The sequence below is a fragment of the Caloenas nicobarica genome, chromosome 3, assembly GCF_036013445.1.
Source record: "Caloenas nicobarica isolate bCalNic1 chromosome 3, bCalNic1.hap1, whole genome shotgun sequence".
Classification (NCBI taxonomy): Eukaryota; Metazoa; Chordata; class Aves; order Columbiformes; family Columbidae; genus Caloenas; species Caloenas nicobarica.
Genome location: NC_088247.1, coordinates 63,394,685 through 63,538,863, shown reverse-complemented (window position 1 = coordinate 63,538,863; position 144,179 = coordinate 63,394,685). Strand labels below are relative to the sequence as shown.

The 144,179-nt window shown below is 38.6% G+C and overlaps 1 protein-coding gene across 4 annotated transcripts; it reads right to left on the bottom strand.

The window, feature by feature from the left end:
• Positions 1 to 26,912: 26,912 nt before the first annotated feature.
• On the bottom strand, positions 26,913 to 140,784 carry ADGRG6 (adhesion G protein-coupled receptor G6). 4 transcript variants are annotated; one of them, XM_065632139.1, is made up of 25 exons: positions 140,498 to 140,784; positions 134,365 to 134,465; positions 96,615 to 96,956; positions 90,023 to 90,643; positions 84,872 to 84,940; positions 81,793 to 81,876; positions 74,491 to 74,576; positions 73,053 to 73,105; positions 72,274 to 72,327; positions 62,590 to 62,732; positions 61,761 to 61,875; positions 59,705 to 59,766; positions 58,230 to 58,437; positions 57,597 to 57,762; positions 54,215 to 54,355; positions 50,447 to 50,563; positions 49,190 to 49,235; positions 47,327 to 47,433; positions 44,393 to 44,520; positions 43,203 to 43,471; positions 41,526 to 41,640; positions 40,187 to 40,470; positions 36,300 to 36,401; positions 33,821 to 33,973; positions 26,913 to 29,791 (listed from the first exon to the last, which is right to left on the bottom strand). In XM_065632139.1, coding segments are annotated over exons 1-25 (3,747 nt in total). In that variant the 5' UTR covers positions 140,500 to 140,784; the 3' UTR covers positions 26,913 to 29,612. The 4 variants fall into 4 exon arrangements, with proteins under 4 accessions (XP_065488211.1, XP_065488208.1, XP_065488209.1 ...); XM_065632138.1 differs by lacking the exon at positions 81,793 to 81,876 and adding an exon at positions 32,182 to 32,230 and having other exon boundaries at positions 29,711 to 29,791; XM_065632136.1 differs by lacking the exon at positions 81,793 to 81,876.
• Positions 140,785 to 144,179: the final 3,395 nt, after the last annotated feature.

Below are 144,179 nucleotides of genomic sequence, written 5' to 3'. Positions count from 1 at the left end.
ATTAAATAATAGCGTGTCGTGTGTACAGAAATAAGATAGGTATAAATATAACTTTGTTAGAGCAATAAAGTGGCTTCAACTATGATCATATTGGTATGTCATTGAGTCCGTTATTCTGCTTCTGCAATTTTCTCCAGTTCAACACTGCTCATTTAAATGTCCAGGAAGACTGAAGAATCATCTGTTACTTACATTTCACTTGCTTTTGACAGATGTTATAAACTAGATGTGTTTTCTGAGCATCCTTTAGTCTGCAATATATTTTCTCAGGGGAATTTCCACTTTCTTTTATTATTTTTTTTTCCCCAATGCTTAGTGAAAGACATCCATAAATAATCTCATGGAAGTTACTCAGGAGATTAGATTGCTAAGAAATTTTTCATACACGTGCCCCTCTTGAAATAGACATCTTTAACCACAAATTTATCTTGCTGAAGCACTGTGCCGGTAGACTGAGTTGGCTTCTCCCAGTATTTACATTTTTTAAAGTTTGCCATAATGCCAATGAAATCAGAAGAGGTACTTTCCAGTGAGAATAGAAAGAATTAGATCCAATGAACGCAAGCTTAAACGCTGAAGATTTAGACCATCATAGCAACCTATAAGATATAATGTCTTTTTGTTCTCACTTTGGTGTTTTTTTGCAGCAAGGTCAAATGCAAATCTGCTGCTGGTTGGGTTTAGATTACATGGGCTGTTATTTATTGAGAAGAGCCTTTACAGAAGTATATGCTTTGCATCAAACACTAAGGAGCCTCCTCTGCTCTCCTTAAAAGGCTCACTGTTAGCAAGTCTTGCCTGGAAAAAAAAGCAAGCTGGAAATTTCTTAGCTGGGAATTTACACTCTGAAGTTACACAATGAATTCTGGTAGCCAGGGGTACTCTTTGACAGAGTACATCCAGAGAGGTTCAGCAAGGGGAAGTGGCCAGCAGCGAGGTTTCCATTGGCAATGGCAAGTTTTTTGAGAAACCTGTGTCCTGTTCTTTTTACATTCTCTTCCAGTGAGCCAGCTCGTTCAAAAAGTTGTTTGGAGGGAAACTGCAGTGCCACTTGGTTGTTAAGCATTTTTGTATCATCTTTGTATGGGCCACATGGCTTCTGCAACTGGGTTATTTGCTTTTGCTATTGCTGGCTAATAAAAAATTTGGTATCACTTGTTAACAATCTCTGAACTTCTGTGAAGAGACAGATGGGGATTCCTTGTCTTGGAAGTGTTAGAAATTTCCTAATGAAAATTAGAATAAGTTCCTCCAAACAGGCATTGATATCTTTCCAATGAAAATCACTGCAACCCCCTTACTCGCACTGAATCACATGCCTTTACTTACTCAAACCACTTTCCTTGAACTACACATCAGAAATTATATCCCAGATTACGATGCACCAAACCAAGCATGAGGACAGGTGAAGATCTACTGCCATATTTTGTAAATTTGAAGGGATTGATCAAGTGCATTTTTCTGGGTACTTAGGCCTTGTCCTTTTCACTTTTTCTGCTAAATTTTAATTCCTCTGGAGAGCTTACACTTATGGCCAGCCGTTACTTTAAATAGTTGGCCAAAAAGAGAGGGTTTTTTTGTGGGCTTGCAGGTATCCATCTCTGTGGCAGAATGCCTGGGGCCCCTGTCATTGCTGGTTGTCCTGGTGCCACAGGCCCTAGAAATTCAGTTTTGTTTCCCATCAGGTCTAGCTGTAGAGCACCTACTCAATACAGATGACTTTCATTAGTGTCTTGTTAGAAGGAGGTCTTTAGAAGTGAAGCCTAGTAAGTGTTCTATGCACAAACAATACACAAGTGGCTTTTGATATTGGTAAATTGATCCATGTAGTAAAGTAACTGTTAAAAGTGATAATAACTAAAATTGTTCCAAATGGATAAAAATCAACTGACATTATGTGTGAGCTTGCCAAGCAGAAAATATCCAAGACTTTACTCTTTAGCCACTTTCGATCCCACTTTTCAATCTCTGTACAGCTTTTTTAGCAGAGTATGCCTTTTCCTTTTTTTTTTTTTTTTTTAACATGCTTATGTAACCGTAAAACCAAAACGCTTCAAAACTGCAGTGTCAACATGCAAAATGTGTTAGGCATCAGTTCAAGAACTTGGGACAAAATTAGTTACAACTCTTTCTCCCCATTTTTGCAATCAATTTGCAAATTAGTTATTTGGCTCCAATTCAGACAGTGAAATTCTACATTGTTCATTCTATTAACTTCAGTTAATGTTTTTCAAGCAGTTGGAAATTTTCAAATTAAAAGAATTATAGGGAAGTAATATGACGTGGAAGTATGATAGAAAGGGAAATATTTAATAAAACCTTTTTCCTATTTAAATAATTAGAAAATTCCTTCAGAATCAAATTATTGTAGACTTCTAATTCCTCAGTTTTTCAGTTGAGAGAAATCTTAGCTCTGATGATGCCTATGCCACCCTTAAGAGCTGATCCAAACTCCTCTGCAGTCAGTGGAAGGACATCAAATGCTTCCATCAACTCTGGATCAATCCCTGAAAGCTTTTACTTGGAAAAATACTGATTGCTAAATTCCTTCTTTTGTACCTTGGACTTTTTTTTGTCAGTAGTATATTTTCAGATTAAAGTTTTATTACTTTCAACAGGGTCTGAAATCCATCATGGCACCTACTATAAAGCAGCAACTGTGGCAGTATTGAACTAAGTGGAAGCTCAAATGATTCACCAGAAAGTTTCTGTATCTTCCTTGATTTTAGTTTAAGGATTAATTCAGTGCGGATTTCTGAGATTATTGCCTGTAAGTACTATGCCAATTGAATCAGCCATGTTCTGTGCCAAGCATCACTTATAGAAACATCCCATCTTGTTTTTATTATCCAATTAATGTTAATTAATCAGTAGAATATGAATGATAGGGACTGTGCAAACAAAACAACATAGCTTGCCAGATAAAATTTCATCTGTAAGTCACTGGAAGATTTCTATGTATAGTGGTGGTGCATATGACCACTAACAATTAAAAAAACAGCCAATATTCTTAAAATGGAAGATTTTCTTATCAAAAAAGGCATGGAGTTCTATGTTTATGATTCTTTAGACATTTTGATTGGAGAGAAAATATTAACATAAACCAAATCAAATTATGATATGATATTTTGTGATATTGTGATACTTCACAATCAGTTAAGGTTATGACTCAGAAACGAATGTTTATGTGGAACTCAAAGTGTGGTATCCAGCAATTCCATAGTTGTGTAAAGTAGTTATACATGGAAATTTAGTAGACAAAGTTGTTTGGTTTAGAATTACTTTTTAATGCAATGCCCAGGAACGAAGACCCCACTCTAGATCAGACACATTTTCAGTCCGTACACATATTAGAACAAAAGTTTTATGATTCTATAGCAAACGAAAAGGTCCTGTAATTTCACTGTTTAAAATACATGTCATTATTTAAAACATGAAAACATGCCATTTTATGAAAGCATTATCAAATAAAATAAACTTCAAGTTGTTCTTCTCATAAATAATTCTGGTTTCTCATGCACAGCTTAGCAAGTAACTTACTCCTCTCTAAACTGGCCCAGATTGTCTAGGCCTAACTAACATCCAAACAATTTGAACCTCAATCCTGAGGAACAAACACAGAACAAAATCACTGTTCTTACGAGGATCGTGACACTGCAATCTGAGCTGGGCTTCCTGAGCTGGCAGCGGTGCAGAAGCAGTATTAGACTCTGTGTAAGGACTCAATGTTCCTGAGGGTCTTTTCCAACCAAAATGATTCTATGACTGTGATTCTATGACTGTGCAGCATGGTCCAAGGAAGGTATTAAAGCTACTGGGAAAATCTCAGGCAGGGACTCTGGTTTCTCTCTCTCGGGGTACACAGCTCTTGGGTATCCCATGTTGCTGGGATGGCGGGAGAGGTGGATGGTGCCTTTATGGTGGCCTCCAGACCCCGCTTCCCATGACACCAGGTGGCTGCAAGGGCCAGAGCATTCATGTCACCTTTTGTCCTTTGGTGAGGCAAAGGACTCTTTCTCTCTATAGCCGAGATAATAGTTCTTTTAGAATTTTTTTTTTCACTTTTGTTTTTGCATTTATTTCTCCAATGAAGAAAAAAAGAAAATCGCTCTTGATTACACGTGTGCTAAACTTAACAATAAAAGTCATTCAACAACATTTCTATCCAGTGCCTATCATTATAGTGATTATAAGAGTTATAAAGTGAAGCATCACCAGTATTAAGTAATTTTGTGGCTTTCAGGGACTTGCTCCTCATGCTCTGTATTTTTTCACCATGTGTTTGTTCACTGTGCTTAATGGTGTCTGGAATAATAAGAACAGTGCAGTACAATAGTAATGCTAAGTCCTCTCACAGAGGAACCTCATGTTAATTTTAAAAGAAACTCTAGTCATTTAGGAACCGCAGGGTTAGGCTAACAATATTTAATGAGCTGTGTTCCAAAGTCTATCCTGATATCAGCAGCAGTTCTTGTTCATAGATGAAGATGCAAATAAATAGAAGGGAATTATTTTCCAGAGATATTAAAAATAGTAGGCAAGGAAAAGAAATACAGCTGTGGGAAAATGAAGTGATTATTTATCAAAGTATATTTTAACAGATTTTTTCAGCTTTTATGCTACTGCTAATGAGCATGAAGTTATACAAATTACTTACAAATGTCTCTTTGAAAGCTGTTTCACTTGACTTCAGTAAAACACTGTTTACCAAATATTTTCCTCATTTTAAGGCAGTAGATGGGGTTAATTTGCTGCTTCTCATTGTAATGGTGATTATCCTTGCTTACAATTAAAAATATACTATAAATAAATTCAGTTCATTGAAACAGAAGCAACACAGAAGGTATGCTGGAATAATGTGAATATTGTACGAAGTGTATGAAATTACTCTCCAATATCTTGGTGGACATTTTGAGGGGTGGGGAATTACATTTCATTTATAGAAGCAGAAACAATGTGCAAGGAATTGTCATTGTGTTCTCATAACACAAGTGACCCTGACATTTTTGTGTGGGATGCAGAAGGAATTAATCAAACTTTACAACCCAGTCAGGATATGTGACTGCTGGATAAATATACACTGTGGAAGTGGTGGTATAACATCATTGCCAGTGACGGCTTGCGTCATGGAAACCAAAATCTGAATAGGAACAGCAATTTCTCTTCTTACTTTCAGATGGCATCAAAGGTCCATGGGAAATTTCTTTTCATTAATGCGTTCTTCACTGATGGCAGCAGGAAAAACATTTTTATTCTGGAAAAAAACAAATCAACCTTTCTTTGAAGTGGCGAATATCCCTAAGTTTTTTTTAATTCAAAACTTCTTCAGCATATGGTCTGCATTCTGATGTAGTAGAGGCTTCAAAATCATTACATCAGATTTTTTCACATTTTTGTTACAGTGCTGCCACACAGCCCTCCCTCTCTGTTCCTTGAGTAGCTGTTTCTGTTATCTAACTGCACCTGAGGCCTCAGCTCCAACACCAAGCATGAGGTAAAGCCTCAACTGAGATACTTCATGCCCAACGTAGACTGTGAAAGACTATCACAAGTTTTTCTTGTGTTCTGTGTGCATAGAACCCCAAAACAGCTGAGGTGGGAAGGGACCTCTGGAGATCATCTAAGTAGTTCAGCCTCCTTGCTCACAGCAGGGTCAGCTGGAACAGGGAGCTCAGGGTAGTGTCCAGTGGAGTTTTGAGTATCTGCAAGGATGGAGATAACGCAACCTCTCTGTGCACCATCTTCCCATGTGCTGTCAATCACACAGTAAAAAAAGGGTTTTCTTATGTTTCAGTGCAATTTCCTGTACTTCAGCTTGTGCCCAAAAAAGGTCACATGTTGATACTGTTTGCAGTTGTAAGAGGTCTTTCAAATTGCACGACTGAACCAAACGAAGCCACTGTGCGTCTTAGGAGGTTAGAAGAGGTACTACCTAAAGAAATGAATGTAGAGGCAGGTGTGCTCAGTGTTCAGTTTTGAAGTGAGGGAGACATCCAGAGAGAAGAGAAAACCTGGCTTAAAGCACAGACAGAAAGGCAGCCACTTTTCACCTGTTCCTGATGACAAGTTTGGAAATCTTTACTCAGCTGACCTTGGGAAGGTCATACGCTGCATATGAAGCTCAGTAAACCTTTACTCATGCAGAATTAATGATCAGGTTATGAAACTACATGATGAAACAGTTATTTGAGCACTAACCCACTCATACTTTTGCCTTGATGGCTTGGCTGGCCAGAGAGCTGTCTGGATGTGCTCCCTGACAGGGATAACGGGTGTGGTGGGTGCCTGCGAGAGACAGGCGCGAAGTATTCAAATGCCAGAGCAGCTCTGAAATGCAGGCTGCAACTGAGTGCCCGAAGGTTTCCTTCAGCTAGCTATGATCACTGTGTCAATCTCCGCTTGGTCAAACCTCATATGAAGTGACAGTAACTCCTGTATAACAAATGCGTATGTCCTTGAAAGACAAAAATTATAGATATCTAGTTGTGGGTAAGACAGTTCAGTGGTGGCTGAAACATTTTTTGTGCACTATCACGGACCCAGGTCCCAGAGCAACCGGGTGGCCCCTTTCTTCGATAGCAAATGAAAAAGAAAGTGTAATGTTGTCCAAAGACTTGGTCCAGGAAATGATGAGATTTTTACCAAGACATGCTGAAATGTGGAGGAGAATGTCTCAGTAAGTTTATCAGTGGCTGGAGATTTATTTGTTTTCAAAATTTTGGCCCAAACGATAGTGAACTCTGGCTGGTCCTGGTTGCTCTCGCTGTATGCAATAAGCAAATGTCACCTAGTCCTCTGTACATCAGACTTGGTCGGGTCTGCAAGCGAACGTTTTAAATATAAAACGTTCATGGGACACTCAGTTTGTAAGTGAAAGCCTGAATGTTATCTAAACTCCCTGACAGTCATTCCATTGGGATGGATTTCCATTGCAAAGCCTGGAGGGATGGAGGTGTCACTGATGGGGCAGACAGAGAAGAAAGCATGGACCAGACTGCTGAGAGCAGCAGCAGTGGACATCTCTGTTCCTCCTTATCCCTCTCCGTCCTCAGCTCTGCATGATAAATCTAAACCAAAGGTTATGAGTGGAGTGTGCAACCCATGACAATAGCTAGGAGCCTGAGACAAGCCAAACAGACTGTTGGAACAGATTTGAGAGAAGAAAATGGAGAGAGGCAATGACATGTGAACCGCTTTGAGGGGTTGGATGGGGAAGGTCCAAAATCAGATATAGAACCCCGAAATTTGCTGTTGCTGTAATCTGGGGCAACAGGAGGGTGGCTCACGTGGGGCCTGAATTCAACTGAAGTGAAATAGTCTTCACTTTGTCCAAGCCAACAGGACATGAAATACAGTCTCATGTTTGCCGTGTGCTTTAACTGCCAATCTGAGTAAAAGCCAGAAAGGACCCCTCCACATATCCCTGCAGGCACAACTTGAGTGGGGCATGCTGGGCCCCATGGCCAGGATTATCCATCTCTGGACCCTAGGAGGCCTGGGGATGAGGTGGGTGCTGGGAAGCTGGGAAGCTCAGTATGATCAAGGCTTGGGGAGCCTTGTAGTGCCCAGGGCCAGACATTTAGAGGCTCTGGTGATAACTGGAAAAAACTAAGGTAATGCAAAATGGCAGGCAGAACCTCTGTCCCTCTGTGTCTCTCACCTGTGCTCAGTGCTGCCTGCAAATACGTCCTCTCTTTTCTCAAAAGAAGCAGCTGAAAAAGATTTTTAGTTGACTCTCCAGTGTTTTCCTGCACAAAGATGGAGCCATTATATTCCTGATTTGTCCTTGTCTCAATTTTTTAAATTATGTTTTTTATTAACTCTAAAAAGACATTATAGAAGAATGCAGTAAGGTTTAGGATCTGAAGTCCCATAGCAGGATTTGGCCCTTCAAATCAGCTATATGCTATTATACATTCTATCCTAAGTCTTCCTTTCCCTTCTCTGATTGACTTTACTTCTCTTTCATGTGCAATCAATAACCAGAATGAAAAAAATATTTGTCCTTTTTGTTGATTTTTTCATTTTCTGCAAGTCAGGTCCCTCAGCATTTGAAAAATCTTTTCAGGGATGGAGTTTTTTTATTACATATGCTGAACATGTAGTAAGCATATGTATATCTCCAATCTGAATTGTTAGGCAGTAAAGAGAAAGACTTACTATCAAGAGGATTCAAATTATAATTATTGCCATTTTGGAGAAAGAGGAGGGCTTATGCGACTGTTTAAATTAACCAAGCAATTATTTTTTATGCTAACAGGATTTTTCATTGCTGTTCCTCTCTCACAAATATTTTTTGGAAACCAGTAGTTCCATTTCACTCCAATAAGCACCAGAATCCTTTGGGGAAAAAATTGGCTCTAGGCATATGCTCTGTTTAGCCAACTTCTTTTCTTTGGAGGGAAAAGAAAAAGATGTCAACACAAACACAAGTCTGTAATTGATGTTTTAGGGCAGCAGGGAATATATCCAATTTTAATTTGTTATGCCCTTAATGATGAAGAAACTAAAGAGATCCTGAAACCTTATTTAACTTACTTAAACTTGCTTATTTGTTGGCCTCCTAAAGGCTAGACTTTTGCCAAGAATGAAACTTTTATTTTTTTACTTCTTTTGAGTTAGGCATTTTTTAAATTTTGTCTTGTTTTTTGAAAGGTATTATTTGCATTGGTACACAGCTGTACCAGCCTGGTGTTATGAATATGTTGAAGTGTATGATAATGAGTACCTTGAGTATAGTGAATTTTTTTTATTTGACCTATCAGTCTAGCACAAAACTGACGATTCATGTGGGTGATGTCAGCTGTGAGACCAAGAACTCAGTGGTGCCAGTGACCAACTTCTGGTCTATTTTCTTAGAAAATCAAGATAGATTTTCTAAGAATAACTGAGCACTGTAACCAATGGATATTGATTGTTTCAGGGAATGGTTCTCTCCTATTAGACTTGTTTCCTTGCCATTAATAAGATACTCTTTAGGAAAAGGGATTTGAATCTTGAACAACTTCACAGGAAGGGACCTCCGGTTTGTCACTCATGTCAGTTCAGATTTGTACAGACAAATTTATAACATCCAGTCGTATAAGAAACAAACTTTCCCTTAGAACTTACATGGGTAAAGTAGGAAAAAAGAAAGGCTTTTATGTCATCACAATATTGTTCTTTCTCATCTAGACAAGCCAGTGAATTCTTCCCCAGACAACTTTCCAAATTCTGAAAAAATTACCTCCTTTTCCAAGCATTAGGCTGATTTACTTGATCCTGCCTCAGGAATGCATTATTTTTAGGAGTTTTGCCTCTTTGGTCTGCTAAAAAAATACAATTGTGAAATTAATGTTTTTTGCCTACCCTTGTATGTTTAAGACCTCATTCAAAATGAAGTCTTTTGGAAGGATCAACAAATATTCCTCTACTGTATTTCCTGTCTGGGTTTTGATTTTCTCTAAATTATCTTTTTAATGTTGTAATAATTCTTATGATACAATAGCTTTCATTTGAAAGAAGGAAAAGAAGTGTTCTCTTTGCTCTACATGTCTAGTAGATGCCCTTGATTTTACCTTTCTAATTTTTTTACTCGTTTATAGACCTGTAAGGTTTCTTCAGCTTCGTGACAGAAAATAGTGTCACAAGAGGGTAAACAAAGGATACTGCCTTGGCTCATAGCAGTTACATGAAGGAGGAGGGATGAGGATGGACCATGATACCAGGCAGAAACTACAACAGGGAAAGCTCTTAGTATGTACTGTAGCTCTTTCAACACCATGGCCAAATGGTCTTCAGCTGCTGAGCCCACTCTCCACACACAGCTTCTCTGAAAATGAGCAAGGTTCAGCTAGAGGCCAAAGATCCCAAAAAGCATGGATTGTCTCAGTCTGAAAATGCTCAATCTGTGAGATATGACAGGTCGCACTCTACTTCCAGTAAACTCTGGATTGTTGCATTTGACTTCCAGCTTATTACCCAGAGTCTGTCTGACTAAGAGGAGAACAATTTCATCACCACCACACGTGGTATCTTTGGCAATTTGATTTCCTGTTCCACCAGCATCACCTTGCAATCCCAAATTAGAAAGGAATTGTTGATATTTTAGTGCCTCTTGTAATACAGAGTTCCACATTTCTTTTACAGAGAGGGGTTCAGCAAATGTGTCAGCAAATCGCAAGAGCTCTGTCTGGAGGCGTGGTTTCAGTAAGCCCCTTATTTAATATGGAACTCTCCGTAGACACTTCTCTGCAGCCAAAGATTTAAATATTCAAACAAATATTTAATGAATCGATGGTTTTCTTCTTCACTGGTGTGAATTTTCCCTTACACGCCAGAGGGACATAACAGAAGAGCCAAGTGGCTTGAATCATGATAACCATGTTGCCAGTAAATGGCAAGCTATATGTTTTGCTTGGCTAAAACACTAAGGAACATACCAGCTGTGAATGATTTCTTCTCCCTGGGTAAGACGGTTTGCAGGACAATTCAAAATAAATCCAGACAATCTTGGTCTGGGAATGAGAAATAAGTTGGGGAACATACTGAAAAGAGCAGAGAAAAGTCCAGAATGAGCTCCCCTGTATCGTTTAAATCTATGCATAGTCAGCTTCTATAATGAAGCTACAGACTGTTCAATATACCTTTTGTGGAGAGGGAACATATGAACCTGAATGAGAACAAAGGCTCAGGAAAACCTACATCTATTCTCCTGACATAACCAATATTAGATTTTCTAAAAGAGAGAGTGTGTGGTGGGAGAAGTTATGAATTAGCACTCAGTAAACTATGGAAAATCTTAGTTAAGAGGTGGAAGTTGGAGATGGAAAGATCATGTTAGTCCATCTAATTCAGAGTTATCACTCCAGGAAGGCTCCCTCATGATATTTTCTAGTGACTCACCTAGCCTCATGTAAATTTATATCTATGAGGCTATTGCTTTCTCTTGCTTTTTAGGAGTCATGATCATGGAAGGTGGGAATCCAGGATTAACTGCTAAGAGGTTGAATTTTTTTTGCATCAGAATGCATGGCTCAGCTCCAGTGGAATGCTCCCTTACTCTTTCTCATTTAAAAATGAAGGTTTTTTTCACCTGCTCCTCAAATGTCATCATTCTCGATGTCTTGTACCTTAAGTATTTCATAAAGCATGACTAAATTATGGGTGGTGTTTTGTTTGTTTGTTTGTTTGTTTGTTGCTTTGTGGTTTTGTTTGGTGGGGGGGTTTTTTGCTTTATTTTTGTTTTGTTTTTTTTCTGATTACCTGGTATGGAACAAGATCCCTCCAGTATCCAATTAACTGTGGGAATCCTACAGGGCAATGCTAGTTACAGACCTTGATGGACACAGACTTTATTGAAGTTATGGTTGATGCTGTGGCTGGAATGGCAGCACGTATGGACTGTATTACAGATTTCTAGGTGTGTAATGCTAAATGACCAGCATTATCTTGTGTACTTTGTAGCCCCAAACAAAAGCAATTAGATGACTATAGAAGGCCATTAAACTATTCCAGACACAGCGAAGGGCCCAGAGGTGCCCCTGTGCATCTCTGGTGGCCAGCTGCTGGCTGGGTGATGCTGTTTCTGTATCGAGGCACAGCCTGAAGGAAGGGAGGGTCCCAGAAAAAAGACATTATGCTTTTTGCTTTTGCTGGCAAGAGAGTGCACTGCCTTGCACATAAACCACAAGAAAGACTTTGTTAAAACAGAAAAAAAACCCACATATATTTTCAGGTCAGGCTACCATGTAAACCATAACAGAATTTCTTGCAGGTATTTACATTTCAGGCTTTCAGGTGAAGTAGGATGAACCTTTACAGATCATCAGGACTACATGGTGCCGATGCCATGAGTTCTGAAGAATCTCAAGCATAAAATTGCTAAACTATTTCCTGTGGCAATAACACATAGTTTAAGCCTTCAGCAAGACCAAAGAAATGAAAGCTGACAGAGGTAACTTTAGTCACTGAAAAAGTGGGTTTGGAAAATGTAGACCAGTGGGTCTAATTTTTCATTCTGGGGCATCAATAAAAAATTGATAGAGAGCAGAATAAACAGATACTGGATAATACATTACAGGAAGTAATTAGCTAGTCTGTCTAAATCTAGCATGGGTGATTATATTTTTTTTATGTAGATGTCATATTGTATATGTCATAGAAAGTTTGAAGTTTTTTTTTTTCTCTCCTAGTACTCTTGAGTGTTCCTGTACAGATGCTGTCTTGCACTTGTATTTGTTATATTCTCCTGGTGCTTTCAGAGGTTCCCTTCTCTGCCATTTTCAGAAGGCTCAAGATTCCCTGGAGGATTAAAGTGAAAAGCAGCATCTTCAGTGCTTTGTTTAGGGCCTGTCAGTCTGATGCTGTCAAGTTGTCATACACAAAAACCCATCTGGCAGTGGCCTGTATGCACCAGCACTGATGGTGGCAGGAGCAGAGGTGTGGGAGGGACTGGACGCTTGAGGACCATGTCCTGACTCAAGGCTGTCCTCTAGAAAGTCCTAGCTGTCCCTTTCCCTCTGCTCTAGTCCATGCACAGTGTAGGATGGAAAGGCAACATCAAGGAGTGGTACCCACACTCAGAGATAGAGAATATTCTGTTTTCCCCAGACCACTCCGTGCATCTGAAGAGTCTCAGTGGAACAAACACTCTTTACAGTGCTCTCTTGGTCAGGCAATAGCATGAAATGAGGGTCATCTTTTCTCCTGTTTCTTGATTTTTATTTCTGATGGCTCCTCCCCTAGATGCTGTCATCAGTTCTGTACTGGAATGTGCTGCACATGTTCGAAAAGCATTATCTTGCATAAATCATAAACTTGAGGGCTGCAAGCAGTTTGTGATCCTTGTGTGGTAGGGAGGAGAACCTGGTCTGCTGCTGAAACAGAAGCTCTGGAAAGGGAGGAAGAATAAATCAGAAAATTTTTTCTGTCTGGTGAAGCAGAAAAAAAGGCCTATGGAAAGAATTCCCCTTCATAAACTGTAGATTGCACTTGTAGCTTATTGAGCCCAGAACAAAGATTTGATATTTATTTCTTTTCTATTACAGCTCATGAACTCACAACTGGAGCTTGCTTTTCATAAAGGGATAAAAGAAGAAGAAAAAAAAAAAGATTATGTAAGCCAGCCCATAAAACAGTATTGGACTCTTTAAAACTATATTATAATTGGAATTTTTGAACCTATGTGCAGTCATTATTGTCCTGAATTATCTGAAATAAGGTATTTTCAATATAAAAGTTAAACAAAAATAAACACCAGTAGTATGGAGTAGGAAATTACAAATTGAACCACTCTGTTTAAAAGGGATTATGGCTAATGTAAAATAGGCCTTTCACTTAACACCACTGTGCTACTTTGGCAACTGTGCACCAAGACACAGTTGAACAGTTTCTTTATTTGTACCTATAAAATGCTGTGAGGAAGCAAATTCAAGTTACGGAATAAATAAGCTGAGAAAATGAACTTTATGAGGAGTGCTCTTACGCCATGTAGGCTTGCTCCTGTCCCAAGGATGGGGATGTAGGAAGGAAAACCAGACCAATCTCCCTAAACAGGGCAAAAACTAAGTGCCAAGGCCACACTCAGAAATCTGTGACCCTCCGTTTACCTTCAGTTCTTCCTGTTTGGGGTCTTTGGCTAACTACCACGCTGGGGCCAATTTTCTAAGAAAAACAAAGAATAGTCATGGTTTTCAGTGAGAAAATAGCACACAGAGTGCACAGTGCCTGCTGAGGATCAACAGGTCCAAAGGGCTGCAGCTTTCCCAGGCTGGGGTCCAGCACTATTCCCCCAAACTCTGCCCTCCCAAGTGACCTGGAGAAGCAAAGGAGGAAGGGGAACAAGACAACCAAAACCAAGGCAGGCCTAGCAGAGGGATAGACATGGAGATGTTGGCAGTCCTATGAGAGTGTTGGTTGCCCCTTGCGGGTGCATATCAGGTCACTGGAGCCTGTGGGGCTAATTCTGACCTAACCTGATGTCATATGGCACTGCTGTTATACTGCAGTTGGTTGTGGTTTGGTGTAATATCAGAGTGAGACCCTGAGTTAACTGTTTAAGCTTTGAAAAAGTTTACTAAAAGTACTTATGGACACTAAGAGAAGACCTCTTGTAGTGACAAATTTTCTAGCCTGCGGCTGCATCAGTTATGGTTAAAAGCAAAGGATTCAGATTGTCTCCAGTTAAACACATTACTTTATAAGCATTTATATAGTAATTCTTTAGAAATTTTTACAAGGCTGGGGAAGAAGCAGCATGTGAGATAAATGGAGCGACAAAAAAGACGTATGGCAAGAACCTACGATTATTAACTGCAACAATTCTTTATAGATTGTCATTCCACCAGTGTGACTATGCTGATTAATGCCAACTGAAGCTGGGTTGGTTTGTTTGCTTGTCTTAATTGCATTTAAAAAGTATTCATTTCTAATCCTCATGTTTTCAGAGAAGTGCTTGAAAACGTAAGTGCATCTGATTTTTCAAAGAAGCAAAACACAATTATAAGAGAACCTAAAGATATTATTATTTAATCTTGTGGTATTTAAAGAAAATGATTCCTATTTTTTCAGACTATTTTGAGAATTTGATAGGAGTTTGGTATAATGGTAGTTTCCAATGTGTTTTAATGTATCTTTCAAATAGTGACAAAAGACAGTAAACATTACTTAAGGTAAGAAAGCTTTAGCCTAAAAATTAGGCAAGTTTGACATTAGCAGATGTAGTGAATGTAGCAACTAAATTACCCCCTGCTTATCTGGAGAAATTGATTGATTGCATTCTGTTCAAAGATTCCTAAAAATTTTTGGTACTAGAATTTGCGAATTTATTTTCTCAGAATCCCACATCAAAATAGGCGAAACCTCCTTTGACCAAATGACCAGAAAGAAAAGAATTGAAATCCCTACCACATTTAAATTCATTACAAACTTTTTGTTCTTTTCAGTGAGATTTTTTTCTGATCAATTTAACATAGTAGGGCATGCTGGTTTGGTCATACTAGAGATGGAATTCTCTGTCCACCAGCCACATATAGAACAAGAAGCAGCACGTACAATCTACCAAACCGTTTCATACTTCCGTGACTTGCCTTTAGTGGTGATTTGACAATGTTTACTCAGTTACTGATTTTGCTGCTGAGCCAGCCTACAGGGAATGCCTGTTTGCTGGGGGTGTTTTTCCTGGGCTCTGGAAAGAGAAGAGGCAATAGTTTTCTCATACTTTTCAAAGAGTGCAAACGTGATATAAGGTAAACTCAGCAGCTTGGAGGAATGAAGAGCTCAGAGGGGAGGTGGGGACCACAACAGCTTTGTGCTGCACCTCTGTGTGACCATGCATGGTGCTCTTGCAGGCACTGGTCAGGGGAGGGAAAAGACTAAATCCTTTCTGGTACCTACATGCCTGTCTTCTTCACAGCCCAGTCTACTTTGTAGGCTAAAAAGTCCCAAATACCATGTAAGTGTAGAAAAAAAACTCGATGAAGTAACAAAGATTGTTACACATGAACAATGAACATCACAAAGGTGTCTAAACCTTCTTCTCTGCCCCATATTCTTAAAGAATACTAGAAAGAGTCAAAAGTGATACTGAGGTAGCTGTACGCCCCTTCTATTCACAGTCAGGTGCTCGAGAGCTGGGGCACTTTGCAGCTGCAACTGATCGGGCATTGCTGCTGCAGCTGTTTCTCATTCATGATTTTTTTTCTTCTTTTTTTCTTCTTTTTCCTGAGGATAATGCAATTTTGCTGACCCAAGCACTTATCCAAAAGCAGGTAGAAGCCAGGGGTTTGACTTGCTCCCCCTCAACATAGAAGAGCAGTTCCTCAAAGAATGGCCTACAAGTCAAATGGTATTTTGGGGGTGACAAGCTTCAAGCCGCAGGAGTAAGGTGATCCCCACCTCGGGACCCTGGTGCATGAGGAAACTGGATGCAGGTAAGGGTTTTGCAGGAGTGTTGGGAGTTAAGTTTTGCATGTACAATATGTAACTCAATCATTCTGTAGATGCTGGGTGAGACAAAATTCATGCATGCAAAAAGCCATACGAAACCCTGTAAAATAGATCAGATCATTCAGGAGGCTGCTTGAGGGGGTGGTAGGAGCTAGAGGCAGCTCTTTGACTGTTGCAGCCTTACTTGCCCACTCAAAAGGCAGTAAAGCTATTTTTAATTCACACATACACCACAGCCTGCAATGTCCTCAGTTGCTGGGCATCTGCACTGGATGAGTTCAGAAAAAACTTACGCTGATGCCTTGAGTTATTAGATACTCTGCTGGGAATTCTCATTTCAGTGGATTTTCCCTGTAATAAGCAGGAAAAATCCTAGAAGTTCTTCCAGAATGGGAAAAATGTGTTGTCAGTGCTGCTTGCAGTCAGGTGGCACTGTTCAGGCATAGAGAGCTCCTCTGAACACAATGAAGCACAGGCTTTAATCAAAATGGAATGAAAAGTGATTTCTAACAAAAAATAAAACTTAGTTTTGACAACTATTTATGATAGTAGTTTTCCTTTTGAAAACACAAATGAATAAAAGGAAAACGAAAGCCAGTGTCTGCAGGTATTTTGCATATACAGTTTTTGTGTTAAAAATGAGAACAGGTGCTAAAGAATTAAGAATATATAATTTCTAAACATGTTCCAGTAAAAATATCTGAAACTTTTCCAAGATTTTCTCTTACTTCTCTTGAATGTCTTTCTTACTTTATCACTTATGCATCAATTTATCTACTTGAATTTGAAGCCAATTGTACCAGACAGAAGTTAAACGTTTGGCACATGACAGACTTCATAGGAACACCTTTGGTGTGATTCTGGGGCTCTTCAGTGTCACTGGTGAATCTCAGTGACATTTGCCTTTCCTTGCTGCTTCTCTGCTGTGCTTTTTTTGTGAACTGCTCCAGCCTGGAGGAGACTCCAGGGAGACCTTACTACAGCCTTTCAGTACTTAAAAGGGGCCTATAAGAAAGATGGGGACAGACTTCTTAGCAGCATATGTCATGGTAGGACCAGGGGTAATGGTTTTAAACTAAAGGAGGGGAGATTCAGGCTAGACATGAGGAAGAATTTTTTTTACAATGAGGGTGATAAAACACTAGCACAGGTTGCCCAGAGACGTGGTAGATGTCACATCCCTGGAGACATTCAAGACCAGGCTGGACGGGGCTCTGAGCAACCTGATCTAGTTGAAGATGTCCCTGCCCATTGTGAGGGGCTGGACTAGATGACCTTGGAAGGTCCCTTCCAGCCCGAACTGTTCTATGATTCTATGGTACAGAAGTTCAGTATATTGAGCCAAGCATGTCTGACAGCACTTTTCATGAGAGCAAACAGCTCAAGAAAGGTAAAACTTCCACTTTTCGATTTCTGACACTGAAGTGGCTTCAGGAGCACAATGAGCACAGGAACAGCTGTGGTTACAACCAGCAGCATGGCTTCTGGTGTCAAAGGTTTCTACATGACTTATCATGACTTGCCCTGCGTCCACTTATCAGTGATTGTTGCTCTACATTTCTAGATGGGATTTTCTCTAGTTGTTCAGTACCCTGGGCCTGATTTTGCTGCTTTTTAATCATCCACCCATCCCTGAGCACTCCTGACTTGCCTGAAGCCCTGGGACTGCATGGCTGGATGGTATCACCGTGGCTCTGCCACCTGCCCACGCACAGCTTTGTGCCCACGGCTGCACCTGCCATTGGGCTGGTGGCTAAGAATAGTGCCCCGTTAGATGGAGTTATATCTGAACTGCGCTGAAGGAAAACAAATAGCCAAAAACTCATCCCTGCTGAGGGTCACAGAGGAAGCCTGAGTCTCAGATAAAGAGCACGAGGCTCTTGGGGTGCCAATGGGGTGCTTTGAAAACACTATCTCCTTTCTGCCCATGTGTCTACCTCTGAGTGTTGGTGTGCTCTGAGTGCCAGAGTGCTCACCAGGAGATCCACGGAGAGTTTGAGGACAAGATGATGGTCGGATTAATGAGCTTGCAGAAAGTGAGCTTTGCCTAACGCTGCTATCAGGAGGAAGGTCTTGTTTCAATGGCATAGCAACTGCAAGATGAAAAGAGCCAGGAATGAGAGGGAAAGGTGAGATGGTGTCTCACTCTGTAACGCAGTTTCCTGTTGGGGGAAATGTTTCTCATCCTGTGATGCTCTGGAAAGATTACCACTGAGCAGAGCGAACTGAGCTAACAGGACTTGGGATTTATTAGTGCTCCATTGCCCTCGTAATGCTTTGATGCCTATCTCATGTTGGGCTCTGTTTGGTCTCAGTGCGGAGTGCAGGGGCTCTCCCAGATCCCCAGAAAGGATGCACGTGGTATGCACATGGTGTCCACATGTTGGGCTACAGGCTGAATGCCTGACCCTCTTCTCCTCCCTCACTCCCTGCTTTCCAGGGAAAGGGTAGCTCAGGTGGGTGCCCTGGCAGGTCCCTTCCTTGGTGTTCAGGCCAGGTGTCAAGCCCCTCTCCAAATGGTAAATACAAATTGTCCCAGCAGGACTCTCCTCAAGACTGGACCCCTCATTGCAAGTCTAATGCTCTTCCAGCAGAGTGACCCAGAGGGACATTTACCCAGTGCATAGTGTCACAGGAGTCACCCACCACCCATCTTGGGGAGAAGTCTCTTGGGACAGACTCAGGATGGCTTTTACCTCAGATCTTCATGTCTGCAGGAGACAAGTAACAAAATTTAAGACTGCCCTTTGCCTTCATTTTTAGTTTTGACTCATTCCTGAGTCTTAACTGTAAATTTGCTTTAGGCTTAAGCTATCTGACAGTTTCTTGCAATTGATAGATTTATCAGGGCAAGTGGAGACAGTCAATTTACATTTTCGTAAGTGTGTTTGCAAAAGTTTTTTTTGTCCTCCCACACAGAGAAGTGTAAGATGTGCTGTTCATTCGCTCTCATGCAGTGACTGACCAGCTGCAATTCCCTTTTCCTTACTTAGGACTTTGAAATCTGTTTACATCTAAAACTCCACTGCCATAAACTCATATTTCCTCTACCTACAAATCCAGTATGACAGAGAAATTTTTTTCACATTTTATAATGCTACTCAAAAAGTACAGATATTTTTGACACTAATACGTGTCATCCAATAGCCTCGTAAGTTTATGTTCCTGCCTTTTAAAAATGATAGTTTCACTTACATATAGAAACCATTCAGCTGTAAAGGCTACGAATAGAATTGCTTCATTTATCCACTCTGCAATGATTTTGCTCATAATAATAAATATTTCAAAGACAAGTAATCATTTATCATTTTTATATGGTTAGTTACACCCTGCTTCACAGGCACAACAAGAAGACATCAGTAGCACAGCACACTCCATAAATCAGTGTGTTCAGGTCTTGGGCATGTGATTCTGTTACAGCAATTCAATGCGCATCAGCTGAGTGAGGACTGGCAGGAGCAGGCTCAATTCTTAGCTTGTGGCAAGTGTAAGGTAAAACACTTTGGGGATGTGAGAGGCCAGCCAAGGAGACTACATGCAGTCAAGCATCTGCCCTGTGGTTTTAAGTTTCTGCTACCTTTACATTGAACATATACATTACATAAATACCTGTGTCCTGATAGAACTGAAAAGTGAATAACCCATTGGGGTTGTTTGTGGTTTTTGTTACAGTACGTGAGCAAGGCATGGAGAGGCACCGCGCCAATGCTCCACTGAAAGGACATCCATGCTAGAAAACCAAGAAATATATAAGGAGGCTATGTACAAATCTAGGCTCAGGCTGAAACTTCCATCTGGGAAGAGAAAGAAGGAGGGTTCTGTTCAGCCTGAGTGAAGCTGGTGCTCCTCATCCTCCTTCAATAGTGTGGCTTAATAAATAAATCACAAGTGTATGGCAAAAGAGTTAAAGGAAACTGGCCCAATTTTAGCTGATAAAAATAAAACTGTTTCTGTGAGAGCTGCCTACCTTACATGTGGGTGTTGGTTCAATGGACCCTATCCATCTCACATCGGACAAATGAAGTTGTGCTAGACAAACAACCTTTGTTTACTAAACTCAGGAACTTAGTCATTGGTAATTATTTAGAATGGGTAAATGAGCCAAAACACTTCATAAAGCAATATTTTTTTTTGTTCCTCTGCTATTGCATCTGCTGCTTTCCCACAACCACCTTAATATTAAAATGCTTGTCTTGTCACTGTGCCAGCCATAGGAGAAACAAACTGGCTGAAAGTAGCCACATGTCAATCACAATCATAGGGCTGCTCTACACACATTGAAATGTCTGGTTTATGGGAATAAGCCACCACAGCTCCTATCATCAGGCAGCCAAAACCTCGCGATTTGTGGGCGCCAAGACAATTCAAGGTTTGTGCACATAGAAACCCTGTTAGGCAGAAATTGAGATCTAAGGGGGAAGGAGACTCTGTCAAAGAGAGAATTTTTTTTTCCTGTGGTATGAAAAATAACAAAAATCGAGCCATTTAATTAAATGCGTAAATGTGGAACTGGGTTGATACATTTACTTGCAAATATCCTGGAAAACTATCTGTTAGTTTCTACATCCTGGACTTTGGGACAATTGCAGCTAGTGTTTTGCTTTTGCACTGGATTGTGTATGCAGCAGTTTAGAAAAAAAAAAGAAAAAACACGTGGCCTATTTTTCAGACCTGTCTGGGATGTGCACGTGTGCATCGGGATAGTCTTGCCTCCACATGTGGTACTGATATGCATTGTTACTTGCATACTTCCCATCCTGCTGAGTACCTGCTGAAACGGCTTCTTTAACAGGGAGCACCACAGCAGCCTCTGTGTCTGCGTGCCTGAGTGTTTGAGAAGCTAATGCTCGCCATCCCTGGCGAATGTCAATGCTTTGGATCAAACTTCTTCCTGTTAACATTATCCCTGAAGCCTCTTTCTCACATTCTTTTTTTCAGCCTCACTGAAAAAAAAAAAAATACCAACCCACACTGAAATGTCTTTTGAAGCATCTTCAGTAATCCATGTATTTCTTTTAACTGGGAGATTAAGGGCCTGTCAATTTTAGCTGTCAAGGAGGTGCAGGCCACCATGCTCATGATAGCAACTCACACAGGCAACTGCATGAATTTACCACAAAGGTTAAGGAGTGAAACAAATAATTGAAGATCTCGCACACATTTTACCTGATCCACAAAGCTGCTGGTCACAAGTCCTGGTTTCTAGTGTAAATAGCACACACAAGCCCACTGGAGATGGCAACACTCCTACAAAGATGTTAATCTGACTAAAATAATAATAGAAAAGGAAAATGAAACCAGAAAGGTTCTCAGAAGGGTGCTTAATTTTCCTCCTTGCTTTAAGGTGAACTTATCTACATCAAAATCAACTCTTAGATATGCCTAACCCAGAGTTTAGCAACCCGCCTCTAAAAGGGACCAGGGCTGAGAGGCGGTGGTGGCAACTGTGTCTGTGACTGCTCCTCCAGCACTGTGTTGCCTACACGGGGCAGGTCACTGCTGGCTGTGCCAGTGCCGGGTTGCTCAAAAGCTGGGAGCCCTTGTTGTTGTGATCATCTCTGCTTCAAATCTACAGCAGAGGCTTTGGTAAGTGAAGGGATGGGGGCTGTTGGTTCAGTGGTAGGAGGCTGGTGACTGGGATGATTAACGGTAATGTGGAAGTGTGATTGGTGTGGAGTCCTTGTTTGGGAGGATGGAACTATTTGGTAGATTGGGCAGATATTATGGGCAAAGGATTTACAGCTGAGACATTGGAGTGGAAGAAGATAAGCAGTGGAGACAGGGTACTGATACAAATTTGTTGTGGAAGCACCTTCCTCCTCATGCTGGGTAGTGTGTTAGTAAAAATAGTTACATGAAATTAAAGAGGATCACAGGGCAGGAGATTGTCTGTGTATGTCATCTGATATTGCTGTTGGTGTTGATGATGGCATCCACATGAGTGGGTTTAGGAAGCCCAGGTTCAGCCTGTTCTTAAGACACCTGCAGTGTTGGAGCGTCTCTTCTGTCCTGAAAGTCTTCCGGTGCTTCACTAGGACATATGTTTCACCTTTGTCTTGTTCAGGAGGCAATTTATAGACTATCCTTACACTGGTGTCCAACCGATATCCAGTCTGATCGCTATGAGAGAGTCTCTTTTCTTCAATGTAGGAAACATCATATACAGCATCTGGTAGGATAAAACATGGTCAGAAGTTTGCTTATTTGCTGAAACAGAGGACATATTGGTTTTGGTGAAAACAACAAGCAAAGTGAAGAAGACTCATCTATGGTAGTCACTAAAAATAAACAAGAATAAAAGAATGGGATATGTTCAAGTCAGCTGGCTGTTGCCCAGCAACAGCATCTGACAGTTACACTCTCAGGGACAGGCTGCTTCTGCCTATGTTCAACTTTTTTGGGTTGATTTTTTTCTGCAATGAAATGTGCATTCGGCTTTTCTCTCAGTTCTGCCCAGCCGCCTCAGAAGCACCATGACAGACTGACTGAAGCATGCCTCTAGCTGAAGCTGGTACAAGGATCTCGAGGTGTGCAGTGTGGGGCTTGAACAGGCTCCACAGTGTAATCATTAGAGTCACCTACTAGGAACTGGCAGGCTTGACCCTAGCTTTTCTTGCATCTATTGTAGCTAAAATGAATGTAGGGTTCTTCTCTCCAGTAAGAGCTGCTGCCTAACCAGAGCTGGGGCGGAGGGTGGGGGTGGAGAGTGGTTTGCATGACCATTTTAAGGCCTAGTCTACCTAAAATCTATTTTAGCTCTGGTTCCAAATGCATTCTGCTAACTTGCAAGAGGTGTTATCCTGACTGCTTCAAGTCTTGCTCCAGTGTTACCACCATCTCTAGGCTACGCCAATGCAATGGTGAAGAAGCCATCCATGGGTCAAGGTCCAGCTAGGCTGCTGGAGGTGTATCCTTCTGACCTGCCCTCCCTGGAGAGCTCAGCCTGGGCCTGTCCCACGCTGAGTTGTTGCAAACAAACATGTACAAGGCTCCTCTGAGAGCTCTTTGAGTTGCACTCAGCATGGGAAACCACAGTATTTCAGCCCCTGTCCTCCAGTGCCCCTGTAAAGCTTTGCAAATGCTGGTTTCCCATGCTCAGCCTCCTTTCTTGGTTAACCTCACTGTCAAAATCTGTTGATAGCAGCTCAGTGATCTGTGTAGTGTTGTCAGCATCTGCAGAATGCCCATCTCACCCTGTAACTCTAGGTAATTCTAGAAAACGACCACATCTGAGCAACAAGAGGTTTGCAGCCAGACTGAGACGCATGCTGGCATGTCTGCTTTCCTGAGAAGCGAGCACTAGTTGCAGGGAGCACAGAGACAGGGTGGGGAGCTCACCTCGGCTCCTGCCTTGTGCAGAGCCGTGGTTGTGTAAGTTCACCAAGAGGCAATGTTCCAGTAATGCAGCTGTGCTGTGACTGAACTTGTGCAACACCAACACCACAAGTGCTTTGGAGAAGTGATGGTGTAATGACGTCTGTCATGCTAGTCTTGTGCCCCGCTCTGTACACCAAGTCCTGCCTGGTCTTTGGGCCTCCCTTCCCACTGCTCCTTCTTCACAGGGCAGCCACACCTATGGGCTCTCTCTGAAAAAAAGTAGGAGAGGCTAAACCAGGTCATGTCCTCCCCTGCCTTCCCCACCCCATCTGCCCCAGACCACCCCTCTCCCCTTAGCTTGGTGCTGGTGCAGGTGTGGGGAGAGAGGGACATGCCAGTGAGACTCCTGGGACAAGCACAGATGAGGAGATTCAAACTGTTTCAGAATTTTTTCCTTTGAAGGTCTTGTCAGAGTTGCAGATGAGACATTTTAATTTCAACACAGTGCCATTTTCCAATGGAGCAACTTTCTGGTCAGACTTGCCCCATGACAGAGCTGCCTTGGGGGCAGCTGTACACCTGAGTGTGCAGCTGAGTGGTTCTGCACCTTGCTTAAGATGACCTGGTAATATGTGCCATGGGGAAAGAATGCGTAGAGCAGAGGACCCAGCTGACAGCAGGTCTGTCCCTATGCTTTTGAGGGGAAAAATAGTAGGGCAATATGGGCCTGCGTGCCACTGTCAACAGCAGGCTGCTGTGTTTTGGTTTTTATTTTTCCCTTCCTGGACAATTATGCATACAGCGAATTTCTGAGTCACAGGATGGCAGTCCAGCAGAACAAATCATTTCCCCAGTACTGGAATAAGCCAGTGTGCAAGCCTGAAATGGTGAGCTGGCTCTGTTTGCTCAGCTGAACAGCGTGTAGCAGTTGCTAATTCCATTGCACTCCCTCAGAGCAAAAAAAGAAGAAAAGGTAGCAACCAGCAAGAGAAAATACAGAGAGGCTCTTTCCACTCAATATGGCCAAATGCAGGCAGACAGCTCTCTTCCTTCACTTCCCCGAGCACAGAGTGCTTGCTTTATTGGATGATGTAACAGATTGCTAAATAATAGACAAACCTGAAATGAACTCTCCTACTTATCTCTGCGCCGGTGCTTACACGTGGAAGAATCTTTCATTTTTCACTTGATTTTACCAGCTCTACAACTATCAACATGCCACTGCCCTCTGCTGGAAAAGCACAAGCAGTCGTGCCAGGCAAGTGCAAAAGAAAACCAGAGTGGAATTTTATAAATACACAATGTTATTGCATTTACTGCACTTGGAACTGGAGTGTTGTGAAATGCAGCACGACACGGACAGCAGGAGCCCTCTACTCGTCAGGCAGAGCAGCATGGTGGGCTCCTGGGATGGAGAAAACCTGCCAGTGGAGGAAAACATCAGAGCAGAGCTATCAGCATTTGCTCTTTCTCCTACACTTCACATATGGGATACAGTCAGGTTTTTTGAGAACTCTTTTCTATCTATGTTTTTTGAGAACTCTTATTAGAATAGTCTGGAAACAAAGTGCCCAGTTTAAGCTAGCTGGTAGATGCTAAAGACTCAAACTGGCATTTATTTTGTGGTGTAGGCAATTCGACACTCCTAGAGAAGACTGTGTCATTCAAATTGCTGTCAGATGGCTGTGGTTATATAATCCATATGGACATTACCACAATGTACACTCTTCATGAGTACTAAATCTGGGTTTAAACTAAGAACAATGGCAGCATTGGCTTTGAGTAAAGAGATGTATCTGAGGAAGGTCTGTCTTTCCAGAAAACGTTTCCATGAGATTTATTTAGCTATTTCTGGTGTGGTGCTTGAATCTTATCAGACTGATTTCTTGTTGTGGGAGGCATTAGGTTCTTCCTGAACTACAGAGATATTATTGCTAGGCTAGCCTCCAAGAATGGAAATACTGAAATTACTGCTTTGAAGAACCATCTTTAGCTTAAAGCTGGAGGGTCAAAAATACTAGTTTTATTGATGGGTGCACAAACACCCATGGCAGTGCATTCCACCTACTCCAATTGCCTGTCTCCATCACTGGTCACGGTGATATATCCTAGGGAAGCAGCAAGGAAACACATGGAAAGTGTAAAAAGATGCAGAGCAGGCCTTGCCAACTACCCTTTCCCTTCTTTCCCTTTCAGTTTCCTTTGTTCTTTCTTTTCCCCTTTCCCTAGCACTGCAGCAAATTATTGTCCCGGGGATGGGAGTGCTACGATGGGGTCAAGAGACCTGAAAATTAAATTGACTGAGTAGCAAAAGATTGACTAAGTGGAGGGTGAAGGGGAAAGTCTCCTTCGTACAACATCAGCTGTAGCACTGGGCAGGAAAGAGCTGTTTCACAGACCGGTTTGCATGACTAGTTTCCCTGATGTTAACTTCTAAGCCCTTTGCCTAATTTGCTGACCTATATATGGGTTTAGGTCTTTATATATAGTAACAACTTTTTATAATGGCTCCATGAATGACATGCTGATGCCCTGTAACTCAGTAGCTGTTCTTTTGATTACATAGATGTGTCTGGTTATAGATCAGCCTTTTGAAAGTAAAAAAAAAAAGTGACATTTTATGTAACTCAATGGGTCACAGTAGGAAGCTGTTAACAGTAGAAGATTAAAATAAAATTGTTCTTGATATTTTAAAAGTGATGAAACAAGGAAAAAAATAAATCCACCCCCAAAGGCTGCAAATCACTCCTTACAAGTTCAGCATCTGCCAAGATCCTACTTGGAAAAAAAACCTGTGTTCCTTCCCTCAGAGTCCTCCTCCCACACCGTTCAAGACATAAAGCTCAAGGGTAGTGTTTACTGTCCACAGGCACATTCAGCATCCTCATTAATAAATGCCACTTATCATAGGGGTTTTTTTATTGCTTTCTAAAAAATATTACCTCTAAATCTTCATACACTGTGCATTTTCTGTGATCAGACTTAAATATGGGAGAGGACATCTGACACTTTTCAGCAGGTTTCCATGTTCTTTGAAGGTAAACCTTTAAAGGTAAACCTTTAAAGGTAGGCCATTAGTGTTTTACCTTTATTGTTTATACGTTAGTGTGTATTAATCAAGTGACTGGCTGACTAAAATATTTCAACAGTGATCAGTCAGAGTATGATTACAAGTTAAATCAAGTTATTGATAATGAGGGACTACATTCAGCTGGAAATAAACATATGAATAGCAATAACTCCTGAGTTTTAGATTATTCATTTGTATTACTTCTAAAAGATCACCTCAGCATATTGTCTGTTGCCTTGATTTTCCTTTCATTTCTGTGACATGACTGCTACCATCAATAAATGAACTTGTGTAACCTTCAGATTGTTCACTGGATGTGGCACTGAGTAAGTCACAAAAGGGAAAGGAATATTCTGCAAAATGTATTCCTCTGATGAGGCAGAGTTAGTCTGGCACATTTATTTCCAACGTTTTGGCTAGGCATGTACCTGTCTCACATACTTAATAAACACAAGATTATTTTCCAGAATTCCACTCAGTAATTTTTGCCATTAAACACTAAAAAGGAGGAAAAAAAATCAACCATTCACTATTAAAAGACTTTAATTATTTGGAACACTAACATCAAGAATGTTTACTTGAAAATGTTTCTTTCCACTTTAGTCCATCTTCAAACCTGTTATACTATATTCCACTGACTAGCGTTACAAATTACGCTGACATATTTCCTCATACTTGTAAAAGATGGAACTACGGTAAATTGTTTCACAAGGTGTTTGGAAAAAAAATATAAGAAACGATTCTTTCCCTCTTTCATGATGAAGCAGAAGCTTAGTTTTAAAGTAACAAGAACAGTCATTATATAGCTAAATATATTTGACACATTTAACCTGACAAATAAATAAATATATACAAGGGAGGTTACAGCATGTCAACTACAAAATAGACGCTTTACATTGTAGAATTGACAGCATTCAAGAGCATCTAACTGACACAGACCATTTAAGATTACTACATGGTAGTAAAAAAAGAGAAAAAAAATCTTAATTCAGCAAAAATTCAGGTAGCTGTCCATTAAACTGATTGGTTACAGCTCAGCTTCAGTCAGGATTCTGTGTTTGCTTTTTATTTATATTTTACTGATCTATTATGTTTTATCGATTCCTCATTTTTTCTGGAATGTTTGTTTTTTCTTCTCTTCACTTCTGAACACCTTAATCAGGTAGAAATCTCACAGTAAGCTGCTATGCGAACACTATTATCTACAGTAGTTAAGCAAGTGGGATGATAAAATGTAAGTTCAGTAAATGCTTGTACATAATCTCTCCCTAAATTAGTACATAATCTCTCCCTAAATTATTTCCCTTATTAAAGATATCTGACAACACTCCTCCCTGTTAACAATTACATTTTAAATGAATCGAGTTGACTTTATTCATACCACCATGTAAGTCTTTGCAGTTCCAAGACTGAGGTTTCGTTAAGTTACGTGTAGCGACAGCAGTGTTTCTGGACAGAATACTGTCAGTCCATCCTCCTCCCACCAGGTGTTTCCAGCCAGGGAAAATATGCCATTTGTGCGGTCACAGCATTAAAGACTCTCTGCATGCAAAAGCACGTGCAAAGAGCAGAGAAAGGCACAAATCCACATCCCTAATCACTGAACATCCACCTGCTTGGCAACTGAAAATCTCACAGCATGACTTTCTGGTCACCTTCAGAATAATATAAATTAAATATTTGGCTAAGAATATTTTGGTAAAAAAAATGAAAATTTCCATTAGGAGACATTATCCTCTGAAAATATCATTTGAAAATACCACTGATGTTTTTTGGTCCATGCTTCAGTGACATACACAGTTACAATTTTTATAAAACTTGTCATGGGGTGAGAGGTGCACTTTCGGCAGTCATGGCCACATGCTAACCTGTACACATTTGTAAAGAGTGAAACAAGTAAGCATCTTATGCTCTTGTCTCTTTGCACACAGACACTCCCCTCCTGCCCCCCCAGTGTTGTTATGCATACAGTATAGCAATGCGAAATTCCCTAATGTTGCCTGAACACTGTTTAAACTCTCTACTTCCAACAACCTCAATCAAGTCACTGAACCGGAGGGGCAGGAGGGGGATACTGATAACGTTATGTGACCGGGAAGATGTTATTTATTTATTTATTTATTACTGGTAAATGTACTCCAGGTTATCCTAATGTTGCAATGTCATCTGATGGAGGTGTCCATACACACAGTATATCTGAAGTACAAAGCCTGACAAATGAACCCGTGTGCTTACAAAGAATTAATCTTTAGCACAGTTCATTGCTTTTAGATTTTCTGTGGTACACATTGTGGTTTCCTCTGTAATATTTTACTGGGTGCATTACTATAAAAATGTGTGGAGAGAGATGTACCTATATATTTATATATCTATATATAGTTGAATGTATTTTAATTTGTTTAGTGAAAATGAACACTAAACATAGGATCACACACATTGGCATAGACATTGTGTAACAAGTGTTGCGATGGGAGATGCCACATTTCATACATACCTATGAATAAATGTTGACAAATGACTTTGTGTTAACTTTGGATTTACCTGCGTACTTGCTCTGCACCGATGCGAGTTATATGCACGACCGTACGTTTCCATATATATCAATGGGTTTAAGATTTGCAAAGTTACTAGCAACTTGCACACCCTTCTCAGCCAGCACCTCTATGTAATAAGGGTTTTTCTATGTACTTGGATACAAAATAGCCTGAATTTAGAGCACATAGTGTTTTGGTAAGCAAGATTTGCATGGTTAGGTCTATTTAGTCAAAAATGGTTTAAAATAACCCTTTAACACTGATTTAGGGTTTTATTCATGTATGAATAAAGAACAGACAGCTCTAGACAGTCAAGAAGCAAGAATCTAACTATCGTAGGGAAAATCCATATTCTTCAAAAGAAAAAGACCATCAGTAAACTGTTCAATAAGAGCTTGCTTGTACTGTGTGACATGTCTGCTGTTTTCTCCAGGAGTCAAGACTTGCTTCTGTTTGGACAGTATAATTTAGAGTTAGGCTTGTGGCTCTTCAGTCTTAAAAAATATTTACACAGGATTACAATTAGCTGTCCAGACATCATGTTGGCTGGCACACATTTGAAAACAGCTCAATACCATGGTGGAAAATTGTCTTTTTCCACAACAGTAAAAAGACAGAGAATTGGTCCTTGAGTGGAAGCTGTTAACAGGAGAACATTATAAACTGGGAAAAAAACCTAAACAGGTCACATTCTATGACATCCAGTATTCTCAGTTCCAGGCAGACTTCTGTCGTCCTTTGGTTCAAAAAATTCAGAAGCCCAGTTAGAACTTTGTGCTGTGACTAAATGTGTCAGACATGATGATATTTTTATAGAAATTTTCGGAGCGAGGATTGCAGTATCCCTTGACTTTGTCAATAACCTGGTGGACAGGGATGATTGATGTTTGTTCTCCATCTTCTTGGGCAAATTTTGAAGATGGCTTGTCAAGAAAAACATTCTCTAGGAAAAGGAAAATCAACAACAAGAAGTTAGGGCTTCTTAAGCAAACTAATAGTTTAAGAGGCATGTCACTCCCACATAGATATGCCTTCAATTGCCTCTACTGCTGAATGAAATTGCTGCCCCAAAAGCCAACAAACAATTTTTTGGCTTGGCATTGCTGCTTCTAAATTCTTTTCAGACACCTGGTTTTGTGGGCAGACCTCTCAAGTCTTTCTTGAAATTATCCCCCTACTATTTTGCCTAAAGTGTAACTGACTCCTATGAGCCTTAATATATTAATTTGCTGTTGATGCTTTGAATCTTACAAACTAAAACCATTTTGACAGCACTGGAAAAAGAGTGACCTCCATAACATCTGCTAAATAATATACCCACATAATAAAGTAGTGGAAAGTGACAGCAAATTGATTTAATTATTTAAACAGTGGAGGTTGTAAGCTATGCACAGAAATTATGTATTCTGTGCAGAATGTAGCGGAAGATGACTTGCATCTTAAATTAGATAACCAGAGCTGAAAGTGGCCTAAACTTTGTGCTTGCCTAGAATCGCTTTGTCTTTTCCATCATGTGGAAGGTACAGACTGAACAACTGTGGGGAGGAAAAGATGCACGAAACTCGCATCCCTCCAGAGTTCGTGTACTATGAGCCACGAGTGGAGCTGAAAGGAAAAAAGGAGCAAGGCAAATTCCCAGCCGGGCTGGTGCAGTGTGCTTCAGGGGCTGACAGTGTTGCTGTTCAGAGAACGGCCAGTAGGTAGAGCTCACGGAGCGAGCTATGAGAAAGAGGGAGCCTGTGCCTCATCTGCTCCAGCATGTTGTCCTAATGAGCTTTCTTGTCTCTTCCGCTGCAGTGAATACGGCTGGAATTAATTCTCTTAACCTAAGCAAGGTCTGGGCCATCAGAAGCTGACCATAAAATGGGAGTATCCTGTGAAGCAATGGTTTCTACAAGTGACTTTTTTGATGGCTGCTTACAAGACCTTGGTGAAACCACCTTAAAAAATTCCTTGGTAAAGGATCATTTAAGAATTTAGCATATTACTGAAACTATGATTTCATACCTTTTTTTTTTCTTACAGAACTACATTAATTATAAATAAACAGAAAAGTAACCCACCCCTGCAGAAGTCATAATATCAAGCCATAAATGAGTATAAAGTGTTGCAAAGGAGAAATGGATTGCAGAGTGAGAAATCAAACCAGTTTTACTCATGAAAAAAGAAACAAGCATGTTCAGGCATATCAGGATGATTTTTTAAAAGCACGCAAGAATGTCCATGAATTGCAGCAAATAACTCCATGTCTGATAGCAAACTGCTGAGTTATGTGTGCTTTTCAAATGTATTGACTAGCTAATGGTACTATCTTTTGAAGTCTTTCTACATACTGAGTATCTTATTACAATGATGAAAAGTTAATTCTTTGTCTTTAGGGAAAGTTTTTGAAATTCCTTGCAGATATGTACACTTATTTTCACAAGGCATCATTAAATTGTTAAATACCAGTTATTTTACCAGTTATTTCCTCATGAAATTTGCAGGCACAGGAATTATGTAAGGCTTTTGAAAGCAGTGGGGGCCTTTTTTTCTTTTTTAGCTCAATGGGCTTCCCACCCAATTACAGGGTTAAAATCCCATATCAGTGAAGCAAATAGGAGCTGTACCCCTAAATTCTCTGCAGATATAATCTTAACTTCTAATTCACAGTAGACTTAAATGTGGTATTTATGTAGTATCTATAACAAGTTTGTGTCAGTCTCATAGAGACAGCAGTGCCACATGATGCCAAAGTGATTTATTTTGTCCACCCGGTAGGGTCCACTCAATATTCATGTCCCAGTAGGTGCATTCTGCATTCAACCAGCAGTTGATATTAGGTTTTCAGACATATATAGTTTGTCCTTCACACAAATTTTGGGTGTGACTGGATATGAAAAAAAAACAATGGCTAGAAGACTAATTCCATAATAGCCATAGTTTACATAGAAATACGATATCTTAAAATTGCTGTAATAACTTTTAAAAATACTTAAAGCTTTTATAGGACTCAATCAGATTGTCTTTACTTTTTCATGTATGTTTTGTGTATGGGTGTTTCAACCTAATCTTCTTCCCCCAAACTACTGTAACACAGGCATTAATGTCAGGACATGGTCTGTTTTCTAAAATGGTATCTTCCAAATGCTTCATGCCCTATGCAGAGTTCAGACACCCAGAGTTGGAAGCACACTTATTTTTGATTTAGCATCAGTGGTGCAAGATGTAATAGTGAGAAATAAGCAAAGTTTCTGATTAGCAAAGTTCTTTGTGTCAATGAGGACATCATGCAAGTGGCATCCCTCCACCCTGTACAATCCATGCATTCAGCAAAAGCAGTTCTCACTTTACCTGTAATGCTCCACCACTGATGAGGAAAGGGCCTTTTAGAAGACATTATCTATACCACAAACACATGAATGCTTGTGTCAATTCCAGGGAGCACATTATAATTATATTAACAAGAGCTGCCAAGACATGTAGCTATCACATTATTTGACTGTAATTTAGCTAAAACATCAAACTGAGAAGTTTAGCTGTATTAAAAATCAGAATCATAATGCTATTTTTTATTATTTTAACACGTGAGATCATATGTCAGTATTAAAAACCCTAACTTTAGTAAAAATTCCTTTGGATTATCACAATTAAATGTGTTTTTTCAGATGTCAAAACAAAACTTATTAAAATATTTAAAATATAGAGAAAACTGTGATATTCCCTTCATGTCCAATAAATATCACATTACAAGCTATGATTACATTACCAACTATAATCCCTTCTAGGAAATAATTTATACATGGGACAGCTCACCACTTTTGAAGAAAGAACATGAGCATGTTCCTGACTGCAAGTTTCTTCTAACTTCGTATCTGGAACTGGTTTATTGCTTTGCTTCAAGACTGCATTACAAAAACTCCAGCACTAAGTCTCTTTAATTGTCAGACTGAGAAAAAGCCCAGAGTTCAACAAAACATTTAAGTATATTTTTATTGTTAATCCCAATGCCAAGGATCTAAAGGCCGATCTGCCACGAGTACAAATGGGAATTTTCTGTCTGCAGGGTTAAGTCATCTATTTCATATCTAAAGGATTGCTTCTAACAAATATTTTAAAGCAAGAAAATAACACCTTTGGGTTAAATATGTGTGCAGATTTTATTTCTGCTATGTTTTAGAAGAAGATTCTGTGATGTTATATGACTTCATACAGGACAAAAACGTGGGTTCAAAAAAACCCAGTAGCAAAAAGTCTGAACTATTTAAGTGATTTTCTGAAATATTATCTCAGATATGAGCAAACAGACTTGTAAATCATTCCAGCCCCTCTCTTTTTGTGCTCCTTTAATGTGTTCTTAAAACAAGCACATTTTCATGGCATGAGTGGAATACGGGTGGGCCCTTTTATTACATTCACCATTGACATCTAAATAAATAAGCAGTGGATATGGCTTGCTATTTGTAGAAGAGAAGGACAATGCGTATCTGGGGAACAGAGTACCCATTTCCAAGTAGCCTCCACTTGTCGCTTTACCCATAAATGTGTTGCAGTGAAATGGAAGCAGTTTGACCAAGTGAATCAACTGGGATTCAGAAGACTTGATGCCTACTTCCAGCTGTGCTGCTAGTTTTTGTGTTAACTTGGGTGACGAGTGTCCTATCTCTGTGCTTTGGCTACCCTTGGGTTTACAATGGGCTAATAAGACTTACCTTCTTTTAGCCAAAGAGGTGAAAGTGCTATAGAAAAAGTAAGGTTTGCTTTGTCACACCTACTTTGTTTAGTATGGCAACATACTCAGATCAGAACTATAAATTAGATGTATTGTATATTGGGTTAAGATTCTTATTAAACAGGAACATATATTTTGAAAAGAGTGAAAATATATTAATTTGTGACATTTCCTCATATTAACTTTTACGTAGAAATTCCTACTATACGTTTAACATGAAATATATTTACAAATGCACTGTATTACAGGGCAAGAACTCACCTGTATGGCTGTTTCGTTTACAGTATGTATTTGTTGTAGATTTTGATTTGGATGTTAAGTAGGTTGAATTTGAGCCGATGGAACTAGAGGATAAGGATTTCCCAAGATTATCAGAACTCTTCTTTATAATATTGGTTGCTGTTTTGCTCCAATCTAAAAATGATTGAATAGTTTTACATAAATAATTACCATCAGTACTAAATGACAAATGTATTCAGTTATGAACATTTCTAGTATCAGATGCATTTCTTAACATTACTTATTACAGCCTATCATTTTCCTGTCAGGTAGCCACTTTGGTTCTTAAGAAATACAAGAATGATTCCAACTTGATTTACTTTGTTGTTAACTACATTAGTTCAAATTGGTAGCTCTAACATGCTAAATATCATTTTGTTGGATGTTAGAACTGTAAGTAAGAGCTGGCTTTCCAGTATGCAGGAGAGCAGTGAAGATCTGCAGTGGTATAAGGACACTGAAGTTTCATCACCTGAACAGAGAAATCTGAAGGGATGGATAGGAAAGGGATGAATAGGAGCATTTACAGAGCTTTTATTGTCTGAGGGCTTGATCTGCTAAGGTAGATACTACATACTAGTGGATTTGCACTTCATATAGGGATCAGCATATTGGTGCACTGTTAATAACAATGAATAGTAACAGGTATTTAGTAGTTCACATTTGAAGAGTTTTGTCTGAACCATTAAAACAACAGGATCATATACTGGAATGACTTCCAAAATTAAATAAAATAACTAATACCAATACAATTACTGAGGAAAACTGACACTGAGAAACTCATCACGTGTCTCAATGCCAGTAGCATAAATGTATCTTAACTACTTCTGTATCATATACTTGTAGGCTGGTACAGATAGTTTCACACTTCAGTCTCGTTGCCGTATTTCACTGTCCTGTAATTAAATTCACAAAAGAGAAATCCAACCCAAAGACACATGGGCCATGCTAGCCTTGATTGAAATCAAGGCAAATATTTTATCCTAAATCATTGCTATAGGGTATAGGTTGCTATTTGTCTGATCTGCAGTGTTGCAAGGCTTTGGCTTGCTTGTTTCTTTGCTTTATCATAGCATACCCTAAAGTACACTTAAATCAGATAGGTATGTAAGTTCACATTTGGCATATTTTTAACTGTTCTGCCTGAAAACTGTATTAGGTTCATGGAGAATAAAACCAGCTGGTGGTGATGGACTGGTTAATGCCAGGCATAATGACAGCACATTAACTATACCACTGAAGTACTCAAATCCTTCAGGTTTTTATTTCTATCATACCCACAAGCTGCCCAACAGCAGCATAAAAATCTGGAAATAATTTGATCCATCTGATTTTTCCAGTTCAGGAGTTACAGCATGAACCACATGGAAAACGAACATATGAAATGATCCGGATGTCTGATCAGAATGAATACACTTTTCCTAATTCATATTAACTCTTTGAAATCAGGAATCAGGTTTTCTTACTATGAAGTGAAAGCATAAATGTTTCATAGTGTACAGTGAGAATGCATCCCCTAAACAAAACAGAGCAAGATAAAGCAAAATTCTTGATGGCAAAGCAGTTACTTAAAACCTTGAAACAAACCTTAGAGGCCTTGCAGCACTGCTATTATCTGGCATAGACTGGCTTAACTCACTATGCAATGAGCTGATGCCACCTTACATCAACTGTAGATTTCAACCCTGGTCATTGAGCAAGAACCATATGAGGAAGAATTATATAGTCCAAAATCATTACATCATAAAGCAAACCAAGATCCAGTTGCCTAAATGCAGGAATCTGATGCCATCTGAGATGGCCAAAGGTGAAGCAGATTATAAACAGTGTCCTCAGTGTTGTACTTCAAAGCATCCAAACCAATTGTTCTTCTGAGAGTTGCAGAAAAAGATAAACTTCGATACTGTAACCTAATCAGGCTTCAGCTAAAGGAATTTATTATGTTTTGAGTCTCTAATGGTCTCTCTGAATTATATGGTAAAAGAACAGTTTGAAAAGGCAACGATCAAGGCAAAAGTATTTCTATCTGCCTTTTAAGATTTGCTCCTACATCAACCCGACAGTCTACACGATTCAGTCAACATACTGCAAAGTAGGAGAAAAGGAATAAGATTGGCTTTTGAATGACAGAGTTTGAATCTCAGTATTTTTTTTTCCTTTTTTTTAAGTTTCTCCCAGGATCTAAAAGGCCTTCCAAAACCATGCTTATAGCACTGCAAAATTTACCAGCTGCCTTCAATGGAAAACTGAAAGAGAAGACTTGAGAACTTTTATGAAGTGATACTTGAAAAGTCCCTTGGCAATTGTTAGTACTGAAGTTAAGTGACAGCCTATGATTAATATATTTTTCCACATCTCTGGCTTACATTGTGTTATATTAAAAATAACACAGCAAGCTGTTCACCTGGACTTTTATGGGCTACTGCAGTATCTAAGGAGAGAAGTTGTGAACTGCTTTTACCTGAATTGTCTGCCAGTCGGAATCTGCCACAACAGAGATGTCTTCTCCATTGTTTCTGCACATTTTCTTTCATAGCACAATGGAATACAAATATAAATAAACCTGTGACGAAAGCAAATAAACAACAAATGAAGCATGTATTTGTAAATACACAAACAGATTAACTATAATCTGCTAACAAAAGACTATGAAATACAAGCAAAGGAAAAACATGTTAAAGTTTTCTTACTGTCATCTATGCCTCATTTAAGAGGTATGGACATGAATTAAAGCTTTCCCATCATCTAGCTGCTATATGAGTGTCTGAGATATCAGAAGAGAGATAACCAGACCCCTTTTATTGACACTGTTGATTTAGATCCAGCTCAGTGTGGATCTTCTAATTATTTTTTTTTTCAGTCTTAGAGGAAAATAATTAAGAGGTTTTGCCTTACAACCAAATGAATATTTTGCACCCAAGAGAACTGCAAGAGCCAGATTGCAAAGTAAATACAGACACTACTATATTAGCAAGAACATATTTTATCTCCTCCTGTGCCACATCTACAGAACTGTGGGCTGTATTTTAAATCCAGACGTCTTGTAATTGGCACTAAAGAGTGCCTTGAAAAAGCAGCTTGGATTTGTGTGCATCACATGCATGTACTTGAAATGATTACGAAAACGGTAAGAATATGTTCACAAGTAATAATTAGCTGTCCAGCTACTTATTTCTGAAGAAAATTACCTGGTTTGTGCATACAAATGCAACAAATGTGTTTAACAATGTGTTTGTAGAGTCCGTATTTCTCATGCAATTGTATAATTTTTATTTTCAAGACAAAAGCTAAGCATCTGTCATGTGGCAAACGAGGTCTTTACGGGGCGTATGGTATGATTTCATCATTCTACAGAGATACTTTGGAGCTAAATATAGGAATTGGAAATCTCATTTGCTCCTGGCACTTCCCAGGCAGGCACCAGCTGTGGAATCTTCCATCATTCTCTGGCTTGGCCTGTTCTTGTTTTACTCTTTTTCACTGGGAGAGAGCCAACCTGGGGCTGAACACCTGATGGCAAAATGTTACTGCCAAATCCCTCATGATTATATCTTAAACATGAATAAATGTTACGTAATGTGGGCAAACAGGGCTAAGTGCCATCCTGTAAGACTGTTCCTTTATGATCATCATGAATAGCTCCCTATACTAACGCCTACTATGTCTCAGCTGGTGGAACACAATGGCAGGGTATAGTTTGGAAAAAAATGTTCTGAAGCATAAAATTATCCTCTCCCCTCCAAAGTAGTGAGGTCAACTTTTGCATGAATGCTTGTCTTTGAATTGGACTTGCATTTGCTTCTAGCCATGAGGCCAGGATAAGACCGTTGAGATCAGTTAAATTTAGGTAAAGGTTGTATCATGAAACACATTTTTTGCAAAATTTTTCAAGAGCTCATGGAAAAAAAAAAAGAAATACACAATTTGAGAAAGGCAAACATACCTTAATGCATCCCATATGCAAGCTCTGTTGTATTATGGTTATTGTGTTTGTGTTTAGTAAAATATTTGTGTGTTATTTGTTTTAAGCACCGAGTAATTCCAATGCAATCACTGGCAGCTCTTACAGGCTTAGAGATATGCAGTTGTTTGTGGCTCCAAGTACCTCTTAAGACTTTTACACCGCTACAAACTTCCTAAATTGATACTTAGTTAAATTGTGATGAATGTTAGGAACATTCTGAATGGTTAAAAAGGAAAATATGTATGTCTATAGTAATACAAACCAAATGTACTACATTAAGTACTTTGCCTTTGCCCTGTCTGGGCTTGGTCTCTGAAATTTTTTCTCTGTATTTCATTATTCATTAAGTTTACGATGTGCTTTAGTAATACAGCTTTGGTTTTGTTTCCCAGAGCCAGATCAGACCCTAGGCTTGTCTCTAGCTTGGCTCTGACTTGAAAGTATTTGGCTTGCCCAGGCATATATATATAAATGAGCAGCCAAAAAAGAGATGTTCCCAGATTTTTTACTCTGAGCATCAAAGAGAGAAAAATCATTTCCTATGTAGATGAAAGTACAGTAACACTAGTAGTTGCTGCAACTAACTTTTTCACTGCCAGTGTGCAGACAACTAGATTGATGGAGGCTGCAGGTATAGCTTAAAATACTAGCGCAGTTTTCAAAAACTTGAGAGAATAAACATGTTTACTGTGGGCTCAATAATTAAACTCATGCTAATACTGATGAAAGACTTGCCATGCCGAACTATTTTTTGCCACTAGGAAATGCATTCTGATACAAATCCTAAATTTTTCTTTGCTCCATTCCATTCCCTTACTGCTTCATGTGCACTGCACCAGTTATTTGTGATTTTAAATATCCTCTTCCTTGTTTCTTTAGCTTCACCTGGCTCTTTTGGACACAGCAATAAGCATTTTCAGATACAGGATTGTTATATAACTTCCTGTGCTTGATATGATGTGCCTGAACATATACTGTGTCATCATTGCTACCACAACCCATGAAAAGTTCATCACTCTTCTTTTTGCATTTACTCCCCAGGTTTTTTAGTTTAATCTTCTGACTTAATTGCTTTCCAAATATTCAGTTCCCATTGAACAGTGCTATTATCCCACAGAGACTTGAGCAGTCGTGCCAACCTTGTGTGTACACTGCACATACAAGCTTAATTGATTGTACTGGAAATTCTGGTTACTGAGAACTTGTTGAATTTGATCCTTGGCATGCTTTTCAGAGCTTTAATCCTTTTTCATGTTTTTCCCATACTTCTAGTCTCTCTAGGCCCTTTTTAACACAGACACGTTGCTGCAAATACTTCATTATGCTGCTAGGGGAGTATCAGAATCTGCCCTTTGGAGAAAAAGACTTAAATAAGAACACCACATCCAAACACTTTTTTGCCATTTTGCCTAGCATTTTAGGTTGAAACTGACCCAAACCAAAATCCACAACATTATTCTCTTTCCACGAAAACTCAATAAATCTCTTAGTGCAGTAAATACATCTCAACTGTAACAGATAAAATCCACACAGTGTAACATTAAGTACTTTTTCCATAAGGGGAATATACTTTGCCGACTCTGGGAAAATGTATTTTTTATCTCAATATTTGTGTGGCATAACACCTGCCCCTCCAATGTCCTTTTTCTTTTTGTTATGTTTTCAGTTGTTCTTTATTGGTGGGCAGAGCAAGCGGAGGTGGAGATTCTTACGTCATTTGGTACACATGCAAATTTTAGCTCTGAGCTGAAATCCTTTTAAATGTTGGCTATATAATTCCATAATTTATAACCATGTGATTACAATTTACAGCATTTTTCAGAAGAATGAACTACACTGGAAAAGTAAAAGATTCAAAAGCTTCAGTAAAGGAAACAAAAGTAAGCTATGACAGCCACTGGAATTTCCTTAAAGCACCGGAAAATATCCCCTATCTCTCCACACTGCAACACGACTGAATTTTTTTTTATGAGCTTCTCATTCCTTAATAAAACAGTTATGAGCTTTACAGATTCCCTACAGGAATAAATTAAGGAAAGAGGCTTGCTATATTTGTTATAATCAGTGAAAGGAAATACTGAAGGCCATACAGCATCTATCTCAACAGAGATCACTACAGATTGCTAGCTAGAAATAGCACTGTTTATAATACAGTCCATTTTATGGAAAAGACCTTGAAACATTAATTAATTTAACTAAGATATTCAACCCATTTGTAGTTGGTATCATTATTCCACATAAGGAGGAATTAATGATGGTTTAGTATCAAGTAAATATCTAGAGAGCTTGGATCTGAGTTCCCTCGTCAAATCACTGGACACAATATGTCCCAGAACAGCAACAGCTTGAATATTATTTGTTCACAAACCAGAAATTCAGCTTACCTTGCAATGAATTGAAAATTGAGAAGAGGTAAAGGAAAACAAGAGTTAAGGGACCCCAGGCAAAAAAGGCAAAGCCCCACGTCATGCCCAGGAGGAAGGTCAGGCTGACCACACTCCGGAGGTTCCTCAGGATCTCTTCCTTCAGGCTCCGATTAGTTCTTTTCCCATTCCTCCCACAGATCTGCACCATCACCACAATAAACATGGCAACATTCATCAGAAACATGATTCCAAAGTAGCCGGCACAAGTCACATAAAAGACAACATCATTCTTGATCCAGCAGCTGTAAAAAAGTACAAAGATATAAAAAATTTTTTGATAGTGCAAACTATACTCCAATTATTTATAAGACTACAAGGAAAATCAGTCTATGTCTGATACAACTGATGCAGAGCTATACTTTAAAATGAAACCTTTGTACATTTTCTTTTTGTAAATAGCACAGTGGCATCTTAAATGACTATGGCCCATAGTATTATGATGTCAGAAATCTGATGGTTGTACCTCATTTTAGTTAAAACTAATTAAAAAGGAAATCTGACCTCCCCAAGCTGTGGGAACTGGAATCCCATCATGGAAAGTTTAGACTCAGTATGAGTAGCTTCACCATTTTCACCTGTGTGAAGCATAGGACGCTTTAGGAACAGAATGGGCAAACTTGGACCTTCAGTGCCAAAATCTCAAGTTTCTGTCTCTTGAACTAAAGAAGAACTCATACGTCTGAGGAGAAGCAGCAGGATGGATAGTTCTTTGAGGTAGCCATTTGACAGTCAGACATGTGAGAGATTTAGCTTATTCCTCTAGCAGCAAATGGCCAGAATGCTTAGCATGTTACTTTAATAAAAATATAGAATGACATTTTTATTTATCATGATGAAGCTTTGCCAGGAAAGGAACAGAAGACAAGATAACAGTCATAAAAAATTTTGGCATCTGAAGATCAAGAGAAGAACATAGAAAGCTATTGAACAACACTGACAAATGGCTGTTTTGTTTACAAAGGAGACTATTTTTATACTACTTCTTTCTTTGCTCTTACCTAAAGCCTATTGCTTTCATTTAAGATAAACCAAGACAGATATTTTTATTTTATTTTCATGACAAAACTTACAAATTATTCTTTTGCTAGAAGAGTGTTTGTGCCTGGCATTGGGTAATGCAGATTTCCCGCCGATTTTTCTTATAGCCTTTTTCATGCTTCGGATTCATACAATTTCAATTATTTTGCCCACTTTGCTTGTTTAATGTACCTCTAAGTTTTCCAAATCAAACTGACTGATGCTAATTTCTTTTTTGGATTGTAAATTCTAAATTGTAAGAGATTAAAAAAATACTCACAAGTCGTCTCCTCCTTGCCCGTTAGCATCTTTGCCATATAAATCTTTGCCATAAACATTAATTGCATTTGTATTAGCACTGGCTAAAACAATTGCTATCACCAGAGCTGGCAAACCTGTAACACAGGAAAGCTTGCAGGTTACTTTCAGATCTCCTAGACCTTCAAAATCACCATCCAAAGCTGAATTATTGATGTCTCCATCCCTACTGCTTTAGTACAGAGTATCTTGAGGTAGTTCTGTGTCAGAAAACTGCACAGAGAATTAGCAGGAAGCAATGTTTTAAAAAGTACAAATGTATAAATCTTTCAAAGTGCTTAATGCTCATTAGTGAATAAGCGTCATAAAGTTCTGTAAGGTAGAAAATGTTATTTTCGCATATGATATGGAAACTAAAGTAAAATAAACTCCCTTAGTACCCAAAGTTAAATTTGCAGTTGCACCCGGGCTCTCATAATATAGTGGGTAGAAGATTAACAAACTATTACAAAAATGAGATTTAATGGAGGGATGGTATTGGGATGTTTTTCAGGGATTTTTTTTCAGAGATGCTAATGTCACTTGATTAGGCTGGGGAACATGAACTTGAACGTGTAATTTCTCCACTGCTTCTCTCAACTGTAAAAGTATTCTCTTTTTCCACAGCATTATATATCCTTTAGTTGTGTCCCCCCCAAAATAAAGCAAACTTTATATTTTTTAATAACAAGTTAAAGGGAATATTTTGGTAAAATTAACAACTATGCAGAAGAGAACTCTGTGCAGAGTGGTGCAGCAACACACAAAAGAAACATACGTTTCCTGACATGCCTTATTTACATGTCTTATCCTTGCTATGACAAAACAGATTCAAAGGGGAAAAGGTTAATTTGCTTTTCCGACCACTCAGTCCTTGTCCTCTGCTGAGGTTGCCAAAGAGGATGCTAGTTGCCAATGGAAAGACATCAATTATCAGCTGGACTGAGGTCAGTGCTCTAGCCATGAGGTTAATGGTTTTGTATTGTGTTGTATTATTTCAAACACAATATGTGCATTCAGGCAGAAGGCACAGATTCCTGATATAGAAAAAAATGAAGAATAAAAGCCTTGCTGCCCGAGCCTCGCAGTTATTTTTCTATTTTACATTTTTCCATTTCAGTCCTGCACTGTACACTGCTTAGGGCAGGCAGGATCTCTCTGTGGTTTAAACACCATGTTGAAGCTCAGGAAATTTTGGTTGTTTCTGATTCTGCCATAGGCTTTGTACTTGTTAGCAAGAAACTTTAAGCTGGATTGAAAGCTTTTTGAAAGTCAATGCAAAGATCCCTGTAGGCTTTGTACTAACTTCAAGTTTCTGAATTCACTGTGTGCCACAGTTCTCCATCTCTGCTATGGCACTAACATTTCCCTGCTCCCATTCTGGCCTCTCTGGAAAGTAAGACCAGTTTATCTGGTCACTCTGCTTCTCCTCGGGCTGTGAGCTGCTCCGGACAGAGAGCGCCAGTTCTGGTGTATTTGCACAGAGCTGCACAGGGGAGCTCAGGGGCAGAGAGGGCCGGCTGCACACCAGCACGCCCATGGGGCGGGGGGAAGGCAACGCCAGGCTGGTTTTGATCCTGCTCTGCATTTGTAAAAGAGAGCTTTTATACAGAATAATTTCAAATACATGCTATGTAAACACTGCGTCTACTGAACTCACCCCAGCCAATGATGCAAAACTTCAGTATGTATCGCCGTATATAGGTGTTGAACACTTTCACTAGAGCAATGTACATATGAACAGCTTCTAGTCCCATCCACGTAAAGGTGGCCAGAAGAAAAAAGTGCAAAAGTGCAGCTACGGCTATGCAGAGGCCATCTATGTCAAACGAAGCAATCCAACCATCAAGCAAGAAGATCAGGTTAAGGAAGAGCAGGGCTGTGCTCAAATTCATCAGGATTTTGGATGGATAATCTCGTCGCAACTTCCTATCAGGAGAAATACAGGTGCATATGATTAATTGGCTTCAATCACCCACGCTGCTTACAGCAACTGGGTTTACTGGTTTACAAAGTAAATAAAAGCACAGGGATCTCCTCCTACCTGTAAGCTTAACTGATACTCATGTAAATGTATGAACTGAGGAGCAAGCAAGCTTTGGCTATCTTGGACCAGAACATTGTACCATAAGTAATACAATAGGAGTGCAATAGTTAGAGATGTTTGGAACTTGAAAACCCTCTTCTCACCTCACAGCAAACTATCCTTCTTTAGCAGCTACTCTGTCCTGTCCTGTTACAGGCAGAATAGTTTCTTTGTGTTGATATGACTTCATTTTTCTCTTTTCACTGTTCACAGAACTGTATCAGTTCAAAATTTTTGCATTCTCTTCAGTCACTTTCACATTTCTGTAGGACTGCTGTTAAAGTTGTAACACTTCACATCAATTTTATTTCTCTTCCTACTTCCTTCTCAAGGGCGTTAGAATGTAATTTTTCTAGTTGGAAATTTCTTTTTACTTTTTTTCTTTTGTCTATTTAGGACCTGCTCACAGAGGCAAGTTTTGTTTTGTTTTTAAAAAAAGCCTGGTTGTGGATTTTAAAATAATACATATCTGTTCAGGATCTAGAGGGTACTGTACTCTCAAAGAGACACATTATCCTTGTTACCTGACCTGAGCAGCACAACACATTGGAAATAGGAGGAAAGAGTCTGAACTTATGTCCCCTTGAAAGAAATTTCCACTTACAACATTGTGATGATTTTACAGTTTGTTTTGTTTAGTTTTGTTTTTTGAAACACTATTTCCTTTCCTAGACAAATAAACCACACCAACCTTACTACTAATTTATTTTATTCATTACATGAAGGTACTTCCTTTGTGATTTTTTCATAGAACTAATACTTACTCAAATGCAATATATGTCAGAAGAGTTGCAGCTGAAAATATAGCAGATATTCCACAGCCAATGTAAGTGATAAAGGTGAGGGTCCTGGTATTCTGTGGGTCTATTTGTGTAGCTGTTCTCTGAAGGTCCTATGTGAGAGAGGAGGAAGAGGCATGAGTTTTAGCAAACACCTTTTCCAGGAGCACAACACTATTTCTTGGTAATTAGTCAAGTAAAACTCAAAAGCACTTTGGCAATACTACTATAACCCTGACATCAGGGTTCATGTTTACCGAGTATACTTAGTCTTTAGTTGTTACACCTCTCACTTCCTTCCCATAGCTCTTGAAAACATTGTGCTTTAAGTATCATAACTGCTGGGATCAGCAGAAAGATGGAGCCTGATACTGATCCCTATAACTCATTACCAGCCACTCAAATGTCCTTCTCTGGAAAAATTTCCCCTTTTCTAACTTTTTAGTTTGGTTGCTCATAAAATACTCTCTTTAAGAAGATATCTATGTTGAATGTGCATTGAAAATGCAATTTAGAAGTATTCATACTGAAATATGTAACATTCTGGGGAGTTTCTGACATCACTTCTCATTATTAAAAGATCATAGGAGTCAATGTAGCAAATCATCTATGGGTGAAACCAAGGGCAAGATATTGCTCTTTGGTTTTATGGTCTGTTTTGACATGCAAACTACAGTTATAAATAGAACTGGTCAGGAAAATAGTGACCAAGACAACATTTTAAAAAAAATTGGAAACAAAGCAGGAACATTCTGAGAATTTTTTTTCCAGTTTTCTGTCCAACTGTAATTGCCACATGGTATCGTCTGAGAATAAATGCCAGTGTTATTTCCTTTTTTAAGGACAAGAAAAAAACTAGAATGTTTGGATCTATATCACTGTGGGGTAAATGTGAGCAAATACTAACATATAATGGTGTCCATTCTACAATCAGTGTCACTGTTGTCCCTAGCAAAATTATCCAGCAAATAGAAACCAAGAAAATGCTACAAAACACTCTATTCATAGGAAAAAGAAGGCATGGTATGCAGCTTTTTACACCCTGTCCCAACTTTATATGACAATTTGTTTATATATATATATATAAGGAGAGTGTTATTTTAAAAGAATTTAATATATAAATTAAATTTGCAAATGATTATTCAAATGGAAAAGCAATTAGAAGAGCCAAAACTGTGTAAAAATCTATTGGAATGCAGCCCAAATTCAAAGAACTTCTGCCTTATTTCCTACTGTCACAAAAGCGTTCGAGGAAGAGAAGGGACTCATTGAATATATCCTAAAGAAAGCCCTTTTTTTCTCCCTTTGACGATGAAAAATGAAACAAGACCACAATTTAGCTTGCAAAAAGACAAAAAGCTTGTGGCTCTTTCATATCTACATCTGAGTATGACGTGAAGTGAGCAGCTCTATTAAGAAGGCTCTAGAAGGCCAAAGCTGAAAAAAGTCAGTGCATACGGCTCCCTTGTGTGGCTACATCCCATGTGTCACTGCAAGAAGTTAAATCAAACCCCAAATACTTCCTCTAGGAGCATTGCTGGGATCAGGAGCAAATGCCTTTTCTGCAAGTATGTTGTAGAGGCCAAAGAACGTTCATTTCAGATGGAAAGAAATGTTTCAGCCCATTATGATGTGTAAAAAATTCACTAAATGTTAAGAAAAGATGGCAGTATTCCATCTTTTTCATGTTGGGACTTTTTCTCTCAAAACCACTTCACATGTGCAAATTGCTGGAGGCATCTGAGTGCTAGAGGGGTTATGCTCTGTATGGTTCCCTCTCATCTCTCTGGTAGGCTATGCTCTACCTATATCAGCCACCCAGTTTGGAGACTTTGCTTAAGGCTCTAATAGTGTGAGTGACATGTTTCATACCAGGCTTCAGTGGGCAGATTTTTTCCAAGAGAAGGCTTGTACTGCAAAGCATGCCTGAAGCTGATTAGAGCCACTTAGAAGAAAACAGCAAGTATGGGTTTACACCTTCTGCAAAAGAAGGTATAGCTTTATACTTTTTGACATTAGACAAATATAAATCTTGTCAGATTTGAAACCTAGATTTGCAAGGGGCAATTTAGCCCCTTGAATCTCAAGATGAAAGGAAATAATTGTGCTCCTTTGACTTTTTATCCTCATCAGCAGTTTTACTGGACATTTTTCTGTAGGACATTTTTCTTTCCCTGACTGTTTTCCCTAACAAAATAAGTCTCTATTTTTTTGTTCTGAAAACAGCATCTCAACTTTTTCTCCTCCTTTTTTTTTTTTCCGCAAACAACTTCGCACTTTCCTGATCTTGAAATTTCAAATCTACCTAGACTTGTTTCTCATTCATTTCTCTCTTCTTACACCCTCCTGTGTCAGCTGCATGTCATTTTTGTCAGATTACATTGTTAAGGGAAATGATAGGGACCCCCTGCACCTTTGGACTCATTAAGATCAATTTTGTCTGTATTGCTAGTGGAAGTGTTAGTGCTGGGCCTTGATTTTACAATCCCTGACCTTCTTTTTGACCAAACTGTGTCCTGGCTTTGAAGTCTGATGTTATAATATGCTATTTGTATTTTGGTATCACTCAGAAGTCTCAACCCCAGGTCTTTTGCGGTACAATATTTTCAAAATTTAGAATACTCTTATGGGCATATTTTACTTTTTGTTTTATAATATTTAGCCACTTTTAAAATAATAATAATTTTAATAATATACTTTCATTACTAACTGTATTCACTTCCTGAATCCTTATCACTAACTATTTTGTTATGAAAAGATAACTTTATGACAATAAGGGGGAAAATGATGTATTATTATTAAAAATAATGCGCAAAAGGAATAACTCAAGTAATAAAAATGAGAGTTGTCTTGACCTAAGACAAAAACTGCATTGCAGTTGCTAGGAAAGATAACTTAGTGAACAGTGACTTTGCCTACCATCAGGACCCCGAAGTGCGTGAGGTGGTTGCATAAGCAAATCGTCTCATTTTCATTGGACTCTGCATCCACTTGGCAGCCCATAGAGTTCCAGCCACCATTGCCACCTGTGGAAATTAAATGGGAGAAACCATGCTTTTCAACAAATTCATGTCACCATCTCTTTTAACAGATTTCTCACTTTGCCTTGTGCAAACGCAGACATGCTTGCTCAAATTGAATGAGTGAACATAAAATGCAGTCAGGAAATAAGCAAATGCCAGATTTCCTCGTTTCTGCAGACAGTCACACCAGATGAGTGTCCCAGTAATGGCCTACTGAGCAGAAACAATGTATGGAGATCTATAATAAAGCTAGGGAGTTTTTTGGTTAAGGAGAGATGAATAAGACCTACTATGTGGATCACGCATTTAGACACACCTCAGTTTTACCCAACAATAAGATTGTTTTAGACTCCTTTTCACCACACCGACGTGATGCCTGCACCTGCCTCCCTCCCACTCATATATCCCCAGGCATATGAAAGTGCTTATGGCCCAGGAGCAGAGGGTCCTGCCCTTCCTTTCTACAGCATGTAATGTAGAAGGTCAGATTGGATAATCCCTGTTATCCTTTGTGGCCTTAAGAAAAAACATAAAGTAAACTCTCCCCTATTCACTGCACCTGAAAAGGCCACTCTGAAAAATAAGTAGGAACATTTTAATTCTAAAAATTAAATGTTAAAAATCAAAATTGGTATTTCTGATTACCTCTCTTTTCCTTTTTTCCCCCTGCTAAAACATGAACTAATTTTGTGAAATATTTCGTATTCTCTGAACTCTTAAAGACATTTTTGCACAACTCCAGACCAAGTCCAGCAAATTATCTGACTAGCCATATAACTTTACCTCAAATTCAAGACAGAATCTCTCAGGAGACTGTGAAGATATTCCAAAACCACTTAAAACTCTTCCCTACTCAAGCAGCCACTGAGAATATTTTCCTCTCTGTGTGTTTCTCCTTTGATGTGTTTCTTAAGTTTAGCTTCTTAACTAGATTATTTTTTTCACTCTTTTTTTTATTCTTCTGCATTTTCCTCAGTTCTTCTGAATTTTCTGCTTTCAAGCACATCTTTGAATAGTAAATTTTATTTCTTGCAAGACTTTGTACAAAACTCCTCCACCCAAAATTCCACTGCTAAGGACAGTTATTCTTCGTTCTGTTTCATCATAAGGAAGAGTAACATCTCAGTAATGATTTCTAAAATAGAAAGATCTGGAAAGTCATCCCAGAGAATGGCTTTGTCTGTGCAAAGGACAAAGAGCCTGAGCATAACAATGCACATGGATTAGGCAGCAGCAATGAAGAACGGGCTAAAATGCTGCCTTGTTAATGTGTGTCTTCACATGGGACCTCATCATTTACAAGGTGCATGAGGTTTGTGTAGTGTAGTTCCTAACCCGACACAGAAGATAAAACAGCTTCAGAATTGTAACAGGTACAATCTCACAGTTAAATAACCCAACATTTTAAAAATGACCAGTTAAAGTATGGCTAAGAACCATTAATGTATCTGAGTAGCATTACTATGTAATTTGCACATACAGACAGATCAGTCAAAAACTGCTATCAGATACAGAAAAGTAGAGAAACTTAATCTACAGATTTCAAATATTGAACAAATTTACTTTTAAAAAGAATACTTAATATCTGTTGTTACAAATAATTGTACTAACCAGCAGAAATGATACAGTCTAAAGACTCCATCTAATTCTGCAAGGATTAAGAAACAAAGAAGTGAAAAGGGTCAAGACTGCGGGTGGTTTTAAAACTTAGACACCTTTATTCCCCACATAAAAGAAATCACCATATTTTAAAACTTACCATTTTTGTTCATATCCCAGAAGACACAGGTAGGCTTAGGATCTTCCTAAGAACACATGCAAAAGTAGACTTTGTACACCTCTTGAGACATAAATCTCATCAACATATACATTTATAACAGATGTTTTCCTACATACATTTTCATTTAATGTGCAGAAGACTAAATATCATTTGGATTGTTGAAATTTTGCCTAGTGTAAAATTAGAACTTATTTTGCTAGAAACACAGATCTACCCAGATTATAAAATCTAGAGCACTCTTCCTCTGCACTGTTCCTTGTCCACATCCTCAGAATAACGAAGTTTTATTGTCTCATTAAAGTTATCCATGAGTATGATATCTTTATAGAGCCTAAATACTTTTTACTTCTCACTTCCTTAGGTCTTGTCAGTGAATCCTCTGTGTAACTGGCCTTGAAAATGTGCAAGAGCCTGCTGAAGGAGGTAGTTTTGCCTGACCTTAAAATAATCATTATAATGAAATGCAAGGTAAAGTTAACCAAACTGTGGAAATTGCAAAACAGGTTCTTATTAACTAAACAATTTACTTAGGTATTACATTTCAACATCTTCTTTCTTAACTTCTCTAGTGCTACTGTCTCTTTTGGAGTAGCTACTGACAGCATGTCTGTGTCAAGCTCACATGTTTTTTAGCTGAAACCGTATGTGCCAAAAGGTTACATTTGGTCTATATTTCCCTAAATTAATTGTAGCCATCTTTTAACAATGTGGTTCTGTCCATTCTTCCTTTGCTGAAAACCACATAACAATAAAATAACTTGGGGAACTATTAACAAAGCAATTTATGTTTGATCAAAGAATTTAAGTAATTCTGAAGTTGCAGTGTAATAAATTGTGCCCCTGGTCACTGGTGACGAACACAGTCATGAACAGGGGTTTTGCCTACAGTTATTGGTGCAGAAATTGCCTCTGAGTGGCAGAATCAGTAGTCTTTCAGATAAATGTTATTAACAGAACATGAATGGAGTAGGAACGTGTGAGGATGGGAGAGATTATTTGGTTTTACTTTTTGCTTACTTGCTTTTGTTCTAGAGTTTTTATTTCCATTTGAGTTTATGTTCCTACTCAAAATCCATCCAAATCGATCAGGCTATATACTCAGCCTTTACCATATACAGAGTGCTTCAAAAAGATGGGGCCAGTTTCAAAGCAGTGTGATTTCAAACTGAGTCCGCCTTTTTGAAACACCTGTATAGTCTGCATTCCTGTTCCTCTGAATAATCAGTCTTGTCTTACCTGAATTTTGGTATGCCTAATTGTAACCTTCACATAATCCTGAAGATCCTGAATGGTTGTGTTTCCAATACTGCATGCCACCACAAAACTGGTCAAATTGGCAGGATTTTCTGGATCCTTTGAAAGATTCAGAAAAATATAATAAATGCTTACACAGCACATCACATAAAAGCCAGAGCACACAGCTTCATTTTTGCAGTATGCCAGAATAAATAAGTTGTCAGCATTTCTACACTTTTTATCATGCAATATAAGAACATTATGTTTATAAAATCAAATTATGGGTTTGCCTCATTTTCCCTAGAGTCATAAACATCTATAGGCACAACTACAGAGAGATGTTAGAAGGCATAAATTCCCCTTTTAATCATTATGTCTGATGCCAACAAAATTACAACTCGAACAATGTAGCAGATAACAACCCATGATATGATTAGCTCATTTCCCTAAACAAGAATGAACTAGCTAGCTTTCTTATCTTATTGTCAACTCTATCCTTTTTAGTAGATGCAAAGTTTTTTGGAGAATAACCTGTTTTCTTCGTGTAGTTGCTAAATTATCCTCTATCTTACAATGAATCACTAAGAAGTAGTAAATTCAAAGCAATGTTACATACTGTAGGAGATAATATTTTCTACAAGGTCTTATTTGATGGGAATTTAAGTAGAAGACTGACGTTATCACTGAGCAATGCCATTTCTAACCTGTAATGAAAAAGTACCAGGTTGAGAATTTTCCAAAGTTGCCCTTGGAAATTGATGATTTATTAAAATACAAGTGCTTTGGAAATACTATGTTCTTTTGATGAACTTCCAGTGAAACCTGCATAGTTAGATGCCTGGTTGGCCTTATGGGAAGCTTGGTCACTTTCTCCAGTAGATCTTAGGTCAAATGTAGTCTACTGCCTCTCACGCTCCCGCCAAAAATCTGGGCTGCCCAACTCCTAAAAGCACCCTAATTCCTTCAGTCTAGGGATTTTGTTAGCCTGACAAAATGTCAGGTATCAGCTCAGCACTGGGCTCATGAGATCCCACCAGTCATGACAGACAGAACGGATTCAGTTATTAAGAACACATTATCCTGAGAAGAATATTTCATTTCTTAAGAAGCACATCTAAGACTTTTCAAACACAATATTTCAGATTATACTGCAGCTTTGTGACATAATTTCTGAAAAAAACTTAAAAATTGCAGAGGAATTAAAGTGCAGTTTTCTAGACAGTTCTTGAGCATTCAAACAAGAGAAAACTGCTTGGCTACCACCCAAATTTCAACATCTGACAAAGTCTATGAAAGTCTTTGGACAGATTTCTATGGGTTTTGGTGGTTTCTGTCTGTAGCAGATAACAAATACTAGAAACAAATATCAGATGGTCTCTTTAGGGAAGGCAATTTAATATATTCTTACTTGTCCTTAGAAGAAAATATAAATAATGTGTGCATTAAAGTAAAATACAGATAACTGCTTATTTAGCTATGAGTCTCAGCTAAAGTTAGATGTAAGCTTTTAGCCAATAAAATATACCGAGGTACAAAGTAAAGCAATGCTGAGACAAGCGTCAATGACAGAAATCTGGTCTAGTCTAGACAATCATTACAATTATCTATCATATTCGCACATTGTTTTCATGGCCTCAGAACTTATGAGGATGATCCTTTCAATTTAACTTTAGACATGCAAAATTAAGATGTCTAGAACTGATGTAGCCATTCTAGGGGTTCTTAACATAGTCAATGAAAGGAACTGGCACATCCAGGACATAATCCCTCTTACCTATTCTACACATCTAGGTTGAATACAGGTTGCCCGAAAATAAGCATCCACTTTAGAGGCTTTAAGGTATCCTGCCCAGTCTCCAGCTGCTACTGCAGAAGATCTCAAATCTCTTACAGGTTCATTGTCACATCTGTCAGCCAGTAGTATCTTTCTACTTTGGGGTGTCTCAAATTGCACTATGCTCCCTTGTCTGGGGAAGTGACGCTTACTCCTGCCCTAGGATGAGATGTGTCACATCGCAATGGTGTCTGCTCTTTTCCATAGACTGCCTTTGAAGGAGATTTATGGACAAGAGTTCAGGCATAGGTGTGCACATTGAACATATCAGCCTTTGGTGAAATTAATCCCACACTGAATAGCTTAGATAACTTTTTCATATAGTCTTCTAAGTAATGTCAAGATCAGATTTTAATGAATGACAAGATAAAACTTACTAGCATTCTCTCAGTTGCAATTTTAAAAGTTGCAGTGCAGCAAAGTTTGATGTTTCACTGTTATGTTGAATGTTTATAAGAAATATAGCTTACAGCTTTGGAATTTTTTAAATTGCAACTGGAATAAATATATTTATGAAATACTTTTATACTATTGAATAAAGTTATTGGGTTTGAGATGACATATGGATAAATTTATTTTTAGGCTTTACTTATTTTAGACTTACTTCATTTTCAGACTTACTAAAATGTGAGTTTTACACATTTTTAATTAATTGTGTTGAATATGTCACCCATGAATAGTTTGAAAAAAACACCAAAAAGTGAAAGAAATGTTAGTTGCTAAGTTAGATGCAAATTTTCCTGTTTTTTGCTTCTCAGTGGCTTGGTAGAAACACATTCTAGCACCATTAAAGGACACATTCTGAATTTATATGATTTTATACAATTACGACAAGCCTACATCTGTGTCCTTCTGGTTTCTTTATTAAATATATCCATCCTGTTTTTCTCAAAAGCAGGTTTAAAATGAATACTATTTTAAATAGTTAAAGATACTTTAGGGTGTATTTCAGAAGGCAACTAAGGGTCATGGGTATTTTCTTGCCTAGATTATCTGAAGAATCTGGATACACTGCCAATAAAAACGGTAATATAGGGACAATACAATACCACAGAGCTCTGCGGATGCACAAGAGCCAAAGGTCACCTGAAATACTAATGGGAAAACAAACGCAAGTTTTCTGAGGCTTAGTCTACAGTTTACTACGAAACAGATTTCCTTCTTAATGAACTCATTTTTTTTTCAAAATAGTAATGGTTTTGGTTGTTTTTTCAAGCTGCAAAATCTTCCTAATTTTTTGGCATCTACCATGCAGGAACTATTTATTATTACCATGTGATGGGACCCAAAGTAAAAAAAAAATTAAGTCTACCTGCATCCCTTTAGTTTTCAGGTACAAGTATTGTTATCCTTATTCCATATTAAAATACGGTGTGCTTATGAGAACACATATATGAAAAGAAGAATAGTATGTATAAAACCAATTTTTCTCTCGCTAATGACCACCAGCCCAGACTTTCCAACTGAATATAAGCAGTCAGCTGGATATGAGTGCCAACCAAGTCTTTTAAGGAAAAGAGAAGGAAAGAGTACTTGGCAGGGCTACAGGTCAAATTCCCTTTTGATAGAAGAAAACCTGGCTGCACTGAAATTCAAGGACCTACGTTGACGCATCAAAACAGAAATTATACCCTTAAGAGGCCTTGACACTTTGATTATAAGCAGCTGGTGTCCAGCTTCCAATAGATTACCCTGAGAAAAAGTTTATCTTCCAGGTGACAGGAATTTGCAGTCAGATCACTGACTTTAATTCAACTTGGGCACTTCAGCTATTTTGTCACTCTGAACATAACACTGTCTCTAGTGCCTATATCTACTATCACCTTCTCATTCCTATAACTCATGAGATGCTGTAAAATTACACTACAGGAAACTTTTAGCAGCTGCCTTCGACTCATCCTAACTGAAATGACTTCAAATACTTTAAAGTTTACCTGAAAAAGACCATTTTTATTGAAGAAAGTAAATTGAGCCCTGGATATAACTTCAAACTCCTCTTGACTTAAATTCTTCAGTAAACTTGGTGGCAGAACAACAGAAGCATAGGCATTTGTCTGATCCTTGTCAAAATCTATCTGTTAAAAAAAAAAAAACAAACAACAGAAGAACATGTTCAAACAAAACCCACACCATCTGTTGTCCACAACTGGGTTCACACCCTTACACAAAAATATCTAAGCATGGGACTAGAACCAATCAACACTAATATGACCTGTACCTATGTAAGAGTTAATGAAATAAATAAATTACAAAAAGGATTGCAAGGTTTTCCCACCCTTCCATCATGAGATCAGCCTTCTGCTTCAAAAAGGTATTAGATAAAACAAACAAACACACAAACTCCACTGCTATAATAAAAATTTGGAAATAATGAGACGGAAATAATTGGCAGTCACAATAACTTTCAGTAACCTTCAAGACATTTTTCCTCATACCTAACAATGTTGAGAAATGAAAAATATACTCTGAATCCTTCTTTCTTGAATTGTATTATTCATCTTAATATGCACATCTGGATTAATCATCTTATGAGCTTTTCTAGCTTCTTTGTTACAGAAGGGAGATGTAAAAATAATGATTAGTGTCAACTTTCTATATTTATCATGCTATGTAGCACAAAAGAAGAAACTTTCTACCACCATTATAAGCTTAATATAGTCTGGCAACATGTCAGGCAGCTGAAAGCCCTCTTATGGCACAGGGATGTAATGAGCGAGCAGGAAATAAATGAGGATGCAAACTTGCATTTCATTAGCTACAGGCAGCAATTCTATGACTGCATGCCCTCCTCAAATGGCATACTCAATTTGTGCCACCCTGCCCATCAAAGCAAGGGGAGCAAGGCATCTTGCAGTAGCTCTATAGTAAAAGTGTTGGAGAATTTTACTGTGAGATAAGGAAACTCACACTCTTGACTTCTCCTGAGGCAATTTGGTCATGTACTTATGCCTCTCATGATCAGTTGTGCGATAATAAAAGCACCATTACCTAATAGAAAGTTAAAAGCCACAGGCTACTGATAGTTTTATTTAACTTCTAAATTTGGAAACTAGTAAAAAGGGTTTCATAGATATCTCCTGATGGGGCTAAATGCAGTTGAATAAAAGGTTTTCAAAGGATAATCCTGCCATATTAAACAAAAAGTGTGTTTGTTTTAAAGATGTCCCATTAGGTATTGTCAGCAAATAGAGTGGAAGAGGCTTCTATAAAGAAGTATGGGTATATTACAGGAACAATTTAATAATATGAATCACCAAAACCTAACTTAGTCAAAGGTTTGGCAAGAAACGTAAAGACACAGGAGACTGAAATAGAATCTTTCCAAATTGCCACGGATACATTTGCTTGATTTCTACTTTAATAAAAAAAAAAATGAAATAAAATCTGGAAACATTCTGACATACAGCTTGAAGAGTTTAATGCTCCCTGATGAGCCTGGGACAGATCATCACATCACTGGTGAAAAACCTGGGCTTTCACAAGGGAATCTCCCTCCAGCAGGGATAGCAAGTATCATTCCCTATAGGCACGGAAAATATAAAAGGCGATCACAGCTGCTGCAGACTTTTCTGGTAGGAAGGATGCTAAGAATTCTCATTCAGCTGTTGGAAATGTAAGAGTCTGAGAACAAATTCATGTTCCAATAGGAACACTATAATTTGACAAAGTTTGGATTTTATGATTATTTAGACAGTGCCGTAACAAATGATTCCAGAACAAGAAAATTCCTGGATGTCCTCAAGCCACAGATGGTAATTCTTTTTATACATGCGAACATCCCAAACCTGACTTCAGAATTTTTCCTTTCCTCTTTCCATAAATACAGGATGAAATCTGAAGGAGAAACACTCCTTTGATAACCATCAAAGAACAATCAGCTGTTGAGGTTCATTAAGAAGAGAACTAAACAAAAGTAGATTCACAATCATCTAAAATTTCTAATAAAATTGATTCAAATAAATTCTTGCTGAATGTCTATGAAGATAAATATGCGAAAACTCAATGACATACATTTGTATCTATTTAAATCAGCATCTGACTTTTGATCCAAAATCTCTATACCCAGCATTTAAAAGTCCTGCAGCCTATTATATTACTACTACTTTTTCTAGCACTGCCTTCATTATTGGTTTTGATTTTTACAGTACATACTAGTTTATAAAATGATCAGACAATTATTATGATTGTTGTCTTGCCTATTTGCAGCAGGAATTAATTTAATTCCATAGAATGTTTACAGTCTAGTGATTAGTCTTTAACCATTCTCATAATGTCACGTTTTGTTTGGATTCAGTTTTGGTTCCTTTGGTCCAAACAACAGTAGGCTTTTCAATTCTGCTGTTTAATATTTTCTCTGTCTTTCTCCAAGTAAGGGTCACTGTATTTGAATAGTTAGACTCCCAAGCAACTGAGATTACATTACCTCTGTCATAGACTTCTCATAAACCTGTGAAAAAAATACATTGCACTACACTTTTAAAAGCATTTAGGTGCCATAAGATGCAGAGATGCATGTAGTGAAATTTTAGAAGTCTAGGCACCTTATTGCTACTGATTTCAACAGCACTTTTGGAATATCCCCAAAGGTGCTCATGTGCACCTCAAATGCTATTTCATAGCTTTTAGATGTCTGAGCTTTTATTTTTATGAAAAAGGAAGAAAAAATATTTTTGAGGTGGTGACAAATGCCTTAATTATAGCAGCCTGTCTAGATACAGTAGCACTGGAGACCATTTTTTGTTTTGAATGATCTGTGTTTCTTTTAATTTTGATGTCTAGGCTGGTCAGCCTCCACAAGCATGCCTTGAACAGCCTCAAACATCCCAAATGGCACAAGCCTATCAACCTATGTGTGGAAAACTGTTATCAGCCTTATGTCACTGTTAGCAATAGGTGTTTAAACTCTACTGGAAGGTCGAACACCTATTGTATTGTCAGAAATTTACATGTAGATACCTACATTTAGGTGTCTTGTTCTAAAGCTGAAACGCGTCAGTGGATGGTTAGCTAGTGGGTAATGGGTAACAGAGCAGACTGTTAAAGATTATTTTCCCTTTTCATTATTAAAAAGAAAAAAACTGAAAAGGATAAAGTCTGTCCTGGATTTGTAAGCAAATTACTTTTCATCCATGTGGAACATATAAGTTTATCTGGGTTTCCTGTCACTCAAGGAAATACTGCATTAATCCTTTTGGACGATTGCAGGAAAAAGAAATAGAAAGTAGGGGGAGAACTGGGAGCTGGAAGTGGCTTTATAGAAACCGGAGTAAACACACTGGGAACAACAGGCACATTTCATGTATGCTTGCTCCATACCTGGAAATCAGATGCATTATTCTGTGGACTGACACTGAAAGAACCACCTTTGAATGAGGTTGAGTTTACAGAAGACACTCCAAGTGCGAGGTTTCGTGTTGAAATACTCATGGATGGTCCGGTGAACTGGATCTTTAAAGCCAAGGTATCAATAGTTTTTAGAGCTCTAAAAACAGAAATAAGATTATTCTAAAAACTGAATACAGAGAAAAAACCCACTCTGCTCTGTATGCTCTCTACATTTAAGATGATCCTCTTATTTTTTACTGTGTTTCTATCACCCATCTCTGTATTCACAAGAAGACTGTCAGGCTGTAAATGTATATATCTCTGTGGAAAACAGAAGCTCTTGATTGACAGAACTAACAACATATCACTGCTTTTGAAATAATATTCCAGCAATACTTAAATCTATGCTGTGTCATAGATCAGGAGACTTCCATCCAAATACTTTGTCATGCACATTAATTTTAGTACAAGAAGGAATATTTGTATACCTAATTTGGAAAATTATTTTTGGAAAAAAGATGGAAATCAGAAAAGTTTGAATTTTTTGTCTATATATGGAAAGATGAATCCTTCCAACCATGCAGGTTGTTCTCTAAAGTTTGTCTGAAATGCAGAAATACTTACTCTGAAGATGACGCTGCCAATACACTGTCTGAACTGGTTAGAATATTGGAAAAAATTGTCACCACAGTAGAACCCAGAGATTCATCAATTTCTTCATCGTTCACAATTTTTTTGAGCTTCTGCACAACATCATTTACTTTGTCTGAGGTTAGCTGCTGCCCTTCACCAGTGAGATTCAGAAGCTGATTGGCTATATCAGCTGCATTTTCTGTAAGTGTACATGTGAAATGAAGTAAAAGAGAAAATAATGCATATCAGTTCTGAAGTAATTCAGAAATACAAATTTTTATCCTGATTGTTGAAATCTAGAGCACATTCTGTGGTACTCCTTTCTTTTTCACTGGGAAAACCAGTTTCACTCTTGAAGTGAAACAAATGCATCCAAAGTCACTCTTACAGGCAAAATATTCATTCTTTCAAGCTTTGGGGAGAAACTCTGACCCCATTGTAAATGTTTTGGCTCCTTCAGAGAATTGTACTCTTACTCAGAGGGCTGGCAAGTACAATACACAAGCAAATTTCACGAGAAGAATCTTCCTGGTAAGTAAAGTTTGATAGTGTGTCCTATGGCAAAACTTTAGTGTAAATCACTTGTTAAAATGTGGGTTTGATGCCAGCTGGATAGAAAACTAGTACAAACACTAATGTTTTACAGTATCAAAATATTTGAGATTTATTGGAATTCAGAAGTAAGGTTTTGAAAGATCAGCCTTCTTTAGTCTGCAATTAGCTGTGTCTTTTTAATGTTGTGTTTTATAATACAGCTTTTGCCACATTTACAGTAGAATGTTCATTTTACATGTAACAATGTTTTCATATCGCCTGGCTGCAAATACTCAATCATCTAAGTTAGGTAGCCATGTTCCCTAGGACCCATCTATCAGTGAAGAAAGAAAAAGAGGCTTCTCCAGGAAAGCAATTCAGAACAGGAGCTTACTGTAGGTGCTCGGAATTACTTATGAGAGTATCATTCTCCTCACTAGCTCTGGCAGTAAAAACCAGGAGCCATAAAACTGTTGTCTAGTATTTTAGTACTCCTTTAAGGCCAGAATGACATCAAGGGGTATTTTTCAAACTTAGAATAAATCTGAAAATGTCTGATCATAACCCAGTGAAGACAGTGGTAGTCTTTCTACTGGCACCTACAGGCATTTGCAACATTTAAAAATTTGTCTGAACCTGAATATCATATTGAGGCAAGATGCAACCTGCTTCTATTCTTGCTTAAATGACCTGAAGAGCTTCACTTATTTCATTAATCTGTATCCAGACCTTTTCTTGGGTGGGCTGAATTTAACTTGGTCCACTTCCCCAGAATATAAATATTTACTTTGCACTATTTTTTTAGAAAGATTTTAAACAATTTAGCATAAAGGAGGAAGATATTATTCCTTAATATAACTTTCTTACAGTAAGCAGTAATCAAAGTCTACAAAACTATTCCTTTAGCCAAAGACCAATATCAATATACTCACCTGTGCAATTTCTAAGATCAGGCTGGCTCCAGTATGATGTATAATTATGCAGAGCCAAATAGCTAAAGAGGAAAAATTACAAAATTCACATGAAATACAATAGCAAAATTATGTAAATTATTCTTTTGTAGGTGTTAGTGTGGTCCACTCTTCTCAGTTCCCAACTTTCCTAGCAACATGGGCCCTAGTGAAACGAAATATGTATGCTTGACAGTGGAAATACATGATCAGTTAAGTGACAGTGCCGAGAGAAACCCCAGTTCTGATTTTATAAACGACATCAGTGGAAATTCTGGCCTTGTATTTCAGGAGACTCAAATGTTGACACAAACAATTATGCCCCTATTACGGCCTATCCAATGCTGTTTCTATAATTTCCCTCTGATATAAACTGCTTTGATCAAGTCAATAACTGGCATAATATCCCTCTGAAGAACATGCACAGGAGCTATGTGGAGATATAACGTTATGTCACCCATGAAAACTAGGGCAGGTCACCATCAGATTCAGGTACAAGCTGAGGGGCAGATATAAAGATTTTTTTTTGCAAAATGCTTTTTTAGAAAGCATTACCATAGCAAAATACTCAGATATACATTCAAAATTAAATACACGTTTTTCCTCAGTTTTCTTTAAATAAAATCATGTAAACATAGTATGACAGAGGCACAATGGATAATGGGAAGAATTATCCTTTGACTCAGCACATGACAGAATAAAATTATTCTTCAGTTGATCACCTTTATTATAACAGCACACTAGCAGGTAACCTTCTAATGTGCGATGCACAGGACTAGAAGAGACCATTAGAAGAGCTGCTTCTTCTCTCAAAACACATCCCACCTGTGCTCCATATTGGTAAAAGCTGGTGCAGACAGAGATGAGGAAAGTATAGCATAGTGCAGAACACGGTAGTATTTTTAATGAGAAGTTCTGTAAATGGACAGTCAATGGCATTGTGTAGACCACAAATGAACAATAAAGATAAGAAATACTGGGGCAGCAAAGGCCAGAAGCCTTAATTTTTAATGATTCTGAGGCTCTGACATTAAAACAATTTGACTTCTGCACTACTCACTCTACAACAAAAGTTGGTCAATCAGAATCCAGCAACTCTTGTACAAGATTAAGAGACTGAGGAAGTGAGCTAGTTAAACACAATGCTGGTTGCTTTCCTGTTTGGCACAGAAGCTCAAAGCTGATTCATATCCATGTTGCCATATTGTTTTCAAAAAGTAAAAGATCTGGTCTTCTCAGAACACGTTCCAGATACAATGTGGGCGGATGAGACTACTATGTTGTATTTAATGGTGATCATCCTAAATACTGAAAAATTAATTTATATTCCATCATCATAGCCATGTTCAAGGCACTTAAAGGAGATCAAAGCCATATTCTTTAGGTAATATATCAAAGGAAGTAGTCATATTCTCATTTTGAAAAAAAAAAATAGAATTACAATGTATAAATCTTTTGTAGATGTCCACAAAGAAAGCCTACATTAATGAAAATGCATCCTAAACCTTAAAAACAGAAGTTCAAATCTTTAAAAGATTATCCTCACCTTTAATTATGACTAACTACTGGCAAAATGCTTGTCTCACAGGATTTCTTCTACTTTCCCTTAACAAGATGAGAGGTTCTGGATCAAACCAAATACACATCTCCAGAGAATTTTGTTGAAAATTTCTTATACAAGTCAGATAGTAGTAGTGGAGTGGTAACAAATATGAAACTTATGTTTCGGTAACATAAACATCACAACTTGAAGAAAGGAGTTTAATTCTGTAAGAAGGTGGTATTTTTATAGTCACTTTGAACATATGTTAATTGTGGGATTTTATATGCCTTACAGAAGTGGTGAGTTCATGTTTTTTTTTCTTACTAATTAAGTGCATACTCTTACTGCACAGACATATAATCTCTCACAGCATAGATATCATCTTCCTGAAATACAATACTAGGCAATGGCAACCATTGTGGAAGATGCAGTTTAATTATATAACCAGAAAGCTGCCACCGAAGCTCTCAGCTTCTCAGATATTTAAACACCTACCAGATTCTTGATGCAGTCTGAACCGAGCTCCCATGACATAATGTGAAGCTGGTCACAGTTGGTCTGGTATCTGGCCAAAAATAATTTGGAGGGTTTTCTTCAGCTAAACATTCTTCTGTAAAAATAAAAATATATGTGTTAACACTAAGTTCCTTCATCTAATCATCTTCCATTTCTTGTCCTTAGCATATCAACCAGTCTACAGCATACATCTGTCTTCAGATGAAATGCTTGCTTGTTAGCTACAGAGTAGTGCCAATGGAGGGGTGCACAGCAGGGTGCAACACATACTGCTGCTGATCAGGGGAGAGGATTGACTGCACATGCTGCACCCACTTGCACTGTGCCAGCCCCCACCTCCTCCCTCCCAAAGGAAGGCCAGTCTCTGACTGGAAGAAGTTGAATGGGAAAAGATGAGAGATAAAAGGAGATTGATTAAGGGTGGCAGCTGGCAGAGGCACAAACGACAGGGTTGAGGAGTGGGCATGAGGGGCCTTGGAGGTCCAAAATGTCTCGTTATAGCTCTGGTTGTAAATCACACTTCTTTATCCTCAAACTACCAGAGGAGCTGTCAGAGTCTGTCTCAGCTTCTTTGAACCAGACAGCACAACACCGACTAAAGCAATCTGGACAACGGTGTTTGTGTTAGAAGAGATATCTTGAGCACGCCTCTCTGGTATTAGTGCAACAATGAGGCTTAAAGGGACGATTAAAAAATTTGAAACAGTCATACTGTTCAGAAATGTGTGATTATTATTTAACACAGAAGATGCTTATTTATGGACAAACAAACAATATCTATTATGTAACGAAGCTGAAAACTACTTACCCACTGGATCAACATCCACACTATGAAGATGATATCCTCCTTCTATGGTCCCATTATTACTTATGAGCTTCTGTCGGATTTCTTCCTCTTCCAAATTGATGTTGTTGGTAGCATTATAAACCAGAAGAGCCAAAACTCCAAAACTGCAAGGAATATTACCCAAGTGTTTGAGTCAGAACAGCAGAGGCCAAATGTGTGGAAAAAAAAATATGTGACAAACTCTGGTTTTCTGAATATGGAACAGTGTCACCAAGATAATGTTGTCCATTATCTGTAAATTACTATTTTTTATATATATATGACCATGACAAGAAAGTACAGTTGGGAAATTTCATCCTCTAGTTCCAATTAAAGAATGTTTTCAGAGGATTTAGATTTTTAAAAATATATTAAAAGAAGAAAGCAAAAATTTGTGAGTTCTAAATGGGCCTTAATTAAATTAAAAAATCTGTTTGCTGATGGCTTAGGAACTTAAGAGCTGATTCATCCCATCTTACAAAACTCGTCAGGATGGGACAAGTCATCCTCCAGAGGGTCTATGTCTCTCCACTGACTACAGAGGAAGACTAGAAGATTAACCAAGAACAGATGCCTAGCATTTAAATACCTAAATTTTGATGGAGTGAAAAACACCCTGACACACTTCTGAGACTTTAAGTCCTCATTAGGAAAGTCTAGTTGCTCAAATGAATAATTCAGGTTTGAGAAGTAATAGCTGTTTTGTACTGTAGCCCACTGCTACTTTCTTGGGCATAAAAAGTAGTTCAAAGTGCCCAAGTTTCTTTCCTGTGAGAGAAATAAAACAGTCCCCACCCTTGTCCAAAAACACAGCTTTTCTGGAAGGGAAATAATTAACAGAAAAGCACTTCTAACAGGACACAGGAAAGAAGCTCAGAGTGGAAAGCTCAAAAATGTCCCCCTGGGACACAGAAAACACATGTTGGAGAAGAGAATATGTCGGTACCCAAGAGCGTTGCTTGGCTCTGGCTAGTAGGAGGTGATGCCATTGAAGCATGGAACATTGGATCTCCATGGGAGCCAAAATGTGGAAAAAAGGAAAAAGCAAGCCTGCTTTGGGCTGTCTTCATCTTCGCCTTGCCCTTGGATACCCAGTAGCGTGAATAAAGACAGACCTTCCCGGTGTGTGAGCAGTTCCTGGCAGCCTGGGAAGCAGCAGCACTGCCAGCACACACGGAGGGAACAGGGCACACACCGAACAGAGCTGCTTTCACCGGCGGCCCCCAGTGCGAGGAAACAGCAGTGAGATAAAAAGCATCTTGTGGTTCACTTGAAGGAGAGTAGGAGAAAAAAATCTGTAGGGCTGCTGTATGGGAGAGGGCTAGTAGGGTTTTCAGCTACCCCTTCCTAGACAGACTAGGGCTTCATTTCCTAAAATCTTCCAGAAAGACATCTCCATGATGACAGCTCAGAATTGTGCTTTCCAGAGGTGCCTACTCTGGTACAGTACAAATCTACAGCTTAGTGTACAGATGTTGCTCTTAGATGGCAGATTTAACCCTTTTTCTGTCAGACATCATTCTGAAAACTGAATAACTCCAACCATTAATTCTGAAGTACTTTTGTTAGTGAAATATCATTAAAAGTGCTGGCATTCAAAAACAACCTCTCAGTCTAGGAAAAAATAAAAAAAGAAAAGCAAAGCCCAAATCTCATAAAGAAATCATGAATGTGAACTAAATACTCCACATGTTTCACTGTTGCGGATGTAAAGAAATAAGTAAATAAATACACACTGTCCCTGGTTGTTCATGGGCTTTTTTGGTGGTTGTTGTGGGTTTTTTGTTTGCTTTGTTTTCTTTTCTTTGTGTTTGTATATGTGTGGGTTTTTTGTTGTTTGTGTTTATTTATTTTTTAAAAATTTATTTTTGGGGGGTTTTCTGTTTGTTTGGGTTTTTTGGTTATTGTTTTTTGTTGAACATCAGTATACTTTTATTTTTTCTTTTCAAATATGCTGTTTTACCGGTAACATGTTGCTGAAGACTAAGATAAAAATGTGACTATCTGCTGGTTTGGCTTGTTTTTTCCCCAATGGAGGTATTTTAGCACAGAAATTGCAGCTCTCCCTGGTCAGGTCACTCCTACCCTGCTCCCAAAGATACTGACTTACTCCTACCATTCCTTTGGTCTCACTGGAGTGTTTAACATATGGCAATAGACTCAGTAGGGTAGATGTGCGTTAGTAGTCTTTTGCTTTATACTGCAGATATATTACGAGGCACAAATTTATTACAGCATTTATTTTTAGCAGAAGCATGGAAATTGCCTATGAGACTGCCAATTCCTTCAGCCCTCCAGTACTTCAGCCCCAGAGTCTCCTGGCACTTAACCATCTTTCCTAAAAGATTCTGGCTTCACTCATCTATTCCCTTTGCTTCAGATGAGGAAAACTTAATACACTGATGCCACTCCCTACCTCAGCACTTTGGCTGCAAAACAGAAGTCGTAAGTGAACAGTCACTGCTACAACTATGCTGCCTATTGCAGGACTCGCAACTAACCAAAATTATATTTAGTACCCATAACTGTGCAGAGGGATAATGGCAAGAAAACAAAAGGCATAATGATAGATGAGGTAGAACTGGTTATGGTTATCTTGAACAATTACAGAGAAAAGTATTGATTATGAAGCACTGATAAAAATAATCTGTTAAACCACTTTGTTACTTGTTTTCTGAGAAACTCTTAGAGCACAAGTTACGTATACTGTGTAATAGGAGCCTGTTCCATATTATGATGAAAACAATTTCTATAAACTTTTCAGGATGACTCATGCTATCTTCCCAAAGTAAATAAATACCTTTTAACTTGACAGCTGACGCAATATGAAGCTGAGTGCTTCCTTCCACTTTTGAACACACTCAGATCCCACAAGGAAAATATTTTAATGGCAAAGAACGAAATCCTTGATTTGGGGAACAGTAGGACTACACACTCAGATAAATGGTGACACTGCCATATGCTGCTTCTGTGACTGGATTTGCTACATCCAATCTTACATCTTTTATTGTATGCCATATAAAAACTGACAGATTCTTGCAGCAGTAATCAATCACAAATTACACATCACCTACCATAACCTCTACTGCTAATATCACTGCTGTCAATACAAAATAATGGACTGTGGTATAGGTAAAGACAGTGGTGACAGCTATGCCTCTCTTATTTTTGACTGAAATGGTGACACCTGGAACAAGCAGGAAAGCAAGGAAAGACGGACGTCTATCCCACTTTGTCCTGGTCTGTTGAGCTAAGCTGGCTCAGAGAGAGGAGTTTACAAAGCTGCATCCTCATCAGAGGCCCAGGCAGCAGTGGGGGTGCCTGCCCTGCCATGGCGCGTACCACAAAGACGGCTTTCTTCTCCAGCAGTGTGACTCAGAGCTATTCCAGGACAGTGTGCCTACACACGGGCTGTGGTCTCGCTGCTACGCGATGCGAGGAGCCTGAAGGAAGGATTAACAAACCATGTGAACCATGCAGCACAGACTGTCTCATACCTGAAGATATCTGGTTGATAGCAACCAATGCATATTTCTCCTCTTGTTTCAGTTGTACTAGGCAGGCTGAATTAGTACTGAATTATTGTGTTCATCAAACTTTAACAAATTACATTTTTAAAGAATCTAAGCATCCAGGGCATCTAAATTTCCACTAAAAGTCACTGGGAATTTAATTCCTAACTATCCTGGGATAATTTAAGAAGTTTGAAGATGTCAGCATTAAATTCTTTACCTATCTTGCTGTTATGCTGGATTTGAAGATAAGCAGCGATTGGTAGCTATCACTCAAGACCTGCAGCATGGGTAGGCCCACACAGTCACCTGTAAACACTATTAACTTCTTCACATTAACTGGGCAGACAGAAAAAGAGCTGACTATTGCATAAGTCACTCAGTGAAGACATAATACAAACAGCAGAGAGGTTAGAAAATACAGAGAAAGTGATATGAATGTAGAAGGAAACGGAAAGCATTCTACTATGGCATCTGAGCTGTGGGTAAACATTTACTTGAGGTGATTTTGACTGTGATACCATTAAAAAGTTCAGAACAGACAGCAAAAAAATAGGACTGGGCATAATAGACACAGTCAAATCAATGCCAGGGATGAAGAGGTTCCTTTCTCATCAGAAAGTGACGTTATAGAAAAAAAAAAAAATCTGATACTTCAGGACACAAAACTAAAAATTGCAGCTACCTTTTTGGACTACTAAAAATAAACGCATCCTAAGCCTTCCTTTTAAGTTAATGGCCATTGTATTAGAACAGTGCTGCAGGCAGCATGGTAATGCCTCTGTGTCCCTGGGCCTTGCTCCTCTTTGCAGATCTGGTGTGGGAATACAAACGACTACGGCTTTTCAACAGAAAGCACTTATAATATGCAATGATTTGGTATGAAGACTATTCTTTATTAGGGAATGTAGCAGAAAGGCAAAACAGAAAGGGCTGGAATCCCTCACATTTCAACAGCTGGTCTTTGCTGAAACAAATTTTTGGTTATGCTATGTTCCTAACAAAGAAAACCCTATTGCCCAGTTCCTAAAAATGGCCTCTGATGATGTCAAACCTAGACTAAATCCAGTTAAAGTCAGTAGCAAGACAGAGGAAGTCATTGGAAGCTGGACCAAGAGCAGGCTTCAGCAGGAGACTAAGAAAGGATCACCCTTCAGTCACCTGAGAAGAACTCCCAAATTCCGCCATCTGTGATGAGGGCTTTCTCTACAGGTCAAAATGCCACCAGGGCACTGTGGATAAACCTGTGGATTTCTGCTTGGCCCTTTGTTGGTCAGTTTTCCAAGCAGAAATGTTACACGTAACATATGCAGGATGGTATTTTAAAATGTTTCTCAGCACTGGTCAAAGCTGTCCCTTGCTGCCTTCGGTAACACTGAAGCTGAAGTTTGGGGGAGTAGAGGCAGACCAGTTCCAAGTTGTTCCTAAAGCCTCACTTCATTTATAACAAGAATAGCATTATTATTTAATAATGAATAGTTTGAAGTAATCTATGAAGAATGCAAAAGCCTAATACTTTGCCCATTTTGCTTTACTCAGTAAAGATACTTAGGACTATAAAAGCAAAATTATGCTGCTCTGATGTTGCTAACTTCTGTCTGAAACTATTACACAATCTAATTAGCTTAAGTTTTATCCAAGTGCATTAAACTTTCCATCAAGCAGCACAACATCCAAGAACACAGCTTGCAGGAGCCTGAATCTGCCTCACTGACACTGGTGGCAAAACCCCCACAGACTTTAAAAAAGCAGGATTGGGCATGGGCATCCCTGATTTCCTGCTTTCCTCTGTATTTTCATTCCTAGAAGAAGGCATTTCTGTTTAAGTTTAGTGGTCTTTAGACAGATTGCTACCACTGTGTTTTTTAATTTGGATGAGTTGTTTAACAGTACTAACATTAATGTTGTTTTACACAGCAGAAGCAATCGAACACAGGAAATAGGCCAAAATTGTGACAATCAAAGTACTGGAAGCTGGAGTAAGCATAATCTTACTTGTACGTTGAGTGGAGAAAAGGTTACAAATCAATTGGAGCCTGAATTCTCAAAATTGCTTGCAAAAAAAAAAAAAAAAAAAAGAAGAAAGACTTAGCAGGGGAGCTGAGCTGTTTAATAAAGACACATTCCCTTACTGAGGCAGCCCTACAAGACCTAGGAACAGTAAGACCCTTCTGAGAAAAGCAGCAGTAGTCACAGAAAGTTATGACAACACTGCAGTGTCATAAAAAGCAAAGAATAAATGAAAGAAATAAACACATTCATGATTTATCTACATAAAGAACACAAATTGGCTTCACTTTAGAGCTGACAGCTGCTCTCATTAAGAGATGGAAACAGTATGACCAGAGGAAAAAATTAAACACAGGCATGAAGTCAAGTATAGCTGCAATAAAATTACGTCTATTAAAATAGTTAATAATCTACCAAAGTATTATCTTGACATACTGCTGTCATCCAGAGATCTCATAGTATTAAAGGTGCTGATAATAATATGCACTTTTGGACTTGGCACTCTATTTGTCTCTCATCACCATATACATAAACACATAAGCACAGTGTACTTAGGATTTCTCCACCTCATAAGACACAGCAATGAAAGAATAACAATCCACTTTCATATTTTTGTTTTGTTTTGCTCTTCTCCAGAATGCAGTACAGTTTAAAATATTTATTTGGAAAACACCTATTTTTACCGTGCCAAAAAAACCCAGCTTCCTACCTCCCACTTCCAGCTTCTATTTCTTCTCTGATCATTCTCTCTCTAGCGATTCTTCCTCTTTCATTTGCAAGAAGACTAGGTGGGGAGACTGATTACAGAATTTCCTTGATAAGGTAGCAGGATGGTAAATAAGGGTTGAAGCAAAACAAAATGTATAGAAAATTTGAGAAAGGTTGTGGGTTTTGTGGTTTGTTTGTTTGTTTGTTTAACTGCTATATAAAATACTAATCCAAAAGGTAGCTAGAAAAGATGCAGTCTGAATAAGAATATGAATTCATGCAAAGAGAAGGAAAACTTCTCGAAAAGCATTTTGAAGAATAACGATAGTGCCTTAAAAATAAGAAGGCTATAATCTTGTGGAAAATTCAGAAAATACAGATAAGGTTTAGAGAGTTAGAGTAAGACTAGTATGTTCACTTCTGTAAAAGATAAAGTTAAGACCATGATACTTATGTGTTAGGTCTTCACTGTAGAGTGAAATTCAGTTCAGATGGACAAGAAGGCAAATGGTATAAGAAATACTTAAAAACTATGGGAAATAGTGGAATGTATAAAACTGCAAGAGACTTATTCTTGATTATCTGAAATGGAGAAATATTTATTCACAGAAATAATTTATAGGAATATTTAATTAATAGAAACTGTATGAAATCACACTGTGAGCAAGTTACAAACAAGCAGTCAGCCATAAAATTTCAGTGGATCACCTGAGTAGATGAGAAATTAACACTGCTTCCATCAGGGATTGAAAACTTCCAACCTGCAACGTGCTAATTTTTTGTACCCCAAAATGTAACTCTCATATCTTCTAGGATTTCCTTAGAAACCTACCCAGAACAAATCCAAGAAAGCGGAAAACCTAACAAAGTATCTTGAAAGCAATGATCAGGAAGTAGCAGGAAAAAAAAAAAGTTTACTTTCTGGATCTCCAGAAATTCAACAGATTTCTTTCTTTCAAAATCTAGAAGCAGCTGTGTGAACATCAGACAAGTGGAAACTGGGTGACTAAACCCAGGAACACTGATGACTACTGGGAAGCAAATCCTTCTTTTGTTTCAGAAAGGAAGCAATATACAGCGATAGACATATACTAAGAAGACCTAAAGCTGGGAGAACATCAGATTTTTTGAATTTTTTCTACTCTAAGAGGTAAATGATGTGTGAAATATATGCAAGACATGAAAAATACATTAAAAACGGCAAAAAAAATCCTGTGTGTATATATATGTGTACATATACTTTTATATATGTATATGAGCGTAAACAATGTATAAAAAGAGTAATTTTTGTTTGTCAGTCACTTATCATGTAGCTCAGTTAAATTGTTAATTATCCCTATGTTGCCCCAGCTGGGTTGCTAGGTTGGGTAGAATCTTGATTTCTCTTTTTTTTTTTTCTCTTTTCTAAGAAAACATGCACAGCACAATAATCATGATTATTTGGAGAACAGTAACATTTTTTGTGACATGATTAGCATTTATCCTAAATTATTCAGAATCATGACAAAATGCCATTTGGCTTTCACATAAAATGTGCTAGAGCCCATGAAAAGACTAGTTTCTCATTAGGCCAGGCCTCCCTTGAAAAACTTCATGACATATTACAAACATGCAATTCCTTCGCCTCTGAAATTATACGATGAACAAAATAAACAGGAATAGGGTTGCTTCCCGATAACAATGACACAGTATTAGAAGTAATTTAGTGCTATGTTCACTGTATGTCAGAAAGTGAGGAAGGAAGGAAGAAAGGAAAGAAAGAAAAAGGAAAGAAAAAGGACAAGGAAAGGGAAAGGGAAGGGAAGGGAAGGGAAGGGAAGGGAAGGGAAGGGAAGGGAAGGGAAGGGAAGGGAAGGGAAGGAGAGGAAAGGGGAGGAAAGGGGAGGAAAGGGGAGGAAAGGAGAGGAAAGGAGAGGAGAGGAGAGGAGAGGAAAGGAAAGGAAAGGAAAGGAAAGGAAAGGAAAGGAAAGGAAAGGAAAGGAAAGGAAAGGAAAGGAAAGGAAAGGAAAGGAAAGGAAAGGAAAGGAAAGGAAAGGAAAGGAAAGGAAAGGGGAGAAGAAAGGGGAGAAGAAAGAGGAGAAGGAATTACTAGAATAATTTCTCGCTCTTCACCTCCTTTTTTATAGACGGGGAAGAAGAAACAAAATCCAGAGGACAGGATGGTGGGAAAGTGAGATGAGAAGAAATAAGGTGTTTGTTCTAGGGGAGAACAAATGCTGACAAGCTGGGCTGCTAGCCTTGTAAAAGATGTAGAAATAAGGATGGGAAAAGTTTTACATTCCTCAGCAGTCTTAGGCTGTTAGTAAGACCTGAAGCAAGGTCTCCACTTAAAAGGTTTTGCTGGCATAAGTGTATCATTTAGAAGTGTGAAAAAAAATCCCACCCACATCACTACACCCTACTGTAAATGTAGGTCAAGCAGCAAAATAGCCCATTCAGAGACTGGGTTTACGCTACACCAGTTAAATGGTTTTGCCAATAAAAGCTGTCTTTCTGCTGTGGGTGTGTGGGAAGGAGATAGAGCCTTTTACAAATCTTTTCATGTCTAGGTAAACTCAGTAGAACACTGGAAGCATCAGTAACTACTTCCTCATGGTAAATTGTGAATCCTGGGCTATCTCTGGGCTTAAAAAGTCCAGGTGTCACCATTGCAGTTCTCAAGAGTCAGCAATTAAAGTCCTTTCCTATGGGACTCTTTCCTACACTGCAAACAGAAACAACCCATACCCACTTGTTCCCCCTTCCTCACAAGACTAATTACATTTTGGTTTCCTCTCCTTAATTTGGTCCTAAGGTTCATTCTCTCCCCATACATCCCACAGAAATCAGGCTGCTACTTTCAAAGAAATCCCGTGAGACTACATTTTCAGGGGGTGTAACCCATCTAACTTTCTTTGGCTGCCTTTGAGGCTGTCCCAACTCCAGTGCCTCTGAGCCCAGCAGAAGTCAGGAAATGAGAGCATATGGTAAATAGTTTAACTCACACTAGTTTGGCTCTCAATTCTAGCATGAGTTTCCAGTGTTTTGCATCTAGTAAGGTGTCTGTTAACTGAAAAGGCTCTGGTTCAAGACAATAAATGTAGTGACAGTGGGTAGACACCAGCGTAGCAAAGCTTGTTGTTAAAGTAAGCTGGGTGTGACATACCACGTGTGTATGATACGGCTATTCAGTTTTGTGACAGATGAAACCTGAGCTCTGAAAGAAATGATCTGTTGAGGTTTAAGGCTAAGTAGATTTAAACCAAAGCAAACATGATAACCAGTATTAGGTTTCTGAGCACATCAGAGTGCTCAGCTCGACAGCAGTCATATATTTACAAACTGGCAGCATACGCTCAATAACAAACAATGAATCCAGTAACAATAAAGACTGTTGTAAAGCCATTTGTAATGGCAGCCATTGCCTCTATCAAGAAAATGTCTTTAAAAATGTCACCTTTTAATACTTCTTTTTTCTCTTGCTGTTTCTTTTATGGAGCCAGGTTGGACGCTATAAAATAAATAAACATTAATTAGGGTGGACTGATTCTCAAAAGGAATGTAGCATAAATTGCCCTGGTTTTGTTAAAAACAAGTTTCTCTTTTAGTGAATTTCCCTGTCAGCTAAAGTCTTCTTACTAACTGCAGTTTTCCTGAAAGTTAGGTATATGTTTTGGTAGACGTACCAATGGAATGCAAGGTCATTGATAATGATGCATCCCACAAGATGTGCAAGCAGGAGGTGAACCGAAAATTGACCAACTAAAGTATTCCATCCCATTCACATGATACTTCATATAAAAGTGGGGGATCGCGAGAACCTTGTTCCTTTTTCCTTATGGCCGACATTGGGAGAGGACCTCGCGAGTTGTCCCGGCAAACTGAGGCCGAGTGACAGACTGAATCCAGTTCCGGTTGGCTGCAGAGTCCAGTCCAGGACTTCGGGTGCCGGCCCTACATCTGCCGGAGCAGCTGCCAGGACTTTCAAGATTGGTTTTGTATATTTTGTATTATTTTCTCTATTTTATTGGTAGTATTAGTAAAACATTTTTATTTTTTCCAACTCTCTTCTCTCTGTCCTTCTTTCCCTCCTAATCACCTGTCCTTAGTGGGAAGGGGGGAGAGGGAGGAGCTGAAGGAGGAAGGGGTGGGAGAGGGGGTTAACAATACATCTGCCACGATTTTATTGTCACCATGCAATCAAACCATGACAAAATTTATTCTCCCTTCATTTACCTGATATTGACCACATACACAGTGTAATTCCAGTTCTGGAAAGTACGGTTTAGCTGAAAAACAAGAAGACATTGATCACATGAATGGTGAGATGTTAATGGGGCTCTTTGTCGCTTAACAAAGAGTTAGAATTTCACCCTTTTCCCCCTTGAGAAACCCCCTTCAGTTTTTCAAAGCAAAGAGAACACTCTAATTTCAGCGAGGTGATTGTTATATTAGATGTACAACTGGTAGTGAGAGATGTGGGCTTTTTTACTGACAGAAGGAAATCTCTATAGGGTCATGACACAGTGAACAGGTGAGTGCACAGGATGCTGAACTTTTCCATTTCTCCCCCTCTTCCTCATCTTCAATTCTCAGAAACACTTTGATTAGAAAAGATTTACTGACAAAACTACAGGGTCAATTTTCACCTATAAGTCTACAACCTCATGATGATCTTTTTTCAGACCTTTGTACTATTTACTCTGAGTGGGAAATGGCTGCTCAGTTTTCCCCCTGTGAGACATTTTTGCATACTCTGCTAGGGTCAAGTGAGACCTTTTGGGATTCTTTGGCTCAGGCACCTGTGTAGTTCTCCTGGCTACTGCTTCTAAGAGAACAGCCTTGGCAGGTGAGAATGGCTGTATTTCTGGTTTGTAGATGACTATAGGTGGTTTCTCTGCCTTAGCTTCTGAAAGCTGAAAGCCTCCAGGTTTATTAAAAGTAAAATACAGAATAATTGCCATATATTTATGGCATCATATTTTCATGTAAGTAGTTGGTATAAAGACTACTTACAGATTGTGCAAGTGCCCCTATATGAAATATCAAACAGGACAGAGAACATCTGTATTCAGGCAGCAGAAGCATTCAGAGGCAGGAACTTCAAGAATTCTCCATCCAGAGGGCTCAGGAAGGAGCTTATGTCTGCTAAAATTGGCTGGAAAGCCAGGACTACTAGAAACCCAAACACCTGACCTGTGGCAGAAGACTTCTGAAGTAGAGAATATTAGGGTAAATTGGAAGAGTGTATTGTCTCACACAAATGAACACTGCCTGTTTTTTTGTTATTTCTATTACAATATAACTTCAAAACCATGTTAGTATTTGGGGAGAAAAAATTCACTCTGTATAGTGATGTTGGAACTTGGACATCAGTCCCTTTCAGTAGACAATTCTGGGTTCTCCATACTTTCCAAAATCTCGGTTAGTATCTGTATTTCTTAAGAAGCTGACTTGTATAGTGGAGACATTCCAAAATTTTATCTACAGTGCCTAATAGCCACAGCTACACTGGGCTCCATTACTGCACAAATCAATAACAGAAAGATCTTCAGAGAACACATATTAATTTAAGCATTTATTTGGTATTCTTTCTTTTATTTCCTTTTCATATTGATACATCAATGTGGCAGATTCATATATGTAATCATACAGGAAAGAAAACGTAACTTACCCATTCTGCAACCACATCCTGTACTTTCACTTCTGCGTTGGAGTTGGAACTAAAGACAGTTATACTTATCCTGTAGAACAGCCCACCTGTCCATTAAAAACAGCATTACAATGTTAGAAACTGAGCAATTTTACCTTTTTAATACTGAGACTTTAGTTTAATGATGAATATAAAAATTGGGTTGAACCCCAGTTAGAAGAACACTTCAAGCTCTTGTTAGCATTATACAAGGTTGGAGTGAACAAGCCCTGTGGGCTTGGGTCCATGCTCACTAGTCCTGTTGAATTAGATAATAATTCCCTCCCACTCCATACACTTCAAATGTAGTACGCAAACTCACAAGCAATATATATATAAATAGTATTTTGCATATACCTTTAATGTGGTATGTAAAAGCAAGATCATGAAAGTATCATGAATTTAAAAAATAATCATGATTACTGAAGTCAGTAATTACTACTCTTGGTCACATTGTTATATTCCAGAATTCAACCACTGCAGATTAGATTTAAAACTTTGGAAGAGCAAATAAGGCTCATCAGTTGAAAGTAACCAGGTAACTGAGGACAGAATTAGATGGGAGAAGGGATTTCCAGCTCTTGTTTTCACAGCACAGTCTTTACTCTCAGGCCTGGTGATGGCCAGGTAGTAGAAAAACCCACATTAGCTTTACAAAACTGGCAGCTGAACAAACCATCTTTCAATCACAAAACGTGTAACACTTGGCTTTGAGCAATTTTATATTAAGCAAAATATTTTTGAAATGGCACCGGGTAAATATAAATTCTCTTAAGCTCATGAGTAGGTAGGCAGCGTTACAAGATTTCACATCTAATAGAGAACATCAAATAATCTCAGAGTTATTCTCTGTGTTAAAAGCCCATACTTTTCACAAGTCAAATTCTTTTCATTAAGCTACTGAAAATTCTGTATGTCTGGTTGGATAAAAGTTCCCAGGATGCTGAGGGGGTTTAAGAACTTCTGGATCAATTCACTTGCATGTATGGCACATGTGGCATTGCTTGTTTCAGGGCTGTTACCAGACGAAGTCATGGGTCTTGATCACAGATACATGTATTTATGTAAATCTTAATGAGTCACTACATAGGGCTGAACAGAACATGACAATAATTATACAAAAATCCTTTCCTGTCTCTTGATTGTAAAAGAACTGCTCTATCTTTCTGAGCCAAAATAACAGACATTTTATTGTAGTGATGTACAAGTGGAACAATGTCATCATTTTAAAACTTCATAGATAACCATTTTACAAGAGCTTGAAACAAAAGTGGAAAAAAAAATTGAAGTCAGCATTTTCAGATTTAATTGTGCATATTGGTTACTACCTTGTTCATGAGCTGGCTTGAATATTCTTTCTTTTCATTATAGAATCGATGATATCGTCACTGAGATTAGTATGAAAATTCCTCTGTGATAAAATACTAAAGAATCAATTTCTTGCAGGAAGATGGTTTACCAGTTACCTTTTTTGGTAAGCTCTGATTAAATTTAAATATGAGTAGAATGAACTTGCTTGCTTTTTGATTTATTGTCTTTTTTTTCCTCCCTTAGCTCGGCAAACACACAAATTTGGTGTCCAGTTTAATCTGAAAATGTATTTTAGTTTGTAATTACTGTGATAGTTTAAAACAAGAAAGATTAAAAAATAAGTCTTTGGAAGTAGAAAATTGGACTTTTGGCAAGTTGAAAACACTTGCGCGACCCGGATCTCATTTATGTGTATATATCTCTGCATATACATATATTCAATTTTACATGTATAATGTAACATTTATATGTGCTATATAGATACACACATACAGAAAGTGTGCATTATGTATATTCTCACACATTATTATGTAATAACATGGAAGATTATAACCTTATTTATATAATTATGTATATGGACAAAAATCACCTTAATGTAGGAATATGCAAAGTATTTCTAAAATCAAACATAATAACTACAAACTAGTCAACAGCTTCAAGATCTCCATCAGATGGTGACCCAAGGCATGCTTTAATGAGGTGAAAAATGAACAAGAACAAAGAACTAATCTACGTTTTTAAACACTCTCAGGAGACTGCAGTGGCAGATAGTGAAAACTAAAAATGATTTCTCACTCTCCAAATTAAACAGTGGAAATCCCACCTCAAAATGCTGAATGACAAAAAATATTTTTATGGGCAGAAAATTGATGAAAAGTAGCCAAAGATAATTTGAAAAAAAGAGGAAAAAAGAACCTGGAAAAACAATTCTCCCCACATTCACCATGAACTACAAAAATATAATGATCGATGAAATACCAGGATTTGTGGTGTTGTTTTTTTTTTTTTTTAATTCTGCTAGGCAAATTATCCAAAAGTTTCTTTTGGAAAATCTTTGCTTTTTGGAAGTTAAGTCCTCAAAAATATAGGAATACTGTAAGTGAAAAACATTCATACAATCTCAAACAATAAAATAGCATAAAAATATATAAAATTCATGGCAATCCAATGTATTATTCCCACAGTCTCATGAGAGCTGTCTTAGAGAAGCACACATAAATTAGAAATCACACGTTAATGACATTTACTACTACTAAAATGTTACAAATTCCCTTCTACTGTAATTAAATGATTATTCCAAAAGTTTTTCATATGCTAAATGGGTCTATAACTAAAGGATGAAAGCCAGCTACTTCTATGTTCAGTCTACCAACTGAGTATCTAAATAGATAAAATAATCTGTTTTTTTTCTACATCTAACTTAAGGATTTGACATACTGTAGTTGAACTCAGGTCGACAGAGGCAGCCCAGCTCAGTGAGGGAATAACATAAACAAGATAAAAAGATTGCAGGAGAGCTAGTAAGTTGATGCAATGGTGGGTAAGGGGTGTTATTTTGTCTTGTCCCAGATGGTAAATTGGCCAAAGAATGAACATGTGCCAAAACGGATGACTGGTGGTATGTTATAGAAGAAACTGGCATTTGGGACTGCATGAAAGAGTGATAGATTGCTGCTTTAGGTGTTGTCAGACTGTGGTTCAAGGTGGTCTCTTTGTGTTGAACAATAACTCCACTGTATGAAGATGGCAAAGGTATGGCGTCATTCGTTATTGCAGTTCTTGATGACTCCAAAATAGAAGAGACATTTGCAAAATGTCTATAGTAAGCATCTTCAAAATCCAAGGCATAAGTATTAACAATATTCAGAGGAGACATTCCTTCTCCGTGCTTGCTAAAGGATCGATACATCTCCCATTCTGAATCCTGTCCTGAAAGCCTCAATATGTTTGTTGATGTCAGAATAGCAGAGTTGCTTATGTCTTCATCATCACCAATGACTTCTTGTTCTACTTCCCACAGAGAGTATCTCAGACCGTCCGCTTGATTTTCAATTGAGTTTTGCCCTAAAACAGTTAGATGACTTCTTGGTGTTACTGTCGTTGGCAAGCTTAACTCTGCTACATCCCACTGGGGGATCAGGCTTGGAGAAATTGTATCAAGATGGTTCTGAAGATTTGGTGGGAGTGGAGGTGTCGAGTAGCTGTTCGGAGGTACACTAACACTGAATTTTGAGCTTGAATGAAGAAGGTGCCTTAATTCTAAAGACAATGTCATTGGAAGGAAATCAGAACTCATCAAACTGATGCTCTTTAAAAACACAGCTACATCTATTTGAACTTTACTTCTTGCTTTAACAATATTATTTGTTGCAGCAACATTCTCTCTAAGACTTTGAGACTGCAGTGATTGGTGTGTTCTTGTACTGTTTACCACACTCTCAGCTGGTGTATTGAATAAGAAAGCAGCTTGGCTATCCCTTGAACGTGAAGGCTGGGTTCCTGAATGTGTTGGAAGGGCAGAAACAAGCTGCTGCCTATTGTTTAGGAAGGTCATGTTGGTTTGATCTCTTACTATGTCAGTTCCAGTTTGTGTGTGCAAACTATCAAATATCATTAATTTTTCTGTGGAGTTTGCAAGTATCTTATCAAAGGGACTTACCTGTACTTGTATAGAGTGTTGACTCAAAGGTGCTTCCAGGGAAGGGAAAGGAAAATCAAAATAAAATTCACTGTTTGAAGATATGTTTACATTTGCAAAGCTCGCTGTTGGCTGTAACTTTGTTATTGTCTTGGCATCACTTTGTGAAATTCTTCCTGAAAGGCCTGGAATAAATGAACTAAAGACTTGTGTTTCCAAAGCCGATGCATGGCTAGAGAAGTTCATTTCTTTAGCCCTGTTACCTAACAATCTAATGGTAGAAGTTTGTTCAGAGATACTGTCAGGTTTAGCGTGTGAACTAATGGATGGCAATCTCTCTGTTGGTGAAGAAAGCAGCTTATTAAATAAGAGCCACCAATTTTCTGCTGGCTTCCCAGGAGACACTTGTGACACTTCTTTCAAATGATAGGAAACGGTCCAGAAGTGCGTTGTTAAAGGGGGGAAAATATCTACATATTTTCTTGGAAAATCCAAGTAACCCATGTCCCAGGAGCTGCCAACTCTATTCATGTTCTCTGGGTCTAACATGGTAAAAGCTGAGTCTTCATTTTGATTACTATGATGAAATGCATCTACATCGTTCTCCAGTACTCCATATTTGAAGGTCTCACTTGGTTTTTGAAAATGCACTGCATGTTTTAAATGAGACCAGTAATCGCTATTAGATATAAATGTGCTGTCACTTCCCAAATATACGTCAGTGGACGATTGTTGATAAACAGGCATTGTCATTAAAACATGCTTAAATGCTGAGCTTGTCCAGCCTGCTCCTACCAAAAGTGCTGAAAACGTTATTAGTTCTCTACTGTGTCCTAGGACTGAATTTGTCAGTTGGATGTCAGGCATGAATTTTGTGTGTGTTTTTTTTACGTTTTGAAAAAAAGTTGTTTGGTTTGCAGGCGGAGTCTCCACAGAGGTTAAATTTGTCGTGCCTGCTGAGGGATGTTCCTTAATGTGCATAGATTTTCTAAACTGAAATTCACTGTTTGCTGCTAACACAGAAAAAGGGTTCTTATTAGCATTGCCTTCCATCATTTCCAGGTAAAAATTTTCAGGTGTGAAGTCTAGCAAATCCAGCCTACTTTTTTGGAATGATGATTTCTCCTCTGTAGGTGATATAGGTAAGCTAGAAAGAGAATGATGTCTGTCTTCTTGAATGCCAGAAGTTATACGATTATGAAAGACAGTCCCACTCCACCAACTCACAGGCTCCAAGACATTGCTCATGTGCATGAAATTGGTTGTGCTGCTGCTGCTGGAGGACGAAATCCACAGGGTTTCTTTTTTGGGTTCATTAGCCGTGCTGCTGGTAACGGGAGAGCGGAACGCTGGCTCAGAGTCAGAATGAACTGTCCCATCTGCCAAAGCCCACGCTAGCTCTGCATTAGGACTTCTGTTTTGAAGAAAAGGAAATGCTGCACTCACAGAAGGCTCCGCAACAGCGTCTGCTGCATCAGAAGTGCCATGAAATGAACTTTGAGAATAATTCAAAATGTTTTCATTCAGTAACTGATTCATCACAGTATTATCTAGGTCGATTTTTTCTGTAAAAGAAGCCAAGGTATCGTTGCCAGTCTCTTCAGAAGCAGCTGATGTGGACATAGTTGGAAGAAACGAGCTGTACGTGTTTTTTCTCACTGGCTTCTCATCTGCTGAGTTTTTACTGAAATGGAGAGGCTTTTGTTTCACTGGCCAAATAATTGGAGTTGAGATAATTCCTATGTTTCTGACCCCTTCTATCTTAGACTCTTGCTGTCTCTGTGGTAGTGAATTGGAGGATTCAGGTGAATTTCTCTTCATTCTGAAGATAACTGTAGCAGGAAGTCTGAATTCCTGCAGGTCTGTGTGTAGTAAGCCGCATAGTTAATGGATTAAAGAAAAATATATGCATCTTAACTGTCTGTTCTTGACTACCTGCTCTTGGTCTAAAAATCAGCTTACCAAGAGTGGAAAATAATGCCAGTCAGCTGAGTGAAAGTTTTCTTTGCATCTAATATAAATGAATTTGGCTTATTTTTCTTAGTATTTTTACTTTCTCTTAGGAGTTTCAAAGCCAAAGAAAGGACTTAATTGTCCAGTTTTTATTCATATTAAGTTTAATAAGGCATTCAGTTCCTTCTGTAGTTACAAAAACCAGAGTTAACTGCTTATGGTGAACATAGAGTGAGTGGCTCCACAAAAAGAAAACATCACAATTTGGAAGACATTTTCAATATTTTCTTCTTAATTCTACAGCTTAGTAAATCCAAACAGGCTGAATAGATATAAATTCTTTCACAACGTCTACTATACTGCCTGATTGCCAATGTACAAGCAATGATCTGCCAAGAGAAAAAATACTCTAAGAATTTTAATTCCTACAAGAACAACTGATGCATTTAGGGTAAAAAGCAAAAAAACCAAAACAAAACCAGAAAAACCCAAACCACGAAAACCCAACCAATCAACAAAAAAAACCAACACAGAAAGAACCCTATACAGATTCTAATTTACTTGGAGCACACTGAAAAAATAAACGTTTACAAAAAAAATCTTGAAAATTGCAGAAATCTATCTCTGTGTTGGTAATAATGTTTATAAACTATTTTTAGCAAACTAATAAATATTTTAGCAGCAACTCACAAAATTATGCTTAGGCTCTAGGAAAAAGTGATATCATAGAAAACCTCAAAAGATATCCCTGCTTTTTTCCTGTGCTAATAATAGGCTCATTTACTACCTTATTTTTCCCTTAATCTTTCTAAACGTAAAGTAAATGATAGCTGATACTGTCAACATTTTCCCTAGTAAAGTCTAATCCAGCTCTTCTTGAAGTCAGTGGAAAGATTCTTGTTGACTCAGTGGAAGTGGCTTTGCTCCATAGGAATGATTCCACTTGGCTCCTGCTCCCAACCAGTGAGGAAAAGACAATCCCAGCTTACTACCACCCTGGCTGCACAGACGGGAGCTATGCAGTGCCTCATCATCTGCAGCCTTAAAACATTTCAAAAGCCTGATTCTTTTCAGACCATTTTTAAAAATACTGGTCCCTTCCCATGTTCTTTGCACAGGTAAATAAAAGGGGTGACACAAAGTGAGTCCCTTGCATACAAGAGCCAGGTAAGCAGGATACAAATAAGCACCGAGTTTGGTTCTCTTCTCATTTACACCATTCTTATATGGCCCAGTGAAGTTAGTCCTGATTTATTTCAGTAAGTGAGATCAGAACTGAGACATGACCCTTGACATTATGATAGCATGAAAAACACACCTTAAAATACAATAAATTTGCTCTAGACACAGTACAAGGAAAAATGTAACACAGGATTTCTTACCATTGTTTGGCTTATCGGATCTATTAGTATCGCGCATGTTAGTGGTGACAGTGGGTGGTGTAGGAGTAGTAGCATTTACAGTAGCTGGTAATAAAGATGAGAAAGAGGTGAACTTGAATGAATGTTAATGAGGTAAGACAAAATGGGAACAACGCATGAAAATGTAAAATGAAACCATCTACACACGATGCCATAAATGTTAAATAAACACATTTTTTTTCTGCACAAGGTGATGAATGGATATGAACCGAGGTCCCAATCCTGCAATCTTTACTTTCACTGACTCCAGTGGGAGTTTTGCCAGTGTAAAGGTTGCAAGATCAGTCCTGTACTGCTTTCATAAACTCAAAATCCTCTTATGAGAACTTCAGATCCAAACAGCTGTGCAAAGACCAGAAAATAGATCTTATAAGTTCTAGCATGCGTACGCTATGAATATGGCTTATGAAAAGAATAATTGGCCCTACTCAGGGACTGAAGATGAGGAACAAATGTGAAAGTTAAACACCCATGTGAAGATCCAATTAACTCCACTGAACTCCATACAATGAAGAGAACTGCAATCAGACTTGGAATCATGGGAGTGGAATATAAGTTTTGAAAGCTTCATGTAAGAACTCAGCTGTACTGTTCCCACTCACACTAGCAGGATTCATCCCACACAACCCTGGTAAATGTTCCTCAGGAGAACTATCTAGAACACTTTTCAAATTCAGAGTGAGGAGCCAAAACTGCACAGTTCCGCCACAGCAGACTTGGAGGGTATACATTCTAGAGGATTTCAAAGATCATGCCATTAAATTTTCAAAGAATAGTTTGGAAAATAATTTAATTTCATCTAGTAACTCCCAGGGAATGCAAATACACTCACTGATAGATTTATTTTTTCCTGAAAACTCTTTTCCAAATATGAAGGTTTGTGCTGTGTAATCTCACAGTGTTATACACGTTTTGCAGATTCTGAACAAGAACCGACCTGGAAAGGTTAAGCAACTATATTTTAGTCAAGAAATTGCACTTTTGATTTTTTTGTGAGGTTGTTTTAGCTAACCTTTTGAGTCTGAAAGTTGTAAACTCAGGTCTCAGCTTAGGGAGCAGGCTCATGTTCATGTTTCAGTGAAAAAAGAATCTTGGGGAAAGAGAAGGAAGAGTTGGAGAATGCATCAAAAAGGTTCTAACTGGGAAAGTGAATATATAACTGGTTCTAACTGGGAAAGTGATACCCTATAATACAAAATGCTCTTCTTCCATGTAACTTCAGGGCTGCACTGTCTGAGAGACAAGTTTTAAGGCTTCTTACTGATTGCATCTTCCAGACAACACTTAAAGGAAGCATCTTCCAATGAATGAAAATATTTGCTAAGCATAATGGAGAAAATGGCTCTTTGATCAGGTCTAGCTAACATAATCTGGCACCCACAAATTTTGTTACTGGTGCTATTGCACAACACACAACAAACAAACAAAAAAGAAATCAAACTGGCCTCTCAGTCTAAAATAAGTCTGCAGTGCTTACAGAAACAGACAGACATTTTTTTTGTGTGATTTTCATTATTATGACAATAAAGATGATGATGAGGAACAGGGTAAATCTGATCTCCCACTTCAAAGTGGCAAACACAGAACACCAGAGACACTTCGCCACATACTTTTCAGAGAAGGAAAGATTACCTTTGCAAAAGTACTCCTAGTGTCTATTGGAGATGTGATGGTCTAAGAAATAAGAGAGGCAAGTTTGAAATGTAGCACCCTTTATTAGAGACAATATCTTCTACTAGACAAGTTAATAAAGCTGGAAAAAAGGATGAGGCTTTTAGAAATGCAGGCTTCTTTCACTGAAAACATGTCCATTTCTGCAACCGTATTAGCTGACCTAATGAAGGATATTCTTCTTTCACAACATGACATTTTGATAGAGAAAAACTCTTGAAGTTCTTCCAAGAGAAAACACAAAAATCTTTCTATAGTGGCTGTATTACCCTTTACATATAAAAAGACTAATACTGAGTAATTGCTGCTGTCGCCTTTACCTAAGTTATTTGAGTAGTATTTAGATTATATTGTGCTTTGTGAATACGATGCCTAAAAATTACTGTTTGAAATCTGATTATGGACATAACTGGATTTTCACTTTCCCTGTAGAGACCAGTAAAATATGATCCAAGACCCCACACCAAATTTACCTCAGGAAAATCTAGGAGAAATAAACTGAAGACTGACATAGATCTCTTACTGGCTTCCCAAGCAGAGTGCATTTTCTTTTTTATTTTTAAGCTAAACCTGATTGCAAATGTCTGTTTTGGAAGAGTTCTGAGACTTCCTCCCTCTTTATACTTTATTGTCTCCTGTTTCCTTCTTCCACCATTCAGCCTGAAAAAGGTTACAGAGATAGACATTCTTTTTGGTGTATCCGCTGCTGTGATTAAAGTTTAACATAGCGTGCCACCTCGCTAGCAGGTGAGTGTTCACGAAGGTATTGTGTAAATGGGATGGTGTTGTTCATGTCGAGCATACTTGTAGAACTTTAGCCTCTAAGCAGCACCTTATGAATTCTTTTATGTGATGATTCTTACACTATTAAACCAGCACTAAGTGTTTTAACAAGTGTTTCATTAACTAAGAGCTGTGGGATTTTGCAGTTTGATGTTAAATTTTTACCTGCTAATCTCAAAGTGTCTAGCCTCAAACTAGCTTATTAGAAAAAAATGAATTACAGTCGGTTCCTTTATATACACCTGCTCATTTTTTATTTACAGATATACCTACTTTTCCTGGTTAATATTTTACTGTCAAAATGTTCAGGAAGAAAAGAGGTGGAGAAAGAAATGAAAGCAGTCAATTAATTAAGTTTTGATATAATGAAGACTATTTGGCATATGTATCAAGGGAATAATCACATTCTTTTCCATTTTTGTACATACTGGACACCCACACTCTTGAAGAGAGTAAAGAATTAATTTTATTTCTATTTTTTATTACAGTTCACTCTTTCAGAAACAAAAACAACAACAAAATTAAGACCCAAGGGAAACAGAGATTTCCCAAAGATGAAACTGCGAAAATAACATGGGTTTCTTACCTTGGCAAAGGCTTCCCAGGTTTGCACAACTGGTTGGTTCAATTGTAGAAGAGGGAATTAGGTATGAGCCTTTAGATAAAGAAAGTAAAATAATTAGAAAGGTTTGGCTATTGGACACAAAACTACCAAGTCTCAAAACATATCTTGCAAGTGACACAGTTCTCTTCCTAATTTCTTGCAGTGGCAAAACCGATATTGTCATTTGCCTATTAAGACTTACGTGTTTTCATTTTCTCTTGTGGCTGAGGGATCCATGAGAAACCTGCTGACTTGCAAGTTACAGTCACTCACTTATCTTCCCCAGGTTATCTTACCTTTTGCTAAATAACATCCCATTAAATGAATGCAGTTTGCGTGTACTCTGTAGAACGGCTTTAAAGTAGAGGGGTCAGTATGGCCACAGGACTTATGCAATATTCATGAGTAATAACACGCACCTTGGAGAAGCAGCCGAGCTCTGCTGCTGTAGCACACAGGTTACCCACCATATACTTCTGAGTAATCTGCCTGCGACAGATGTCAACCAGATAAAAGGCGATTAAACTTGTTCCTCTGCCCAGGGCGTGAACATGATTAATATTCTGGTATGCATGATTTGTAAGCAGATAATGTTTTAAGTCTGTAGCTCTACTGAATTATTCATAACAACATGCACACACTTTGACAATCTGGAGACAAAAACAAGGCATATAAGAACGGCCACAGAAAAAGAACTGATGAAACTGCATTAATTACGCTTCATGTATCCCAGCAGTTCAGCTGCAGATACAGCCACTTTTGCACATTCTGTTGAAAATAATGAGGCCATAGAGGATGGCATAATCTGAACCTACTGGGAGTGTTGCCCTTTTGACTTTTGCTTTACCACTTCAGAACTGTATTGACTCAGTGAGGTTCTCTCATGAAACATTGTATCCTTCCATAAAATTAAGGAGCCACCACCCATCAGCTCGTAAAGATAGATGGGAAAATATTTCCTGTGATGCAAGAACGGATGAAACATGGGGCCTTGACACAGAAATCATATCACACCATAAGTACCATTACATGTATTGCTGACAAGAAAAGGGCAGATTTTAAAACATGTGATCCTCAACAACTATTAATACTCAGCATTTCTCTATTTATTTATTTAAAATGTATTAGGAGATACAGGCAAATTCACTTCCTTGGCACGCTTCCTATGAACTCCAGGAAGGATGTTCTAAGTGAACATACTACCTCCTGTGTGAGATTTTTTTTCCCCAAAATATATTTGCAAACATTAAACAATCAATATCAAAACTTGCTTTAAGTTATTTCCTCTTAGTTCTGTGTCACAGAAAGATCACCTGAAAGTCAGCTAGGAAAATCTGTGGACATTCATATTTTCTTCAGCAAGTATTTAAAAAAAAGTCATTATTTTATTTGGTGAAACTAAAAAAAGTCTAATCCAACTTTATAAAACACTTAAGTCAGAAGACTACATACTTTAAAGAGGATTATTTTCAGTGAATATATTCAATAAGCTATTCAAGTTGTAACTGGGTTGAATTCTGGCCAGACTAGACTTTCCCTCAGTGTCCACTAAGGAAAATACAAGGATTTAGATGCAAACAGATACTTGGCAAAAGCTACTTTATGAAGCCAAGTGGTATGGTCAGTAACGTGAACAGCAGATATGGACCTGTATTACGGACACTTTGTGTGATATAGCTCATTCACTTCAAATGTCTAAAACTCAAACATCCGTATCTGCTCGTCACGCTAGACTTTCTTTATAGCCAGTGGAGAGGAATGGGCGCTCCTACAGCAAAAAACTTCTCACTTCACTGAGACATCTTCTCCAGTGTGAGATGCACTGACCTCTGGAACAGCCCTTTTCATTCCGCTCTTCCTAAACAGCACCGGGGGCAATTAGCTCAGCCTAAAACATCAGTCAGCTGCCTAAAGTAGACAGATCCCACCCTCAGTCAAATCTGCCAGTGAAAATAAGAACTCCTCTGGCCTTTGGGAATGAAGGACTCATACAAAGTGTACATGAAGCAAACACAGTTGCAGGCGTGGACAGACGTGCAGCCATGTTACCCTTAAACTACCTAGGTCATACCCTGCTACGAGTGTAGCCAGTGCAGGCTGCAAAATCAGTACCAGCAATCGACTGAATGCTCCTCGGTTTGCCTGCTCAGAGCTCTGAACTGGTGTTGCTACGCCACTACCGTTACCTAGGCTACTTGTTTTAAAATTAGTCCGGATACCCAGGCTGTGTACATATACCTTTAAATGCAAGCCGTGTGAAGGTACAGCAATAAAAACAGAATTTCGTCAAGTCTTCCAGAAACACCCCACCATGACTGCACAGCTGTGAAAACATTAGTCTAAGGAGTATACTAAGAGAAGGTAAAACTATGAAAAGATTATCTGGAACAATTCACCAGTGTTTTTATGCTTCATAAATCTACTTGTAAAAGCTTTGTTTGAAAAACCAAGAAAATAATACCTCTTGGAAAATGTAAGCACTGTTCAGGCACAGATACATTGATATCACTGCTAAATGTTTGATGGGGTTTTTTGGTGTTTGTTTTCTTTTTGTTTTGGTTTGGTTGGTGGTTGTATTTTGGTGGTTTTGGTGGTGGTTTTTTGTTTTTTGTTGGTTTTTTGTTTATTTGGTTTTTTTGGTTGTTGTTAAGTTACATGCCACTTCCTAGAGAATCATTACTGGGGCTGTGAGAAAACCTCTTTTCTGCATAAATCCTTCCATTACTACTGAATGAAGCCTAATCAGCCAGAGTCATCTCCCCACTGTCGGTGGTTTATTCATGATTGATAGCCTGACTCATCAACTCGCCTGTTTAAGGCTGGTTTTACAATGAAAGCTTTTATTAAAGAAGGGAAGAACATTCTAACAATTCCATCTCTGGTATTCTTAACCAGTTTTGAAACAGCACTGCACTCAGTATTTTATTGCAGAAAATAGTCTGGTTCAGGGAAGTCTGTATCACAGGGTGTGATTTTGCACCTTCACAGAATCACAGAATGTTAGGGATTGGAAGGGACCTCGAAAGATCATCTAGTCCAATCCCCCTGCCAGGGCAGGAACACCTAGATGAGGTTATGCAGGAAGGCGTCCAGGCAGGTTTTGAATGTCTCCAGAGTTTACCTTCAACGTAAAAAGGCTAGCGAGTTAGTTAGAGGAAATAACAGTGCTTAGATATAGATATATTTTAGGTGTCTTGCACAGACACCTGGACCTAATATACAAACACTAAGATATGTTTTCTAAAATAATGTTCTGCTATATGGAAACCACTGAATAATGACATCCCAAAGAATAAAGCTGTGGAATGAAAATAAGTGTAGTGTTTCTATGACCAGAGCTATGATATTAGATTTGTGTTACAGGACTGTACAGTCTTTAATGGAAAGAAGGATGAGACCCATACTCCATTCAAAATTAAACGAGACTACAACTTTTACAGAGGTCTTGATAGGTTGTTTAGTGAAAGTGTTGTGGTATCCTTCATGGTATGAAGGTGTAAGAGGAGTAAGAGTTTCTAGGAAGTTATTTTCTGTCAGATCAGTTAGCAGTGATAGAAAAACAACTTTCATGTCCAGAATGCAGTCACAGTCAATATTTAGATTAGCCTTTTCTTTGTTCAAGTAGATGGGTGAAGGCACCTAGTTGCTCATGTTTTTATAGAGGTGTTGCTTAAACTTTTTAGCAGAGGCATGCTGAGAGCTGTCCCAGCGAGTCATGCTGTGAATGAGTACCTCACCTTTCTGTTTGAGAAAACTAAAGCAAACAACACAGGTTTTTTAGCCACCTTAATCCGTCATGAGCTGTTAGATACAGAAACTAGCACGCCTTAATGATGCCAGCTTCTGTTTTAAGCTAAGGATGCTCAGAGCGTTGACAAATGCTCTGTTAGGAGACACTTATATTCATGCTATTTAAACTATGTTTCAACTATTAAGTAGTAAGGTATCAGAGGAGTAAGAAGGCAAAATTGGAAAGGACAACATTAGCTATGAAGAGACCCCATGTGGTTCAGAGAAGAACCAAAATTTGTATCAGTTTACTAGATTTTATTATTTTTTTTTAATTACAATAGGAGGGCTCAGACTCCGTGGACATGAAGTTTGATATCAGTTGACTTTTCACTAGCATCATATATGCATATATAGGCTACTGCTGGCCACGATTCAGATTTTCCCCTATGCATTTTATAGCTATTCAAATATCTCTAAAGTTTCCACTAATCTTTTTTTTTTTTTTTTAATGAAATACTGGTCCAAACTCACAGAGATTTCTCAGTAAGTTTTTTTTTTTGTTGGTGGTGTGTGTGTGGTTTTTCTGTTCTGTTTTGCTTTATTTTGTTTGTTTTTTTCCTGGAAAAAATGTTCCAGAAGAAAATTGTCAACCAGCTGTAATAACATATACATATATAAAAATTACACCTGTCTGAGCCATGAAATGAGAAGAGGTTGGACAATGTATTAACATTTATCATCTGGAGTAATCTACAGGAAAACAGACCTTCAGTAATTACCAGTTAAAAAAGGACTGACAATATGTTGTCAGGAAGGTAAAAGCCAGTGATTTTGATCTAAAACTCTTCCTTCCTGTCTGTCTCCTTTAATTTAATATTTTCTTATACTTTTCTGTCTCATATGCATTGTTGTTTTGCCACTGCTTTGCTGGCTCTGCACACATAGCACAAGGCTAGGAAGTGCTCCTTTTGGCTAATCAAAGGGCCAAGGGGCAGGTACAAAACCACTTACTGAATGGTTAGTTAACACGCTTTTTATTCTCCAGAGGCCACTGTAATCTTACTTGAGGCTAGCAGGTACCTGCCTGTTATCCCTACTTTGTATGAGTAGAAGGCCAATAAACAAACTGTTTAGGAAAAACTTTGATCTGCAGAACATTTCAAGCAACAACTCAATATACTTATGGGACGACTTCTTTTCCTTTAGGGAATCAACTCTATACCCTTTCAAAGCCCCTGTGCGTGGTAAGAGCTGAACTGAAGTCTAAGACAGGTAAGACCTAGCTGTTTTTCTTTCACAGGAACTCTTTTTTTTTCTTCCATGCTGGTATATGATACATTCAGCACAATGTGGAAGTGTAGGGGGAAAATAAGCAAAAAAGATTTGGCAAGGCATACTCACCACAACTCAAATTGTTTTCTGCTTTCAGTGCTGAAGTTGGAATACTCCAGAATTCATTTTCCCAGTCTACAATGTTGCCTTTCACATCGCAGCTCAGGTTGGCCAGTGCTTGCGAATTCATGGTGAAATTCCAGAGGCGGAAGTTGTAAATGTCCCCATTTAGAGAGCTCACTTCATTGCTGTTAGAACCCAGCACCAGCCTCCCATTTCCGGGGACAGCTTTGCCAAAGATACCCGGGCAGTACACTGTATGATAGATGCTTTTGGCATAAATACCTATACTGCCTGCGAAGCTATCCGCTACAACACACAGCTGTTGAAAGGTGTCTGTGAAGAACTCTGCATTTCGAGGCAATGCATTCTCAAGGATACACTGTGTGTCTGAGATGAACAGAAAATGGCCTTCTGCGGTCTTCCCGAAGCTGAAGAATTCTGTTGACAATGCATCGGTGTAGGAGAAAACCTTCCAGTCGTCATTGTCATCGCTGCTGCTCTTGGTGGCTTCGAAGCACAGCGTAAACTGGCGGAGCTCTGGCACTGAGACAGTCTCTGCCAAAGACACGGTGTCGACATCAGGAACCTGGGGAATGATGACCTTCTGATTCCTCAGAGACACAGCAACTAGAACCAAGAGCAGATAAATAAATTAACAGCAAAAAAAATCATCATATAGAAATAAAGGCAGGCTATCAGCAGGGGTTAAAGTAACATTCATTAAATCAAACATTCATCAGGTGGTTTTTATCACTGTAATATACCAATAGTATGCATGAAGGGGAATTTGGCTTGGGAGTGTACTCAGCTGAAAATATGCAGAGTTCCTTTTCAACAGCACGGAGAATGCTGCACTACACACAGTTACCAACCCTTCGAGATGCATTAAGAGCAATATTAGGACGCATTACCTACTAACTTCCAACTCTGCTTTAGCTCACTTTATAAAAATTACTACTCATTCATCTAATTGGGATGCATTAGGCAATGGAATAAACCAGTTAATTGAAAAACACAGTATGACTTGCTTTTAAGATATATTATTTTAATGACTTGTCTGCATGACTGCATGACACCAATGAAGTTCAGGCCTAGCTTCTTTTAAATATTGTTATAGAAGAAAGCCCCCATTAAGTTCCTTGGCAAACTGAAGCCTTTTGTTCCTGAATTTGGCTAATGAGTTTCTGCAAAGCATTAGGCATCTTCTCATTTTGTCCTCAGCCACCTCCTGGTTAATTACTGCAGTCATGTGTTCATGAATATTTATATCCAAGTTGTTCAGTATTTGTTAATATTTGGGTCAGCAGTTTTGCATTTTACACAAGTATCTAGAAATTGCTAGTCCTCTTGCAAATATGCACTGCATGGACAGAATTACTATGTCTCTAACCATTATTAAGTATTCTCATTTGCACTGGCAAAATGGTAGTCACCAATTGTGAAACACAGTATCAGATGACATATGCTTTTTCTCCATGAATATGTTAATGACAGTTCCATTCACTCGACTTTGGAGAATGTGACTTTTCAAAATAAAGTGTCAATATACTCAGTTTTATTGGTACATTTATGGCAGCAAAATTCCTCTAGTAGATTTCTCCACAGAAAGAAATTTCATGTTATCCATTATGCAAAGGCATCAAGGTCAACAAGACCATACTGCAGCAGCCATCGGTTTTACTTCTAGCTCTGCAGTTCTGTGGTAGATCATACCTCCAGCAAATGTCTGCTACCTCTTTTACACATTTTCACAGTGTATATGCTAGAAGTGAAACTGGATTTTGCTTGACCTGAAGAATAACTGCCACAGTAGTTAATCTCTAGACTCCCCTGGGATTATTAAGTGATGCTACAGCACATACATTAATTATTATATCTGTTCTCAGGATGAAATACAAACCTTTCAATATGAGAAGCTACGGGAATATAATGGAAGATTGGTGAGGAGGAGAATTTTGAACATGCTCAAGCAAATGCAGCTGGGGTGTAGAAAACCACATACATCACACTAATCCTCAAGCCTTGTGTGCTTCAGAAATAGAATCTCTGTGTTTAGATAACATAGGTCTGTAAAACTCTTGAAGGCACCTTATCGGACATCCTTGAACTTCCTGCTCTACTGCAGGCAAAGACCAAAGCAGTGTAGTAAACTGCGCCTGCATGAATCCCTGATACGCAGGTGAAACCAGCTGGCTCGTGAATCTTCTAGCAAGGACTGAGCTCTGCAGTGCCTGTATTCCCATTTGTGTACCTCTGCCTGGGTGCTCTGGTGCTTTTTCAGAGATCCCCCAGTTAGCGAGGTAGCGAAAATGAATTTACTCTTTGCACTTCATCCATGGTTTCTGTTGTTCCTGCGTCCTGCCTGTGTTGGCTCACAGAGGGTGAGACATGCACAGGAAAGGTGACTGTCACACCACAGTCAGGGAAAGAGACAGATATATGGGGTATAAAGATTCTGTGTAGTCTGTGGTATTGTATTTTCCTTTTGCCAGCTGCTTGCAAAGACTCTGAGCTCCAAAACTGCCCTATTTGGATATACACAAGGACATAATTTGACCAATATATTATATAGTAAAATAACATAAAGCATTGCACATTAACTGCTAAGGCAGCAACTGGAGAATGGGAGAGAAGAGACATAAATAGTGGGCTTTTATAGTTACCGGATTTACTTCATAGATTTTTTTTTTTTTCCCAAGGGCAAAAGTATGTTGTAACAATTTTATAGATAGAAAATGTGTTCAACTCTCCATTGAAAATAGAAGCATTTTTTCATGGGTTAATTATACTGTAACTTTCTTTATGCAACATGGAAAGTGTTCCAGAAAACTTAAAAAAGAAGAAAGCTCATATGAGCACTGTCCAGCCTGTGTTAAGGTGGTCAGGAGAGTTATAGACCGCCTGGTCACATTTAAACAGAAGAAAAAACCAAGGAGGATGTTGCTCCAGTGCTGAACAAGTCTACTCAACTTTGCTGTACTCATCTGACAGATTTAACCACTGGCACCTTCCCCATACTGTGAAAGAACAAAACTGACAAGTATTTTGTTCATGTAGAGAAAAAACAGAATCATGTCATCAACATTAAGCACAGACCTCTCTCCTGAATACTGTTGCACAGCCAGTCATCATACTGATGAATTTCAGATGTTAATATTGGAAAAACTGGTTGTTCTCTGAGGAAAAATATACATATATTCTTGGAATATCCACCCAAGTGTTTAGACTATTTTCAGGATGATGTTAAATTGTTTCTGCTAGGAAGATAACTTGACTATAATGAACCGGCATTTTTTGGACACATTGCTATTTACTCATGAAGAATGTACAAAAGCCCTGGCAGCCCAGACACAGCAGGAATGACCAGCAACAGGCAGCTCAGTGCTCTGAGATCCACATCTGCTTTTACAGGAGCACTGCGATGATGTGAACTCTGCTTCTGCTTGCTGCCTCACATCTCATGCACCTCTTCACACACAAGCAAGCCAGGAGTCCCTAGACTGTAATCTATAATCCCTTGAAGGGAAAACTGTATTCCTGTCTGTTGATGAGCTTTTCAGCATGGTTTGATGCTTGAGTGGTGGCTTCTGCTGTTCCTAGCTTCACTGCTTTCTTCTGCCCTTTCTCTGATGCTGGAAGAAATGTATCTACTTTAATGAGGTCTGCAAGTGTCTACATACCAAATACCTGTGAGGGTTTTTGTTACTACCACACTGAATTGTGCTTTTAATCTGGGCTATTGCGGTACTACTCAACTGTGTGCTAGTTTGACATGACATTGGCTCAAGCATTTTTGTACTAAGAGAAGTCTGTTGGCTCGCCTTCCTCTCCTTTTGGTGACTGAGCAACTTCTACTCACCAGTGGAGTGATTACTTACATAGTTAACTAGAAAATTATTTACATGCCAGCTCTTCAGCTGGTGTAAATTGACATAATACCCTGAAGACTAGCAAAGCTGTGTTCATTTACTGCATCTCAGGATATGGCCCATGCATCTACTGTTGGTGTGGTGCAGGAGGTGACAACATGGAAAGCCAGCGTTGATGTGGGCAGCCAATTTGTTATGGGTAACAGGATGTGCTCTGTGAAACTCAGTTTCAAACTGCTCTTACATAAATCTGAGCACTCACACAAAAGTTGTTCTGTTCTCAGCCAGTTCCCTCCCTAAACTCACCTACTCTCTATTTGACTTTCCCCACATATATTTTGTCTTGTGTACATGTTGTATATTAGGATGTACCACTAATGTGTTTTTTAAATGCGATTTCTAGATAGCAAATTGCTATGTGTCTTTGAACAGCCCTTTACTTTCCAACTTTGCATTACTTTGTGAAAATCAAAACTGAACAAACTGCTTATTATTTACATGTTATAATTTCTGAGAAATTAAAGAAAACATTCATATAACACTGTTCCCCTCACTTTGAGAGAAATTAATGATTTTGCCCAGGTATCATGTTCATAGTAGTAACAATGGTGTCAGCTCGACAACTGAGCTTTGAACTCCCTTGAGGATGTGAAGTGAGGGGGTGTGCAAATCTCTCTGATGGAGAGGTGCAGGTGTGCGATAATTTCTGTGTGTGTGCGCGTTGATGTCCTATTGTATACATACCTTTACAACTTGAAAGGAAAGCAGCACTTTATCATCCCTTTACCATGTTGCTTTTCTGTATCCATTGCCAGGTTAAACATTGCCATGATCTTTGTAACTATCTTCTGAACCCAGTAGAATTGCACAAGTGTGGGCAATAAGCAGAATATAGTTATAATTTGCCCTAGATACATGCAGCCAGCTCTCCTGGCATCTACAGCCAAAATCAAGATGTCAGGTGAGAGTTACAGATTTGGAGTAATGACACAAAATTCAGCAGCCTTAATCTAGATGTTTATGAGCAAGCATTAACACAGAGTTTCTGAACGAATATATTTGTGAAATATCAAAATATAAGTCACTGGTGAAGGTCACTGATATCTTTACTCACACTGGTACATGGTCTTCCTATTCAAAATGAAAAGATATCTTCCAAGACTATTTAGTTTTAGTGGTGCTATCCATGAATGCAGTGGCATGGAGGTAATATTTTTGCTTTCATAACAATACATTACTATACACAAATGGTTCTCTGACTATGTCTGTGGACTTTTCCTCTCCTACTCACCGAACACATTTGAGGGCAACATTGCATCTTTAAATTCCAACTGTAAGTCATCTTATCCCTTATAGTAATACTTAGATATTAAAATATGAAAAATGAATAAAAAATAAATCTTTTTGCATAATCTGATTGCATATAGTGTTTAATGATCCACTTGATTTCACAACTTCTTACAATACAGCAAGAGCTGCTGTTTTCAAATAGAGAAACCTGTCAGAAAATTTGCTTCCACTTTCAGAAGAGAAAAGGTGCTCCCAGAATTATTACTGCTTTCATTTCATCAGCATGAAAGGACCTCAGTAGGAAAAGGTACTTTCAGTTCCTCTGATATGACATTACCCTTTTTCTTTTCTGCACACAAATTTTTTCTGGTGTAATTAGGACTACTTTTGCCTTATGATTCCTGTAGGTTACTATCTTAATTATTTTAAAATATATGAGTAAAAAATCATGAGGAAGATATGCTTGTGACTAAAGAGATAACTGCGAACCTCCCTGCTCTGTGTTTCTACAGTAGCCAGCCAACCAACAGAACATGAGTGTGTTACAATAATATAAATACTCAATGCAATACTAGTGCTCAGTCTAAGCTGTATGACTTCAACAAAAAGAAAGCCCAATGAGAGCATACAACTATAAACTATAAGCCTGAAGTGGAATTAATGTTCAGTAGCATATGGGGGCTGTAAGCAATCATCCTAATGCCCTCCGTTACCTCACTGTCCTTTAGCAAATTCTAATTAATGCTTTAAACAACAAAACAAACATTAATCACATGTTATTTGTACTCTTCTGGAGGAAAAAAGCATGAGTGTATTTTTTTTTTCTTTTTTTTTCTTTTTCAGTTGTTGGGCTTCTAAGCATTGCTATGTATTTAAGGAAGGGAAAGAAATATCAAGAAACTGGAACCAAAGATAGCTGTTCTGCAATGCCAGTTCATCCCTGGGAGTTTGTTCTGAGACCGGAAGAACCCCTGAGAAGCTCTGCTCCTGTGCAAACTCCTCCTCACTGCTGGGCTTTAAACTGGGCCAGAGGTCTGGGCTGGACTTGTTTCTGGCTCAACTAAGTTCCCTCTCGCGCTCTCTTTTAGGTTTCTGTGTCCCTCTGCGGGTACTCTGACCTGAAGGACACTTGTCCTCTTTCCAAACCCTCCAGGATAAACCTCCAGAGAGAGGCAATGTTAGGCCTGAAATCTTCACATGTGAAAAGTTTTTCTAACTCATTTGATGTCATGTCCCAGAATAAAACAATTTATTTTCATCCAAAGAAAAATAAATTAGTTAAGAAAACATAAAAGAGAACTCTAGTTTTACCCTGCAGTCTCCGCATCCCTTCCCTTCCCACGGAGGATGCAATTCCTTTGAAAAGTGTCATTCTAGTCCTCACAGGACATCTCCTTCTAACATCTATAAGAGGCATGAAATGCTTTGGTTTTACTTACTTCGTACATAGGTGGCATTAAAACCTTTCTTTTGGATACTGAAGTCACTTTTGAATGACACGACCATTTCATTTCCAGTAGAGTTATAGGATAATCCTTTGGCAGTGATGCCACAAAGGTTCATTGGGCTTTCTCCATTGTCTAAAGTCAGTGAATCATAAATGCAGCCCGGAGCTTCTTCAATGTCAAAATCAATAAATGTGAGCTGGATGATGAATCCATGAGGTGCTCGGATGATCCACTTGCATGCTTGGCTGTTGGGATAATCGCTGGGGAAGCATGGAGAAGTGAAAACTCCAGAGGGGTCAGTTAGCACAATCCTACAGTCGTAACATCCGTGAGCTGGAGGTCAGATAGAAAGATAACTTAACAGGAAAGTAATCATCAACACAATAACTAAATGTATTTCTATACAGAAAAATATGAACAGAGGTGGGAGGAAGAAAGGCAGAAAAAGGCCTGGTTTCTAGTGGACAAAATGCCGGAAGAATAGTACAGCAAAATAATATTTTATATAATAAATTCTGCACTAAATAAGTATAAATTATACTGCTAAATATTCATTTGTGCACAAAATATTTACGTGCTATGTATATTGGCCTGACAAAGGTGAAGCAAAAGCAACATTGTTGAATTCAGAAAGGCAAATGAATTCTTAAACTGCAGCTTCTAAAGAGATGACTGGTATCATTTACATTTTTTGGCTGCTGGTCTGATGCTGACTGGTAGCTTTTCCAGCAGCTCTGTGCCATGCCATTGTTTCCAGTGGAATGTCCCTGGAATGCAGCATCACAAGAGAAGGGCTGAGGAGCAGCAGAAGCAGCAGCTCTGCAGAGCTCGCAAAAGTTAATCATCAGCATTCCTGGCAAATGCTCTTCACATCACCCAGAAGTGTAGCAGCGACCAACTGGCTTCTGAATCAACAGCAAATTACTGCACTCTTCCCATGCTGACTCACCACCATTGACATATTTGTGGCAGTCAGGCTCTAAGATATTGTTAATCTATTCCTCATACTCTTTTGCTCACCTGCTGTGCTCATCCATGAGAATTTCAGGCCCAGTTACTCCCCAGGGTTGCGTTTCTTGTTTGGTTTACATTTGCTCATTTATCATATATTTACTTGGTGTATTATATCATTACTGTGAACTGCCTGCTGCTAGAATCTGTAACATTTTGCCAAAGCAGCACGGAACAAATGAGGTGGGAACTGAATATCACCAACAAATATCCAAAGAAACTAACTGGCACACTTATGCTGAATTACTTTGCAAACATTTCATTAGGCCACAATCCTGCATCAGGTATTATGGTATGAAAAAATAGGACAATGTGAACATGCATTATTAGTTGCCCAAGCTAAAAGCAACTAAAAAAGTTGTGAAGTGTAAACTACATATGGAGCAGCTATAAAATAAGAATAAATGCAACAAACTTCTCCAAAGTGCCCTTGATGTTTCTTTCTACTGCTTGGGTCTTGATACTCTTCAGTCACATTCAAACGGTGTTTGGCCTGAGCAAATGGACTCTGACTTTGTGAAGTGGCTTGGCAAAAAAAGCTGTTTACATCTGCAGGGAGACTTGCAAAGTGTATTTTACAGAGTTTTTATACTTTTTATTCACAAATCATGAATTCATATGGCCCCAACTCAGTAAAGAGATTACTAATTAATTGGGCTCTCAGAGCCAAGTACAGGCTAGTTACATTAGAAAAGATCAGTGGGATGTTTATTTGTTCAAACGAGAAAAAAAAAACATTGCCTGAAAGATTTACAGATAGCTTTGGGAAGTAGCAGCACTCAGGACATCAGAAAACTTACCTGTGTATTACAAACAGGAGCCTTCCCACTCTTAATATCTTTGCAAACTTTTACCATCAGAGGACTACGTTCACCTGCCCTTAAACCCTCCTGTTCCATTTATTAACCAGAGAGGGAATATTTACTTATTAGTATGGTGACTATAAATCGTGCAGTTGTATAAATGGATGACGGCTTCATCCAGTGGATTTTGCACAGGTAGCTATCAGTTTTCAGAGAACCGCCCAGGACTGAAAGGAGGAGGAACAGGAAAAGCACGCTTTGCGCCACAAGCCATTGCGCTCTCCTAGCCCAGGGCAAGTGAACCCTTGCCGGGCAGAGGTGGCTCTGGCTGGAGCTGCCTCCAGCTGGAAGGGTCAGTGATTCACCCTCCTGCCATCGTTGTTGCTAGATGAGGGCTACAGGGCCTGAGGATTTGGCAGCACATCACACCTACTCCCCTACTCATTCCTGCTAGAGAAATAGATGACATGGAGCTATCTGGGCAGTTGAGAGATTTCCCTGTGCACCCTGATGCACCTGAAGCCAGGGACTAAGCTGTTAAGTGATGTAAATACATATAGGAACATGGGTGTTAATGTACACTCATTCAGCCTCGGATGCCTAAAATAAATCTTACGGGCATTATAAAACACCGCTGAACCAGAAAAAAACACGCCACTTGTCAGTAAAAGTATATTTCTCAAACTGGTAGAAAATTACATTCAACCAGAGACTAGAAAAGCCAAATTTGTCCATCCGAAAGAACACAGACATTCTTAAGAAAAGCCTTCCTTTATTAATTCTATTCATCACCATCAGCCCAATAGAATTCAGCTCTTCTATTTCTCTCTCTCAAATATTTATAATTGTTTCTAAGCTATGTAAAAAACCCCCAGATCACCAGTACCCATCACAAAAATACTTTTATCCCTGCTGTCAGTCACTGTAAATTCTAAAACATAAATGTTATTTATATTCTTTTTTAATAATGTAGTCTTTTCACTAACATATTTTCATTTTATAATATCCATATTGTTTTGTTGGTTTTACGGAACTAACGCAAAAAACCAGCTCCTAAATTTAGGTAGGAAAATAAGTGCTCAAAACTTTACATACACAGAAGAAACAGATTTGGCGAGCAAAATAGTTTACTTTTTTGAAGTGGGTTGGCTCCATTTTGGCATAGTAGCTATTCTGTCCATGACTGCAATTTGAAGGAGAAATATCCTGTTTTCATGCAAATGTCCATGGTAGTAAGCAAAAAGAAAAGAAAACAAACAACAAAACTATATATAAACAAAATGGTTTTGAATGGAACCTTTTGCACAGCTTCTCATTATTTTTCTATAAACACCACCTATTTTACTCATTAAAGAGAAAAATTGCTGTGGCAACCTTAGGCTGTCAGCCAAAGCTGACAAATATTTTGCAATTCCATTGGCCCAGGTCAGTTCTGAGCTGTGGATACTGAATACTTGTTGCAATACGGACCACGAACATTTCTGCAAGCAACTTGAGGTATTTTATTGATTTTAATGGAAACAAATTTATGTGTGATATTCTTAGTCAGGAACCCCACATACATAGAATCTCCCTGTCAAGTATTTTTATTACCCTAGACCACAGGAAATTCACTCTTTAAATATATATTAACCAATAAAAGCCTTCCCCTTTTCTCCCCCCTCTTTTCTTTCCCAAACCGAAATGATCATCCTCCCCATATAGCAAAATGAGGCACATAATTCCAACATTTCCTAAATTGAAAGTTTCTCTAGGCAATTCATTTCTCTCCATCATGAGAATAGCCTGGAGTATGGTTTTCATTTCCTTATAACTATTTTTTCCCGTAGGACTCATACTTCCTATAATAAAAGAATAATTAAGTATTTAGTATGACACTTCAACACTATGCTAAAAAGAAAAATTAATAAATTCCTCTGGTGTATGTTAGAGCTTTCACTCAAGTTACCTAAGTGATTCGCAGATGTTAAATTGACTTCAGAGAGGGAACTGACTGTAGGGGAAATGGCTTTTTCCCTCCTATGATTCTATGATAAAGTTAGGCATGGAGATATTGGGCAAAAATGGCAAATTTTCCGTGGATTTTGGGTTCACAATCTAAGAAATGAGACTACTGATTTTCCTTAACCACTTACTATTTGTACGGCTTTTTATATGTCTAAAGCACACTAACAATGACTTTAAACTGCAGCTGGGAGAGCAGCCTGCCAATCTGGCCCACTGAAGAAAATCCAAAAATTAATACTCAGGGGCAATGGAAAATTTTGGTCAAAGTCATTTGGCTGTCTTTAATAGGAATTTATTGGTAAAGGCAGAGATAGAATCCCATTCCATGGTTGCCAATTTTCCTAACCATGAGCCCATTCCCTCTCTTCAATGAGTTTCCTGCCTATTTCACATATATAATTTTTAACTTCTATGAATAGGAAAGTACTCTGTACTAGCTCTTCCCTATATGATGCTGAACCATCTGAAGACTGTCCTAAAGCTAAGTGGCTAAGGGAAACAGACCATGACTCATTAAAGACTGCACCATTCAAGCAGACATGCACTCACAGAAACCCCTTATCCTATAGAAGAAAATTAATGACCCAACTTGCCACATCAAGAGATTTTGTTGCTTTAGAGTTCCTAGAACAGAATTCCACCACTTGAACTCATGAAGACACCTGTAGGCACTGAGATAGACAATTAGAAAACGACTTCCACAAGCCATTTGTGGGCAGCTGAAGCCACAGTCAGACCCAGAGCTACAAAGCAGAAGCACAGATTTGGAAAGAAAACAGTCTGTGTATAACCACATCCCATACGTTTGTACTTCTCTTTTCTTTTAGATTTTTTTTAAAATTTCTTCTTACATGACTAACACATTCCAGCCCTTGCCTCCAAAATCTGTGCTAATATTAATATTTTCCTCTAGTTCCTCATATTTCTCTGCTTTTCTTCATTGTCATCATTTTCCCCCAAAACCTCATCCTTTGCCCTATTGTACTCTGCACTTATTTCTCAGGCATGAGTTTTGACTTCCACCTCTCCACCTGCTTTCATTTCTGCTCTTACCTAACCTTGGAGAATTGCTGGACAAAAAATTATCTTTAGCCAAGAATTTTTTTAAAAGACCAAAAGCAATCCAGCTTGGGACACTGCCTATTTCAACCCTAAGATTTAAAGTGTGCGAAGGTTAGGATCAAAAGAAAACAGGGTCTCTGGGGAAAAATGTCTGCTCTTGCAATTCATGTGTTACCCAGTTTGTTTTCACACTAAGTTAAGCCTTGCATTGGGTTTTTCTTTTTCCAGCTGTAGCATGCAGCTGGCCTTCTGTACAGCATTTTCCACCTGACAGAAGTGTAAATGACTACATAAGCGTAGGCAGTGGCACAGGATATCAATGCTAGCTTGTGTGGGTTGAATTAACACTACTGGTATTTTTAAAAAATCCATTAAAAGGCTCACTCATGAAAGTAAGACAGAATACTGCTGGATTCCATTTTGGCATGAAAATGAACTCTAGTTCTCCCTGTAGAGGACCCAACTCTCATATGAAAATATCTTGAAATAAATCTATGTAGCTCTGGGATTGAATTACCAGAAAACAAACCAAAACAGTTTATGTTAACTCTGGTTTTATTCACATGAACAATAAAATCTCCCTTGCCTGACAGAATTAGGCCAACTCTAAACCACAGAAAATCTTAGCTCCAGTACCTAGCACTTTAGACCTAAAAAAAGCAGTACAGCATTAATTATAATTTGCTTTCAAGTAGACATCTGAGAACCCTTAAGCACTTTACATTCATTTGAAAATGTAGCACTTGCAAGGATGTTCATTTTGAAGTAAGAGAGAAGTACAGGGAGGTGACCTGATGTAGGCATTTGCAAGCTTGTGGCAAAGCCCGAAATAGAAGTGAAGCCTTACAATTGTTTACTGTGACAGCATAAAAAAAAAATACATATTTCAATAAATATTAGGCAGGAAAAGTCCTGCTTTGTAATAAGAATTTTTTTTTTCTGTTTCAAGGATGTCATAACAGAGATATGGCCAAACATTAGGCTAAATGTATTTATGACTCCAAATAGATGAGTGAATGAGGTCAGCAATGGACACACCTGCAGACAAGCAAGAGGAAGGGCCAAACCACGAAGATGTGCGTGGGCTGGAATGGCTACAGAACAAACAAAACCATGTTATTCTAATGAGACACAAACACTAAACCTAGAACAGCTATCGCATGGCAAAGTCTTCAGCAGTAGCTTATCTTCACTTTAAAAAATAATTTCAGCTGTTAAAGGGGATCTGAGACCTACGGAAATACTTGTGTGCAAGATGTGAATATATTAATTGCAGAGACGTGTCACATCATTCACTCTGGACATAAAGTAAGGCTCTACTCAGTGACTTGTAAGTCAGTTATCAGATAAGACCTATCCAAATTTTTATGCAAAACATTAAGCATAGCACTTTTCTGGAGCCTCTGCACACCAAACCATGTTGTCTGCTCTTCACACAACCCACAATTTGTTAGAGTTCCATCTGAGAAAGTCCAAATGAAGACATGTAACAGGTTTACTTCTGCTTCTTTATCTTCCAAATTGTAGAAGCTGTTTGACCTTCCCAAAGATCCTTATTTTGCTACAGTATGCTGGCCCTGATAACATATAATTTAATATTAGCTTGCATTTAATTGTCAAATCAAACAATCCTGAATATAACTATTTAAACATCCAAATGTTTGAGGTTTTTGTTGTTGTTGTTGTTTTAAAGGGACAAAATTAAAGGACAAAAACAACAAAAAAATTATTATCTCTGTAAGAAATGTTGTAGAACGGAAGACTCTCATCCTGATGTGTATAAAAGTTTGCCCCTGCACATACAACATTACAGGCCTGAGATCTACTGATTGGAAATATGATTGTGTATAAGTGTAAATGTCCTCTGATTTGCAATGATAATATGGAAGCTTTTCTACTTCGGCATTTCTGCAGCGTGCACAGCCTTAAATTCACAAAAATCTTGAGCAAATCAAAAAATCTCACAGATATGATCGGGATTTAAGCATAGACTTACAATTCAGCAACTGTCTGAAGTCCTTTCTTGCACAATAATGCCTCTGAGTCCTGTATTTGAAGCTTTACAAGTCCCGTCTTCAGCCTTGCAGCCCCCTCAAGGCAGCGGGAGGGCAGGACTCCCCAGGTGCTGCCCGACGGGAACAGCAGGGGAGGCACCGCCGGCCCCCCGGCAGTGAGAGAGGTTGTGCTGCACTCTCTAGTTTTGATCACTTGCTTTTTATTTGAAGGAAAGGAGTAGTAACTGGACCAGCATAGGCAAACATCCATTCAGGGAGAAAGATCCACTCTTAGATGCACAGGGTGCATATGAAAGGCTGGTAACAGTGTGATTAAATAATTGACATGAACCATTTTACACTTGGCCTAATGTCCACACAGCAATCCATACTCTTCCTTTCTTTCCTTGCCATATTCTAGATTCTCAAGTTGCTGACTGAATTTGGGGGGAGCGAGTGGTTGATTTTTATATCAAACTCTCACAGAAATAGTTCCCTCCAACCTTTGAATTTCCTTCCCAAATTACTTTCTGTCTAAAAAACAGGAAAGGCAAGTCTCAATTCTAATTCAGTCATGAGCTTTCTAAAAATCTTACCATGTTAAAGTCTCTTATTCCCTTCCCTCCCCACTTAAAAATAGAAGCATTATTCCTTTGCGTAGGGTTCAAAACCAACCTATCAGCCTTTGTTAGTAGTATGTTATATTAACTTCCAGCTCTGCAAAAGCATCAGCAGCAGTCTTTGAAGCTGGACAACTTGTAGGTGGAGAAACGTATTTCAGCTCACCTTTCAGGGTTTTAAATTTCTCCAAATGCTGAACAGTTAAACTGCTGGTCGCTAAAATACCTGGCAGTGTAGTGCAGGTCATTAGAAAAGGAAACCCAGTACAAGTGAAAGAATTCTCTAAAACCTTCCTAAAATGCTTTTTTATACTAATATGCATAGCAAATACAGAATCCCTAATGAGATGGTACATGAAACCACCTGCATAGACCCATCAGTAATATAACCGACACAGTTCAAGAATAAAAATCTTACAAGTTTCATAAGAGTGAAACTTCACATTATCTTACTTAGAGCTGCAACACATAATTGAATGCATTTTGCACAGCATGAGTATAATAAAGATGTAATTAGGAAGAATCTTTCATCTCTGTGTTATTCTTAGTTTGCAAATGAGACTTTTTTTTTTTTGCTGATTTGTAAGAAACACTATTTTAAGCACTACTAAAACCTCGGTCCAGACTTTCATTCTGCATCATTCCCATTGCATCATCTACATAGTACTCCTTGTACCCAGCAATAATTTAAAGCCTCCATATTCCTGACTGGAAATAGCACATAACCCTGGCAGAGCCTTTTAGAATTCAATGAAAGACAAGATTGTGCTCTCACAAAATAATTTAACAATTGGGTTTTGGTCACTGAAGCCAGGAGACAAAGAGAGTACTATGTCCTGGCCAGTCATATCAGCTTGCCTCACATCTTCTTTGGTGACGCAGTTTGTCCTGCAGCATACGCTTTAAATGGCTAAACCGGTTGGTGCACCTAAAAATAATGAAATGACAGAAAAAAAAAATCTCCTCGCAGCATAATATATAGACATATATGAAAGCATAACTGTTGTCTGTGAAGTCACTTCTTATTCTGGCTTTCTGTTGCTCTAACCCTTCTAGCTTACCAGATTATTAACAAATTAAATTTTTCATCACGTAGAATTAGAACTGGTTATTTTCTCTCTTTTGTAAGACAAGAACAAGGCACTTAATTAATGACATTATGTGGCATATTGAAAACTGATAAAAGACAGTATTTTCTCCTACATTAAAAAGTCAGCCTACGGAACTCTGACCTGAAAACTATTAAAGGCAAGGAACATAAAATTCAGAAAGCCAACAGACATTTTTCCAAGTATCTAATAAGAACTCTGAATCCCTCCAGATATACAACAATTGATAAGGAGAAACATAGCTGTGAAGGATTGCAAACCATATGGCTTATGCTTGCAACTGATTAGCAAAAGTATTAATAGCTCCACCTTGATGGTGGGCACAGCCCCAGGCTCTGGGACTCGACTGCCCGTACAGCCACAGCATGAGGCTGACCCTGGCACCACTCAGGCCAGCCCAGCCAGCTCTTCACACCCCTCCTGGCACAGGCCAGGGACCATTCCCGACACACAACCTGAATACAGCTACCCTCATTTTTATAACCATGCGCACCTGGGACATGGCATGAGCTGGCCTCTGAGGCAGAGAACAGCCATGGGCACGTCTCATTTACTGGAGTAGGGGTGGCCCAGTGCACGTGTGGGGAAGGGGAAGCAGCCACATGAAGCAGAGCACGAGACCCTGTCTTGCGTAGCTTACACAGGAGCCAGTACAGCAGCTCTCGCTAGTTTTGGAGGTTCAAACGCTACACGTAAATCCGGGAGAAACAGGTGGTAGTACATCCTGTTTCTAACATGATAATCAAAATTATCTTTCAGGATACACTTGAGGTCAGTAATGATAATAATGTACAAAAAAAAAAAAATCAGGAAGAGCAACACAATTTTCAAATCTGAGGTTAAGATTGGAAAAGCAGAAGTGAGAATAGTAAACTACTGACTCAGGAAGCATTTAGCATGAATGCAGGCAGTAACCAGCTACTACTAAAGCCAGCAGCAGACTCTTCACTAAAAGCAAGAGAGCAGAAGCTGATCTGCACTTCCTCATGACACAACTGTATAACATGGTCCTAGATCACGAGAGATTTTGTTATTTATTTTCTCATAAAGGTATATATAAGCCAGAGCATGATTCTTACTCCTTTTCATAAGGGACATAGATGGACTGGAACTTTACACTGATTTAGGGTGTACTGTTCACACATAGGCTGCTGAAATTTTGGACAGGACACTTCAGGGAACTGACCTCTTGACTTCTCAAGACTAGCATCCTAAACAGCCCTCAAATAGAGTCATCCAGGTATTGACACTATCAGCATTAGTTATATCCCAGATCTCCAAAATGTTTTGATAGCCCTGGAAAGATCAGAGCCGATGTTCTTCCCTCCCTCAGACTGGGATGCTAGCACAATACAGAGATCATTAGCAATTCAGTGTGTATTCCATACCACCCCCAGGCCCCATTTCATGATGGAATTCAGTAGGTATTTATTTCTGTTGGGTTATCATTGCCACTAAGAGCTTTGCTGCCCTTGATCACTCTAGCACAAATATCCTACCTCCTGACAGCGAATGACTTTATCACAGCAGTGACTCCAGCAAGTTTTGATTGATCTGGGAAATTGAGGGAACCAGCTACAATAGAAGAAAATATGTTCAGAGCCAGGGTGGGGGCCCTGCACTGCCTGTTTCCCTTTAGTTGTTTGGTTTTGTGCCAATGAAAATGGAAGTGGAAACAAACACACTGACTGGGTAAATCTGTGCTGACCCATATGAGCGGAGTTCACATTGTAGACAAAGTTATGGATTTCCCCCAGAGGGAGGGGGTAATGTGAAAATCCTGTGTTACACCCATTGTAACTTAAGAATATTTTCATTGGCATTCCTGTGATAATCTTATAAAAATAACAGAATTGACTCGCTAGTTTTGGCCCTAGATGTGTGTGTGTGGTTTTTTTTTTTTTTTTCCACAAAGTAGCAGAAGTTTGGGACAAAGAGTGGTATTGATAGTTCAGTTTAGATGTGTTGGTTAAAAAAGTATTAACCAGTAAGTATACGGGCTAGTACATAAGCTAACACATGTCAGTAAAGGGAAGATTAAGTGAGGAAAGGAACAGGGTGGTAACAGGTGAGGTTTCTTGTGAGGTTGCTAAATGTATTGTAGTGATTTCTAACTGAGATCTACATACCACACTCTATCACAAATCCTGCCAAGATTTACAAGAGGAACGGTCGTCAAGAATGTCTCATTGTTGTCCACTCCAACAGAAGTTCTGGCTGCTGGCTCCTAGCTGTTCAGTTGCTGTATTGTTACAAAGACAATCACATCCTCAGCTTGAGTAAGTCAGTCCATAAGCACAGTTCAACACAACTACACCAGATTGTATGGCTAAATAATTTCTTGGGTATCATTCATGCAAGCATCACGCTTGCCTGGGAGGCTGTTCAAAAATGAATGGGAAAACAGCTGACAATCTTTTAGTAAGGTGTGGTTTGTAGGAATTTGACATCCCACCAAACTGCACAGACATGGGTTAAAATAACGTTATATCTGGACACAGGTCACGTTCTTCATAAAACTCTGTCATGCAGATGCATATAAGAAATACATTTCGTCTAAATATAAATTGGAAACAGACTAAAGAACGTGTTAGGATGAAATTTGTGGGTACCAGAATATTTTGTGCAGCAAAAGTAGAAAATACTACCTCTTCACTGGGTGCTTTATCCCACACACACCCAATATCCAAAGCAGTTTCCATTTAATCCATGATGCATTCAACATCTTTTATCCCTTATAAGAGGACAGTTCAATTGCAGAGTTTTCTTTACAGGCTGCAATATTCAGAATAAGCATAATTCTTAACTCTTGCGAAGGCCTCTAGAAAACACAAGGTAGGGGGGTTATTGTACTGCTGGTCAGTGATATTCTTCAAGCTTTGTGTGTTTAGAGGCTAAATTTTGGATCTATAAGGTTTTTTAGAATTTTTTATCTATCCCAGAAAATCTACTATTAGTGATATGGATCTCTTGCACCTTGCTAGTGTTTAACAAGACATATAAATTATGCAGTTATTTTATGCTGGAGTTCATTATTAGGGTTCAATACCAAGGTATTCTAGACATCCTAGGGAAACACAGACTCAAAAGAATTTCATACAGAGCCTTTGAAGAGTTTTTAGGTGTTCATTACCTGTCCTTTCTACTAGTTTTTAAGCCATCTATTCAATATGATTTGGGCTACTTATATTTCAGTACTTCAGTATTTTCTGTGTCCTTTCAGTAAGCTATCAAAAAATAGATGCTGTCAGTAATATATCTGTCTCATCTGATCTGCAAGAAGGAGCAATCTAAGTCAAAATACTTGTGATTTTTTACCATCACAAAATAATAAGGTTTTTCTATTACATACAGAAATATTCTCTTCTACCTCATCACAGAAAATTAGTCATGCTTTCACCTTCCAAAGATAATAACATATTCAGTGTTAACACTTATTATTCAATCAGTTCAGCCCAGAGCAAGCTGAAAAGATGTTCTGAATAATGATATCATTTATTTTCTTGTGCACTATTAATGGATGGCTGAGAAGACTGGAAAGGCGTTAAAGCCTCTTTGCTAATTGAAGCTTTCATGTATCATACTTGCTGGACTTGCTGGAAACAGCGAAGCTATACAAGTAAAGGCAAGATCAGAATTTACTTTTCAATAGTTTGCATTGCTAAGAAAAGAAAAATGCTACGTATGATACAGCAAACTAATATCTATTAGGGGTAAGTGTGTACATTTTTGACATTTAGTGTTACTTTGACATCTCTAGTGCTGTTTTTTGCTCTATATTCTCAAACAAGCCATTCATTATAATTTGCATAATTCCAGGGATACAGCATCTAGAACTGCTTTCTTATTGTGGTGTTTCTATCAGATGTAAAGATGGAAGGGAATGGCATACCTAGCTCAAAACAGTAATTCCTTTACTGCTGTATTACTAATGTCCACCCCTGGTTTGTTGGTATATTTCTCCTTTATATAACAGCATAAAACCTTATGAATGCAGACAGCAAAGTCTTGTATTAAACAGTCGAGTGTCTTCTTACTGTTTCCATTAAGCTTACAATGACTGCTCTTTGTGTGACTACACCTGAACCTTTTATTTTTGCCAGTTTGGGCTCCATGATTTATTTTTCTAACCTCTACCCAGTTCTCCAACAGTTCTAGCCACTGAACTCCCACTGCACTCAATCAAGTCTCTCTACACATTCCAGTGCTATTTCCAACTCTATCAACTTTTTCTACCAGTTCGTTAGAGAAGAATATTCCATGGATGAATGGACTTCCAAGTTAGAAATTTGATTCTGATCAGACTATATGTGTTTAACCTCTTAAGGATGAACAGTGTGTGCCTTACTTTTCTTTTTGCACCTTGCATAGAAGAATCGCTGAAGGCAAGAAACAAATTCACAATGATCAAATCAGAAATAAATAACAGATCTGTGTCTTTCTAGTCAACTATGACTACTTAACACACACACACACACACACACAAGAAAGTATTTTCTCTTTCACAAGGAAACTGTGATAGGTTTGACTAAGTATGGCTTGAAAGCCTGTTCGGTTTCAAAATGCTTCATGTCTTATTTTTATTATTTGTCTACTCTACATCTTAATGAACAGGTTTCCAGATATTGATGTCATGTTTTAACATGTCTGCTACAGAGCTACACTGGTTTCTGTGTTCTGAACATGTAAATAAGCAATACTGGGCTGCTTCAGCTCTCAGACACCAGAAGAATTTTCTTCACTGAAAGAGGAATTCTGAAAATAGACTTACAATTTCTTGTTTCTCCAAATCAAAATCAGCAAGTTATACAGCTTACTGTAAGAACAAAAAAGCTGTCTTCATCTTAACATAACTTGCTTCATGTGACAAAACTATTTTCTGCAATGGTTCTGCAGTCATCAGCATTATTTGGAAACAACATCTAAAACACTTGCAACTTAATGGAAACTGCAGAGTTTTACAATTGACTTGGTCTGTAATTTCTGAAACCAGACCAAGCCAATCAACTAAAGGAAACCTCTTTCATGAATCTGTTATTTACATATAAAGCAGACAGGAAAAGGTATTTTGTTAGCTCTGGAGACAAAGCTTAAGGAGGTTTTAAAAGATTAGGGAGCATAATGACAGGTGCACAGTGTTCCTTGAAATGAGACGGGAAGTGAGTACGAGACAGAACTTTATGGCATCATCCTTCTACAAAACTAAATGGACAAACTGTTCTCACTTAATAAGAACTATACATTAACATTTACAACCCAGTATTGTATCTTTACTTGACCTTTAACACATTGTACTGCATTAATTGCCTTAACTATTCAATTAATGACAGCCAAGCCCTGGTTTGTTCCCAAATTCCTTCTGTCTGAGATGATTTTAAAAAATATTTTCCTGAAGTATTAAACTCTGTAGTTTTTTTGTATCCAACAAAGCTCTGAAGTTTGAGCAAGCTAACATGTGTCATCAACTCAAAACTTAACATCCTCACCTCGTTAATTTTTCAGCTAATGTTTCTAGCAAATCCCACCCTGAGAGAACACATATGACAGCAGTGTTCTCCCTTCTTAACACTTCATCTGTTCTCAAGGAAAGTTTATTTCAAAGCACAGTTAAAGAGATATATTCTTGTTTAGAGTTAGAGTCCACTTATCAATTTTCTCTGTCTTTGAACCTGAAATATGAACTAATAGGAAAGTATCTGTTTAAGATCTGCCGTCATTGTTGAATATCTAGACAGAACATCTGGACTCGTCTCAGAATTAAAACCCATTCTGACTGCAGGTTTACTATTGTTGAAATTTTCAAAGCCTCAAAGACTGAATCCTTCAAGACAGCAAGTCCTGGGATTTCCAGTGATGGAGCCTCACTGACATCTAAAGTAAAATGGGCTTAATAAAAAGACCCAATACAGAAAAGACATTAATCCGACTCTAATATTGAACACCTGACTCTTTGAAATGCCAAGAGTGCTTACAATTCTCACTGCTTTCACATTACTTACCTTTGACTATAGTTTTTAATCACAATTGTTCTGATTCTGTAAATACTCAAAATCTTAAAGTTCATGATACTGTAACTTCTGAGCTAGCACTTGAATGAGCAATAGTGCATGCCCAGAGACATAAACATACCAGAGCGTAAAGTATACTTCTCAAAAAGAGGGAGATATATTTTGCCTCCTGAATGTAAATTTACTTTGCAGTAGCAGTCAATAACAAGAGTTAAAACACAGTATATTTTTACCCATGACTACAGGTTTGTGATTATGCAGAGTTAACTGCAAAGCTCGGAAGGAGAAGGTGAGGGAAATATCTTGTTGTCATGGCATAGAATGATTAAGAGAAAAGCAATTTGCCATGCATTACAATAAAAAAGCAACAAAATATAAAACATATGCCGATTTCTATGGCACGTCATTATGTTACCAGTATGACCCTTCACAATGCAATAAGTAAAGCAGCAAGGTATTTAAACTTGCCTCCTGCAACACATAGTTATATCACTGTTCTTGCAGTTCTCTTTTTTTCTTCCTAGCTTCTTCACATACACTGTGTAAACTATTAAAATTGCAAACTGTAGACCTGGGTTTGTAAATGAACCCATCAATGACTTTATCTCAGCTCTTTCGGGACTTATCTCAATGTTCATTTCCCTGCATTGAAAATTCGCTTCAGGGGCTAATGAAACATATCAAGGCTAATTAAGCATATCGGTAAAGCGTTCAAAAGTAGTCCAAGAAGATTGGTGTGAATAGTGTTTGTCTCCCACACTCACATCCTACCACCCTGTCAAGTGCAAAGTCAGAGTGAACTCTATTCATTGTTGTCCACCCAGATGTTCTTAATATTTTGTTGGAAGTCCACATAAACACTTAAAAATGGGAATTCAGAGTAATAAATATCAAGTTTTGAAGAAGATATGTTTAAACTTATTAAACAAATAACATATATAAAAATATAGCTGATTATTTTAGTTTGAGATTCTGTGCTTACTAGAAGCTTTTCTCCTTTCATGGTCCTTGGCCAGACCATCTAGTTTTAACCTTCATCCAAAACTCTTAAAGAAATGTTCTCACTGTTTGCAGTGGGATTATATACAGATTCAAAACCCAAGAACTATAGTTGACATTAACAGAACCTCCAAGGGTTATCTGAGTGCTGGTCATGTACAGTTTCTGAAATAGAAAAAAATTACCTACTTCACTATCTTAACACACAAAGTTCAATGGAAATAAAAAGGTTGCTTATGAACACCTTCAGCCTGCCAATTTTTTATATGGAAAGCATACTACCTATGAATGGTTATCGCATCTGATCAGAAAATCGCAGGCGACATAGTGCATAAAGTTCTTATTACTTCATAAATCTACAGTGTTATTTTTGAATAATTATTGAAGATGCTCCCTAGCAGGCATACAGAACGAAAATAAAATCTGCATAAACAAAAAGTAAAAGTAATCTGCTAAATCATTCCAACAACATCACCCTAGGTCCCTCTCAAAAATCTATCTGAATGCAGGAAGCAATAAAACCTGTCAGATAATTAAGTAGATCACAGAACATTTCTGGAGAGAAAGAAAAACACAAGGCCTAATCTGGGCAATACGTTCCCTTCACAGAGGTAGTGTCAGAAAAGGCAAAAAGTGGCCTAAAAACATATGACTGTTGCTTGGTGAGTCCTAGCTGTAACACAGAGTCAGGACAGGAAAGCTACAGACAAGGAAAATAAGGTAAAGCACACCATAACACCACTCTGCTTGCTAAATGATCATATCATTATGCTTACAGAAGGGTGGAACAGAAAAAGGCAGACAAAGCCTAGTCAAAAAACAGTGAGGGCTATATCTGACCGTCTTTTTCTCCTAGTAGCATCTCCTTCTGAATATGATATACTGTATCCTGAGAACAAGGATATCAGGCTGCCCTATGGGTAGGAAATAGGAGACATATTAATGCTGCAATGTATAGGCTGGAACCCACTGTACAGAGTTGGTAAAACACAGCTCAGCATACTTAAGTTGGTAAGTGTTCCATGCTATGCCACAGCGAGATTTTTTTGTCGGCATATTTCAGTCATGCAAGAGCAGAATGAGTCATGAATGATTTCATAACAGCCCTGCAGAAATTAGTCCAACACCATGGCTGTGGGAGAACTAAGCTGGACAAGCTGTCAGAGCACTGAAGATCAAGGAGAAAGAGTCTGAAACAATTATTAAGAAGCACAGAGTAAAGAGGATAGAGTCTGTGTAAACAGGAAATAAAGGAAGTCTTGCATTTCACCCTGACCACAGTGTCTAATTACCATGGATAAGAAAAATTAAACAATTCCTTTCACACTACCTATATGCATACCCATGTAATTATTGTATTCTGCATGCTGTCACGTCCACCTAAATCCACCTTGCTACAGTTCAGTGACAGCATTGTTTCTTCAACACAAGTCAGTAACTGAGCCTAGAACTATGGTAGACTGCTGTGACAGGAATGGCAGAATTTTTAGGTACATCATCTGAGTTTTACTTTGATTCATGACAGATCCACTTTGCTAAGACTAGGTCTTAGGTCAAGAGTTCAGTCAATAAAACTTCGTGACTTCATGTTTTCTTTGTTCTAGATTTTTCTATGAAGGACTGTGAGCTAGTAGCTCAACTAAGACACAGTCATTATCAAGAACTTCTTTGTTAGGAAAAGTATTCCTTCTTGTTCTAAGTACTCCAGCTGACCCTAATGCCAAGGTCTGCAGAACAGCTGCTGCCCAAGAGTTAGAGAATTATTGTACCTACCTTCTTAAAAGAGACAGGCTATTCCAGATCTCCTAGTTCTTATGAAATTAAACTTACTAAACTATTTTAGTTGCTGTACGGCTGGCACTAGCACCAATCATTGCAAGTTTTTCAGTACAAGTTATTGAGCCGTGTGTGCAAACCAGCAGGGAAGTCTTCAGTATGGTTCAGGGTAGCTTCAGTATAGTTCTCCCTCAGGCCACAAGTCAAGAAATCTTTTAAAACCTGCAGGTATTAAATCTAATATGAACCTGGTCAGTTGACCCAGACATGTTAATTGGGTGTAGCAAAGAAGTAACTGCAAGATTAAAAATGTGATAGCTGCTAATTTGAACCTGCTGACAGTAAGTAGCAGACAAGAAATCTTATTTAAAAAAAAAATATATCTCCTTCAAAAAATATTCTGCAAAATAATATCAAATAAGTCACTTCAAGCAAAACATTTCATTGTTATTGCCTTTACAAATTTTAGGAAAGCTTATTAAAACATTTAAGTCAATTCAAAACAATGACTCAAAAGTCCGCTTTGAATTTTCAAAGCGGCATTTTTTCCTCCATCATGAAAACACTTCAGCTAGAATTTTAATCTTGTCACTTTTCTTCAAAACTGATATACTTTTCATTTTCAACAAAAACAATGTGTTGGGAGAAAAAACAAAACAAAACACAGTCTTATTTAAAAACAACACTATTCCTCATGTAAATATCTTTCCAAGAATTCTGGTATTTTCCTTCCTCTTCATAGTTTCCTTAAGTGTTACTGTGCAGTAAACTCCGAGGTGAGACAGAGTGCTGGAGATCCATCTGCAGTCTATAAAGCCTTCAGGTGTGCTAGACAGCTCTCCTATGACTCTCATGACTGCAGAGGTTTCTCCATCCAGGCAGTTCCCATCCCCTCCCATATTCAGTCTCAAGACGACTCTTCCAGAACAGCTAAAACAGGCTCTGACAGTATACAGTGCTAACAGCAATTATAGCGTTTTATAACGTGTGATAATGGAGTCATTATGATCAGCCTGCAACAACTCCAAGGCGGAAAACTCTTATAATATTTCAGATGGTAACTGCTTGCACATTTTCTTTAGTTGAGTCTGGATCAGTTAGGAAAACGGCAGAGCGCTGCTTGATGATCTGCCTAGGACACAGTTGGGTGAAACGCCTTTCTTCCAGCTGAGGAAGGCCCATAATGCTGAACAGACCCATTCAGGTACACACTCATATCTATGCAATGTCATAGAAACAAAATGTTGATACAATCCTGATCTAAACAGCCACGGATCTGTGACCACCTCTTCCAGCATTAAATCACATGCTGCACTACGTGGTAGTAAAGGTGGCAGGCTAAACAGTTTTTTGACTCGTCTGGTAACTCTGCTACGGTCTGAACTCTAAACTTAACTAAAACGAACTGCCAGCAGGCACTTTAAGCAGTTTTTAGTTATGGAAAAGGCAGAGGGTTGTTTGTTATTCACCAGGCAGCTCCTGGATTCATCACCAGGTATGACTTGCAAATGTTCGCCAGAAGTGTCTTCTTTCATTTGTGACTAGACAGACAACTGCATCTTTATTTTCAAACTTCTTGGCTGTTCAAAAGTGCTACCTCTACTGACAAAACAAATGCAAAATAAAAACAGAGACAAAAATATGAATACTATAGCCTAAAACAGCTGATCATACCAACTTTCCAAATGGTACAAATCAACAAAAATAAACACCACCATGCTTACATTCAAATCTTCCCATTAGAGTAAGAATTATCTTATTTTGCCTGTCTGTGGAGAAAGAGCTGCGATGAAGCAGCTCCAGTGAAATATAAGGGACAGAGTGGGTTAAGTGGCACGGGTATGGTGAAGAGTTGTCATGAGAGGTCTGAAAACCAACCTGGCAGCACCTACTGCTTTGATCAGAATGGGATGTCACTGCTGCTGCTTGCAAGGGTGACCCTACCTCCTCTAGCATGAGCTACATGTTCACATCCCTTCCTGAATGGCAGCAAGGCCGCCTTGGGCTGTATGTAGCAGGACTACAGCTCCTCTGTTTCCTATAGCAGACTTCTACTCAAAGCAACTCTCTGCTCTGCCTGAAGCTGGTCCTGCTCCCAGGACTGTGTCTCCAAGACTAACCAAAGGCCCAGTTGCCTTTCAAGAGCCAAAGTAAGTGCTACAATGAAAAATCACCTCATTCCGGTTGTAATTCATGACTCTTAGCACGGATGCAATGTGAAACATTTATTATTTCATGGCAAATGACGGTGACAATAAGAAAACAGTAGTTCCAGTGTAGAAATTTCTTAACCTGAAGAAGTCAAAGCAATGGTAAACACTGTAAAGGACCAAGATACTATGGAAAACAAATATATTAGAAATGTATTTTAAAAAAATCGGAAGCACATGGTTTTCCTTCTTTTTGGCACTTGAAGTGGTAAAATATAGCTTTAGAATATAAATGTGGAAAAAAATCACTCTAGACAAGATACTAGGCAGGTATAAAGAGATATACTGACTTCTTGCCCAACAGACTACCCTTGCACACCAGTAACATTAGTTTTAAAAGAATTCTAAGAAGTTCTAGCTATGAATCATGCCCACTATATTTATATATATTATTTTGTAAAGTGGAATGTGCGAAAAGCTACTGTTCTAGTTGTAGTGCTGATTGCCTAAAAGAATTTAAAAGCCTAATAGTTTAATTACATCAAATAATTAGGGTATTCTTTTTCATACTAGTTTGTCTTATACTTAAATTAGCTTTAAACCAATTTTTTTATTCCCTGCAAGTGCAAACCTTGCTATTTCATTTACAAGTTACAAGCTTTCCTGTTTTGGGAAAACAATTACTTTCCAGGAAGTAATAGTATCAGAAGTTTTTTGGCATTTGGGTTTACTAAAAAAAACCCCAGAACTAGCACAACAGCGTTATCTTCCACTTAGAACTGACTTGTGCATGGTCTTTCAAACAGGAAGGTATAAAACCCTCTGGAAGTAGCTGATCTCTAAACTGCCCATCAAAAAGAAGTAATCTATTCTATTTATCTGACCATATATGAGTCAATATGTGTATATGGAGAAGTGCTCCATCTCTTTAGGGAGAGTTAGGAATGTCAGTCCCGTGACTACCAGATCTGCACTGTGCTTAGTAGCAGGTTTGTCTCTACATTTGTGAGACAGGAAGTATAGCACACACGGTGAATTGCACACCATCTCCGTTCCTTCTGCATGTTAGTTTATTCCTGTCTCTTCTGCAGTTCCGAAGAAAGCAGAAACTCATGCTTTCTTTTTCCAATGATGGTTCTTTCCTCCTCTTCACAGTCTGAGAGGGGGTTATATGAAAAACAGACATTTGGTTCCTTCCTCGAGATGGTCAAACTGTCATCTAGATATTCACTGCAACTGGAAAGGTTCTTCTGCTTATGTTCACAGTTGTGAGTCACAAGAGTGGCCCTGGGACAGAATTATAATGAGGAACTAGCACTCAAGTGAGCTGCTCAAACCTGTAATTATATTTTAATAAAGTACTACAAGTACCCCTCAGTCCTTTCCACTGCTTGTCAACATGATCATACACATCCTATTATTTTCAAGATCATTTCTGCAAGATGCAGTCTTAGTCTAGAGCACTGGCACAACAGTCTAATTACAAGTCATTCAGCCTGAATATTTGTTAATAACATTAACACCTGCAAAGGTTGCCAGAAACTGGCAGTCAGGTAAAATTGGTTTACTCCAATTATATTTTTCTCACTGAGCAGCCCAGTGCCTCAGCTACCACAACGGATTTGTGGTATAAGAAATGCTAGAATTAGTGGACACCTGGATAAACAAAATCTATTTGTAAGAGTCAACAGGACTTCTGTAAAGTGACATTTTTGTCTTCAAAACCTCTTGGAGTTCTCTGCAGAGTTCAGTCATGCCATGTGGGTAAATGTGACCCAGCTGACATAGTTCACTTGGATATCCAGAAAGTTGCTGGCAAAGACTTTCGCCAAAGGCTTTAAAGGAAACTAACCAGCCACTACATAATAAGGAAGATTCTGGCATGGATAGATAACTGGTTAAGAGGTAGGGCATAGGAGCAAATGTGAAGTTGTAAGAAGGCACGAAAGTCACCAGCAGAGTTCCACAGGGACCTTTGCCTGGATCCACGTTACTTAACATATTCAGAGTGTATTTGGAAAAGCACTGGAAGAGTACAGACAAAGTTTGCTGAGGATAGAAAGCTACTCCAAACAGTAGATATCTAGAATACAAACTGTAAGGAACTGCAAAAATGAGTCCCTTTATAAGGCAGAGCAACTAGGCAATAAAACAGCAAGTAAAATTCAATGTAGATAAGCACAACAGTGCCCTGAGTGCACTAAAAGCCCTTAATTAACTTTCAGTTCTTGCTGAACATATGCTGGAGGCATATCTGTTTCTGGTTCTCTTTCTGGCCTCACCTCTGGCTGCTCCTGACCTGACTCTCTGGATGGACCCTGGACCTGATTCATTGCCTCACTCTGCCTGCCACCCAGCTCAGACATGGTGGGATTGCACCCAGTCAGCGGGGGCCCTGTGTGTGCTTGGGTCACCCTGGCTCCCAGATCCTCTCACCTCGTGGGCCACCCTGCTCCTACTGCTCCCAGCTAGCTGACAGCCCAGGCTACACATGGGTGTCCCAGCCTGGGCTTAAATAAAGCCCTTGAGCCACAAGCGGAAGATGGCTGGTGGGGGGAGGTCCTGCTTGGGATTGGTCAGGGCAAACGAGGAAGTAGTCAAGAACTCTTCATGCTAGGAAAGAGGTGATGTAATGGAGATCTGACAAAGGTCTACAAAAGCTCTGTGAGTGAGAGGGAAGACGGAGGGAGGGAGAATCTGCTTATTGTCTTCCATAACAATGGGCCACCAAGCAAGCCAGGTTCAAAGTAAGAAGAACAAGGTGGTTCTTTGTGCAGCAGGAACTAGACACATGGCACTCCCTGCCTCAGGTCAACGGTGGATGTGCAGGTTCAAAGGGAGAGTGGGCAACTAGCTGGTGGAAATCCATTGCAGACTACTAAACAGGCAAGCCACACCAGCCTCAGGGAGATTTTCATTCCCAAAATGGAAACAGCTGAAGGCTGGGAGAGTGTTGAGGGGAAGCATCATGCACATAGGCCTTGTTTTAACTCTTCTGTTCCAGGTGCCCATCTATGAACACTGGGCTACTTGAACCCCTGGCTTAAACCAGTAACAGACCTACCTCTGTTCCACAGGCAGACGGACATCAGAACCTTGTCCATAGTTACAGGAAAATTAAATTATTTGACGACTTGTTATTTGAAAACTGACACAGTTATTACACATTTCTTAATTTCTGGAAGACTCATTTGTCCTACCACTAGCTACATGTCTGGAGGGTAAGAAAAACAACCTTAGCCCTAAAGGAAATCCTTTTTCAAATCTGATGTTTTAAGGATTACAATCCTTGTTATTTTTGAGGATGTTGGCACCAAAGGTGCTAAGGAAGCAGGGGAACACTTGGCACCACATGCCAGTTGGAGGCTTTCAGCTAGCAGAAGATCTCCACATCAAAGATATGGAGCCCTTGACTAAATATATTTATTTACTTATTTTATTTATTTCTGAAGAAGTAGGCATCTTTCCATAAAGGTCTGGGCATCCTGCCATTACTTCAGATACACAGGAAGATTTTATGCATTTCAGAGAATCCTACTTCCTAGCAAAATGCTGCCTTGATTCAAACCTCAGTCCACACAGGACCTACTCATCCAGACTCCAACATTCACCAAGTGCTCCTCCAGAGACTAACACTGCAGAAATAGAAGCCTTAAAATCTCTTCTCTAGATGGACATTTTCTTGTCTCTCTTTTGCTAAGTGTAACACTGACTCCCTTGTTCCAAATGCAAAGTGTTTTGTTTTCTTCTTCCAGCAGAGTGACACTAATAAATCATGAATAAACTAAGAACTACAGTGCCTTAAAAAGCAAACAAAACCAAAACAAACAACCCCCCCTGCCCCGACATGCACAGTACTGCCCTGGAAAGCATATTAGGGAAGATGAAGAAAGGATATATTTTAGATGCATAACCAGAAATCCCCTTGAAGTTATGGATGGAATAAAAAAATTGAAAAGGAAAGAAAGAAAAACAAACAAACCCACCAAACAACTTACAAGTGCTAGTAACATGTAGAAGTACTACAACAGAATACCTCTCTGTTGTTCTGTTCTGGTGTTACACAGGCTGTACAGAAACAGCTTGCTGTTGCTGTAACTGCTGGGTCATTCAAAGGCCACAATAAATAACTAAATGAAAAGGAAAGTTCTTCTACTCCTAAGCAAATTGCTTCACAGTGAAGTGGCTTGATTACTCCAACCACTGTCAATCTCAGCTTCCTTAAACTGTCTCAAAAATGTGGTAGAGAACATCCTGATTAAGCAAAAATGAATGAAACAAGAAAAATAAGTAAATGACATTTTGTTAACAAGACTTTCCATTTTGTGTATGAGTTAAAATAAAATTCTAAGTAAGCATCTCTAACAGTAATTAAATCTATATCTTCAAATACACACAGAGATACTAACACTATAAACCACTCCGAACAACGTGCAGACACCATTAGGGTTGCACAATCAAGGACTCTTGAAGTTAGGAAATGCCAGAGTTAACCTCTCTTTGGCATTTGTGCATAGATAAAGTCTTTAATTACATAATCACATACTACTGTTTTTGTAGGACCTTGTTCAGTGCACAGGAAGGACAAATCCCATGCAATAAGCAACTTTTCAGTATCCTGCTTTCCCTTCGTTCTTTAATGTGTGACCTGCAACCTTGCAGCAATTCCAGTCCTCCCCTGAGACAGAATCACAGATTTCCTCGTGAGCTCTTATGTGGTGTTCATTAGTGTAGCACTTGAATGTTTCCCCAATAGTTATTAATTAAAAGCTTACAATATGACCGTGAGGGCAAAAGTATTCTTAATTTCATTTTATAGAAGGGGAGTTGCAGAATATCAACATCGGAAGAATCCTCTGAGATTAAGTATCTAATTTCAGACACACAGGACCTGATTTATTCATGATTTGTAGCACGGCATAGAGGTTAATATAATCATAGTTCCTATTCACTCCAACTGCAATTAGAGGAGCAAATCACTCTATAGCTTCAAATTAGCCACAGAAAATTAGCCACATGAAAGACAGTCACGAAAATCATTTGCTCCGCAGCCCCTATCAGACAAGCGTCAAAGACAGCATTCAGTTTTCTAGCACAGTATTCAGCCATCCTAGCCATGAGATCTCCTTGCAGTCCAGTGCCTTGTTTACTGTATATGTACTAACTCTGGCCACACATTAAGCAAAGATCTCAAGAATTGTGTTTGTTTTAAGCCTCATAGCATGTCTGCTCTGTTCAAAGCTGATGGCCCATGACAAAAAGCAGGTGAGTTTGTAATTAAAATCTGCATCATCGCAGTGGACGTGAAAACAGAAAATTCCACAGGCATCCTGAATTCTTCAGTTCTGTTATTTCCAAATTACTGAATTGCCAGCTCTTCAGCCTTAGTATTTTCTTTGTAGTATTTTCTTCCTAAGGCTTTCTTCTGTTATTTAAAATAATTCTAATTTTGAAAAGTGCTATTGTGTGACAATGCCAGCCTACACTGTTGATCTATGGTTTATTTCCACCACACAGGTCTCTGACATGCCAACAGAAGTAGCAAGTGCTGATTCTAGATGATCATTCTCTATTTTGGTTCACTAGCTGAATCCCTTCACCTCCTCCTAAGATAGAAAATGGTTAGAAAGTAAAAAACCAAAAAATCTTATGCTCTATCAGAATTGGTAGGAATGAAGGGTTCTGTTACTTTAAAGCACTAACAGACAAGTGAGAGATATTTAATACCAGGTGAAATTTCAGAAATAAATGTACTCTGTCATAATTAGAAAAGATAAATTACAGGGAAATGGCAATATCTGTGTGTAATTGGGACCCTGGATATTCACTCAAACCTCTCATATTGCTGCTGATAAAAAGGTGCTAACAACGAAACGCATTATTGATTCAAGTCTCAAACAGATGTATTTTTCCATGACCAAAGCAGCCCATACTCAAGAACATAATTTACTTCAAATGTGGACAAAGGTTCTGTGTTATTGGGCTAGACTTATAAACCTGTCAGCACTCACAAACAGTACAGGAGATCCACCTGCACTATCCAAATATACACATCAATGTGTTTCCATGTGGATATTTGTCCTTAAGCTGTTCCAAAAGTTTAGCTCGACGTCTTCCTGTATTGAAGTTTAAGTTGCATCACAAATGTATCATATTTTGTAGACATTTTTATCAATAATTTTTATCACACAGAATTTATATTCATGGTATTTTTAATGTAGTGCCAAAGGACAAGACAAGTAACATTATTTATGGCAGGACAAAAGCACAGGGTAATTGTCCATCTAACACGCGGACAATATATCTCCAGTGAGATATTATGATGCTAACTAGTATTAGTTTATTTATGAAAGATAACACTACATGGAGAAAAAAGAATACCACCCTTATTGCTATTCAACATTTATAATATAACTTTAAGAGGACGACTCCTATGGAGTTGCATTGTAAATTTAAAAACATAGCTGATGAATTGCTAATCTTACTGAAAACTATATGTATAATATACATCATAACCTTAAGAAAAGTCCATATAGGAACATGTTCACTAGATCAGAATTTAAACTGAGCGTATTGGTCTTTTGCTTTTTTCATAATTGTTGACAAATTGATAAATACAGCCCAACAATGGTATCTAATTGTGCAGATTATCTCCTTGCATTTCAGTTAACTGCTTTGTGAATGTATAGACTATCTTGGCCATATAAAGTCTACTTGCATAGTATTTGATTATCATATTTGTTACTGTCAGTATTTGCACACATATTTCTAAGTTTACACTCCAACAATGTAAGTTTTATGAAGAATTATATAAAAGGACTAATGGGGACTGTTTATGAGAACTATTGTGAGGGTCAATGTGAAAAATTGAACTACAAACATGAAGAAAAATTATGACCAACTATAAAGAACAAATTGCAAGTTCTACAGAAGAGCTTCTCGGCAAGAAAAAAATGTTTCTTTTAATTTTCACCAACTGCTATTGAGTGATTTATGTTTATGACTCACGAAGTTCATGTTTTGATGACCAGATTCTAGTTTAAGACCTTTTATTTTGTTTTTAAAATACACAAGTTTATTTACTGTTGTGCTGTCGCATCATTCCTTACAATGAATTCTGCAAAGGCAGGCTAATAGAAATCTAATGTGAAATATCACTAATTGTTAAAGGCTAGGTTCTGTCTTTTTGTTTGTTTGGGGGTTTTTTGTGATTTTCTGTGTGTGTGTGTAGTATGGCTTGATCCCTGATAATACAAGATATTTCTTCAGATTTTCACGTATTTCAAGTGAATAAACATGGCAGCTGATTAAGATAAGAAGCATTGTAGACTTCACCCTAAAGATTAAACCTCTGGCCAGGATGAACTGTCTGCTCACTAGAAACACACACACTACAGTAAAATTTGAGGAAAGCTCAAAAAATACTTCATGCCACTATATTCAAAACAAATCAATTTAAAGAGGAAAAAGAAAGCTTTCCTCTGTGTGTTAGGATTTAAAACCAGACAGATTATGGATGGATGGATAGGTAGAAACAAGAGTGGCTGTCTCAATTCTCATGATTGTTCAGTTGTTGGCTCTGCCAGTTAAAAATTCCCCAACAGGATGCAATAAACCTAGATGAAACAAGAGTGATACAGCAAAAATGCTCTCTTCTCCTCAGCTCAGTTTTTGGGAGTATTGATAATGGTTGTTTCCCACTGAATTTCTGGAAATTTTAGGCGCTAATAACTCCTGCAAATGGTATAGGGCCCTGCATAAAGTATGAACAGTGCTGGAAGAAAAAACCTTTCAGTATTAGTCCTTCCAGGAAAGTGTGTGCATTTGAGCTTTTTGCTGGAGCTCAAGTTAATTCTTAAGTATCAAGTTGGGATTCACACGACATGGGCATTACACAGACAAAAAGGAGAACACAAATCCATCTCAAGCGTTACTGGGTGAGATCACAGTAATCTGCAGACAAAGCCCTCAAATTACAACATATAATCCCTGCCAAGTGTACACAGCAACTGTTCTTTCATTCTCTAAGCCTTTTTCCTTTCTGAGCACTGAACAGCAAAGCTGCAGCACCGTGCAAATTAAGTCTTTTAAAGGCATGGGGCAGAACTTTGGCTTCATCTGACATAACATTGTTTGACCAAGACACCAACTTATAAGTAGTTTCTATTTGGATATTTGGGGAGGCATTTCCCAGAGTGCTCAACAGTGCTCTTCAAGGGGGCAGTAAAACTTTTGGTGGGACCAAATAAAATCAATGTTATGCAATACAGTTAAAATAGAGGAATCACCAGACTATATCTAGCGGAACATTCACTGAAGAGTTTCCTTATATCTTATTCTGAAAGCTTACAAAACTATTTCAAGGTTAAAATGTATCTGTCTCAATTTCACTATGCCTAAGCATAAAAAAGCAAATGAATTTATTTTATTATTTTTTCAATCATGTTATTAGTAAGAGTTATTGTTCTTTAATTTCTTGAAATAAATATCTTTTTAGTTAAGAAAATAAATTATGTTTAGAAATAAAAAAGGTGAAATTTTAAAATTAATTGTAATTTTCTCCTTCAAATTCAGAATATTTATTACATCAGAAAGCTCATTAAGGTGATAAAGCAAGATAAATGTGTTGAAAACAATAGCTTTAAAAACAGACTCTTATGGCATCTGATATTTTCCATTGGTGTGATGCGCCATTCAGAAAAGATTTATGCAGCCAAGCACAAGAAAACAGGCTTTTTTTTTTTCTTAAAATCTTGAGTTCAGCTATTGACAATATAATTAAAATGCCAGCCACTCAATTCTGAGTTTTTTATATATATACATATATAAATACACACACACACACACATATAGAACAATTTCAGATATTTTTGATGAGGGTAGTAGTCAAAGAAGTCAGTGATACAAGTATTCTCCTTTAGGCAACTCCTGTATCCCATACATCAATGCTACTGACAACAGGGAGGAAAAAAAACTAACAACAACAATAAGAAACCAAAACAAAACAACAAAAAACCCCAAACCAAACACAAAAAACCCCAAACAACAACAACAGCAAAACAAAACCAAAAAACCCCAAACCAACCAAACAAAAAAACAACCAACCAAAAAACCAACAAACCACCACCCAAAACTAAAGACAACTGACTAAGCCAGATGTATATTATTTGCAGGTAATTTCTAAATCACTGGTTTTTGGCAAGGGATTTAGAAACCACTCACTTGGTATTACCCACATGTGAAAAATATGTGCAGATTTTATTAGAGGGAAAGAGTTCTTATAGGGAGAGATGTTTGCCTTATTAATCCTCAGTACAAACTTCTGATTGTCATGTGCCACCAGAGAGAGAAATTTATTATTGTACCAATGCTACTTCTACCATTTTGACTTTCACTGAGACCCTTCTGAGAACACAGAAGGGTTAAATGCAACTCATTAGTAATGCAATGAAATAATTACTTAACAGAAGAGTAATTCCCCAGATGCAGAGACAGAGAGGGAAGCCCCAACTGTGGCATTGCTGCTATATATCATTGTCAGTTCTAGAGGCAAGATTCTAGCAGAAGCATATCCAATTCAAGATAAGATCAAAATAAGACACAATGGAAACAATATACTGTCAAAATCTGACGGGTCAGAAAAGAAAGCCCACCTTTTACAAACTAGTTACATGACAAACTAACCAGAGCAGCTAGTGCACACAGCACAGTGGATGTACCAGGCTTACACGTGGATGGGAGTGGGCTCTTCGTTTTCATACTTACACTTCCTTAAATATTTTTATCAGTCAAACAATATTTTGTTTTTTAAAAACCCCGCAACTTCTACTCATTGTATGAACAATGCCTTTGTTCAACACCAGCATTTTGCCCTTTTATTTTTGTAAGTATATTATAGATACAATTTCTTGAAATTTAGAAATTCTCTAAACCAAAGTTAAAATCCAAGATGAGCTGAACACAGTTTGGGTGATTTGTTGTTCAAAATACTGGATAGGTGAACACCCACACCCAGCACACAATCTCTTAGTTATTTGAGATTTCAGTACAAACCCCACAATATCGGTGTTCCTTAATGACTCACCAGGCAAGGCAATTTCAGCATTCCCTGTATACTTCTAGTTTCTGTAAAGTGCAGTATGCTATAGGGCTAATGTACTTTGGAATTGGAAAATATTTAGATGCACAATTAGAAGAAAAAAAAAAACAAACAAAACAGTAAAAGATCTAATATTTAAGCTCTCTTATAAGCTTTTCCTGTAAATTCAGGACACTGAGAAACAAACACACTTCTCACTCCTCACACCACAAAACAAAAATCACAGAGGACTGTGTCACTTGTACAAATGCCTCTGTGATAACTTCAACCATGAGGTCTTTTTCTCCACCTAAAAGGCAAGTTCTGATTAAAAAAATGACTTCAGCTTCATAGTATGGATTTGTCACTGCACAGCTCCTAATGACAAGAGCTGTGAGAAGCCAGAGCATGCATCTGAACAAAACAAACTCTGTTCAAGATAAGGAGTTGCAGTTTTCTGTCTGACACCCATTGAGAAGCATATTCATGAGGGAAAAAGCTGGAATTGGAAAAACTCTGATCCCATTGTATCTTTTCAAAAATTAGGTTAGCTGTGTGACGATCTTTTCATGGATTTTCCTTGTGTTCTGCAAGAGTTAGCTCTTCCAGATATTTAGTCCTGAAAAAAGCAGCTGTTTTACAATGTATTGGAAGACAGTCGGACAGAAAAAAAATAAAAGTGGTTTCACAAATGGGAACTAACTTGCTGTCATTCTTTATTTGAGGGTGCACCTGTCACATCAGCACACACTTTTTCATTCTACAAGAACTTCAAAAAAATATGTTTTCTAAAAATATGCCATGCTGACATGTCCATAGAATATCTCTCATCTTAATTGATATACTTGTAGTTTTGGAGTATTAAGCAATATGAGCTACCACTGTGGTGGCCTGTCTTGTCAAAAGGGACTGTTTGCTATGTGGAAATTTGGGCAAGCCAGTAAATAACTGAAAAGTTGTTCAGAAATTACAGAAGGGGGAATTCACAGAAGGGGAATTGGTGAACATGTTTGGGGGCTGAAATCTCAAGGACAATTAGCAAAATAGTTTCCAACTAACAAACTGAAAACAGTCAAGATCCTGCTTAAGCTGCCATTGTCCCAGTATCACAGACAATAGGGTAAAAACTACAAAATGAAAGCTAAGAAAAAAAGGAGTACAGGTTCATAGCAGTACCAAAAATTTATTACTAGAGATGAGTTTAGAGTGGAAAGTGGCTCGATTCTTCAGGAAAGGAAAATTAAATGAATTAGTGTGAATGATACTGGGACGTCTGACCACATAAGCAGAACCCTAACTATGAATTATGCACTTAATTTTCCTGTACTATAGCGAGAGTCAGAGCTTAGTCTGTCATTTACAGGAACTGAGCAGACCAGTGGGCACTGAAACCAGACAAAACAAGAGCTGTTTCTGGAAGCCCTGCTTTCCCTTGGTATGATTGCCTATATTATCATATTTAAGCCAGGAGAAGTAGTTTTGGTTCGATGAGGGGCAGTAAGGGATGTACTTCTTCGATGTAACGTATCATGATTACATTAATATTTTAGTTAACTCTGTAGAAAATGTTCACAGTCTAGAGTTGAAATATTTTATTTTCCTCTAATGGGAGAGAAATTTTTCTCTTCCACTACGACTGGAAGAAATTCTGAAACAGTATAGATGAACTATTTAATCAAAGGTATTGCTAGACATGATCTTAACAAGGAATGTAATTTTCTGGGTGGATTTCCTTATTTCTTAGTACCTTACTGTAACTAAAATTCCGTAATTTCATTTTTTCAAATCTTTGTAAAATAAAAGTCATGTAAGTTTTTGTTCATTTTAATATTGTCCATACATAATGCATGGGGTAGGTATATCTGTCTTGGACATCTCTGTGCTGTGGTTGTAATAAAAATGCAAATGTTAACATTTCAGTTATCACAGTGGTAAATGAGGCCTTTATCTATTGAACCTTTACATGTTACATCTCATGCAAGTCACTTAAGTGATCCCATTAAGCAAATAAATCCAATATTCTAGAAAAATTATCATGGGCATAACAATATACATCCAAAATCTGCAAGATCAGCACTGCTTGTTAGTTGAAAATGCTGACTTTACAGTGGTAATCACTCACATCCAAAACATCCACTGGTATATGAAATCAACCATTTTAATTATTCTGTATTCATTGTAATACATACTAAAACGTTTGTCACAAGATTGCTAAACTTACAGGTACAGAACTTTTATCTGGAAAACTGTTCTATTCCCAGTTAAGACCTTCACTTCATGATGCAATATTTCTCACATTACTAATCCACAAGAGAAAAAAGACTTCAGTCTTTTAATGAAACAGAAACACATTTTGTTCTAAAATGTCCATTCGCTTTATTGACAGCAACAGACAAATACCATAGAGAACTAGTTTCTTTACATAACAACCTCTATCAGAGGCAGCCTTTTGTAAAGCACAGTCCTGTTGGCCACAAGTCATTTTGAGATTGTTGGGGGATATAGCACTAAGCTAGATACTTGTATTGTCCATTTTCATAGGCTACAGGTACATATTAGAAAAGGGTTAAAAAAAAAAAAAGATCACTGTGCTTTTGAGGCAACTATGTTATGGTTAGTGCAACAAGGTCCAAACTCTTTAGGGAAAAGAATTATCAGCACCATCAAAAAATTATAGCTAAAAAAGTAAACAGAGGTAATGAGAGGCAGCTTCCTGTGAAATTTATTCCAACTGTGATTTACTTTTATATTAACGAACTGTCAACTAAGGGGAATACAAGAAAGCCAACTAGTAAATTTTCTCCGCAAGATTTATACGAAAAGAAATTCTAAACACATGCCTCAAGACAGCAGAAATTTAGATATTAAACAGAACATAAATAATTGCTTTTGATTTGTTTTGCTTAAGCTACATTAAAATATAAAAGAAGACTGACAGAGAAATGGGAAAGAATAAAAATACTTTGGAGTTATTCATTAAATATCCAGATTCCTTCTGACTAATCTCTCAGTTACACATGATGTATGTATGCCTGCTTAAGGAAAGAGACCACAAGACTGAATGTTTTTTTCAAACTTTTCAGGTTTTCTGAGTTTTTCCATAATGTTCAGAAACATTAATTTCCATGCCTGAGTCAGGGACACCACTCTCAGCAACATTCACCCTGTTCAGCAACAATATATGCGTGCCTGTTCCCACCTCAGGGATGCCACGGGACACATTTCACAAATTGCCAGTAATAACGTTATAAAATCATCCCCCACCTCCCTGTGGTACATGAGGATTGAGCCCAGTGACTGGGTTAACGTCTTGGCACTGTGGTTCTTGCTGTGCACATCGTAAGAGAGGAAGGTAAGGGAACATGCTGACAACCACTTCATCATTCACTCGGCGATAGGATCTTTGGCCCATGTCTGGGGTGGGCAGTTTCAGGTCTGTGGTGAAAACAGACACTTCCTGACATGGGCTGTGCAAGATAAAGCTCAATCCATGTTCACAGACGGCAATGTGACCGACTCTTGCTGTTAGTGCGGGTGGCAATACCAACACTTCCCACCACACTCCCTTTCCATTTCTCGTGAAGCTCCTGGGCCTGCAGGGTCATTCTGAAGCTCTCCCATAAACGAGGGAGGACTTTAATCCCTCCTTTATCCACACAGGCCCTATTAAGGAACATGATGGACAGACACGATCCTATATTGGAGACCATTATGAGCCATGTGGGTGAAGCACTGGCTTTCAGATTTATTCTTTTTTTCCCCTCACCTCTCTCTTGATCAATTAAAAATGGCACAAATTTTTGCTTTGAACCACCACAAAAAAAACCACCCTAAAATTTCAAGGACTGTAATAGAATTGAAACGTACTCTTTGGTGAGCTCCTGGAGATTGATTAAAGCCCTTTGAGGACATAGAAACGTGACTAGAGACACCAACACACTTCACTGGTGGGTGAACACCAGTACAAATGCTCACTTTGGCATTAACTACAGCCACAGTAATTCTGTGATAATAGCGGTATGGGGCAAAATGCTGAAATAGTGTAATAAGAATTTAAGAGGTATTCATGGATTTATTAAAATAAATATTTTTCACATCCTGAATAAAACTAAATAGGCTTGCATGGTACTCAAAACAAAAACCAGCTATTGACTCTTACGTAATTATGTATATGAAAATATGACAGAAGGTAAAAACTCTTGTGAAGATGCTGCAATCTCCACTGTGCAAGTGTTCAAAACCCTGGAAGTCCAGCACCGACAAGACACTTGAAAACTAGATTGGAAAGTAGTTATGCAAACTGGAATCTGCTTTTAAGGTCATTAAAAAAAAAAGTCCAGTTCTGCTCCTGAGTTACAACACAGACCATAGTTAAAACCAACAGATAGCAAAACTCCATATGTTTAAATGTTGTACGATGAGAGCAGAAACACAAAAAAGCAAGGGGACATTAAATTGAACATGTTTTGTGAGGTTACACACACCTGAAGTAACTGATTTTTACTTTCCATACTGAACTGCAGCTTCCTTATTTCAAACAGAAGTGAGGCCATTGCAACAGGACAAATCATCTTGTAGGCACAAGAAAAGCACCATCATATTTTGAGAAATACCATTTCCAATGAACCTCCTCATCTCCCAGATTTTGAACCAAAATAGATTCTATAGAGCAAACATTTAGGAAGCTCTATAGAAATTGGGGAACTTTGAAAATCATCTAATCTATTACTCAGGCCCAAGGAAAGAGGGCTATAGATTTAAACCACTTCTGGCATATATTACTATACATTTTCAATGACTGAGTTTACCCAGTATTCCTTGGCAATCTATTCCACTGCTATCTATATGTTTTGATGAGATTTCCTCCCCTCATTTATCTTGCTGTAACTTAAACCCATTCTTTTTGCCCTTTCGACTCTCTATAAAGATGAGTCTATTCCTTCCCACTGCAGCTCTCTCTTTAAATCCTCCAAATTATTATGCATTCCCCCTTCTGCCTACTCTAGACCAAAAAAAAATCTTAGTTCTTTCTGTCTGCCCTCATTAGTTATGTTTCCCAGGACTCTGCTCACTCTTTCTGTTCTCTTTTGGGCTCTTTGAAACCAACAAAATGTACATACAAACAAAAAGTTAGGAATGTCTGAATCTCAGATAAAAGTAGATTTAACAAATTCTGTTTAGAACACCACCATTCTAACATCTCGGCTTCTATACAGTCCTTTCACTGTAAGACAGACCAGCTATTTACAGGGAGGCAAGACATGTAATCATCGCTATAGGAAGGGAAACTGAGGCACGGCTAAATTACTCACTCAAGGCCATGAGGGTTGTCTACCCCAGACAGGAATGGAAACCTGTCAAGCTGCTCACTGAGCTGTTCTGTAACTTCACCCCATATCTCACCACATAATCTGAAACCAGTACACCAAAACAGTTCAGGCTGCTGAGTTTTTAACTGAAGTACATACTGTATTTTTATAATTTCTTTTTTATTTTTGACATTTCTTTCTGTCTTTCTATTTTAAGTGTCAGAGTCCATCCATTGGTTCCTCTGAGGTATCAGACCTATATTTTGGAATCACAGTCCACTGCCACACCTGCTCATCAGTACCTTACTGATCAAATTGTGGCTAAACATTCTTTTCAGAGACCATCCTGATCCTGTTGTAAGTTTTCTGCTGTGTAGTCCTTCTCCTGCACTTTTTTTCCAAAAGCAGGCCAAATCCTGTAGTTTTGCTCAAGTTAAACTGTAAAATTATTATTTTTGCATTTTTCCCATGTCACAGCATGACTGATATTTTTATCCTTATGAATAGCCCCTTAAATAATCCATAAAACCTGTACTTGATGATCTTAATCCCTTGCTTGTATGTAACCTCCTCTGGGCAAAGCTTAATAAACCCCAATAGCTTTCTAAGCTTACAGCTCAGTGGTGAAGCTGGATGAATGTTAGTTTTATGATATTTCTACTCTAACTTCAGTAAAGCTTAAGCTGCCAGGGAGATTATGGATACCATAAGAATCTGCAGTCAAAGTGACCAATACCTTTTAAAAACACAAAATAAAAAATGCAGAAGCAGCAGTGTTTCCCACCTTGTCTGCCTTGCTCTATTAAAAAGAACAAATGCAAAGACTCCATTTTGCAGTATAACCTAGCCTTTCACATCAACATAAAAAGAAACATGAACCCTGAGGGTTCACAGGCAAGTACCGCTAAATGACAGGTTGCTGTAAAGGTAAATGTCTCCTTTTCATTTCAGTCAAGTATTAACAGCAGACTATGTATGAACTCTTTGGCTTCTGAACAGCAAACATTTGACTATCGAACCTGGGTGTTGCCAGTGTGCCTTATTTATCTGCTCATCATTTAGGCAGATAAGGAAATGCCTTTTCCATTTATTGAAAGTTTTTAAGACTTCAAATCTTTTTCCATCAAAACAAAAAAGCCTCCAGCAGCGCACACTTACGACTCAGATTCAGGTCTCTGCTATGATTTCCATCAGAGACCTGGTTCTGAGTCTCTTATGTGCTAAACCAGTGCCTGAGAAAGGAGCACAAACAGTAACAAGAACAGAGGAGACCAAATTAGCCAGAACACTTTGGCTACTTTTACCAATCTAATGGCACCAACCACTTCATTGATGAAGTAGTTAGCCAGGGGCATATATGATTTTGTAGATGTGTATCTTGGAGTTCAGCATGGGGCTTTTGACCCATCTACTTGTTCGGTGCCAGCACAAGTAGCAATGGTATGCTGTGATTAGCTGAATGCACGGATGAGCTTGTATTTAGCTTTATCTGTCCTCTCAGCACACTGGCTCGGACCTTCTGGCTCAAGGGACCTACTCTTGCTGTGTCACCTCCACTTTCAATACGTAGACTTTTATCACGAAGAATTAGCAAAGATTAATGGTCTTTGGGTCTTAATGTTCTAGTCGCCAGGTAATAGTCCACAGCACCTGTAAATTAGAGCAGTGTTTGCTGATTTACTTTATGTTGAGGATGGCAGCTGCATGGCCCAGGATCATATATGGCCCAGGGACACAAAAGCCATCAGCCAATAGAGCCACCAGTGAGATTCAGCTGTTAAGTATATTTCTGGCTACACAATTTAACGGAAATGGAACACACATGAAGCTGGAAACTGCTACTGTGCAGCTACTGCATTGTTTTTTCTCTAAATAAAAAGTGCAGGTCTAAAAAACAAAACACACTGCACTTTTTGTTTGGAGAAAAAAAATATCTCAAAGAAGCTAGAAACTCGTCCTGTATATAAACCATTATTTTTTCCAATGGCAAGTCTGTAACAGTAAAACTACCCATCTGATATGGAATTAGCTGAGCTCTTCAAGCTGCTCCAAAATTTTCATATGCTCCAGAATAAACTCCAGAGATTTTTTTTCCAGTAAAGCAGCTGGAGCTCCTAAACCATTTTGCACTCTAGTGGTTAGGAAAAAACATTTAATAAATGAAATCTCTCATTCATCTGTTTAAAGAAAACAGAATGTGTTACGTTACTCTGTGCTCAAGTGTTACTACAGACTAAGATGATAAGTTCAAATGGATTGTTCTTTACAATGTGTTATTTTCTTAGGTACATATAGCTTGTTGAGGAACGTTTCTATTATTTGAATCATAACAGTGTAAAAATAATAACCACACTACAGTTATTTTACAGCTTTGAACTAGAGTGGAAAGTTACTGAACACATAATCTACATGCACAAACAATACAAAAATGGAAGAGCAACATGGTTACTCGCAGTATTCAACAAGCAGAAGAAATTTAAAACACGAGTAGGTATTAACAAGGTAAAAGCAAAGGAAAAGCAAAATAAATAATTCAAAGTACAAAGTAAAAAAAAAAAAGGCACAAAAACAAAACAAAAGAATAACAGCAAAATTATTACAAACACATGCAAAACCACAAAAACAAACAGAAAATTTGGCAGTTGCAGAATATATGACACAATGTATTAAATTACAACTAATAATTGTAACACATCGCTTTCATCAAAATACTATGTTGTATATAATTCAATCGTATGTAAGCATAATCATTCCTTAGCCATCAAGACTTTGGCTCCTAGGCCATTTACTTAAGTGAGATAATTTGCTGACTTACCTGCTTGCTGCATGCACATAATATATGCGGTAAATAAGCAGAGACAGTGCTGCAACTTCCATTTCCAGTGATAGCACCACATTTCACTTTCATGAGACATCCTGTGGGGAAAAAAAAGTTCAGAGAGCTTTACAAAAATCCAAGAAAATGCAAAATACTGTTTTAGTCAAACTAGTAACTAGCAGTAAATAAAGTAGCACTTGAAAATTATGGACGGCTGTAGTGTTGCTTAAACAGAGACAGAAGCCTCTACACTTGCTTAAAAAGGTCAGAAATAATGTTGTCTGGTCCTTAGCAGACACCAAAGTGCAAGACTGGTCAGTGCTGGGCTTTTAAGCAGATAAGCGTGGGTGGTATTTCAGTAAAAGTAGCTCATACAGTGCCTGAAATAGTTAAAGTGTACTTTTTTTTGAGATTGCCAACTTTTGCTTTACCTATTTACATATACAGATACATTTATGTTATTTGTTCTTAACTATATATAGATGGGATGGGACAATTTGCCTCGGCCCTTAACCAGCCTTTCCATATGTTTCAGTGCTAATATTTTGTTGGCTACAATATTTTCTGCTGACAACTTTAATGAAAATCCTGGAACTTTCATTGCCAAAATCTAGGGGTTCATCTGTGCTGCCAGTGAAGTCAGGAACATCTCTGTTATTTAACAAAACAAATGCAATTATATAAAAATCTTTATTAGTTATAGCTTGAAGTTAAAATTTCTTTTGCATTGAAGCATACACGACATTTAATGGCTAAAATAAAATGCCCCCATAGTTGACAGAAGAGCAAGCAAGAAAGACTCTCAACAAATTTGGTCAGACTTTTAAATATGTATCCAAAAGGAATGGTGCTCAATTACATTCTTGTCTCATTTTATTCAACAAGTTAGCAACAAGCAAAAGCAAGCAACAAATAATGAAATGACACAAGTTATTTTGACCACCTTTTTCTCCTGCTATCTGGCAAGGATAACTGGCTTCTGTTCAGTAAGATACTATTATACTGGGAGAAAAATCTCTAGCAGAATCCCTAAAATATTTCACAATTCTATTCCCAGCAACAGTATGTGAAGAACCACAAATGAATAGTCATGAAGAAACACTGATGAATACAAATGTCTTCCAGGCTAGTGCATATTAAATAGAGGGGGGGGGGGAAAAAAAAAAAAAGCATTTGGTATTTGGAATGGCCACCGGTGTGATTTATCAGGATGGAAACCTGAGAGAGGTAAGTGAAAGAAAGCACAAAGTTCATACTTAGTGGCAATAAATTTAATTTCTTAAACTTGGAAAACTAGTCTTCCTTCTGCTCCACAGACATTGCTGTGAGCCTACCAGTGAAACCTGTGGGCAAATGTAAATCCTTCCCCAGTATCAGCTTCTGTTTCTTCCCAAAGTGGAGTTCTGTAATGCAGACAAGCCAAACTTAATGCAGCAAGGTAAACCATTGTAAAGGAACAACTAATGTTTCAGTTTCAAAAGAAGTAACTCATCAAACCGCTCTCCTGGGCCAGATGCCAATGGGCTCAGGTAAATAGCACTTCAATAGGCTACTGCAATCAGTCAGGTTTCCCTTTGGTTCAGTGTTACATAGCACAAGTGTCTGATTACAAAAAAGATTCCTGCTCTTTATGGGTAGTTGAATCAAATTAGGAATTTGAGGCTGATTTGTTTTTCTGAGATATTGTAAAGTCAAACTTAACAAGTGTTGAAGACAAGCACAGAAAACACTGGGCTCCGAAATAGAAGAATCTCTTTGATGAAGCCAGACACAAAAAATATCCATATTATCAAACAATAGAATTATTGTCCTTCAACCTAATGACTCAAAAATCCCTATTAAAATTTCAGACAACAGAATGCTGATGTTTGGGAGTAGTTACTGTTCAATGTATATAATTCATAAATCCACAATGCCCTTAATATTCGTTTAGAAAACTGACTCTGAACAGAAGTTCTTTTAAAACATGATAACAGTTACATGCACATGGAAACACATACAGCATAGTACACTCATATATACTCACTGAGTGGTGAAATGGAAATGTTGAGGGTAACAGCACGACATACCAGAGATACATAAGAATACTGCTGTTTTTACAGACGAAAAAGCTTGCATCTACGGATGAGATAAACGCAAGGCTGCTGTACGATCTACCAATGCCAGCCTGTAGAATGGGTTGCATTACTGTTTTTTGTTTGTTTTGAGCAAGCATAGTAAAGTTATCAGACTAGGAAACACTCATAAACAATTACTAATTCAGAAGAAAGCTGTGTTGGTTTTTATTGTATTGATACATTTTCTGTGCATTACAGCAATTTTCACTTTTGATGTCTCTGTGAACTCAGCTGAAGTTTTTGCTTATTGAATAGCTGGAGAAGGCAAGACACAACTTTTGAGATACTCAAGGAAAAATAACATTACAAGTTTCTGCTGCCTAGGTCTGGCATGACTCTACCCAGTCACCTTGCCTTTAGTGCCTTTCTTAAAGAATCTGAGATGCTGCATTAGTCTGAGAGAGCTATTTAATTTGGCCATTTTCTATTTGTAAATGTTTACTTGCACTGTGGTAACGCTTACAAGCCAGTACTCCACAGTATTAGTTTACAGTCTGTTTCCTCATCCTCACTCTTGTAAAAAGTGCAAGTCAAGAAACATGGATAATCAGCAACAGAGCAGAGCATAAATAAGTGCAAACAACAAGGAGAAAGGGAGCAACTATAATTTGTTTTCCTCAGAGAAAAATGTTAGATAACTATACAATTGCTATAAAAAATATACAATTCTCCACAAAAATAAACAAACAAATATGTAAAAAATGGTGAACCTGTGTCCTCCACTTACATTCTCTAGCATTTTCTTTACACATCATCTCAGTTGACACGAAATAAAGGTTTATCAAACTCAAACAAGCATGACCACAGAAGCAGCACACTACCAGAACACTCCACTAATGCAGGCATCACAAGTCAGATCTGTTTCTGTTGGAGAGGACTTTTGAAGATCTATGTTACAAAGCATAACCTCTAGCCAAGTACTATAAATGACTGAGGAAATCAGTTATTTACATGTTCTTGAGACCTTGCATTGACAAAAAGCCAAAATTCAGAAACCTGACTGCTCACAGCCTTAACGCTGTGCTGTATGTAAAAGCCATGGTCACGCAAGAAGTTGTCAAAGACGGAAGTTAGCTAACACGTTGCCAACAAAAAGGCTTCTTCCATACCAAAATCCATTCCTGATATTTTAATAACGTGATATCCCAATTGGCAGACAATTATGGAAAGGGGCAAGAGCAACTAGTAAATACTTCTCAGGCATAAACCAACTGCCCCCCTTGCCTCCCTCCCCCCCAAAAGAAAAAAAGCCAAACCAACCAAAAAAACCCCACAAAACACCAGAAACCACAACACCCTTAGTTGCAGATATTCACCTGTTAATACCCACTACGCTTATATTTATTTTAAGGTTCATTTTCCTGATTATTAGTGTTAATTAACATCTAGAACTGAAACCAAGCAGCATATAAATAATTAAAGTGAAAAATTATGAAAGAGTTCTGGGCTAGTTTATAGCTTATCAAGGGATGATATGGTCCCCTGCTACAACAGCACTGACTTAACGGCCCCCAAGAGACCCCTTTGGTCTTGTATTCCTATTTTAAATAGTATTTAAAAGATTTATTCTGTCATAAATAGCACAGAGAATGGATATCAGCACAGCAACGTACTAAAACACAGCAAGAGTTTAAGTAAGCAAAGCAGTCCATTACAAATATCTCAGAACATGTGCAGATTATTTCAGTCTTTAACCCTGAGTACATTAGAATTGCTGAAGATGGTTCCTAGTGGGTTTATTCTCTGTTTTGTTTCAATTTAAATGAAGCCCTGTTCTGTTGCCAGCTGGTAACATGCTAGCAGCTCTGAAGAAATCATTGCAGATTGTCAAACACAAACCATTTTACCCAATATATTTGGAAACTATTAGGACACCTATGTTAGGAATACATCCATTACAGTTGGATGTAGTCTCACAACAGCAACCCCTCTTAATTTGATGTTGTTTTTTATTTCTTTCACAAAAATATGTAGAAAATTTAGAAAGTGCCCTTCTATGGAGTCTTATAGACGAACTATTAATGTTTCTATGGACTGTCATCATTCCACTGTAGACACTGTATGACATGAGCAGCTATGCACTCTAGCTGCCAGTTCAATAGAGTCCACAGCAACTCTCATTTCCTATAATATAGGGAGACAATGAGCTTATTCACAATTCATTCCAGAAGAGCAAAATAGACATGTAATTTATATAAACCATAAATGGATGGTAACTTGACATAGTTCAGGATGAAATTAATGGGAGCTTCGCTACATCTAACTACTAAACAATTTACTCTAGATGCTAACAGTGACCTAACGCAACATCACCTTTTAGGGAGCATACAGCTCTGCAAGAAAATAAATACACACAAAATGTGAATAATCCTGGAGCATTTAATTTGTATACTGTATGGTCTCAAAACATACAATATGTATTTGAATGCACCATCTTCTTTATTCAAAGATTCGGCAAAGTTCCCCGGAGTAGGATGTGAATTCTGCCCCAGGCAGACTGACAAGACTGTCTTCGGTCTTTGACATGTCTAAAGCTATTAAGGAAAAATGTTGCTGACACTTTAAAATTAAAAGAAAGATAACATCAATTTCACAATTTTTTTCTCATATAGGTTGCAAACAGAAAGATTTTAAGCTTACTCTTAAGTGGGACTACAGCAAGTGAAAGGCAATTACAACTCACACTTTAGTTCCTACAGTTTAACAGAGGAGTCTACTTTAGTTTTGAAACACTTGCTTTAAACTGTAGTACATGAATGACTTGAAAGATTAATTACACAAAGCCACTTAAAACTTTCATTCTGTTAAGCATTACTTGTTCCTAATTATTCTTACAGTCAAACTTGAAAACACCCTCACACTCATCAAAAGAGATTAAAAAAATAAGACACTGCCTTTTAATTCAAACAGCGCCAGCTTTATCAGATCAGCCTCACTCCCTTGGCTTTTCTTTCAAAATGAACTTTTCCCAGTTTCAGGCAACTAAATTGCCGGCTGTTTGCAACTCCGTAGCATTGCAAAACTAGGTCTTTAGGAGCTACTTCTCATTTCTGCCTCAACTTCACCGTGCGCTGGTAGAAAACCCTACTCTTTTCCCCTCATACCGACTCCCTTCAGGTCCACCTTCAGGTCGCCTCTCACCTGGCTGGGAGCGCACCGCTGAAACGCCTAAACCCGACCCTTAGTCTCTCGCCTTACCTTCTGTGGGAGCTCGTCAGCAAAGGTAAAACATATCGCTGAAGGCGCCCTGAGGCCACGACAGCGGCCCGCCCAGGGCCAAGCGGCGTACGGACGAGAGGGTGACAAGGAGGACAGCCACCGACTGGCCCGCCCGCCCGCCCCTCGCCCCCCGACGGCGGCGGAGCCCCGCACTGCCTCCTCTCCACCGTGCGCTGCAGGGAGGGGCGGTGGGGCCAGGAAGGTTTTATGGAGCCCGCCCAGCCCTTCCTCTCCTTTTTTCCCCTATTTGTGCTGGCACAGCACCTGAAGGGCTGGGAACGGTGCCTGTGGTGGATGGGGCTCCTCGACGTGAGCGACCACGGCCCCGAGCCGAGAGGCCAGGCGAGTGCCGGGGCACCGGCGCCCGCAGCGGGTGGAGTCGAGGGTTTCGCTACTTGCCTCTAAGCACGGGAAAACTCACCAGAGCAGTCCGAAAGACGGGATTACAGTGCTCTGAGAAAGGCAGCGGCCGCCCGGGACCCTGCAGGGCACCCGCCGGCGGACCCGGAGCCCGAAGCGGGCAGAGCCCTGCCTGCCCTGACCTCTGAGCTCCCAACGTGAAACTTTCTCGTTTCCCCATTCCTTCAGCCCTACCTATCTGCACGGCTCAAACCTGACATTACTCATCACGTACTACGGGGCGGGTGGGGGAAGGTGGGTGGTGGGAGAAAAAGCCCTGGCTATCTGGTCCGGGTTTCTTGCCCCACGCATAACCGCGAGGGTTATGCGCGCTCCCCGAGCGCCGCGGACAGCAAATCTCAGCCCTCGCCCCAGAGTCCGGAGAAGAGACTTACATGGTAACATTACGGGATGTAATGTCTGCGGGTCTCAGCAACCATCCTGCCTCGCTGCAGCTCACTCTGCCTCTGGCCCGCTCCTCGCACAGCTCATCGCTGCTCGCTCACCTCTCTTCCACGCCCGCCCCCGCACACGCCGCCCGCAGCGACCGGGACCGCGCCGATCTGCTCCTCCTCCGCTACCGCCGCGATGGGCCCCCGCGCTGGGACTCGCCGCGCTCGGCGCAAGTCGGGGAAACCTCGGTGCCGAGGGAAGCCGCCCGTGCCGAAGGCGGGGGCCTCCCCGCCCGTCTCCCCCGGGGCTCAGGTGGAGGCTCCGGCGGGGCCCCGCGGGCTGGGCTGCCCCGCCCGCAGCGCGGGGGGCAGGACGGGACCCGCCGAACGGCCGCCGCCGCCACGGGCGGGCTCCCCGCTCTCCTCCGGGGACCCGCTCCTGGGGACTGGGTCGCCGCGCCGGGGTGAGGAGTGGCCACCGGGACCCTCCGCCTGCGACTCCCAGGAGAGGCACTCCCCGGGCGGCACCACACGCCTTCTTTCACACAGTCACAGCCACCCAGCGCCCCCGCCCACCGGTTAGTGGCTAGACCAGGGGCGCACAGTCCCCAAACACATTTACACTCCTCAGGAGACGGTAGCCACAGGCCCGAAGCCACCCCCAAATGATACAGGTCACCTCTGAGGAGATCCCATACCAGGGACACTACCCTGGGCTCGCAGCACCTCACAGCATCCCAGTGGCAGCAGATCCCTGGGGGCAAACACACGCTGCTCACCCTACATGCTGTGCACGGCAGAGATGAGGACACGCGGGCTGCCTGCACACCTCTGGGAAACAAACGACCCCACTGTGTCACAGAGTTGATGACACAGACCCCAAAGCACCTCAGTTGTGCCATTTTTCTCTGATGCACGCAATGCACTATGCTTGGGATAGAAGACAGGTAAGCGGAGGTGACGCATCTGTGATCCGTTTTCGGAAGCATACAAGGTCGTGTGCTGCTCCCATGTACAGTGCTGGCCTACACCTCACTCTTGGGTAGCATTGTTGGAGAAAGGTAGTTTGCACCATTTGCTAATGTTCTTAAGTTGCTTTGTTCAATCAATATCCGTGGTGAACATGGCACTGAAGTACAGCTAGGTAGGAAAACACTGAAATGATATAAAGGAAAACACAGAGAAACACAAGGTCACAAAAGAAGTCCAAAATTTTTACAGTACTCCTTGGATCTGTGCTGGCAGGATTTCGAAGGATGGGGGAAGAGAAGACTTGGCATAGTGAATCATTCAATGAAGTTATCAGCATGCAATGGCAGTTAGAAGCAAACTGAGTTTCTATCAAAAAAAACCCCCACAAACAAACCATAAAAACATCACTAAATGTTTCATGAACTTTATACTGAACATTAATATTCACTCATTCTGGTCAATTTTTACTATCTGCCTTTAAACCCAATAAGCTGTAGGCTTGCTTTCATTGTAACCTCCTGGTACTAAACATGGGTGCAGAAACTGTTGGGGCTGGGTCAGCCAAATCTGTGTGGCAAGTTTCCACTGGAAGGCAGTACGAATGACTTTATACCCTGTCAGCCTTTTCTCTGCGCCAAGAGCTCTGTGTTCTGAGTAGGTATTGCACTGCTTCCCACCCTGCTTCTGGGTCTGGTGTCACATGGGGAATCCCCCCAGGGGACCATGGGAGGGACAGGGGGGGTGTACGTGCCAACTTTCCTCCAAGACATGTAGTCAACTGCCCTATCGCTTTCTGCAGCAATTTCTGGATAAAGTCTGTGTAAATCAACTTTATATTGCATTTGTGATGAGTCCAATGTATCAATGCACATAAGACTTACTCTATTACATACAGTCAGTTTGTGCTTGGGCAATAAACCTGCAAGTTCTTGCCACCAGGGTTTATTGTACACACACAAATTGCATTTACCTCACATGCACGGCAAAGTTTGTGCATGTAGAATACAGTGGACTCTCTGTACATGTGCAGATCAGTTGAAGATTAAGCTCAGTATCTCCTGGGCATATTGGACCCAGTGTGTATGTGATTTACACAGTAAATCAAGAGCATCTGGAAGAAGTAAATCTCCTGTTCATGCAGAGATTAGCAATATGTGTGTAGTGTGCATCTACTGGCTATGTTGGAAATTTACATCTTTCCCTACTTGGAAGGCGTTAGAGGTGACTGCAACTCCAGAACCTGTGAGTCAAGCACAAAAACCAAAACAAACAAATAAACCCACAACACAACAACAGCAAAAAAACCCACCACCACCACCACAACAAAACAAAACCAACAAAAACCAAGAAAAAATAATGGGATCTTTCTCCTGTCATGCTTTTGTTGAGCTATTTCTTCGTTAATTCTCCTGTTCTGAATTTGCTGTCGTATACTTTCTCAGACTTCAGTCTGCTTTCCCCTTCACAGCAGGAGCACTGCTGCTTCTGGATCCCCGAACTGAACACTGCCTGGTGAGAAATGCCTGTGCTGTCCAGCGATGATAATGTGCAGTGCAGATTTTCTGGACAATAAAGTAGCATGTTGCTGCAGACTGTCTCAGAGCTGCAGGGTGGCAAAGAACAGCCTAACTGCTCGCAACAAAATGCCCAGCATCATCTCGCAGCAGCTCACTGTGCCACATCTGCCTTTAATCAAACATGAAACAACTTGGTATGGAGCAGACAGTTGGAGAGGGGGTACTTTTCTGAAGGAGGCATTTTTGGGATCAATTATTACCATAGAATAGTTTTGGCTTGGGAGGGACTTTCAAAGGTCATCTAGTCAAATCTCCCTGCAATGAGCAGGGACATCTTCAACTAGATCAGGTTGCTATCATTGTTGAAATAATTCTATGAATATTCCAGAATTTTTCATTAATATTCTGAGATGATCAGTGAAATATTTTGTATGAATTTTGTAGGCTCTGATTTTTATGACTTTGTTCTTATATTCTTTTAAATATACGTGGCGGTTAAAAATATGGTGGTTTCCTTATCTTTTGTGCAACATTGCATGGACCTCTGAAAATATTTTATAAGAATGTTAAAGAATGTTTCATGAAATAATAATATGAAATATCATATTTTATATCCGAATACTTCATTTTAACCTTTGAGAAACATGATTTTTCTCAGAACTTTTGTTTCGAAACTTTTCTCCTTATTATATCATTTACATTTAGGAAAATCTGTGTTTACTTTCCAAAGAAATGCAAATACTGAAACTTCATGGCCTGTAATAGTGTAAAACAAAAAAGACTTTAACACACAACAATAAAAGGAAGCTTACAATAAATAGTGCAATGCTATAAACTGATGAAGAAAATCCAAGATCATATGCATTCTCATAAAGTCCAAGGGAGGAGGGGGAAAAAGGCTTTGCACTCTAGAACCATCCCTGGCTTTCTGCCTGGTCATTCTCCTATCTTGGAGAAAACATGATAGGTACCCCCATTTGAGTTCAAAGGTGAGCTCCCAGAAGCTGGTTTTGAGGATCAAAGTCTGGGCGTTGATCTAAAAGGTGAAGGAGCAGATTTGATTTGAACTGCTGCTCCCAAGGCTTGTAATTCAGTAATTACTTCAGACTCTTGAGATATAGCAGACAAGAACTCTGGTTCACTATGCTGTTACATAAAGTGATCTTCACAGTCCTGCAGCTCTTCCTTTTTAAGAG

What these genes read in the sequence shown, in the direction of transcription:
- ADGRG6 (XM_065632139.1), bottom strand. An exon ending in TGATCTTAGAAATTGCACAG is followed by an intron (nt 58,438 to 59,704) that starts GTGAGTATATTG and finishes GTACACTTACAG; the next exon opens with AAAATGCAGCTGATATAGCC. An exon ending in GGGCAAGGAGGAGACGACTT is followed by an intron (nt 40,471 to 41,525) that starts GTGAGTATTTTT and finishes ACTTTTTTACAG; the next exon opens with CTGCTGGATCAAGAATGATG.